Below are 103,114 nucleotides of genomic sequence, written 5' to 3'. Positions count from 1 at the left end.
ATTTCTTAGGGTTTTTGACGGCTTTGGGTGTACAAATAACGAATGTGGAAAGATGGACAGTCTTTAAATGTAGCAAAGGAAGACAAGGGGTCTGGGGTCGTGATTGGGTTAGTTTTTAATCCTGTCCATTCATTCTGGCGGGAAAACATCTTTAGGTGCTTAACAATTGTCACGTGTCTCTAATATTTTTTTTTTCTTTTGAGAAGAACGTGTCTCTAATAATATTACACCTATGTTCCTTTGTGAGGGAGTAGAGATGTACTCCCTCCGTCCCCAAAACTTCGATTCTTTTGGATTGATTTTGCGGTTATTAAGAAAATTAAATAAGAAGAAATAAAAATATATTGAAAAGATAAATTTACATGGGGTTTGTAAAAAAGTGATAAAGTATTAAAAATACATTAAAAAAAATAAAATTTTATATGGGGAAACTAATTTTGCACAAATATTATTGTAAATTGGTGGGTATTTTAATGCAAATATGTTGATCATTTTGGGACTAAAATTAAGCTAAAAGGGTCGAAGTTTTGGAGACGGAGGGAGTATTTTTTTTTCTTTTTTTTTATTATTCAAATAGTTATAAACTATAATTCAATGGTACTATTGAAAACTGGATAGTTAAAATTGTACAAATATTATTATAAATTAGAGAGGATATTGGTAAAAAATTAATATTAATGGTATTTGAAAAAAGCAAATGGGACTATTATTTTGAGACTTAAAATTGAACATAAGGGACTATCAATAAGGAATGAAGAGAGTAATTAACATTTATGAGTGTAATTTTTCATTAACTTGAATTCTAAAAGTTTTTAAACATATTATGCAATTCCCTACTTTATTATAAAACATATATTATTGCATCTCTTTTTATTAACTCGAATTCAAAAAGTTTTAAGACATATTATGTGATTCCCTACTTTATTGTAGAACATATATTATTGCATCTCTCTTTTTATCCCCATTTTTTTTATTTTTTTTTTTATTATTTAAACTTAAGATAAAGTTTTCAAGATATTATTAAAACTTAAGGGAGCTTAACATTTGAGCGGAAAATTTTTTCATGAGGTAACGTCATGTGTATAACTTTAGGAAAAGATAACATTAACCGATGCTACTTTAGTATTAGATTTAAATAAAACCCGGGCCTTAAACTAGTTCTTTTTTTTTTTTTTTTTTTTTTTTTTTTTTTTTTTTTTAAGGGAAATAGCTTACTCATTTTGTCTTTCCTGCTGCCGACATCCTTATTTCTCCTTACACAAAACCTCACCAAAAACAAAGCCCTAAGCCCCTAACATTACGAAGCAATTCTTTAAAAAAAGATCGAAGATTTTATTCAATTTTCCAAGAACCAGGTTAACATCCATACTCTTTTACTCTATAATTCTTTGCTTTATTTGAATCACACTTCATGTTTTGATGTATATAATTTTTTTTGTAAATTTTGATTCTTGTGCTTTTTTTTTTTTTTTTTTTTGGTTTGATTTTGTGATTTCTAGTTGCTACTTGTTAGTTTCGAATTAAAATCATGAAAAAGTTTATTGCTTAAATTCAAGGTGATGTTTTGAAAGTTATGTAAGAGGTTTAGACTGAAAAAAAAAAATTGACTATACTGACTAATTAATGGTTTTAGGGCATAATTATATGTAATTGATCGAATAGTCTTTGGCAATAGTATATGTTACGATCATGACTTGTGTAAGTTGTGTTGAATGTGTTGATGAGTTCATGTGAGTATGGTATCGCTTGTTTATGTCTCGATAGATGATATCCCATTGAATTTTATCACGAGATTGGACGTTTTTGTTAGTCTCTAATACGGGTTTATTGCTCATCATAGTAAACTAGTAACATAGTGTTAGAATCCGCCTCTTTTTCTATGTACCCCCTTCCTTTTTCTTGTATTTTCTTTAGGGTTTTTCCTTCTAAGTCCTTCCTTTTATTTTCTAGACTCTAGGGAGTATTATTGTGTTACTATAGTTCCAGTGTTCACTTGTATTTCTCTATGCAATCAATATAAAGCTCTTTAAGAAGTGATTGGTTATTGAATCATAGCTCCTTACCCCATTGTCATTGCTTTAAGACTTGTGTGTTGTTTTAAGCCTTTATAGATATTGTGCTTACCTTGTTTTAAAGCACCCCCCTCCAAACCAAGAAACCTCCAAAAGACGCCCCATTTCGTCGGTTCCGCTTGTGCCCGCTTTGAAGCATCGGCCGTCACAAGCCCCGACTCCGCACCCGTGGTTGACGAGTGCTTCCTTGAGATACCCTTGGTCCGTGTTGCTGTGTGCTCACGAACCTTTCCCGCTTTAGGCTTGCGTCCTTGCCATCAATAGTCAAGAGCGCGCCGCACGATCCGGTGTCAGATTATTCGGACCGTGACAGTTGGTATCAGAGCCGGCTCATTCTAAAGTCGTCTAGCATGGCAATGCCCGAACATGCTGATACGTGGGAAGAGAGAATTGCCTGGCTAGAAGGCAAATCGGAATTTTGGGCTATACTCGAAGAAAGAGTACCTAAGCTCGAAGATATAGTAATAAAACAAGCGGAGCAAATAGAAAAGCTGGAGTCAACGGTTGATGGGTTGACGAAGCAGCTCAATTTCGTTCAAGGAGTAGTAGACGAGGCTCAAGACAAATGTGCTACCCTGATGCGTGCCCAAAGAGGACTCGGGGGAAATGGGAGTAAGATAAAACCTCCCAAACCTCGAACCTTTAATGGCACAAGAGACTCAAAGGAAGTCGATAACTTCATCTTCGATATGGAACAATACTTCCGCATATGCCAATTGGAAGATGATCTTAAGGTCGACACGGCCACAATGTACTTGGTAGACGATGCGAAAATCTGGTGGCGAACGAAGTACGCCGACATACAAGCAAATAGGACGTCGGTAGATACTTGGGAGGATTTAAAGAAGGAGCTGATAGCTCAATTTTATCCAGAGAACACGGAGTTCGTGGCTCGTACGAAGTTGGCCACCTTACAACACAAGACCTCTATTCGGGAGTATGTAAAGGAATATTCCGCGTGCATGCTAGCGATCCATGACATGTCCGAGAAGGATCGCCTGTTTAATTTTGTACGAGGCTTGAAGGATTGGGCCCAGAGAGAGATTTGGCGCCAAAAGATAGACACCTTGTCGGGGGCCAAAGCCGCAGCTGAAAGGTTGATGGACTACTCGTCAGACAAGGGACAGAATCAGAAGAAAGGAGCTAGTGGGTCAACATCCAGTACCCCAAGGAGTAACACGGGGAACTCCCAAGTCAGTTCGAACAGCATGGGGAGTAGGTACAAGAGTGGGGGAGACGATCCTCGAAGGAGTGGAGCGTCCGCGTCGTCTAACAGAGGTGCGGCCTCAAGCCCCACCTCATGGAATAAGCCCCTCACTTGTATCCTTTGTCACGGGCCTCACAAATGGTTTAAGTGTCGCCACAAAGGAGAAATTGATAACCTTCAGAAGAAACTCTCCTCGTTGTCATTCGAACAGGAGAAAGTAGAGAGCAGGGAAGAGGCGGAGAACGACGAAGGAGAAACCTCGAGACTAAGCTCAATACGGTTCATGTACTCCATGGGAGTAGACGCATCGGAACTGATGTACGTGGAAGTATTGATCAATGGGAAAAGGGTCAAAGCTATGGTTGACACTGGAGCCACCCACAACTTTGTTACCAGGGAGATTGCTAGCCAGTTGGGGTTGAAAATGATACAAGGCGGAGGCCGCATTAAGTCTGTCAACACAGAAGCTCAACCTATCCACGGTATCACCAAGAATGTTCAAGCCAAGATTGGGGAATGGAATGGCACTCTCGATTTCACAGTGGCACTGATGGATGACTTCAAGATGGTATTGGGAATGGATTTCCTCCGTGTCAGCAAAGCTGTCCCAATGCCCCACCTGGGCTCCCTGCTTGTTGCCGGCAACCATCCTTGTCTCTTGCAAACGTGCTCGCCGAGCAAAACGGGGGAATGTAAGAAGGGCTCTCTCTTGTCCTCAATGCAACTCAAGAAGGGAATGAAGAGAAACGAACCAACATTTCTTGCTACCCTCTCACTGAAGGAAGATGAGATAGAGACTGACCTCCCTCCTACCATGAAGGGATTGCTCGACGAATTTGCTGACCTTCTTCCTAAGGAGCTGCCGAAAGCACTCCCCCCTCGGAGAGCCATTGATCATACCATAGAGTTGGTGCCAGGAGCCAGACCTCCCGCGCGAAGCCCCTACCGAATGGCACCTCCCGAGTTAGCGGAACTGCGCAGACAGCTTGATGAGTTACTCCAATCGGGGTTCATCCGACCTTCTAAAGCACCATATGGAGCACCAGTTCTTTTCCAGAAGAAACAAGATGGGAGTTTGAGATTATGCATCGATTATCGAGCCTTAAACAAGCGACAGTGAGGAATCACTACCCCACACCGTTGGTGGCCGACTTATTCGACCAATTGGGTGATGCTGTCTACTTCACCAAACTTGATCTTCGGTCGGGCTATCATCAAGTTCGGATTGCCCAAGGAGACGAACAGAAGACGGCGTGCGTCACCAGATATGGAGCTTTCGAGTGGTTGGTTATGCTGTTTGGACTGACAAACGCTCTTGCAACATTCTGCACGTTGATGAACCAAGTCTTCCACGAGTACCTTGATAAGTTTGTAGTGGTATACTTAGACGACATTGTGATCTTTAGCCGCACCCTTGAAGACCACCTGGAGCACTTGAGGAAGGTATTCTTGAAATTAAGGGAACATCATTTGTTCGTGAAGCGGGAGAAATGCGCTTTCGCTCAGAAAGAAGTGGGCTTCCTCGGACACTTGGTAGGCGGAGGTCGCCTTAGAATGGATTCAAAGAAAATCAAAGCCATCAACGACTGGCAGGCTCCGAAGAATGTTTCAGAATTAAGATCGTTCTTGGGGCTAGCTAACTACTACCGCCGTTTCATTCAAGTATATTCGGCAATTGCAAGCCCCCTCACAGACTTGTTGAAGAAGGATCGGAAATGGAGTTGGGCAGACGAGCAGCAGGGAGCTTTTCTCAAGCTTAAGGAAGCGGTGACGAGAGAACCTGTCCTAACCCTTCCAAACACCAACAAACCATTCGAAGTTGAGACCAATGCATCAGCCTTTGCGCTAGGTGGGGTCCTCCTGCAGGAAGGCCACCCAGTAGCTTATGAGAGCCGGAAGCTAAGTGGAGCCGAGAAAAGATATGCTGCTCAAGAAAAGGAGTTACTGGCTATCGTCCATTGCTTGAGAGGGTGGAGGCACTATCTGCTGGGATCCAAGTTCCTTGTTCGCACCGACAATACCGCAGCAAGCCACTTCCTTACCCAACCGAAGCTAACAGGAAAGCAAGCACGATGGAAGGAAGTGCTCGCTGATTTCGATGTGGAGTTCACCTATAGAACAGGAGCCAGTAATCGGGTAGCGGATGCTTTGAGTCGACGAGCTGACTTGGCTGCAGTACGAAGGTTGTCTCCTCTAGCCGCCAGCAATGTTTCTACCTCGGTAAAAGATCAAGTCAAGCAACACCTATCCGAAGACCCCATGGCGAGCACCATCAAGGGATTGATTGAAAACGGGAAGACAAGACGGTTTTGAATAGACGGGGATCTCATCTACACCAAAGGCAACAAGCTGTTCATACCAAAAGCGGGAGGCCTGCGGAGGATGCTCCTGAAAGAATGCCATGATACCCTATGGGCTGGACACCCCGGCTGGCAGAGGACCTTAAGCTTATTGTCCATGGGTTATTATTGGCCAGCAATGAAGGAGGACGTCATCAACTACACCCGAACTTGCTTAGTTTGCCAACAAGACAAAGTTGATCGTCAGAAACTTGGAGGTCTGTTAGACCCTCTGCCCGTTCCAGCACTTCCGTGGGAGAGTGTGTCTATGGATTTTATTATTGGTCTACCTAAGATGGATCAATATTCAGTTGTGATGGTGGTGATCGACAGGTTCTCAAAGTATGCTACCTTCGTCCCCGTGCAGAAGGCTTGCGGTGCTGAAGAGACAGCGACGCTGTTTTTCAAACACATTGTGAAGTATTGGGGGTTGCCTCAAAGCATCGTCATCGACAGAGATACCAGATTTACGAGCATATTTTGGACAGAGTTGTTCAAGCTAATGGGGTCGAACTTAAACATGTCTTCAAGTCACCACCCCCAATCCGACGGGCAAACAGAGAGATTCAACGGGCTCTTAGAGGAATACTTGAGGCATTTCGTCAGCGCCAATCAGAAAGACTGGGTGAAACTCCTTGACGTCGCTCAACTCTGCTTCAACGCCCAAAAGAGCTCTGCTTCCAACAGAAGCCCGTTTGAGTTGGTGATGGGCCAACAACCTCTTTTACCTCACACCATAACAACGTCAGAAGAAGGGAGAAGCCGCGAAGCCCGGGAATTCGAGGAAGAGTGGCAACAGAACATGGAAGTTGCTCGCGCTTACCTAGAGCGGGCAGCAAGAAGAATGAAGAAATGGGCCGATCAGAACATAAGGCCACAAGAATTTGATGTTGGGGACGTGGTAATGGTGAAGGTCTTACCGGAACAGCTGAAGTTCCTCAGAGGGAAAGATCGCCGTCTAATCAGGAAATATGAAGGCCCCATCCGCATTACTAAACGGATTGGGAAGAACGCATACAAGGTTGAACCCCCAGGGTGGATGAAGATACACCATGTCTTCCACGTCAGTCGTCTCAAGCCCTATCATCAAGATCAAGAAGACAACAACCGCAACATCAGCAACCGCGCCACCACCAGGACGAGGACGAGGACAACAACTGCAACAGAAGATTAGTCTTTTATGTTTTGCTTTGTAAGTCGACGAGGTCGTTGACAGCTCAAGTGGGGGAGGATGTTAGAATTCGCCTCTTTTTCTATGTACCCCCTTCCTTTTTCTTGTATTTTCCTTAGGGTTTTTCCTTCTAAGTCCTTCCTTTTATTTTCTAGACTCTAGGGAGTATTATTGTGTTACTGTAGTTCCAGTGTTCACTTGTATTTCTCTATGCAATCAATATAAAGCTCTTTAAGGAGTGATTGGTTATTGAATCATAGCTCCTTACCCCATTGTCATTGCTTTAAGACTTGTGTGTTGTTTTAAGCCTTTATAGATATTATGCTTACCTTGTTTTAAAGCATCCCCCTCCAAACCAAGAAACCTCCAAAAGACGCCCCATTTCGTCGGTTCCGCTTGTGCCCGCTTTGAAGCATCGGCCGTCACAAGCCCTGACTCTGCACCCGTGGTTGACGAGTGCTTCCTTAAGATACCCTTGGTCCGTGTTGCTGTGTGCTCACGAACCTTTCCCGCTTTAGGCTTGCGTCCTTGCCATCAAAAGTCAAGAGCGCGCCGCACGATCCGGTGTCAAATTATTCGGACCGTGACACATAGGCTTTCTTTAGTTTATTACCGAGTATTTATAATACTATTGGATACAAATGAATTTTTTGTCTCACAAATAATACCTTTGTTGCACATACTCTTTCCGTCCCTTATTGTTTATAATTTGCACCATTTGAACCAAAAAGTCTCACAAAAAGTAGGTCCATGCCTCCATAGTGCAAATAAAAGGAGACTGTGGGAGTAATAATTAGCGGAGGTAGTAATAATTCCTTTTGGTCATAGACGTAGGCCAGACTTTCTTATCTTTAGTTAATTTTGTTACGGAGTATAATCTTTAGTTTAATGAAAGTCGGGTTTGGATTTGTATTTGGAGGAGCCTGTCTTGCCATGGGTGGAGAAATTTAGCGTGTTGAGGTGGTGGAAAAATAATTGGTGCAAGTATTCTCTGCTTTCGAGGATGGCTCGCGACTTCTTGGGTATATTCCTGTGTCTATTCGGAATTGTTGTGAGGAGGCATACTCAATGGAACCAAGGGAAGCTGATACAGAAGTGTTGTCTTTGGAACCTGAGCTGATGAATGCCATCAACTGCAGTAATAGCTGGAAATTTAGTTATAGCAATGGGAGTTGTTAAATAACGCCCACATTCTTATCAAAATCACCCACAAATTAGGAATGAATTTACGTTCTTACCCATACTCAAAATCCTAAACTCTTTCTCTCTTTCACTCTCTAACATCACCTCTTTCTCTCTCTTCACTTAAAACCTCTCAAGAAAACTTAAAATCACCACCACCACCAACCAACACCACCATTGCCGCCGCTACCGCCGCAAAACAACATTCACCACCTTAAATCACCACCTCCATCGCACATTGCAACCACCACCACAAGGTCCACCACTTCAATATCACCACCACCACCGCCCATAACTGCCTACATTATTTTATTTTCCTAAACATAAATCTAATTAATATTCACTACCAATAAACAATTACATTATTTTATTTTCCTAAACATAAATCTAATTAATATTCACTAATAATAAACAATTACATAATTTTATTTCCTACACATAAATCTAATTAATATTCACTTAAAATAAACAATTATATTACTTAATTTCTTAAACATATTTCTAATTAACATTCACTTAAAATAAACAATTACATAATTTTATTTCCTAAACATATTTCTAATTAATATGCACTTAAAATAAACAAATATATAATTTTATTAATATGCAAAATAAATATATAATTAAATTAATTTTTTTTAATTACGTAAACCGCCCAAGTAAGATGGTTTAACCACGGTCAAACCGCCCAGGCAATACGGTTTTATCGTAGACAAACCGCCCAGAAAATACGGTTTGACCGTGGTCAAACAGGCCAAACTATACGATTGAACCATGGTCAAACCGTATATCCTGGGCGTTTTGACCATGGTCAAATCGTCTAACTTGGGCGGTTGTACTACGGTTGAATCGCACAGACAGGGCGGTTTGAGTGCTTTTCCGGTGAAAAAAAATATACCCGCTCCGCTTGGGCTGCGTCCTCCTCCCTCGCGCGTGCTACGTTCCAAAAATAAAATAATGTAATTGTTTATTTTAAGTGATTATAAATTAGATTTATGTTTAGGAAAATAAAATAATGTAATTTTTTTATTAGTGAATATTAATTAGATTTATGCTTAGGAAAATAAAATTATGTAATTGTTTATTATTAGTGAATATTAATTAGATTTATGTTTAGGAAATCAAATAATGTAATTGTTTATTATTAGTGAATATTAATTATGTTTATGTTTAGGAAATCAAATAATGTAATTGTTTATTATTAGTGAATATTAATTAGATTTATGTTTAGGAAATCAAATAATGTAATTGTTTATTATTAGTGAATATTAATTATGTTTATGTTTAGGAAATCAAATAATGTAATTGTTTATTATTAGTGAATATTAATTTAGATTTATGTTTAGGAAATCAAATAATGTAATTGTTTATTTTAAGTGAATATTAATTATGTTTATGTTTAGGAAATCAAATAATGTAATTGTTTATTATTAGTGAATATTAATTAGATTTATGTTTAGGAAAATAAAATAATGTAATTGTTTATTTTAAGTGATTATAAATTAGATTTATGTTTAGGAAAATAAAATAATGTATTTTTTTTTATTATTAGTGAATATTAATTAGATTTATAGAATTGAGTATTAATTATTTGTATTACATTTTTTTATTAAATAATAGCCACAAACCGTTAGAAGGCTAAATATCTAGTTCACACGTGTCGAAGGATCGGGTCCTCGACATACTCGATCTCGTGGTGTTGATGCTTCTGTTAGGAGGGAGAGGGCAGCTTCTCGCACGGCGGATGATGTCCTGGGTTGGCCTTCGGATGCTCAGCACGAGCTAGATCAGGTCATGGATGATTATGATTCTGATCATCATGACACGGAGGATGCCACGACTTCCGAGAGTGGGCGAGGAGGATTCGAGCACGGGGAGTCGTCGTCTGGGATTTTCGTGAGGAAAGGTAGAGGAGGGAGGTTTGTGGGTTCTACGACTACGACTTCGAGCACCGGTCGTACTCGTAGGTCTCGTGGTTCTTGAGACTCAGATACGTCTTGGCTTGTTCACGAGGCGATGCCAGGTGGTCCAGCTGATGGCAGTCTTATCCCTGGCTATGCAACTCACGTTGCTTCTCGTGTTTGGGTCGGGGATGATCGTGATCCGTTGAGGTGCCACAGTAGGATTCAGTGGTGTAGGTCGTTGCAGGAATGGGAGAGAGCTGAGTGCGGATTTACGTGCACGCCTTAGTGTCACTGGACTACTGGACTTGCCGTCTATTATGCATTTCCACATTGATTGGCCTCTGATCTCTGCGTTCGTTGAACGGTGGCAGCCGGATACGAACACTTTTCATCTCCCCTTTGGTGAGATGACGATCATGCTACACGACGTCGCTTATATTCTGGGGATCCCCGTTGAGGGTGACTTGGTTGACATGGTTAGCGACAGTGCATCTCTCCAGGTTGACTTTCAGGAGTTGTTTGGGCTGAGTAGGGATTAGCTTTTGATGAAGCCGAAAGCTATTTGGAAGAACGGTGCTGTAGCGGTGACTAGCATCTATGAACGGTGCAAGTTTTTGGATCGGGTCCCAGACGTTGAGTTCATGGGTTTCTTTGTCACACTACTTGGTAGCACCTTGTTCGTTGACAAGAGTGGTCACCGCCTTCTTCCCTCCTGCATTTTAGAGGTGAAGAAGTCTTATGACGATCTTCACCGATATTCTTGGGGGTCAGCTACACTTGCTTTCCTGTATCGGCAGTTGGGTATCGCCTCCCGTATTGAGTGTAAGGCTATTGGAGGTTGTCTCACGCTTCTGCAGGCGTGGATATACGAGTACTTCCCATGTTTTCGGCCTTGTCAGGGAGCTTTAGTGGTACAGGCAGGTGAGGCACGGGCCTCGATGTGGGATCCACGCTCAGAGTCGAGGGATCACCAGCGACTTATATCTTTCCGTACCCGACTTGATCAGATGACTGATGCTGAGGTAGTATGTGAACTTAGCTTGCGTATATTATATTATTATTTAACGTCTTCACAACTAATGTAACATTTTTCTTATGATTGCGTGTGCAGGTTAACTGGCGGCCCTATACACTTACCCCCGCACAGGACGTCCCGAGAACCACGTACATGGGATGTATACAGTTTCGGGACATTGTCGAGCCGTATAATCCAGACAGGGTTTTACGACAACTTGGTCATGTGCAGGGGATACCGCGGCCCAGTTTTAGGCCTGACAGCGCGTACAGACCTGCTAATGTCCGGTCGTATAGCGTTACTTTTCGAGGTCAGGGGTTATGGGATAAGTTTGGTCCTGGGAGCTGCTGTTTCGGCCTGTCTTTCCATCCACCTCTATTGGATGGACAACCCACATGCACACCTGATTACTTGGCCTGGTTTTACACGTACTCCCATCCTCGGCTTATCAGTGATACCGCGGTACTTGCCCCCCCCCCACCAATTCCAGAGAGGACGAACACTGATTACGTAAGTATTTGTTACTTGTTTTCCATAGATTACAGTGCAACTTAATATTGGTACTGATTATTTTTTGTATTTTTTACAGTGGATGGGTCGCTCCATGCATGTTATATGACGATTCATTGCTGATAGCGGTGGTGAGATTACCTAGACAGTGGTTGAGGCCCAGGAGCTTATTGCGGCGTGGGACGCAATGATGAGGATGTAGTTGATTTCATTTTCTTATTTAGAAACTAACTTCATTGTTTTAGGTTATGTTGTAAAATTTTTTAAATTTATTATTTGAATTTAAATTTGCTTAATATATTGCTTAATTCTACAACTATGCAAAGTTCTACAAGTAAACATTGCAAAGTTCTATCACTAGTTTGTAGCTAAAGTATGCCATGTTGCTATCCGACCTACATATCGTTGATCCCAGTCTTGCACACTAAAATCGCGCACGTCGTACCAAAAACCTGCTACAGGAGGGACTGGAAAATTAGGTGACATGTCCAATCGAACATAGTGATAGTTTGCCACTGTGAGGAGTGCAAACTCCCTATATGGGCCCGTGGCAGTGGACGGGGCACTCCATGGTAGCACAGTGATGCATGGATACACACCTATTCCATCTACGCCAGCACCGAAAAGCATAATGGCAGTGTTGAATAGGTTAGCGATCGGAAACAAGTCCTGAAACACTACCATCCAATGTTCACTTGTGCATCTCCCACAAGTCCATCTGATACGACGAACCTCGTTCTCCAGTTGATCAGCATAAATTTGAGAGTAAAGGTTAGGATGCGTGGCAACCTCGTTTGCAACCATAGTCCTGGCCAACATCCACTGCTCCTGGTCACCCAAAAAGAAATCTACAACACATCGAAATCCGCAATTTCCGTCACTTATCGGGTCATGAATTTTGGAAAATGATCAACATATAAAAAATCATCGATGTTCATATGACTACCTGTAATAATCTCCAGGAAAGTATTTTAGCATTATAAAAACCCGACAACGTCCGCACTAATTAAATCCCAAAAGAATTAATTAAATGTAAAACATATTAACAACAACAACAACAACAACAACAACAATAATAATAATAATAATAATAATAGCAAGTAACAACAACAATAATAATAATAATAATAGCAAGTAACAACAACAACAACAACAACAACAACAACAACAATAATAATAATAATAATAAAGCATATACCAGAAGGCGTTTCCATGTTTACTGATGATTGTGATCGACCACGTCCGGAGCTAGATGTAGAAGTAGCACGACCCCTACTTCGGCCGCGACCTCGCCCACGACCACGACTACGACCGCCCGGAATATGCTCGAAGCCACTTGGATCACGCCTAGTAGATGAGGACCACTGTTGGCCTGTGGTCGACCCCTGGTTGTCTCATTTATCTCGGGCTCTTCATAATCTACATCTTCAGGGTAAAGCTCCGCAAACAACACTCGGTTCACACTTCGCACAAAACTGGCATCACGAAGTAGTACCTCATCAACCAGGGATCTAAACTGCGTCGTGTCCTGTTCCAACTCATCCTCAAAGATAGGAATGTCAACACCGTCTCCAATGACTAGGGTTTTCCAAAAAGGATGGACCTGATCCAAATACAACCCCGTACCACCCTGAATCGAGGTGTGTATAGTACAAGCGCATGGGAGTTCGTGTGTCATCAACATCACACAACCACAACGCTCGTACACATCATCAGATAACTCTCTCATCCTGTTCACCTCCTGCTTAAGAATTTTGAGAGCATGGAAGGAAACATAGCCACTGAGATTGTGCAAGGGCATTCCCCTGTACTCCACTCCAATTCGTCGTCTGGAGTCCTCCAAATGATGACAAATTTGAATAAGCAAACCCTCAGTGGCGCGGTGTACACGGTTGAAGATAGAATCCATTGACCCTTTGGAGCTTCCGAGCCACTGTTTAATCACAGAATGTTGACTCTCCACCTTACACGTGTTCACGTTGCCAAAGTGCAGCACCTTATTTGTCCAAGCCGGAATAAACTTGTTCTTGTGCACAAGCCAAGTTTTTTTCACATAATCCACAATGGTATGCCTTGACCTTCCCCAAGTATCCTTCATTTGTTCCAACTCAAATTCATATTCATCCTCAGTTGTCGCATTCATGATTTTTGACCACCTCCCATTCCTAAATTTCTCGCGCAGTCACCATGTATTTCTTACACAAATGGTATACCTTGGCCAACACGTCTTTGTTGATGTGCCACCTACATAGCAAGTGAGCTGTGTTTGGGAATATCTCTTTCATCACCTTCATAAGTCCCAACTCTCGATCAGTTAGTATCACCTTAGGAGTCACTTCAAAACCTATATACAACTTCAATTTCTCCAAGACCCACTTGTAACTCTCATAGGACTCTGTCTTCATTAAAGCATACGTGATCAAAAAGTTTTGATTTGTCGGTGTGATCCCAACAATCTCGAAAAACGGCATGTTGTATCTGTTTGTCTTGTAAGTGGAATCCATCCCTATGACATGTGGATATGTTCGTAACATATTCGCCATCTCTGGATGTGCCATAAAGGCGTGGGTGACAACACGTGTGTCAGGGTCAGCAGCTACCCAACTAACGTATTTGCGCTCATTGGCCAAGTGAAGGAACTGGTTGACGACATCTCTCCCTTCACTAGCATCAACCCTAACACGACTTCTGAAATTGTAGATGTGTCTCATGTTAGGGTTCTCAGTGGGAAACACATCTTTCACTGCCGCCATTATGTGACTAGGTTTAGCACATGCTGAACTCATTTGACTAACCAATTGCTTCGCAGCCGGACTTAGACCACTCACTTGCCGATGACCCTCTCGATATACCATCATTGGGTGGTTATGCAAGCCATGCAAACCTGATGAAGGAATGATTTTCCACCCTTGATCGTCCACCATACATGTGACCTTGATACGAAATGGACACTTAACACCCTTTCTTTTCGTGTTTTTCCGTACAGCATTCTCCATATCTCCATCTTCGGTTGTGTTTCTATGGCCACGATCGCACTTAAGATACTTGACCGGTCGACCATCTCGTTGTTTCTTATACGAAGACTTTGTAAGGAAAAAGCCGTAATGTATGGAAATGTTTTGTGCCCATTCAAATGCTTCTTCAAAAGTCGGGAAGATCATTGACGTTATAAAATATGAACTGTAGTCGATGCCATCGCCACCATAATCCGGCAGTGATGCCTATTAAACATCCCAACAAAATATTTTTAAAATAATAATCAAAATAATAATAATCATAATCATAACAACAATAATAATCATAATCATAGTTATAGTAATAATAATAACAACAACAACAATAATAATAATAATAATAATAATAATAACAATGAAATAATAATAATAATAATAATAATAATAATAATGAAATAATAATAATAATAATAATAACAATGAAATAATAATAATAATAATAATAATAACAATTAAATAATAATAATACAAACAATATTAATAAAAAAAAACAAACCGGGCAAACCGGGCGGTTAAACCGTGGTAAAACCGTGCAATCCGGGCGGTCCAACCACGGTCAAACCGTGTAGTCCAGGCGGTTTGACCATGCCCGGTTTGACCACGGTGGACCGTTTTCTTTGGGCGGTTTGAGTTCCGGCGAAAATAAATTACTTCGCGAAGTGGATCCGGCGGAGCACATGGCCTGCCGCTATCACTGTCCGTCATGTTGGCGGTGGTGGCGACGGTGCAATGGTGGTGACGGCGGTGGTGGTTGTGTTAGGAGAGAGAGGAAGAAAAGGGTAATGTTGGAAGTTTACATAAAAATGTGGGCGATTTCGATAAAAATGTGGTATAGCAATTGATGAGGGTATGTATTCCGTATACACTTCTAAGCTAGTAATGTGTGTGTTGAATGCATTGACATTTTGTTTTAAATCCAGTCTCCACATAACATAAATAGGATATTTACTAATGTGAGGAAACATATACCTTAATCTCAAATGGGAAGCTACAAGCCTACAACGTATTGTAGCTTGCTTAGCTTTTTTGTCATAACATATTTTAAGTTATACTTCGTGTATTTTTAGCTATAAAGTATTCCAATGATTAGTTATAACACATTGCAATTTACCAAAAAAAATAACAATAAAATAAAATTTGGTACATAGGTGTGAAATTTTAAGTAGCACTTGCTTTTTTTTTTTTTTTCAACCAAGCTTGTAGCTTGATTAAGCTACAACAGGTTGCAAGCTACAATAATTCCTTTTGCCTCCAAAATATGAACATGAAGAAATTCCCACCTTATTAGGTTGCTGACTCAGCAAATGGAAGCTAAATGAAAGTGGAGAAATTGGCATTGCATGTAAAGCTAATGAACAGTATCTGAAGCAATCGTTATTAATAGTATAACTCATTAACTTGAGACTTATATCAGTATATCACTATTGGTAAGCTTTGTCGACAAAGTTTCCACTTTTTAATGGGCAGAGATAGAGATTCATAAGAGTTTGTTGCTCTAAGACATATAGATCTAATAGGTTTTTTTTTTTTTTTTTTTTTTTTTTTTTTTTTGACAAAATATTATATTAACGAAAAACATTAGTACAACCTGAAAACCAACAAAACAAGAAACTAAGTGACATGAGAACCAAATAAACAGAACACTACATAAAAAAAGATCTTCTTCCGCAGGAGGTTGTAGGAGTCGTCTGTAGCTGACGAAACTCGCCTACGTTTGCAACCCACCTTAACCCTGCAAAATAAGAAACGGTTAGGAATATGCATTCTGCTACCTGATCTCCGAAAGCCTAGTGATGAACGACGACATAAAGTGGCTGAATGATTCGATGACCAGGACTGCGCTGACAACCGAGCACCCCAAGAGGGATTAAAATCCAAATGCGGCAAGACAACTGGATGACTAATTTGGGCCGACGGACAAAAAGGAGCAACTAGCAGGGGAGGACCTAGCTAGCTTGATAGGAATCGGATCATCTATCATCATGGTATGCAGGGGAACATCATGATGACTCAAGGAAGAAGACTCCTTGCACTAAAAGGGGGCCTCTGCTTCCCAAGGTTTGTGACCTTGGAGGGCCTCCGCCAAGATAGGTTTTGATATCCGAACAGCTCGGATAGTGACAAAAGAAAAACAGGCAGGATTATAAAAATGGAGTTCTATGCCCGAAGCAATTTTCCCCAAAGCTTCTGTCGGAACCATCATGGAAGACTTACGGTTCCGTGAATTAACAAACCTATGATGACGCTTCTCAACCATAACCGAATCGTCTAAATCTTTGTTCTGTGATTCCAACGGAATGGACCTAGTAGACAAACAATCTGGGGATACACCTAAACATCCCACATTTGGATTCGGTTTCTCCATGCCTTGTAGAGGGTCAATCTCCATGGGAACCGAAAGAGAGCCATCTAAGGAAACACAAGAAGAATTATCCTTATTCTTCTTAGAGGAAGCAACATCAACAACATCCAAACTCCTTTTCACGTTAACCCCCGAGTGTAGCAGACTGGATTTGTACATAGAAGGAAAAGCCTCAACGCCACACTTAGGCTCCAAGCTCGGGAGTGAACTCACACTACAAGTATCTTTACCACGAAAACGTACAATCCCCTAAAATTTTGGACAAAACCAAATTCTTAACACGATCATAGGCCCGAGATAAGCATCCCAACTTTAACGCAGCGGTAGCTCGTCGAAATAAACCTTTAATATTATTACCATCAAACTCAAGCACTAGAGAACAAAGTTGTGAGGCTTGAGAGAATTGATTATTACGAAGAGCACATGCAGCCAAATTCAAATTTAAAGAAATGGCAAGGTCCAAGTACATGGAATTTCCGTCACTAGAAAGGGGCATAGTAAAACAGAGGACTTTAATAGCCATGTGATATTGCAAACAGGCATCTCCAAACTCATGTCGACGGAAATAACTATTACCCGTTTCTTTTAAGGATTGACAAAACAGAAGAACTCCATCAAGACTTCCAATTCCCATAAAAACATTATCAATCGAATCATGGTCATCATCATCATTTAAGTGGAACAACAATAACTTTGATTTAACCAAGCTGAAATCCATCTTAATACTAGGCGTAAACACGGTAAACACACTCGTCACTTAAGTAAAACTAACACACATAGAAATTCACAAAGCCCAACTACAACAACACTCCTTATTAAGGTCAAAGAAACCAACCATAAACAACCAAATAACACCACAAGAGACAGGTATACACGGTATGCCTTATAAACTGACAAAGAAGAAAAAATACACTAAAGAAGCAAAACTTAACCACCGCCCAACTGACCAAACGAAGACCAACCACCGAAGGACTCCTCCAAGAACAGCGAACCTATAGAGCACTTAGTTGCAGTAGATACTTGCTCTGTCCAAACCCAAAAACAAGAACGGCAAACCAAGTTGAAGGGGAAGCTAGCTCGCCGGCGACGGCAGAAGAAATGGGCAGGCAAGCCTGTCGCCGGCGAGCAGAGAACGGTGGGGTTAAGGGTTGGCGATGGGTCAGTGGGATAAGATGAAGGGTTGGCGGTGGAAGGATAAGCTTGCACTTTTAGAGATAGAAAAAGCCTAAAGGCTACTTAATGTGTTTGCCTCGTTTGTAACTACAATATTGATGGAAACTCACCTTCTTGATATAATTTACATCCTACCAAGTGTAGTCCCAATCACCATTATACCAACATCCAATTGGTAACATACTCGTTTATTATAGGAAAAATTGACAAAAAATAATCCCAACTTTACCTCATTCGCTCAAAATAATCCCAATTTTCGATTATTTATTAATAATCCAAAATTTAATATCAATTTGCTTTTAATGGTACCAAGTAACCTGTAACCTGTTGAACAATTAATTTATTTTTTAAGTTTATTGTACATGTGTCGTTACATGATTGGTCAAAATAAGTTTAAATCTTATTTAGTTATTAAATCATAATTAATATTACTTTAACTACCCATTTTACAAAAACAAAGCTAATTATAAAAAATAAATAAAAAGCACCACCAGATTATCAGAATTGCCAGCCACCTCCCTGCCCCTCACCACCGCCAAGCATTCACCCACTGCCCATCCAAGGTGACCCGTCACCCCCATAGTGCCGACACCCACTCCTCTACGTCGCTCCCGTCGTCGCCCGTTGCCCTAAACCACCATAGACCCACCATGAAACCCCCTCCCTCCCCCCCTAAAATTCTTAAGAAAAACCCTTTCCCGCTACTTATATTGCCCATCGCCACTCCCCAAATACTCGAAATCCCTATTTGATACGGTTGCGATGGTAGGCAAGGTGGAATTCGAGGGGTTTTTCCGCCGGGGGAGGTTTTCATGCGATTTTAAGGGGAGGTTTTTTAAGGGATTTCGAGGGAGGTTTTTTAAGGGATTTCGGGGGTTTTGGGGTTTGGGACAACGACAGGTGGTAGGGGGAAGGGCGGCGCGGTTTCTGGCGTGTGGGAGGGGGTCGGAGAATGGCTGGAGCATGGTGGCGGAGAGTAGTTGGAGCTGCCGGGAGTGGTGGTGGGTTTTAGTTTATTTACTGAATTTTTTTAAGGAAAATTTGTCAAAAACAACCTTTTAAAGTGTCTATTTTATCAAAAACAACCTTTTAAATTTTTTTTTGCAACTTCAGACCACATTAAAATTTTTTTTTACCAAAGACAACCTAATGCTAGTTTTCGGCGTTGACTCTATTTTTCTGATGTTGACCACGAGTGTGTGAGGCACGTGACTTCATATATTGCTAATTATACCCCTTTCCCCTCCAATTAACTCATATTAAAACCCTTCAAAGTGACAAATTACTTTGAGAGAGGAGGGGATTTAGTACGAGTGAATTGAAGGGAAAGGGGTGTAATTAGCAATATATGAGGTCACGTGCCTCATACACTCGTTGTCAACATCGGAAAAATAGAGTCAATGCCGAAAACTAGCATTAGGTTGTCTTTGATAAAAAAAACTATAATGTGGTCTGAATTTGTAAAAAAATATTTAAAAGGTTGTTTTAAATAAAGTGAACACTTTAAAAGGTTGTTTCTAACAAATTTTCCTTTTTTTAATTATTAATTTTTGTTTAAAAAAAATTAAATCTTTTTTACCAATCTTGTCTTGACACGTGTCAAATAACTTGATACAACAAGTTGGATGACCAGTAGGGATCATTGAAAGCAAATTGATATTAAAGTTCAGATTATTAAAAAATAATCAAAAGTTGGGATTATTTTGGGCGAATCGAGTAAAGTTGGGATTATTCTTATCAATTTTTCCCTTATTATATGATTTAAACTAGGGGTGAGCAAAAATTCCGGGTACCCAGAATTGGAACCGGAACCAGATAGGAACCGGCGGGTCCGGAACCGAGATTGGACCCGGTGGTTCCAATTCCGGGTAATAAATTAAGGACCCGGTTATAACCAATTCCAATTCCAATTCTCAACTTTTTGGACCCGGAACCGGTTGGGTACCCGGTTACCCAATATATCCTAAACTAAATAAATTTTAAATAATAAAAATATGTTAAATGTATTTAATTTGTACAATAAAAAAGTATTATTAATACCTAACATGAATACAAATAGCTTAATGCATATATAAATATAAGTATTAAACACTAATAATGATACTAACTAAAATAAGAATTATAATTTGTATTATATTTTAACAATTACATACATAAGTGGGTACCCGGAACCGGAACTGGTACCCGGTGGTTCCAATTCCAATTCCTAAAATTTAGGACCCGGTTAAACCAATTCCAATTCCGGTTCCGAATTTTAGGACCCGGTTCCAACCAATTCCAAGTCCGGGTCCTAAAATTTTGACCGGGTACCCGGTTTGCTCACCCCTAATTTAAACAACCAATCTTGAAGTCTTAATGGTCAATACTGTTACCGCAAAAAGGAAATTTGCCAACTTTGTACTTTCCTTTAATTCTGGAAAGCCATCATACTTAAGTTTGTTGTTATGTGGTGTGTACTTTTCAGCGCAATTGGCTTTAATTTCTCGATTAGTTAGTTAACCACCTTTAATTGACATCATAATTTTATTTATTTTCTGAATTTGGGACAAAATATTAGTGGACTTCAGGGACAAAAACAAAAAAAAAAAAAAAAACAAAAGAAGATATTTCCAGAAAATAAAATTCGGAGTACGTAACGTAAACAATACGGACTTACGAAGTATCCACTTTGGTTCTTTGAAAATGCTCCATATACATATTAGGGTGTTGTTTTGCGTGTGTCCTATACTTATTTTGGTATATAAAAAAAATTTCTTCACTTTATTACATATTCGTTTATTGTAATATTATTTTCATTTTTCATTTCCCATAATTTTCTTATGCCAATCAAAAATCACCTTTATAAAATAGAAATGGGGGTATTAGAAATTTTTTGAGGAACAAATTAAAGGAAGTAATATTAATTAATGAAGAAACCATTGTTTTTCCATGGAAAAGTGATGAAAATATCAAATCCATGATAAATTCCCGTTTGTTTGGAAATTAATCTACTCCGTTAATAACGGAGAGGAAGTCAAATTCTAAAGTCTGGCTATACTTAAGTACTTGACCAAAAACTGAAAATATTTACCACACTATGAAAAGCGTAACTCGACAACTCGTTGATTCAACTATTCCCTTCAATTTCCTTTGTCAAAAAGAAAAAAAAAAAAAAAAAACTATTCCCTTCAAATAATTTTTAAAAAATATATTATGGCAATTTGTCAAAGCAAAGGACGGCCCAATAACATTCATCACCCTATTATTTAACCAACCATAAATTGGTAATCATTGGAGTTGCTTTCGAACTTTTTTTTTTTTTTTTTCCTTCTTCTTCTTCTTCAGAGAACCACAAGGGTGAGGGTGAGGGTGAAAATCGATTTTATGATCTCTGGGAATTGGGAGAAAAGCTCTAATCACTTGAGCTATTTTTCACTCTTACTTTCAACCATTTGCAATTTCAGACAATGCACAATTTTTTGACTATTGTATAGAGATGGGTTGGAGAGAGTTGTACAAAAGTTGAATAATTAATCGCCTAAACACAACATTTGTCAAAAAAAAAAAAAAAAAAAAATCACCTAAACACAACATTGAATATAGGAATATTTTAAAATAGCAATTTTGCAAAATAAATTCCTTGGAATGTTTTATAAAAAAAATTGAAGTGGACAAAGTTGACAAAATTTTTATCGTGATAATTAAGCTTAACATTAATTTTAAGACAAAAGATAAAGTGCATTACAAACGTGAGTGTTTGATTGGTGGAGGTATTTAGAATGAATATTAAATTTATCCTTAAGTTGATCAACTTACGCACTGTCAAAATATACCTTAATATTTTCTCTGTCCAACAAAAGTTATGCCAAGAGTTTTATAATTTTATTGTTATTTTATACAATGAAATAGCTAAAATATTAACGAACAATTATTTATCAAATAAGTTTACACACACTACGTAACTACTTACGACTAATACTGACGACTGATCACTATTTAAATCAGGAGGAAACCTCAGGGTATTGAGGAAGAAAGCTAAGTACAATTCAAGGAAGCCTAACTTGGGGCATCCATTGACAATGGCTTGGCTTGTTTGTGGAAAAATAAGTTGATACAATGAAATAAAGTATGTCAAATAATGAACCAACTATCACGTTTAGGTAACTTAATTCGTCTTTTTAAGCTAGGATGCTAAGATTTCTAGTCTTTTGAATGTAACTCATTTGTCACTACCCTTGATAATTTCACAATGAAGAAGTTTAAATTGTCCTACTCTAAATTGTTGAATTTATCAAGACTATTTTCAAATTTGGCTACATATCTATATATTCTACATACGTATGTATGAATAGTGGTTTTATGAAATATTTTTCCAATCACAATAATTTACTGTAGTTATTACTCCACTGTCTATTTTAATTTTTCTTTTAAGTTGTACAATAATCCTAAGAATTTGATAGAACAAATGGTAAAAAATTAGAAATTACAATGATGGGGAAAAAGTTTTTCTTTTACACAATAATTAATTTGAATTTTATTTGTGTTGGAGTTTGATACTACATATACAGTACATACAATTTATTGTTTATTATTGGGTTAAGGTTCAGAACGAAGAAAACTAATTGAGAATATCAATATGATGGAAACATATGAACGAGGTTACTTTTCTTATTGTTAAAAAGATACACGTAGTACTTTGTATACAATTCTATACAGATATTCATGATGTTCATTCATATACAAAATTTCAAAAGATCAATATAAAATTTTCAAGATGAAGATTTTTTTTTTTTTTTTTTTTTTTTTTTTTTTTTTTTTTTTTTTTTTGAAAAGGTAAGAAGAAATAAACATTAGGAAGCCCTCTTCACGAGGAAAATTCCTAATGTAATTTTCAAGATGAAGATGCTCATACAATGTTACATACATGTTTTATAATAAGTAATTTTATAGTCCGTACTTTGGATAGAATACATTTAGTGTATTGTACTGTATACAATCCAAGCTATATCAAGAACCATAAAATGTACATGGTTACATTTAGATATGAGAAGAAACCTACATACATTTTAATTATACGATAATAAGAACATCAAGGGAAAAAAAGCTTAAATAAGAGTTACCTAATTATATACGTAGATACGTATTAAAAATTCCCCTTGTGTAGAGAGTTTCCTAATATTTCCTCTTTAATTTTCTTACCAGATTTAACTTAAATAAGTTTCAATACATTAGTGGGTTCGTTTGGCATTGCTGTGGTTTTTGAAAGTATATGATATATGTCCCATAATGAATCAAAAATTATATAAACTTATTAAAATTATGATAATTTTGAAAACTGACAACAGAAAAGTGAAAACACCTTTTTCTTGTTTTCTGTTTTTGATTTTTGATTTTCAAAAAAGCAGGAAACTGAAAACCAAAAATAATGCCAAACAAGCCCTTAGTTAATTAAGTTTCAAACTTTCAATAAGCTCATATAAACGTTATTTATACGATAATAATGACCCATTATGAGTTTTATTATGAGTTTATGACTACGTGTCCAACTAAAGCAATTCAATCCGCTATAAACCTATGAATTATCAATCTGCTTTTTGTGTCAAAAAGACTAAAACAAATTAATCTGCCACTAATGACGGCGAAGTCATCGACCAAGATTTTCCATGAAAAAACTTCAAAATTTATTAGGCAAGTCCACACTCTTATTCAATGAAAATATTAATGGGGTCCACTGTTAGACCAATAATTTCCAAGTATATTCCATGAAATCATCTATAAATACTTTGTAAATCTCACACCATTTACAAACTACAACATTCATTCTTCAAATTATAACAATCTTATAGAAGAGCAATAATAAATTACATTTTGATTTTTATTGCTTATTATTCTATAACAAATATGGCCTCTCTTTTTAACTCCCTTGTAACTCTTGCTCTTTTTTCTTCCCTTTTGGTTCAAGGCACCCTAGGTAATAATCTATCAAATTTCGTTAATGCATAAAATTAACTAATTAAGTGTTATTTGTTGTCTTGTTGATTATATTGTCAAAATCTTACTTGTTTCTTTTTTATGTGGTTGATTAGGGGGCATAACATGTGAGCAACTTAACAAGGAGGAATGTGCATTCGCGGTATCATCTATAGGCAAGCGTTGTGTGCTAGAGAAGTATGTGCGAAGGAGTGGATTGGAGGCATTTAAGTGTACTACATCTGCCATCGAGGTTGACAAGCTCAAGGACTTGGTTGAGACTAGCCATTGTATTCAAGCTTGTGGCTTAGATCGCGATACCTTAGGGATTTCTTCGGACTCTCTTCTTGAGTCCCGCTTTACCCAAAAGCTTTGCTCCCCACAATGTTACCAAAGGTGCCCTAATGTCATCGATCTTTACTTCAATCTTGCTGCCGGTGAAGGTAATATTTACTCTATCTTAAAATTGTCTAATTTCTTTGTCAATTGATAATATACTATACAACAATATTATTTGTCAATAATTAAATTACTATTGACAAGTTGCAAATTAACGTATGTATATGACATACAAAATGTTTTTAGATCGTGGGATCGGACATAAATGGAAGGAATGAATATGTTGCCATTGAAATATCACGTTTTGACATTTATTTGCATACAATATTGTTCCTTAGCTTGGATATAAAATATAAAATAAAATATTGTTCATTGTAATACTATTAGTGTAATTACGTTCGAAATTTTCAAGCATTATTAGAGTTGACAGTTTATTTGACTTCTACTTATTTTTTTTTTCAAAAAAATTGAGTTCTATTACGTTTTAAATGGATTAAAAGTTTAAAACCGTTGAAACATCTAATAAATTATTAAATGGGTAAAAAAAAAAGAGTATGTTGCACGCCTATGTTTCCTTAACTTTCTAGTCAACTATGCTTTCTGATGATGAAAAAGTCAATGTTGTTCAAAGCATTATTTAAGCAAGAGTATTACTAAAAACATTGTACTACTAAAAATGTTGTAGGTGTATTTCTTCCCAAATTATGTGAGACACAAAGCGAAAACCCGAGGAGAGGGATGTCCGAAATCAAGAGCTCAGGCATAGCAACACCAGGGCCAATATCAGCCGCAAATTTCTTGGGTGCTCCAATTAGTTCTCTTGAGTTGGGTGCTGCTGCTGATGCACCAATTGGGTCTCCTTCTTCTTACATCGAGTTGAATGATGAACCTGTTGATGCTCCAGCTCCAACTCCTGCTTCGCCACCTTATTACTAAATTTCTATCGATCACCTCATTTTCTAGCCCAAGTGCAAGAAAATATTACGGATACTTCGTTAAATGCTTTCATATACAAAAAAAAAAAAAAAAAAAAAAAAAAAAAAAAAAAAAAAAAAAAAAAAAAAATCATGCAATACCATTATATTCTTGGTGTTTAATTTATAAGGCGTCAATTTTGTTACTTTTATGTAAGAAATGAATAAATCATAGTTGTTTGTTGGATGACTTATACATTAATACTGTTGTACCATTGCCCTTGGTGGCATGTATTAATGTATTGTTATATACATGGAGTAAAAGTTTTATTTTTAAAGTTTTTTGAGCATGTCATTAATTAGAAAAAACGCAATCCATGACTACATACGGAATAACATTTTGGAGACAATAATTTTCCCATATTTGTTCCACTCTGAAAGGGAAAAGCTTAGCTAGAGAATGGACAATACAATTCTCATCACGTTTAACATGTGACCAAGCAACAAACTTAAAGAGTTTGATTACAAGAGTTAAATTTTTAAGTTAATTATACTACTTTCTTCGTTTTCTTTTAATTATAAGAGTTTGATTTTTAAGTATTCAGGAAGATGTTGTATTAGTTAATTTAACTTTCGCTGCTAGTTAATCTTGGTATATATAATTCATCCATTTTAAATTAGAACAAATTGAAGAGGTCGCATAGGTCTTTTTTAGAATGTGCTTTGCTACTACCCATGTCATGTACTATTTATGATTGAATTTCAAAGGTATCCTTAACATATTGACATTATCAATAATGCACACCATGAGGCTAATTTTCCTTAGTAGAGATTACCGTCACTAATTCATAACAATTTCAAAGGTATCCTTTTTTTTTTTTGACGGGAATTTCAAAGGTATCCTTAACATATTGACATTATCAATAATGTTGGTAAAATTACCATTTGATTTGAATAAATAACCTAGGGTGAAGGCAAATATACTAGATTAGCAATCTCAATAATATAGTGGTGCAGAGGAATAGAATCCACAACATTAGAAGCGAAAATTCGCCACCACAAATTCGCCATCACAAGTACATGTTTCTTCCTAATGATGCACACCCCCCCCAATGTTAACACAATTAATTCCGTAAATTGTGTACCAAAACTCGAATAATGAAATTTCTACAAGAACTATTCAGATCTCAAAGGGTAAGTTTATTTTTATGTGTTTATGGATCATATCAAAAGTTGTATCAATGAAGAGATCCTCATTTGAATTTATAATATTCCAATACAATGAAACAAATAAATCCAAACCACTTACCAATTGTGTAGAGTAGGGTACACTGTGTAGATACGTTTGTATACAAAATCATGTGACTTTGTAGCATAAGCCATAAGGTACATGGCCATGTATATCACACGATCATGTTGTATAGGGTACACAACCATATAACAGATAGTTGTACAATGAGTCTTCAACCAAGAAGTTACTCTTGTCTATCCGGTCAGACGAATTAACCTGATTGAGCCTAAGAGAAAACTTCTTTAGTTGCATTACTAACTCTAACTATTAGGAAAAGATAAAATAGTATCTTATTGTTAGGCAAAGATATATTTACCATGATAAGAAGAATACTCAATAGCTTGATCATATTATTCCACCATAACATATATTTATAAAACTTCTCTCCTTGAGCTAGAAGAAATAGATCTTATCAAACTATGAAACTTGTCATACTAGCCTAAGATAAGAATATTAATCATAGCTAGTAAATATCTATATCTTTGCTTAAGAATAAGATACTATTTTATCTTTTCCTAATACTAACAATCAACAGTCTAGCAACAAACTAAATCTGATCATGGAGATGAAATCCATGACTTGAATGCTAAATATTATCACTAGCCCTGCATAACTCAAAGAAGACAGATTAAACTGTGGACTAAAAGTAAACATACGAACATTAGGAAATCGCAATCTTGAATAAGGGCGTGTTCGGCAAAATGTAGTTGTAGAGGTAGCTGTTAGCTGTGATGGTGGCTGTTAGCTGTATGTGTAGTTGTTAGCTGTCAACTAGAGGTTAGCTGTGAAAATAAATAATTCAATATGAGTGTTTGGTAAAGTAGCTGTTAGCTGTAAAATTCTAAAAAAATAGAATAAAATTCCACAGCTACCTAGCTTTTCACAAAAGTTAATAATGTTAACTTTTCACAAAAGCTACTTCAACCACTAAACTCTACCCCCACCACTACATTCCCAAACACTCATAATTTTTTCTATGTAGTGGTTTGAATAAGTCAAACCACTAAAAGCTACCTAAAAGCTACTCAAAAACTAGTGCCGAACACGCCCTTAACATTGGCATAACGGTGTTGTTCAACTATGATTATATTGTACTCGTAATAAGTCGTCAATTTAGCTAATTGAGTCGAGATCGGTTATGTTGAGTCTGATTGTAGTTTTTTCAATATTAAGATATGCTAAGTTTTTGTGTCTATATGAGTTGAAATCTGAATCAAAGATTGGATTTAATTGTTGCTTCCTAATTGTGATACAAAAAAAAAACATAAAAAGGGCCCAACCGGGTTCGAACCGGTGACCTCTTGATCTGCAGTCAAATGCTCTACCACTGAGCTATAGACCCAATGTTATTATTTCAAAACCTTAATATTTACATTATAAATCAATCTTAATACCCCAATTCTCCCTCGTTTCTTAAACCTTATAAACTCCAAAAACAACAACTGACACTAAAACCACCGTCATCAATGGCGGCGCTAACTCCGTTCGGCATCAAACTCGCCGTCCACATCATCACTACCGACTTCGGAAACCTCGTTTCTGTACACTCTCCTCTTTCATCAACAAATTTATTCAAATTTTTTTGATATAATTAATTATCTGTGTAATTAACCATTAATTGTAATTATGTTTTTGATGAATTTTAATTTGAGCAGAAAATTTGCGACTGTTTACTCAGAAGAGGAACCCTAAGTAAAGCGCTAATTTCTCGATTTACTGAACTTCCTCAAGATAAAGTTAAGAAATGTTTATGGGTTTTAATTCAGCATAATTGCGTTCAAGCTTTTGCTCTTGAACAAGAAGGTTTGATTTTTTTTTTTTTTTTAATGATTATTTGATGCCAATTTATTATATACCTTATAATTTATTAAGTTTTATATTATTATTTTGTGTTATTGCAATGCTTGAATGAAAAATTGAGTATGACTGAATGGGATATTACATTGCTGTGTTGTTGTTATAATATTTGATTTTGAAGTGTACTTCGGATTAATGCTATACAAGGGGTTTGATTTTGATATGAATTGTAAAAGGACTTGGTGCATTGTATCGGTTTTTGTTTCGTGCTGTTTGGGGCGAATGGGCGATAGTTTTGTTGGAAACTAGAGGTGATTTTACAGTAACTAGATTTTGTTGCCAGCTTACAGAATTGAGAGGACTTTTTCCTTAATACATAGCATCAGATCAAGGTATAATTGCAGGAAGATGTGCGTGTTAGGTGAACTATAATCACCATTTTTGCCAACAAAGTCATTGAGCTGACCAGATGATCTCTTGACTGGGGCAGTAACGAGGAAAGGTGATTGGATTTGGATTAGAGGATGATTTATTCTTTGTGAGAGGGATTTAGGAAACTATGTAGAAGGATATGTGTGTGTCAAATAAGCGACTTTCCAGAGAGAGAACTTGAATATAGCCGAATCAAGATGATCCCAATTAGTGCAAACATGTGCTTTAGAATTCTTGATGCTATCCACCTTTTTTCTTAGTACTCTGCTATTATGCTACCCATCTAATAATTACTTGTTTGATAATGTTTCTTATAGAATAATATAGCGGAGAACTTTAATCATTTGATCCACTATTTGGGGATTTTTTGCAATTTTTTTTGGAATCCTAGCATTAAGCACTCACTTTAGTTCTCTGTATTTGTTTCTGTCTTTTGGCTGTATTTTATTTTTGTAAATGTTGCCTATCACCATCTTCCATGTTATTTACGTTGGTTGCTATTATGTATTTGATGTTTCTAGGTGGTGGCAGGGATACTACAGTGGTAGTGACTCAGTATATGGCATTGTTCAACAACATCATTCATCGTTTGAGGTTTCCAAAGTTCATGAGTATAGTCTCAAAAGAGCAGGATACAAAAGTCAGTGACTTTGTACTATATGTTTCACTTTTATTTGATTCTTGCTGTGCTTTGTGCAAGCTTATTGACCAAAGCGCACGGCACACCAATTCTTGTAGGGTTCAGATATTCTCGAGGGGTTGCTGCAGCATGGCAGACTTACTCTCACGCAAATTCTAGATAGAGCATTGGCTAGTTCAAGTGAAGGCAAGTTGTGCATGGTTTTTTTGTTGATTTTTCAATGCAATAGAATTATGAGAAATTGATGCTAGTTTTTCGGATTTTAACTTTTATACTACATTTTAATTTATGTGCGTGTCGACAAGTGCAAAAGGATAGGACCTTGTAAATAGAACGTAGTTCAGTCTAAAAGGGATATGATTAAAAATGTGAATCATACTCATCAATGTAGTCTGAAAATTAGGAGTCATGAGCTCGACTACTTTTAAATGCTAGTACTTGATGTCTTGAACGTATATTACTGCAATGTTAGTGAATGGAATTTCATTTATTCTCTTGATTTTGATCAGGAAGTAGTGATACTCACCAAGAAAGCTTCACTAAACTTGTTCGTTGTCGTTTTGTGGAACGATGCCCTGCTCCAGAGCCTTTAATATCTTTACCAAATGAGGGAGAAACTCCTGCTAAGAAAGGAGGTGGCAGAAATAAGGTAGCATCCTCAAGAAACATTTTTGCTGCAGTTGTTTCCCCTTTTTATTCTCTCTTACTGCAATTTGATTTCTCATTTATTATTAATGCTCCTTTTGACTCGAATGTGCACATGACTTTGTCATTCTTTAACTGGAATTTTGAGAAAATAATCCTATCTGGTCTGATTATAGTACTGTTTTGTGCATTTGATTTTGAAAGACAATATATGGCTTATTGTTGTATATACTGATATACATGCTTCTATAGTTATGTTGATGTTGTGCAAGGAATCAATATTTGGGGGAAGGGTTTGTTAGTCATAGTCTATTAGTAGTAATTTGGGGAATAAGCTAGAGGTTTGTTAGGAAGGACTTTCTATAAATAGGACATTAGGAGGAATAAGGACATGTTGAATGTTGAGTGGTTTGTTATTGGGAGAGAGTGAGCCTTTCGAAAGCTCATATTAGGAGAGCATCCACCTCTTGAAAGTAGAATTATCATTCGAATTAGTGTAATTCTCATCTTATCAATATAATCATCTTCTTTCCTTTTATTTTCCGCAATTGTTAGCAGTTGTGTACATCGTAAACTTGAGATCATTGCTACAAAATATGATTACACTAGTAAAATATTGTATAATTCTATGTTCACGAATCTGGAATTCTGGATAGTGGAGGCAGTGGTAGTAAATTAGCTAATTATAGCTGCTTCAAGCTTATTGCTCATCACTGAAGAGAGTTTATTGCTGAATATTCTAGAATGTAATCTCTTTCATTCTGTGAAACTAAGTAACTATATACTTCTATGCAGTCCTCTGGGAAACAGGACTTTACGAAGGGGTTTGGTTTCTCTTACGCAATTTCGACTTTGCTTTTTTTTTTTTTTTTTTTTTGGTTTAAGCAGTCTCAAAAATTTTGTTATCTTATACGAAGTATTAACTTTATTTAGGACGTTCTCATGCTTCCACATTGTACTTGTCAGCATAGGTATCCAATGTGTTTGCCCTCTTATTTCATATGTGATTGTTCAAGACAAGGTTATGTTGGAAAATCCTCTTAGCTTAGTCTAAGGACTTTAAGTTGTATTTATAAAATTATTTCCTTTCCCCTTTTTGACAGGTTGCTTTTGAACAGTGACCTTGAGTGACTCTATTGTCTTTATAACAGGCTTTTATGAAAGAAGTGACCCTGGAAGAACGTGCTTTGGCTGCTGCAATTCCCATGGATGCTGAAAGATTTTCCATCTCATATGACCAAGGCGTTGATTCTGATGAAGAAAAAAGCGAGAGTAAAATTTCAGGCCTGAAAGTTGGAGAGAAGGTTGATTTATTTGTATTTGGTTAATTACTGCAGTTAACATAAACTACTTTTGCAGCGGAAGCAAGATAGTCTGGAGTGGGATAGTGAGCTTGATACTATGGGGGGCAAGAAAGAACCAGTATGGCGAGTGAATTTTGATGAGTTTATAAATCGTCTGAAGATAAAGGTGTTTTCTTTTGTCCTATTCTATTTTCTATTATTTCTATTGCCTCAGGTCAAGTAGAATTTCACTACTCTTGTACTCTTGATTAGTTTCTAGGTAAAGTTGCATATAAACTGGAATGATGATGTTGTTGCCTTCTTGTGTACAACATTGAATACCTGGATGGTAATGATAGTATCTGACTTCACTTGCATGTATGCTTCTTGAAACCCACTTTTCCTTGTTCTTTCTACTCCAGGCTTGCGTTGAGCATGTCAGAGCAGAGTATGACAATGTTGCAGCTGTGATTTTGAAATCCATGTTGGAAGGGACTAAGCATACAGTTAGTTCAGGTAATCATCCTACGATATAGATCTAATTCTTTTGCTGAAAAAAGCTGAAAGTATTTGTTCCCCCCTTTTTTGAATAAATTGATGCTTAGAATAGCCAGAAGCATTTTGGTCAGCAAAACAAAGACACATTACTTCTTGATTTTCTTTTTCCAAGAAATTAGGAGCCAGCTAGATGCTCTTAGTCATGGACTTGATTGTTAACTCTGTGGTATTGGCCTTCTTGTCTGCTTTTAAAGTCGAAATTGCCGAAGTCTGTTGCAACTTCTTGCATAATTTTTTCCCCTTCCGACGATATATGTTAGCCGACCCCAAATCATTCTTGGACTTAGGTTTTGTTGTTGTTGTTGTTGTTGTTGCTGTTATTGTTGTTGAGAATTATGTGCTAGAACTTGATCCAAAGGACTGCCAATGCTATTTTGGTGAAGGTTGTTACTCTATATGCTTACTTGATGCTATGGGCTGTGGCTTTTCCTTGATCTAACAAATGTATACTACTTTCTACTTTCTGAAATGACTGATTGACTGTGAGTCTTTCGAAGCAATCTCTGCTAGAATTGATCAATGGAGGGGGTGGGGGGGTGGGGGGTGGGTGAGGTTGCATGCATCTTTACTTCTTTTTAGTTTTCCAAGATCAACATTGTTTCTGTTAGTTGTTACTTGTGAAACCTGATGAATGTTACTGTTTCTTTCTCATGGATTGGGATCTCCCTCCTCCTCTGAAACCCCAAAAAGGGTCTTCGCAGCCTAGACCTTTATGTGGCTGTTTGCTATTTTTACCAATGTCTAATATATAATGGAAGAATACTCGTTCCTCAATGAGGATGTATGTTACCTGAATAGATTGCCGAGTACATACTTTGCTTTTAATCGAACTGTTGGTGTTTACCTGTAAATCTCTCAGTGAAGCTTTTTTTTTTTTTTTTTTTTGGGGGGGGGGGGGGGGGGGGGGGGGGGGGTTGGTTGCTACATATTGTTATTGTAGATGCTTATGTACTATCTTGTATTTCTACAATTAGCTTCCTATTTTTCCTCTGTAGATAGCTATATGGTTTTTTTTTTTTTTTTTTTTTTTTTTTTTTTTTTTTTTTTTTTTTTTTTTTGGTTGTCTGACATTAGGGTTTTTTTTCCTTTTTCATTGTGTTTTTTTTTTCAGTTATAAACTTATAATCCCCCCTTTTCCTATTTTCTGTTGGTTTGTTAGTGTCATTGTCTCTTGATTCAATTTTTGAAGAGGTTATTAAGAGCAAAGAAGGTCTCACTATGGAGCATCTTCGATATTCTCTTGAACAACTTGACTTTTGTTCTGAAACAAACGATGTGTACACGATTAGTAAGTATTCTTCTGTATGCACACTTACTCTTTTCCATCCCTTTATTCTAAATACTTGAAGGCATTTGTGCATTAATTCCATACTTGAATATTAAAGTGTATTTTTTGCAGATATGAAAGACATAATTAAGAAAGCTCAGTTAGAAGAGGTCAGCTGGCTTGCCTTTCTACAGATAGGTTTCTTTTAGAAGCTTTATTCAGAACATGAATGTATTTATATAGTTCTGAATCAATATTTGAACAGGTGGAGTGTATTGTGAAAAAGCGGTATGGAATAGAAGCTTTTAGAATATTCAGGTCGCTAACAAATGGTCGTCCACTGGATACTGATAAGGTAATTAATGGTTAAAGTGTAGTTTGTGCTATCTGTTTCCAAAAAACTCAAATTATGTTTTCTATCTATGCTAAAGGTAGAATTGAACATCATTTCTATCCCCAGTATGAATCCAGAGAATAGTCTGTCTGATATTATAAGCTTAAATTAGTTTATTAGCTTGATTTAATACGATTTTTAATTTATCATATCGTATTATATATTCTTCACTTTCAAGACTGAAAATGGTGTAACTGCATTTTTTTGTACATGAAAGTTTTTGGAAAGAAGTTATGGCTATGAGATTTTTGTCCCTTTTCCATTTTTAATTTTGTCGTGTTTTCCATTGTGCTAAAGAATTTCATTTTGTTGCCTTATATTGACTTTTCAAGTGTCCTGCAATTGTCTGTGAATTTCCTATCTTAAATAATTCCCACATGCAAGTGTGTGACCATTGCTCATTAAAATCAAAACCTGTAAATTACCTAATCCAAGACCCCCCCTCCCCTCTTTTTTATTTTTTCTCCTGTTGGTTTTGTTGTTATGTCAACTAGGATTCTATGAATGTTAGGGAAGTCAGAGTGAAAAAACAGGGACTCTGGGAATATGTTGGTCTGTTTGGCCATTAAAGTATTAAACTATCTGCCCAAGCTTAATTGCTTCAAGTGGAAAGTAAACTTCTTTAGAATATGCTTTTGGAAATTATGGGCATAGCTAGGTGTGATTTAGGCAGCACTTTTTACCATACTGGTCAGACTGGACTTCACTTATTAGGTAAATACAAGATGAGGGATAGAGTTTAGTCCAGCTTTTTAATCACCTTGTGCCAATTGGTTAGATCTGGTTTAGTCGTTGGAGTGACAAAGACTGAAGTGGCTCTTGGTTTCAATAGTTTCTGGGATTTATGTATAGAATTGAGGATTTGTCGTTGACTGATTTTGTTGATAGAAATGAATAGAGATCTTATGTTTCTGAGATAAATTGTAAGCTAGGCCAACTTCATTTCAAAATTCTTGTCATCACATGAAATTAGATTTGGGCATAAAATATCATTGCTTGAATTCTGGGCTTGTCATTTTTGATACATTTGCTTAGTTTTTACCTGTTCGTGCAGATTTCAGAACGAACCTTTGTGGATAAGAAAAATACACCACAGACTTTGTATAAGCTTTGGAAGGATAATTACATACTAATGGAGGTACCTTCATTTTCATTTGGTTTTCATCTTGGTTGTCTTTCATATGTGAATGATTTTCGTCTGATTATTTCTTTATGCAGTTGTTCTTGATGAATATTTGATGATATAAAAACAAAATAGTGTAGCTAAAGGACTGCTCTGGATCTTTGTGTTTGTTACCAACAAATAGTCTATGATATCCTACAGTTGCATTACTGAAGGCCTTTATTACTTGCTATTTAGGGAAATCTGTCAGAAACAATCTTATAATTATCACTTGTTGCAAGACAAACTTTTGTTTTAAAAGTGGCACAAAACTATTAGTATGATATTTGATGTATGCAAGAAGGTTCCTAATGCCAGAATCTGGCCATCTACTTTATTATCTAGCATTGGCCATCGATTTTCTTCTTTTTCCTTTCTTTCCTCCTTACTTCCTTTTCATTTCCCTCCTTCCCATCACCTTACTGGTGAATTCAAGAAACAACTCATGCTCACAATCAAACACTTCCTCTCTGTCAGTATATAATAAAGACTCCACAAAACAATATATTTTTCTGTTAATTTGTGTGCCACGAAAGTCTTCAGGGGAAAAGTCTAATTTATTCTTATTATTGAATATGTTACAATGATTAGCTTCTTATACTAGAAAAGTAATCAGTTTAATATTGATCTCTTTGGTTAGATCTGGGACCCCTTTGGATGATCTTTTTTGCCTACTAAAGACATTAATTGATGTATATATTCCACATAATTAGATATTGGTACGTGTTACCTAATGTAGATGCATTTTTTTCATTTCATATTCTAATGGTATGGCTTGGGGGCTGTGGTATTCTAACCTTTTTTTTTGTTTAATGTTGGGTGTAATGACTTTGTGTGTGTGTGTGTGTGTGTGTGTGTGTGTGCCTGTAATTATGTAATTAGATTTCATTACCTATAAAGCATCTTAATGCTCAGGATATCTGTAGGCTGTAAGTCATGCCTCAACATATATTTTGTGCAGAAAGTAACTACTGGAGGTCCAAGACAGGCAGACTTCTTTTTGTGGAGTGTGAAGAAAGACAATCTGTGGCATCAAATTTTGGATGAGCTGTACCATGCTGCACTTAATCTATGTTTACGATATGCTCATGAAGTCGATCAAGAGCGAGAGGTAGTGTAATGATTTTACCTAGCATTCTGCTGGGCTGATAAGATGTAATGTTGTTTTATGTTCACTTATCGTACTTTGATTATTGCCCTACCAGTCCCCTCCTCCTCGTCCTACACATTAATATTTTAGCTCCCCAAGCAACTCCTCAAAAATAACTGTTTTTGTTACCTTGGCTCAATAATAACTCACAGAAGGCCTTAATTCCTGCAGTAATGCACCTGGCTGATTGACTAATTTGAGATTATTCCCAAGTAAATTTTGTAAAGTCAAATAATGTTACATGCCATATATCCATGTGCTCTTTGTTTTCGTGTTGCTTCTTTGTTTATCAAGATAGTCATGTCAGTGATGGCACTACTGAACAGATTTTTATTTTTCATATCTTGATTTTGCTTGTCCATGTTTTTATTTGCTTCTCCAGATCCAAAACTTGAGCATAGAAAATCCCTCACCAGAGGTGAAGGAGAGGAGAATGCGTCTGCGAAATGTGAGGATTCTGCTGGACTCGTCTTTAATGAAGCTAGATGATGCTGTTATGATCTTTCACGACTTCCTGCTGTGAGCTCTCCTGACTCTTAAGGCTATACTAGGCGACAGCGGTGACAATTGACCAGTTGTTGATCAACTTTTGCAACTTCAATTCGATTTGTAGTGCAAAAGGTGGTTTCTTCTTCATTTTCAACCCCCTCCTCCCCCTTCTCCCTTTATTCATAAAGGTTCTCTTTCTTGAAGATATGCAATCAGTTCTTCATTATAGCTATCTCCGTCCTGTACTTAAGAGTTCTCTGTCTTTCAGAAATAATTATAAATACATTATTCGTATGATTTAGAATCTATAATAATTATAAAGTGAATTTATGCGATAATATATAATCCATTTGTCCAAACTTGTTTGCATCATTTCCAGATCAAAGGGGGGAACTTGCTGGTTTTGTTTCAGTAATTTCTAAATATTACTACAGAGTAATAACTATTTACATTCCTATTAACACGATATACCTCGTATTTGATTATTATATTGAAACATAAGGTTGTACTCCGTATTCGATTGACATACAATATGAGGGAGTAGATTATGATCGTTTTGTTAGAGCTTAACAGTGAATCTATGGCAGCGATTGAAACAGTTGTACTTGAATATAAAGTGTGATTTTATTGATTTCTTTAGCCGTAAATATTTTTGATATTCCGTGGTCAATTTTCTTACCTTTCAAGGATTTAAGAAGTGGCATGTGGACGATTATTGGAAAAAAAAAAAAAAAAAGTTATCCACAAATGGGCTGAAAATGACGCAACGAGACTGTCCAGGTCGGAAAATGGCTCATTTTATCTTATGCCAAATTTTGAAACTAAAATTGAAAGTGATGGAGGTAGTATCTAATAGTTACGTAGGATTTTATGATATTATACGCACGCAAAGATACTGTTCTCATCAGATTATTTTCAGTTCACTTCAACTCTAATAAGTTCAATTCAGTTCAGCCCTTAATTTTCTTCCTCATAAAATATTCATTTTAGTTCAGTTCACTTCAGCTCATTTCAGTCAATGAGAACAGACCCAAAGCCATGAGTCAAGTAAAATATTAGGGCTCGTTTTGTATCACGATAATTTTTAGTTTTTTTATCTTGTTATAAGTCGTATGATATATGCCATATTCTTTTAATAAAATCTAACAATAGAAAAATAAAATTACTTATTCTGATTTTTTGTTTTTAGTTTTTAAAAAATAGCAATAGAAAACTAAAAAAAAATAATGTCGACAAGACTCTAGAGAACTGTTTTTTATCTAATTTGTTGATTGTTGATTATGAAGATAAACGACTTGAGGTTTACCTTTAATTATTTGAGAGGGAAAAAAATAAAAAAAAATAGGGGTTTATTTACAAGTGGGTATGGTTTAGTCCACGTTGTGACTAAATTATTTGTAGATCACAAGCTAAGGCTCTGTTCTCTTCACCTTAAAAAAATAATATTAAGTAAAAATAATTTCAATTCATTAAAATTAATTTTAGTTCAGTAAAAATAATTTCAGTTCGGGAAAAATAAGTCCAGTTCAGTAAAATTCAGTTTTCTTAAAGAAGAATTATAATAGAAAATCAATAAAAATAATTTCAGTTTAGCAAAAATAATATAATTTCAGTAAAAATAATTTAAGTTCAGCAAATATAATTTTGTTTCAGTAAAAATAATTTCAGTTCAGCAAAAATAAGGTGAAGAGAACGGAGCCTAAGTAAATTCATTTGAATCCCTACACTAGACTTACCGTTTGCTCATCGGTCTACCCAAATATACTTATATCAAAGACTTTTTTAAGCAACATAGGGTTAATAGAACATGTGCAATATTAACATTAAAATATCAAGTTAAAATGTAAATAGAAAAATTTTACCTTTATGAATCCTTAATACGTACACAACATAAATGTAAGCTCAAATGGATCCATGTCCTCTAGAATTAAGTAAATATGTAAAACTATAACGGTACAATTAATTATGAGATATTATTTGTTGTTTTGATTAAAGAAATACTATAATGTTCCTACTCCATTTCATTCAACTCATGCATTATGTGCAAATGAGCAAATATGATAACCGATTAGCTATTGAATTTGACATTTTTATCACTACTCTCACACTTACTTTGGTCAAAAACGACTATGGAAACACTTTCAAAAGTGCTAACCCTTGACAAACAATTAATGTGTCCCTCTCTAACAAGTAATAATCATAATTCTACAATGTCATGAATGAAGATATCTATGGAACTAGCTAGAGGTCTAGAGGTAGGTATAGATAGGATATAGATATACCACTAATCATATCCATCTCTTATACTGTGTGAATGCTACAAGCCGCTTTAAATAATTAAGATTATTGGCAATTACATAATTCGGCGTTTTTGATTTTCTGAGCTAGCTATTTAAATCAAAGGATTTAATTGGACCATATAAAATAATGAGCTTAGACTATCACTAATTTTTTTGAAAATTTATTAATTCAAACCTAATTTTAGCCCAAAGAAAGGGATGCGTCTTAGAGTACTCATTAGTCATTCATTATTCAAAAGTAGGAGAAAATTAAAGAGAGGATATTGAATACAAAGATAATGGATTCACAATATTTATACTGCCTCCGTCACTAATATTTCACTCCATTGTATTTTTTCGGTGTTCAAGACGAGTTAAAAAAATTAATAACGTTGAATTTAACATAATTGTATACATTTTAAAAAAAAGTTAAAGACTAGAAATATAAATTATATTTAATTTTAATTGCTAATAATATAATTAATATAAAAATTGACTCAAGAGAATATATACCTAGTTAAAATGACATGGACCAATAAAATTAAATAGTACATAGAATGGGATACAAAAGTGGGATAGAGGATTTGAACCCTTTTTTATATTTGTAGAAATTACAAAAACTAGATATTAATAAAATATACAATGAGATGAATCTAACAAGATTCCACACGACTAAATTATTTCTTATAGATTACAACTTTAAAAGTATTTTATGATCAAAGATTTTAAAGTTTGACCCATATTTTTGTATGTGCAAAAAATTACGGACAGAGAGAGTATTATGGCCCGGTTATATTGATATGGCCCGGTTATATTGATGTTCATTACAAAACACTACAATTTTGGTTTGAATTAAGCGCTTCTACACCAATTCTAAGGTGATCTTCCCAAAATTATCTCATCAAATCAAAGCATTTGTTTTCCAATCTTATCAATAGTGTTTTGTGTATTTGCTGTTATTGCAAACTTTTGTACGGATTTTTTATTTTTATTTTTACTTTTACTTTTTTTGGTGTTGAGACAACCACAAGGTCAAGTGATGATGAGAATTGATTCTAGGAATATCTGAAATCGTGAGAGAAGCTCTAACAATTATATATATTGTGAGTTCAGAGTATAAAAGTCTATGGAATTATTATATATGTATCATTATCTATAGGGAATAAACTATTTGGTTTTTATACTGTAATAAATTAAAATAATAATCAATAATTCTACCTTTAAATCCAAAAGTTTATGTTTGCCCCATAGTTTGTTTATACTACCATATAGAGTTATAGACTTTGTTCCACTTCAGATTTGATTCCTAAGATATGCATATCAATTAAAAGTTGGCATTGATTTTCAATTGTGTATTAATCATTGAAAAGATCGAGAGCGACCGACAAATCTATAATATAGTACGAGTAGTAGTAGTAGTGAAATTCTGGCAAATTTACAATAGTTCGATGTTGCATGACTTTTAAAGTTTTAAGAGTGGAATATTTACAATTTACTATTTTTGAAGCTATCAGCTTTCTAGTTACTTCGTATTTGCACCGTTCTTTTTAATACCGAGTAATACATGAATTCCCAATCAAAGAAGAATAATTAAAAAAAAAAAAAAAAAAAAAAACCATCAAATCCTTTTAAAATATTGGCAAAAGAATGAAGTATTGGTGAGATCGGAATTAAATTTATGATATGAATATATGATCTCTCTGAATTGAATTAGTAGCAAGTATATCAATGTCATGTAAACAAAATTTGGTAATTAAAGTTTTAAAAAACCCTTAAGTTATAAAGTCATTGGAGTTTAAGTACTTCTAAATTTATAAATCTTTTACACAGTTGTGCTTTTTCTGTGTGGCCAGATTACTCATTCAGATGTTATTTATTTAGAGGTTACTCAGACGGTCAAGAGTTATTTATTTTGGGAATACTAAGTCAGTTAGCGTGTTTTTGCCGGGATTACTCATTTAGAAGTTATTCAATCGTCAAGAGTTATTTATTCTGGATTACCCAGTTAGTTAGTGCGTTTTTACTTTTCTATTGTTAGTTTTTAACATTATTATTATTTTAATAAATTTAACTACTTTTTAATTTATTACAAAGTATATGATATTTATCATATGATTTTTTTTAAAAAAAAAATACAAAGCGCAAATCCAATAATTCATTTGAATATTAACTTTAATTCATTTGAGGAGTCACAGTAGGCACCGGAGCAATCATAACAACAAATTAAAAGGAAATATAATAATCTTTTAGCGACGATATGACAAGTATATGCACTTGTAAACTTTGGATGATCATATAGATAAGGTAATATAACTAGCTCGGGCCCAAATAATTCACCTTATTCTAATTTGTTTTATGAAAAATACATTACATGGAGAATGTGGCATACAAAGTAAATATTGGATTGAAATTAATACTCTCTCCGTTGTTAATTACTTGCTCTACTTTTTTTTCGGGCGTTTTTAAATACTTATTCTATTTCCTTATTTAGAATAGTTTTATAATATTGAATTCATTTCTCTAACCTAATAGGCCCAACATAAATCATATTTTATTAATTTTATATTCTCTCTCTTCCTATTCTCTCAACTACTTTTGGTTTTTACAATTTTTTTTATTTTTCCCCCTACCCCACACCTCTATATTTATTACTTTCTCCGATTTCTCCTAAAACTCCGCGTATGGAGAAATGAAGCAAGTATATAAAAACGGAGGGAGTAATAGGTAGCGCTACCCATATTAAACTCTCTGGGGTAGTTTTTTTGAAGAAAAAAATATTCCTTGATAAAAAAAAAAAAAAAAAAAAAAATCTAATCCCTTCATTAAGATTGTTCCATAAAAAGGTAAATATATACCTTTACACTTTTAGCGTGTGGAGTTCTAGCTTGTGTTTTGTTATTATCAAGCTTTTACAAGTAATAGTTGTATAAATAGGACATCCGATCCATTATTTAAAGAAAGTATTAAAACATATCAAATCACTTTTAATTATATTTAATGTTTGTGCATGATATATGTGAAATCAATCTTAAAATTCCAAAGTAGCATGAACCAATGACTGATTATATTGGGCTCACTCTTACCGCCAAATTCATTCACCACCGTACCCCTCGGAAGTCGGAACCAAAAGGCAAAAAAAAAAAAAAAAAAAAAAATTGCTTCGAGCTGCCGTCCGTCATGCAGTTTGCCCAGTTTACTAGAGGCAATTCAACAACTCTATCAAATACTTATTACAAATTAATTATGGTAGTTATGGAATTAATTGGTCCATTTCTTGACTTACTTAGGTTTCAACTTCAAGGATTTCATCAAAGTTTGAACCGTTATTGAGTTTAGACCTTCAAATTTAAGCCAGATTTTGTTTTCTAACACTTTATATTTTTTTTAATTTTATTTAAAGGAACTTTTTTGAATACTTTATACCTACCTTAGCTCATTATTATGTAGGATTGTTTGAAAATGAGCTTTCTTTAATGTGTGTGTGGATCTTTATAGTTCATTAGCTCAAAGAATTACTTAAGGTCTTTTTCATAAGGTTTGAAATAGACGCGTTCTTTGAAATCATGATGATAGCTACTGTTATTAAGTTACCTTGTAAAATTGTATAGAGTTGAACTTTTATTAACTAAGCATGGACTGCATGTTATTTTTGTAAAACATTTATTTTGTGTTTGAACACACAACATAAGATGAAGTTAAACTTAGACTTTAATTTTATTTTGACATTAAAGATCAATAATACTGGTTGTAAATTAAAATAAGATCTTGCTATACATCTTGTATATAAATCAGTTTTTTGATAAAATATAAAAGCCAATACACATATTTTATTTAGAATGGTAGCAATGTAGCACATATATATATACAGATCTAGATTTAGGTCAAACACTTTTGAGATGACCCTTTTATTCTCTAAGATTTTTTTTTCAATAAAAAAATCTCGTAAATTAAATCTCCAAGATTTCATCAAACTGTCATAGAAGATGATAACTTTAAGATAGACAATATATATACAAAATGCTAGCAAGAATGATACATTATCAATGTTGAATTTCAACACTACTCCACATATAATAAATCTACACATTATGAGCACAGTTTGTCTTCTGATTATACTCCTATATCTTGCATTGGAGTCGTTGTTCGTTTGCGTTATAATTCATTTCCCTTTGGTGAATTATTATGAAATTAACTGAGCATCGCAAGATCACACCAGCAAAAGTTCATTTATATATTGAGTAAAATCAAATAATGAATCATAAGGAAATAGTCCTCGTGGCTACAAAAAATCATCAAATCAGGCTAAACCAACTCTTCGAAAATATTATACATTCAAATGAAATGTACGAGACACATGTAGATCTCTATTTAAAAATCATAATTTTGATGCAGGATTCTTTTTGTAGAACTTGTACGTACTATATTTATTTAATAAATTGATTTTACTATTTATAAGAAAAAGTGTATGTGGTCTGGCCTAATATATATATATAACCCAAAATATAAACATGTTGAAAACATATAATAACATGTTTGGGCTTTTTTTTTTTGTTTAATCATTCTAAGAAAAAACCATAATATTGTTCAAAGTATTCATGCATGGTACCGTTACCTCCCTTTGTTCAATCATCCAATTCTAGTGGAGTTTATTACTCCACGAAACACAAATAAACAAACGTTAAGATTAATAGAATATAGCAAGCTTATATTAGATACATATTAAAACAGCTAGCAAATACAAAGCTTTAATAATTTCCACTTATTTAAGTTAAGCATCTATCTTAATCACCGGCCATTTGAATTTTAATTCGAAATGAGATGCTGTAAATTTCGTCTTATATTAATAAAAAGTTGAAGAAGCAAATTAAAATAAGTTTCTGGTAATTCTCCAAAAAGTACATTTTTGATAGTTAGCTAGATCTTCCGACCTATTCATAGCTTGATTCAGTGAATAATTAATGAGAATATAAAAGATCTTACAAAAAATAAGTAATTGTGCTAGTATATGATGATAATATAATTGATAAAGCATGCTTTAGTTGTTGATCTGATAACTGATTAGTACAGTTTATATTTAGTTGGATTATTTACGTGGATGCATATATATTGTTCTAATAAGAAGTTTCTATCCAACGATATTAATGTGGGTCTGTACTAGGTTTAAGTGATAGTGATAACCATAGTCATGCATGGATATAGGACTACTCCTAGAACACTTTAGTGGCTGAATTACAACCGAGTTAGTTGTGAATAGACACTATTACTCGTACATATTATGTGAAATTTTTGGCTATAAGAAATTCAAAAATAGCACGTAATATGTAACGGAGTTAGTATTTTATTTTTTAAAATGTATTTTTACATCGTATGGCCGGGGTAACTTATTTAAGGGTTACTCATTTGGTCAAGGGTTACTTATTTTGGGGTTACTAAGTCGGTTAGCGCGTTTTCAGCGTGAGAAAACCCCTGACCGATCGAGTAATCTATGACAGGACCAACTGAGTAACCTCTGGATAAGTAACCTCTGTCCGATCGAGTGACCCCTGAATAAGTAATCCCTGACCGACCGAGTAACCCCTGAATAAGTAATCCTTTCCACATAATGTGGCCAACCACATATGAAATTTTTTGGTGCAGCGGGCCACACCGTGTGAAAGGGGTTACTTGAGTTATTTTGTTAGGAGATACTTGAGTAATTCATTCGAGGATTACTCGAGTTACTCGGTCAAGGGTTACTTGGTGAGGGGTTACTCGGTCATGGGTTACATGAGTTACTCGGTGAGGGATTACTCGAGTTACTCGGTGAGGGATTACTCGAGTTACTCGGTTAGGGGTTATTTAAGGAGTTCGGTCAGGGGTTACTCGAGTAATTCGGTCAAGGTTTACTTAAGGAGTTCGGTCAGGGTTTACTTGAGGGTTCAATCTGAGGTGACTTGAGGGGTTACTCAGTCAGAGGGTTACTTAAGGGGTTACTCAGTCAGAGGGTTACTTAAGGGGTTACTCGAGGGGTTCAGGGGTTATTTGAGGGGTTACTCGGTTAGGATTAACTCAAGTAACCCCTAACCCGGCAACTCTAGTAACCGCGGACCGAGTAACTCGAGTAACTCCTGACTGAAAAAGTCGAGTAATCTCAACAATTCGAGTAACCCCTGATTGAATAACCTGAGTAACCCTGCAACACGGTATAGCAGGCTAGATACAAAAAATTATAGTTTCATAAATAAGGAATGGGAAGTTCATTGTAAAGAATTCCATGATATTGACATCCAAAACGGCATATCACTATTTACTACACTCTACACCTACGTCTATAACGCGCACTTGTAAAAAAAAAAAAAAAAAAAGGGTCGTCAAACCCATTACCTTTTTTATCCATTTCTCGAAGATCCGATTTTTCTATAATGCATGCATGTCATATTGTCATGGTTTATTTGATGGGGGATGAGTGGAAGACCTTGGTCATCCAATAAGGCCTTTTCTTCTCTCTCCTATTTTTGCTCTCAAACCTAATTATTTTTCTCCAATTGTAGAGGCTCAAATTAAATGATAACTCCTTGTAAAAAAAAAAAAATAAATAAAAATAATTGTACTCTTCTTCATGCCAGCCTGTACGAAGTATAATTCCTAGTTATAAGTCTGCTACGTGGTTATTAGACATGTTTATTTATAAGAATAACCTATATAAATTTATAAGAATAATGCCACTCATACATTTGACTAATCTCCTTTTTATTTTTATTTTTATTTTTACTTCAGAGTAGTAAAAGAAAACATTGCTTGCTTATGAAAATTACCCTATTTTTTTTAATGACGGAACAATGATTCTCATCCATTAGGATACCTCTTTTTTTTATCATCGTCATAAATTCCATTACTAGGTTAATTGCTTTAATTCTAAAATAGTCACACCATCAACTTATGATATACTCGTATATATATTGTTATCATGACTTTCAACTTTATGGTATATACACCATATATATTGTAGTAACTTTATATACTTAATAATTTTCATCTTTGTACATATAAAAAACTTATTAATTTCTTTGGAGCAATTTTATAGAATGATGGAAATCAAGGGATCATGAAGTACCAGCTTGTAGATGGAACATGGCAAAGAATCTGATGGTGTAACATCCACAAGGTTGACTGACAAAGAATCAGCGTACATAGCTTTTCACTTAATTGGCAGCTACATCGACCTCTACTCTTAATTCTTTTTCTAAAATAATGTGTATTACTCCCTTTGTTTCATTACAATTGACGTAATCAAATCTAGTTGGCAAGTTTTCCAATGCACTAGCTTGATTATATAATTGTTAAAAAAAGCCTAAACATGTCAATTATTTTAAAACGGAGACCAATTTATATTGTTTGAGCTTATATATATTAAAAAAAAAATATTTTTCTTGATATAATAAAGCTAGGGGGAATAGTATTTCTTCACATTATTTAACTTGTATAGATTTATATGTGATCAAAATTTGAAATAAAAGCTTACTTTATTTAGGAAAGAAATAAAAGCTCACTTAGCTTGTGTATTATTATTCAATTTAATTTGACTAGTGTCATAAACAAATTGTTGAAACCCATTGTAACCCACTTATGAGTGTCCCTCATTGGAGAAACAGGAGAGATGGTTCCACTTTATAAGGTAGAGGAGTAACTCCTACTATTGCCAATTGATTTTAGTATGGAAGCTTCTAAGCCTTGTTGTGGACCAAACTCTCCTCCTTATTCGGGTTGCCAGGCCCATTACATATTGTTTTGAAATTTAACACCATTATATATCGAATTCTATATATTGTGTAGTAAAGTTGAGAAGATGGTGACCCTTGGAATGGGAGGTGCCGAAGGGGGGTTAGCCAAGCCAACGTACTAATCTCCTACTCTTACTAAAACACTAACTTTTAAAGGTATTGTATTTGGAGGTGAAGACGGTGGCACAAAATCATTCCTTTAATATTGAAATGGACGTGTTAACTTTATTATGAGTTTAGTTTCATTATTCTTTTTTTTAGGGAAAAAAAAAAATTATTACGAGCTTGAGTTTGTAACACTTTTGTGGTGACACATGCATTCATCTTCAGCCTCATATCACGGAGTATATTCATATCATCAACAAATCTAAAGTTCCAAAATATGTATTTTCGGCAACATTTAATAACGTGCTAAAACAACCAAAATATTACTAGTACAATGAATGTTATGAGTATTAACTTTTTATTACTAAAAGTGTAAATAGCACTAGCTAGCTAGTAGCTATCACAGACTCACAAAAATTATCTTCAATTTTGCTGCTTTTTTTTTTTTTTTCTGTTTTAATGCTTCGTCGTAATAGTATTATTCCCTCCGTCCCTTTATTAGAAACCTATTTCTAATATTTATTATTCGCATAATAAAGAGAAATAGACTTCTAATTTAGGGACGGAGAGAGTAGTATATAACTAGTTTTTGCCTCGTGCAATGCACAGATTCATAATAATTAGATTTGAAAATAATAAAGTCAATTATAATGAAGTTACCTTAAATGATGACCTGACTTATTTAATGGTTTTTATATATTTATTTTTTTGAAATTTGAATTTATTTAATGTCTACCCTTAAAACTCTCTTGTTAAATTTATTATTTAAAATATTTTATAAATTATTGTTAAAAAAAAAAGTAAAATCAAAAAGTTTTTGGCGGGAAAATTTGTGATATGAATGTGACATATGTACTTTAGGAATAACTCTGGTGATTAATTTAGTATATAGTATAGATTAATTAATAATCATATATACCAATAAGTGCGTGTTGGACTTACAATGTAGATCCTTCTAACCTTAAGGTTGAGGGTTCAATTACCATTGTGAGTACTTTGAGGGTGAGAATCCTCTTAGTTTTCCCTCACTTCTCAAAGTATCTAACACATTGTTGACCCTTAGCTTGAGAGGCTTTCATAGATATGTAGAAACAGTAGAATACATACTTTGTGTTTCATTTTCACTCTTAAAAAAAAAAAAAAAAAAAAAAAAAACCTTGCATGATGGAGCAATTTACATACAATCCATTGATACCTCGTGATTTTAGTCATTGACATAAAGTTTAATCAATTAAGAAGTCAAATACAAAACCCTCATAGTCGCATGTTAATCAAATAGCTTACCATCCAATTTCCCAAAACACTCCTTTATTCAGTTTTAATTTTAGTGCAAATTTTGTAAGAATGTGGCACTTTTATGTAAGCAAGGACGACGTAGAAAATATATGATCCACTACTATTCCACCCGGGAAATAGCACTCATTGTCTAGCCAGGAAATCTCAATTCCACCAATTAGGATAATTATAAAAAGATACATATACATCACATGACACACGAGGCCACAAAAAAGATACCTTGGTACGTAATATGGTATATTGGTGTGCAATTATGCATGGAATAGCCGAGTAGTGATTTTAGTCATTTATAAAATAATTAGGCCAATTGACCAAAAAAAAAAAAAAAGACCCTTCACGACTATTTGGTAAAAAAAATAATTTTGGCGACAATTTGATAAAAAAATTAACATTATGAGACAATTTGGTTAAAAAGAATCAACTCAGGCAACATTTAGAAAAAAAAACTGTTTTATTTATTTATTTATTATTTTTTTCCGATAAACTATTTAAAAGTCCGAATTAAATTATTATTCTTTTTAAATTTTTTGCATTTTTAGGCTTAATTGTTGCCTGAAATTATTTTTTTTTTTTATCAAATTGTCGCTTAAGATTAGGTTTTTTTTACCAATTTGTCGTCAAAGTTTTTTTTTTTTTTTTTTTTTTTTTTTTTTTTTTTTTTTTACTAATTTATCACTAAGAGTCTTTTATTTTTTATCAATCTGATCAATTGGCCAAAATAATTATATTTATCAATGAGATATTAACTTAGTGGTTTTAGTCATAAGACTAAATGTTTGTGTACAAAGTCACAAGTTCAAATCTTCTCACTCTCATTTGTACCTTGTATTGCCTATAAGCCCTCTATGGGTCTTTCAAACTAAACAAGAAATAAAAAATGATGATGTTCTATTAAATTTGTAATTTTTTTTTGCAAAAGTTATGATACTTATGAACATGGAACACTTCTATGGAGTATGGACCCTTTTAATTCCAAATACGGAAAGACATCTACTTTTGGGAGCCGCAATGTTGTACGGGAATTGAGGTAATAGTTACCTGCTTACCTCTCCTTGCATTATTGGTTACACTCCGTATTTGGTTTGCATATAACTAGTCCTTTTTTTTGAAACCTCATATAACTAGTCCTTATTACTACCACATATATATATATATATATATATATATATATATATATATATATATATATATATATATATATATATAACTTATAATAATTAGACATTTTTTACTCATATTTAATGTCAAATCGTTGCAAATAATATGAAGTAGAGGTAGTATTTTGAAATACTTGGTACTCTAGTAATTTGGTAAACATGGATGGGTTCCAAGATTACTTCAATTCAATCCTAATTGGGCTGTTTGATTCATCTAAGACGTAATTGTATCTATGTAAGGGCAGAATTTATTTATTTCTATCTTTTTAATTGTTTATATAATTAATCATAGCCTCATATGAGTGTTTGACCTAAAAAAAAAAAAAAAAAAAAGGATCAATGAACCAAGTAAAACATTTATCAATTGTGGAAAAAGAAAATGTTGTACTCCGTATTGACTACTTGTAATACGTCAATTAAAATACATTTGAAGTATGTACCTGTATATCTTAAAAAGCTATAATGTTAACCAAACACTTGTTAAAGTAATTAATGCAGAAGCTACGGGGTTCCACAAAGGCATTCTCATAGTTCTTCAACAAGGTATTCGCAATATTTAAATTGAGGGCAACAACCTTTTAGTTATCAATGCAGTTCAAGGTATTTGGTCCATTCCATGTGAAAATTTTAAGGTACAGGCGGTTGTACTTTACTTGGTACAGACAAAAATTACGGAAAGAACACATAGCTGTTTTGTAAAGAACATACAACTGTTTTGTAAAGAACATCTTTTTTTTTTTTAATCTAAAGAACATCTGTAATAATAATGAAGAACATGATAATAATATGTAATGAACATAATTTAAAGATAAAATTCAAAGAACGTTTCACAATAAGCAATGAATATTATATCACAAATAAAAGTATATTACACTGACTATCAAAGAACATGGACATATGTTCTTTTTACTCTTTTTTTGGTGCAAATATGTTCTTTTTTACTTTACGTATATGTTTATTACATTTTAATAGTATGCTCTTATTATTACAGCTATATGTTCTTTACATATGTTATAATATGTTCTTCTACGAGAAACGTATGTACGATGCACCGTACAGAAGCCTGTAAGAACCACGCATTACATTCCATGGGAGATCGGGCACATTATATCTTTGATATTAGAGCTCTTCTTTCTCAGTTTCGCAGTTGGAGCATTAACCATATCTATCGAGAGGCGAATAGAGCAGCAGATTAGATAGCAAATGTGGGTCATTTAGGGCCTGTTCCCATTTACTGAACTGAACTGAATTGAACTAAATTGAACTGAACTGAACTGATTGGACCTGAATTGAACTGAGCTGAAATGAATATTATATTTTATGAGAGAGGAAAATTAGGAGCTGAACTGAACTGAACTGAACTGATTGGAGCTGAATTAAACTGAGCTGAAATGAATATTATATTTTATGAGAGAGGGAAATTAGGAGTTGAACTGAAATTAAGCTGAACTGAACAAACCCTTAGTTAGTGACAATATGGATATCATACGTACCTTGTAATAACTCTAGTTTAATTCCCATTCTTTCCTCAGATGCATTAGTAATTCCCTTCGTGAGGAGGGTTTCTAATGTTTTTTCTTTATTCTTACCTTTAAAAAAGAAAAAAAAAAAAAACTTGTTTAGATTGAGGACAATGCTAAGAAATAGACAGGTAATGAATATAAATATGAATCATGTGTATTTATTTAAAACGGATTTAATTATTACAAAATGGAGGAAGTAACTTATGAAATCAATCTCTGGCGACTAGTAGTACAAGTGTAATTAAAAACAGTATGCAACAGTATACTAATACTTAATTTAATTATGCATCCTTCAGTATACTTGGACTTTAATAATTATGGGGGTATTGACTTTACTTGAAAAAAAAAAAAAAATCAAGTGCCGCAAAAATAGCAAACAATCTCACCGCGTATATCCAGAAAAAGAAATAAAAATGTAGTTTGACCATGCATACCGTCCAAGTCTCTGATGGTTTCATGTTATAAATACGTACTCCAGTCAATCCGTACGCGGACATCATACAACCACTCACTACTAAGTACTAACTAAGTATCCAGTATTTCGCCTCCTATTTTATACTCCATCCGTTTTTTCATATATCGTAAGTGACTTACTATCCAATATCCATGCATACCGTCCAAAACACTCCATTTTTATTTTATTTTTTTTGAAATAAATCAATTCATTAATAAAAAGTCATCCGACATCCACAAATGAAATCTAAATTAACAAATACATTAAATTGAATCAAAGTAGGGTTTCCTCCATCAAAGTTACCATCGTTGAAAAGATTTTCATTGTGTTACATCCCTCGCACACATAATTGGAATATACGGCTTTTTCGGATAGATGGTCTAATGATTTGTTGTAGCTGTAAGGATGATTTTCATCTGATTCGCTTGAACGCATTTGAAAATTTGACAACCGTTGCGATGCGGAACAAATGTTTACCAATAAACTGACAATAAGGCAAAAGATGATTACCTTTTTGATAAACCGTAACACACAAACAAACCCTAAACGTTAACAAACAACTAAACTAACAAAAACTAGCAACTCCACCATAGGGAGACGGGCGAATATCTACACTAGTGGATTTATTGAAACCTAAATTGCAAAACTAAAGAAAATTAAGGAAAAAGGGTCGAAAATAGTCTAATTTCCGAAGAAATTAGACTATTTTCGGCCTAAACGACCAAGATTTTGGAGAAACCCTAGAAAAGAAGAGGAGAGAAGAGAAGAGGAGAGGCGAGAGAGATTTAATTTTTATTTTTTATTTATTTATTTATTTTTACAAGAAGAAGAATATTATCATTAATAAATAGCCATACGGCATCTACAACAATAATAAAGATTTGTAAACCATAGATCTAGAGAAAATAATATAACTTTTACAATCAAAATCATAACTAATTTTCATATCGGACATAGCTCACACTCCACCACTTCAAACTTGACGCGAGCTGTGATTTTCGATGTCTTTGCATCTTTCCAAGTAGAGACCTTCGCAATCTGTGCTGATGTTTTGATCGTAGAGTCGATGACGAACCCTAAACCCATATGAATCCAAATCACCTTCTCAATTATTACTAAAACCCTAAAAATAAAATTCTCATCCATAGATGAGAATCAAAATCCCAGAAAATTGGGAAAACCCAAAAAAATTGGAAAAGACTCTCACAAACGGAGAGAACAAAACAAAGCAAATTAAATCAAATCAAATAACAAAAAAGCGAATTAAAGCAAAGAAAAGGGTCGAAAATAGTCTAATTTTCGAAGAAATTAGACTATTTCCGGTCTAAACGGCAAAAAAAATTAAAACCCTAAAGAGAGAGGAGAGAAGAGAGAGAAAAAAGAGTAAGAGCCTTTTTTGAGAGAGATTTAATTTAGGCACAAAACACTCCATCCTTCATATAACTTTTTATTATCGACTTTTTATTGTGAATGTCATGTAATTTTTATTTTTTTATTTTTTTATTTTTTTATTTTTTAAATATACCTTTTCTACTCGCTTTTAATTGCAATAGTTTAACTTGTGAGCAGAAAATATACGGATTTAATATAAGAAGTATTTGTGGTACAATATTTCGAACAATTTAATTCTTCTGCTGCCTAGGGGCATTGGATTCATATCACTATATGAGCTGAGGCATAGTGCATGCTTAGTTACATGCATTAATCACAAGTATTTGGTGTGTCATGTTATCAGATACACTATGAACAAAGTTGGGTGATAAGGTTGAAAAGTGCGTATTCTTTTGTGAGTCAATTGTTACAAAGGGCCATGCATTAATATAAATCAACCCCTAAATAAGTAAATAGAGGGATCAATGTCTAGAATTAGGACACGTAATATTTTTTACAGCTTTGATATTCAAGTTTTATACTTCTTCAACCAATCTTAAAAAAAAAATCTTGCTAACAAACGTCTCCGGAGTGTTGGATAAACATTTAAAATATTACCTAAAGTGGTATTAATTTGGGGAAATATGACAAAATCACGCTTCGATCGGTGTAATTAATATTAATTTTTAATTTAATCTTTCTGCTTTTAGCTAGTTTATCCAACGCCTCGGGGGCGTTCGTTAGCTTTTCCCTAAAAAAAATATAACTCTCTCTTCGGCTGACAATATAATGACTAATTAATTTTATATGATCTTCAAACGTATCTTTGATCATTATTAATATATCTTTTAATTACATAGTAATAAAAAAAAAGTTGATAATAAAAAACAAAAATTAAGACGAATTTAACGACATAATATTTCACATGATCATGTTTCTAAATTATTTGTTTTTATCAAATTTATGAACCCATAAATAGAAATAGACGCTATATTATGGTCGGAATGCAGGAGTATCATTTTGTAACTAATACTTGTACAAAGTATATGCTCATTAATCGTCATAGTTGCATATATCTACTGGTTTGATAGCGTAACTCTCTCCCATTCCCCACTACTTTGTTCTTATTTATGCAAGGAAAATCCACTAATCCCCACAACTTTACTCGCGCTCACATTGTTTAACCATAATTATTACACATCTATTCAGATTGGGTACGGTGATGCCCACACTATCTAATCTTGAACCTCTCATTGTAGTTACATGTATCAACTTAACCAAATTGAATTGGGTTGCAAAACCCCACTTAATAGACATGCAAAAGGAGCAAATATCCACCGAGTAGGGACGTAGTCCACTAATAAGTCCTTTTTTTTTTTTTTTTCAGACTTACGACCTGTTCACTACATCTTAATTTCAGTTCAATTTAGTTCAGCTCTTAATTTCCTTCGCTCATAAAATATTCATTTCAGTTCAATTCAGCTCCAATCAGTTCAGTTCACTTCAGTTCAATAAATGTGAACAAACCCTTAGACTATGTTTAATTACGGAGTACTTTTTATTTTATGTAATGATATTATAACTTATTTCGGATCAAATTAGAAAATATAAATTCAGTTAGATGAAATGAGTAAGAATAAATTAAATTATATTAAATATAATCTTATTTTTAGTTTAGTTTAGTTCAACTTCAATTCATTATTCTAATGCTTAACAATCACAATATTAACTCACCAAACTACCCAAGTGACCCAACTAAAGCCTAAGAAATTGGGTAAAATCCCAATTGACCATTCTATTAGAGATGGAGACAATATTATGCTTAGCTTTGACATGTAATAAAATAATTTTGATATTAGTAATGCATGTAATACTTTCCTGTGATATGATACTTTATAATCATATTAACTTTGGAAACTGATAGTTGAATACGTATTTCTATTGTTGGTAATAATTAATCTTGTACTTTCCCAATTAAATTTAGTAACTATATTGTAGAAATTTATTACAAATGCTGAGCAAAAAATCAATCAATATGACAAAATTTAACTTTAATTCCGTCATGCTATATTTACCACGGAGTGAATCCTAATTCACTATCAGTACGAATATTATGCCAAGGCAAACGTGATATCTCGTGCTGGACCTTAACATGATATCTCGTGTTCAAATCCGCAAAAAAATGACGAGCTTGTCAGACCAAAATGGGTTTTTTGGGCTTTTTTCGGAGCAAATTCAGGTTTTTAACTAAAAATGTTTTTTTAGACTTGTCTAAATTTCGAGTCGGACCGATATTGATCCTCTGGGCAAACCTCAAAGTTGGTGAAAAAGCTACGGTAAGTGACAAAATTGAACAAAATTGTGTGGTTGGTAGGGATTGTAAATTGTAATTGATTGGAAAGTGTAGAGATCCTCGTGGGCTCGTGGCAGTGACATTGTTAACATAATACGTAACTAACAAGCAAGTACGTGTTCTATGAAGTATATCTTCAACACCTACGAAAGTTTCTCGTAGAAAATGCTAAGGAGATTAGTTCATTGGATATAGGAAATAGGAATGGCCGAATGAGAATTAATCCTCCTTTTTGTGGTAAATTTGCTAACCAAACAAGTCATTATGCATCCATTTCCTCGGAAAATCAAATTTCACATGTATTTACATACATGTCAGTCAATTAAACAACTCTTGAAAACAAGAAGCGTATAAGTTTCTATAATCGATTTATCGACCTCAACTTGTTTAAAGCTAGCTGTTGGTAGTAATATGATAACTGATAAATATAGTTTCATCGACAAAAATTATACTACTTCATTAAGAGTAATACATGTATAACATTGAGTATTAATACATAAGATTGAGTAATAATAAGTCTAATCTTTGAATAAAAATTATAAAAAGTTAATTTTTTTAAAAATACACACTGAACGAATCTAATAAGGCCACAACCGACTACACAACATAAAAGCGCGTTCTTATTGACTACTTTAAGTAATTGGTAAAAAATTGATATGGCGCGTGGTCACTAAATAAATTACAAATAGCTGGCCAAATGCTAAAGGATAGTTGTTATGCATTAAATTTGAGATTCATCCGAAAAAAATTCGTCCGTAAAAATTTAAACAAAAGATCAAACAAAGCCAATATTAATTTAAAGTCGTGTGTTGCTAATCAACATCTTCAACAATCGTCGCTATTTACCAACAAGTGAAACAATTGGTAAATGGTAAGACGATAGTCTAACACTCTAACTGTCTTTAAACTGGCTAGGTGGATGTTTAGGAACTTGGTTAACGATGGCCTCTAATCATCTATGAATTATAATTATTATAATCCATAAATGATAATTAATGTAAAATGTGTGAATAGTATTAATCTATAAATTAAAAAATTATTATAAATCGGAGATACATAGTAAACAAACAAAAATTCATTATTTTGTGGAGTTTACCATAATCCCATGCATAATTAGAACATACAAACTATGGAACGAAGAACGTCAAGGCCAACACGATTTGAACATGAAATGGTAAAATGAAAGCCCTCATTCTCATTACAACTACGAAAATATTATTATTATCGTTATTATTAATCTTACTATTTAATTCTTTATACCATGAAATTATTGCTATTAGCAACCGCGATTCTCATTACCTTTATTATTCTATTCTAAAAAATGAATAATAATTCTATTCAACTTTATTTCAAGTCAAAGGACGAGTTTCAACTATGACATTTCATAAGGTCAAACTAATTAAAATAGTGCTATAATCATCTTTAACTTTTCTTTTTCCTTTATTTTATTATTTTCCTTTATTTTATTATTTCTTTTTGTCCTTTTCTTTTCTACACTTCTATAAATACCTCTTTCCCTACTTCGTCATACTCATCATATATATTTTCACAACTATAGAGAGAGAAACTTAAATTAAAAACCAGAGGAAGAAAAAGAAAAGAAAAGAGAAAAAAAAAAAGCGAAAATGAGTCTTAATCTTTTATGCGGATTTTTAATCTTCTTCTTGTTGTGGAAATTGATTAATGCTTGTTTTCTTTCACCCATTCTTTCGCTGCGAAAGCTGCGAAAGAATGGGTTGGGAGGACCAACACCTAAGTTTCCTCTGGGCAACTTAGGTGATATGAAGGAGATGATCATCAAAGCTAAATCTTTATCTTCATTTTCATCTTCGTCTTCGTCATCGGATGCTATATCCCATGACATCCATTCATCTTCTCTTCCATATTTCTCTCAATGGCAAAAATTGCACGGTAAGCATATCATTTTCTTTGGGTTCACTACTGGTGTCATGGGTATTATTATAGCAAATGGGTCAATCATAATGGTTTCCTCGTTCACTTTTAGTTGCAACAGTTTGATAAAAAAAATCTCTCATTAATAGTGAACAGATTTCAGGAAGAATTATATTCGGTCATTCTAAATCAGTTCTAAATGAATAGCCCTAAAATAAAAAATAAAAAAAAAAGTAAATACAAGTATAACAATGGTAAAGCTATTCTTATTTTCAAATGTTGTTTTGTGTATAAAAGGGTACTAGAAAAAAATAATAATTAAATCTCTTGTATTAATTTTGTCTACCATTTTTTTTGGGAGTATCATTTTAAGTTTTTAATTTTACGATATAAAAAAGATACTTACAAGTTCGACACCATGCAAAATCCAAATAATTCCTTTATCGTATACGAAGTATATAGAGTATTAAATTACTCCAGTCCGAATAATTTTGCATGTAGATGTCCTAATCAACATTAAACTAATCCTTTATATATAAATAATATAATATTGATGATGATTGGCGTAAAGGAGCATCAAACATGCAAGTGATAAAGTGCTAATTATAATGATTTATATACTAATTAAAGATTGATATATGGTTGATTTGCAGGTAAAGTGTATGTTTATTGGATGGGAGTTGAACCATTTTTATACGTAGCAGACCCTGAGTTTTTGAAGCAAATGTCAGGAAAAGTATTAGCCAAGAATTGGGGAAAACCTACTGTTTTCAAAAGTGATAGAATTCCTATGTTTGGGGAATATGGTCTAAATATGATTGAGGGTAACACTTGGGTTCGTCATAGACATATTATTACTCCGGCCTTTTCTTCCACCAACTTGAAGGTATGTAAAATTTTATCGCCTTTTGGGTAGTTTTTGAAAAAAATAAAATAAAGTTATTATAGAATCGCGTATGTTTTATATGGAGTATTAATAAATTTTGTGTCTTTATAAATGTAGGGAATGGCAAATTCAATGGTGGAATCGACAACCAAGATGATAAGCCAATGGACTACTCTCCTTGCTGACACGAGCAAAGTTGAACTTGACATGGAGAAAGAAGTCACAAAATTGGCCGGAGAGATAATTGCCAAAACTAATTTTGGAATTAGTAGTGGATTGGGAAATGTGTTGCTTGAAAAATTAAGAGCGATGCAGATTAGTTTGTTTAAACACACGCGTTATGTTGGAGTCCCTTATGGCCAGTTGTTGACCATGGGACAAACCTTAGAGGCTAGGAGGCTAGGGCAAGAGATCGATGACATTCTTTTATCCATTATAAATGCAAGAAAAAAGGTTATCGGTGTGGAACCTCAACATGATCTTCTAGGGTTATTACTCGAGGGAGAGGATCAAGTTGATGGGCAATTTGTGAGGAAATTGACAACAAGGGAACTAATCGACGAGTGTAAAACGTTCTTCTTTGGAGGGCATGAGACAGTTGCATTAGCAATGACATGGACATTGATGTTACTAGCAATGTATCCAAAATGGCAAGATGAATTGAGGGAGGAAATTAAAGAAGTGGTTGGAGAGAATGATAACATTGACTTCACCATGCTTGCTGGACTCAAGAAGGTAAGAGATTTGACACTATAACACATGATTATGTTTTTCGTATGCTAAATACTATCTAACATTATCAATGCATGCATATTTATTACATGTTCTTATATACTTTATGTTTAAACAACAAAACATGCACCATACCTTATTTTCTCAATTGTTTTTTCATTTTTCTTGTTTAAATCCTCCAATTGAAAAGTCTTGTTCTTAGAGTTCCTAATATAGAGCACATACGTACATGTGATTATAATATTGTGCTATTGGTGTTGGTCCTTAATCAACCAAATGACAAAGTTAAAATTTACTATCAAATGGCATTAGAGCATATGATTATAATCTCATTTACTTCTATTGTTCCAATAAAAAAGTACTAAAATATTGAAATTATTTAAAGTACAAAAAGATCTACGATATATCTGTAAGACAAAATCTCTATTTTGAATGAGTTGAACCCGAGCACACTTGTTATATTTTTGCTTGTTTCATATGGGGATGTAAGTCAAACAACCATTTTTTTTTTCTTAAAAAGGATATATTACTGTTATAAATTGAAAACAAAATATGTTCCCAAAAAAGGGGAAAAAAAGGATGAGATAAGAGGAGGGTGAAAATTTGTCAATGAGAAACCATAATGGCCAAAAGAATCAAAGATTTGACCACCACCTAAAGTGAATTTTTTATCATCATAATTATTTTGTCATTTAGAGCCGCAATGTCATAACCGTCCGGATGTCCAACAGTAAAATAGTTGAGATAATTGTTACTTTTTTTTTCTTCTTTAGATATTACTTGTATATGTCAATTCTAATTAAATTTGTGGTATATTTCAGATGGGATGGGTGTTTAATGAAGTATTACGATTATACCCCTCGTCACCAAATGCACAAAGACAAGCAAGAAGTGACATTCAAGTAGGCAATGTAGTAATCCCTAATGGCACCAACATATGGATTGACGTCGTTGGAATGCACCACGACCGAGCTCTTTGGGGAGACGATGTTAACGAGTTTAAACCGGAGAGATTTGATGGGGACTCGTTGTATGGCGGATGCAAGCACAAGATGGGTTACATGCCCTTTGGATTTGGAGGAAGGATGTGCATTGGCAAGAACTATGCACTTATGGAGTACAAGATCGTTATGTCCTTGATTCTTCGTCGATTTTCGTTTACAGTTGCACCATCATATCATCATAGCCCTACTTATTTTTTCTCGTTTAGACCTAGTTCTGGGGTGCCTCTTATTGTAAAACCTCTATAATTATGTATTCAACTTCAATAGAAATAGCTCACATAAGAAAGTGTTGTACAACATATATATAATGCTAAAAATTATAATAGGATACAATTAGTAAGGCTGGGAAATCTAGTTAAGTTTAGAAAGTTGAGTAGTCTCAGATGCTTGTACACTCGATCAATACATTGCCAATGAAGTGCTCAATTTATATATGGTCATTTAGAGCTTAGATTTGCCCAAAAAATTTCACACTAGCCCAAACATATTGCAAGCAACAAACTTATTACGGAGTTATTCTCAGGAATAGTTGCCTTAATTTCTTATGTAGCGATGAGCCGATGATCGATAACATCCTATCGATAACATCATATATATCATCAATGAGTATGACATGGGAGTTCACAAGTCCCGTAAACGTTACGGATTCGTACCTTAATTTTTAACCAAACAGGAGGCAAATTGTTGTCTCTGTTAGCGTGCTAACCAATTTCATACTCTTGAATAAGGGTTTCCTTGACATTGTAGAAAAAGTGTGCCATATAGCCCACATGTCACAGGAACATTTGCCCTACGTTGTATAAAGACCATGTGCAAACGAAATTTAAATTCAAAATGGTGCTGGCTTGCAGCAACTGAGGCATGCTTCCTTTGAGGAATTCAAAAGGTTTTCTGAGTGGATCGTTTCAGACTGAAAGATGCAGCGCAAAAGAGTCTGATCTCTATATTAGGAGCAACAAAAAAATAAGCCGCCTACACCACAACAAAGATTCAATAAGCATGATTACTGAAAGGAATATAACTTTTATTACAAATTCAAATTCTTATTATATAGAAATTCAGCCCCCAAACCCCCTAAAATTCCCCTTGAAAGAACTACTTGAAGAGTACAATAGCAAGCAGACTCCTTACTCCACAAACCCTAAACCTACACTTGTGAACTACAATTGCTTCACAAGTGTATTAATTATGGCGATAGTGGATCGTTGTAATTGGTAAAGAGAGAGCAACAAGTTGCCCGATTTTAAACAACCTTAGAAGAGAGGCAACCTCGATGGGAAACGGACATGCATCCACTGTCGCTCATATGAAGCTATGTGTTCCCATCCAATCTCTTCAATCAAGGAGAGCTTAAGATCATACAATTTCTTCTTCGGAGGTTGCCCGTCTTCATTGATGATGTCATTCAACACCTGATGCACCACAATGACAACCACAAGTATATTAACTACTGGAATTATAATTTCAATAAAATTGAATTTTTTCAAGCACATTATCATTTTTATTAAAACAAACCATAGCATTGTTAACCAGAGAGGACAAACTGTCTCTACCAAAAACCCCATACTCTGGAGGTGGCTACTGCCAATGAGCAGAAGTCTTTCCAGCGGGCATCTGCACCAAATAATTTGACTATCCTTCTGCAAGTTTCCAATCGAGATTTTCAAACTCCCATCTCAGTGACTGCCAAATTTCATATATTTATGCTCTTTCTCTTTAGCTGATGCTTAGCTTTGGTGGTGACATATGTGACCATAATCCATGAGGGTCTAAATTCAATATTAATCCATCAATTTGGAGTTACAAGAAGGCACCCACTGATCTGGGGCTCTAAGGGTTTGTAGAGTAAGAAAGAAATGGATAAGGTTTCTGTTTGAAGGTGATTAAATATTTGCATGATCAAGTAAGCTGTGAGCCCATGTCTTGCCCATGTCTTGCCAAGAATTGATGGATTTTAGATTTTTTCAAAGATGAGGGTAACTAGGAGTAAACTCCAGAGAGGCGATCACAAATCCTTCTATGTACTCTACAAGGGAGAGGACCATTAGCGGAGCTAAAGAAGAAGTATAGTGACCTATACATTAATGGAGAACCAAATAACAAGAGTACTATATTACAAGGAAAAATGGATCCCTACTTTAAAATACTTTGAGAGAGCAATGATGAGCAAAACAACATTATGATTATAACTTGGGAGGACAAAGATGAAGCTCAGAGTAGCAAGGCAGAAAATTATTCTTGAAATTATACTACTTCTGCTTAGATGTAGTTATTAGGAATTTTATTAGTCATTAGAAAATAAAAGCCAGTTCCTTAGGATTGGAAACTGTAGTATTGCTTTGATTAAATTGTGACTAGTAGGTTATCGGGTTAATAGGTTTACTGGGTTAGCATTGGTGTGTTTATTTCAAATAAGGAGTAATAGTATTCTAATAATAAAAGTTCTTTGATACTCTTGGATTTCGATTTACAATTAAATAATTTTGGGGGTGTTACAGTTCTATATATCAGAGATTGTTTTAATGTGATAATAGGTTAGGATGTCTCAAGGCAGGTTAGGATATTACACCCTGTTAAGTGGATCCTACAAAACCATGTCCTAGCCGGGCCTGCCTCACACAAGAATGTCAGCTGTAGCCGTTGTCCTACCTGGAAGTTGTGCGCCACCACTTATCCAAGAAAATAGTTAGAATAGTCTCTACTCTCTAGACTCTAGATCCCTAGCTCAATGATTTGCCCACAAGAATTGCTGCAGTCTGTCCTGTTCAATGACCCCTCTTTAGAAATGTGATGCCATCATGCTAGTTGAGTAGTTTCCTAAGACTAATTGAGCATTGAAGCGGAAAATCTATCTTAAAGGGACAAAAAAGAAAACTTGTATGAGTTGTATCCGACTGCAGTCTCAAATGAGGTGATCCAGTATCTTCAAAATGTTTTACTCTCTGAATTAGTTGATGAGATATTAGGGTCTTGACCTTTCAGTCACAGCAAAAATATGTTACTACAAGTTTTAACATTATGGGTATTGACTCCTTCAATCCAATTGAGCCTATGAGTTGTTGGAGTGTTAGATTTTGATGATTAGAAATAGTTCAGTGTGAAGACATGGAAGACAAGTTCTTATGATCAACAGAAGATCAATTTGGTCCACATGTAATATTGGTTCAGTCATAGTTCAGTTCAGATTATTGCAAAATCAATCCTTATTAAGGTGTGTTCTCTTCCCCTATATTTTATTTATTTGAGCGTATTATCCACATGAACCTATTAGCTCTGAAATTAAATTATTTGAACTAATTGAAATTTACTTAGTGATTTGAACTTGGGTAATCATAACCCTTAATAGCTACAAATTTAACTCATTATCCCTAAACTTTGTTTATCTAAAGCTAGCACTAAACTTATCATCAAAACTTATTTTTCCTGAAATATGTGAAAAAAAGGTGAGGGCAAAAGGGCCTAAGTCCCATTAATTTTGTGTTAATTGGGTTAAGATTAGGTCTGTTTCAGTCCAGGTCAAAACAGACACATACACAACCAACAAGAACGGATATTAAGCATATCTTTGATCAAGAATTAGCAATATTAAAAATCAAACCTTCAGAGCTGTTCCCAGCCTTTTGGAACGCCTTTCTCGAATCACTGAGAGAGTTCCATATTTAGATGACTTTACATCAGCCCATTTTCTTAACTCCTTGTATGTTGCTTCAAATGAATTTTGATGGGCTTCTGGAGGAGCTCCGACTTGATCACTAGCTAAATCCTCTGCTTTTCTTTCTGCCTGCAAGCTCAGATAAGCACCCTCTAGATTATATAGCTATTACAAAAGGAAATTTGAATTTTGATAACCAACAAAAGTGCGGTCAATTACAAACTATGAAGTTGAATTTAACAAAGAAATTTTGTTATATGCTTATGAAGGCATTTAAAGCACATTTGAAGAAACAAAATGGAGAAATATTTGACCTTCAATGATTCAATTTCAGATAAAGCTAATCCTTTCTGGTAAAGTGCCTCGGCTAACTGGTCTCGTGTTGTCTCCATTTGCTTCTTGGTTTTCTGCAAAATATAACAACATATTACCAACACTTCACATGATGGGGGTAACCAAAATGCATAGAGCCAATATAAATGCACCAAGTAGAAAGGAATGAGGTAGCATATATGTCAGAACCAAAGCATTAGAAATGCATGCAAGTGCTTCAACATTAGAAATGATAGGAACTGGGGGACAACCAACTACAAAGAAAACTAATAGGTTGTGTGGGTGATCCCAATAATGAAATTCAATGTTTTTAGGGACAAAGTCCCATGAAAATCCATTGGCTACAACATCACAAATTCACAATATTCTTTAACTTTTATACTGTGCTTTCATATTTACAATTGACAATTTCAACACAGCATACCTCTTCTTCTTCATCTTCAGGAACAATTTTCTGTGAAAGATATTTTGCCAGCTCGTCTCTGTCAATGCTATCAATAACCTCATCAGCTGCTTTAATAACCTACAATAGCAGCACAACGATGGTCAAGCAATATTTAAGAGCCACAAAGCACTATGTAGTAAGCTAAAAGTCATACAACAGTGTTTCCTACAATACAGAAGATCTAGAATGCAAAAGGAATTTAGCTATGAGAATCGTTTGTCACAATGCATAACACTTGACCTGAAAGCCAACTTATCAACTACTGATGAATTATGGAGATAAATAGCGATTCTAACATATAACATTTCCAAGTTAATATTATGGATAGTTATGGGACCGGGTGAAATTTCACAAGGGTATTCTCAGCAAGAGAAAATTATGAAATTCCACCATACTTAAAAGCTATAGACTCATGATCCCTTTACTTTCTTAGAATTGTTACTTCCTCCGTTTTATCAAAATTGCACAAGATTTTTGGTAGTTGGAAAAAGGAAGAGAGAGAGGAGAGAAAGGAAAAATACAAAATTGCCCATGTGATTGTAAGCCTAAAGCCCTAAACTAAAGAAACAAGGGTTAACAAGTAATGATATATTGGGTATTTGCATTGTGAACACAAAATTTTTCCTAAAATGGGTATGGTGCAATATTTGTGAAACTTCTTAAAAGGCAAGTGGTGCAACATAAAAAAAGAGAACGGAGGAAGAAAAATGATTTAAATTCATTGAATTCAATGGATCCGTTGTTGATTATCTTTTGGATAGTTGGTTATCCAAAATTCAGATTTGACAGAATGCTCAGTGAAGAGCTAACTTCGGCAACCCTTTTCAGAAAGAAAAAGAAAATGACACTTATATTGGTCCTAAAAATTAAAATTTCCTTTATAGTCATGTAAACTAGAGAGTGCTGGAAAGCCATACCAATAGCTTAATTATCTTTTATCTTAAAGACAAAGCAACATTACAAGCACCCCCTATGAGGAAAAATCTTTATTCCAATGTCTACATATATCATGGCTAACTTCCGAAAATTAAAACCACAAAATTGTCTAAAAATAGTCGGATACCCTTTGAATGGCAAACTACACCAAAAGTTTGTTAGCAGAAACCTTTTAATATTTCAAATATACATGTTCAGTTTCTGCTAAGAGAATACACTATAGACAATCTCCACCTTCCCATATGCTTATCCTTCCTAATAAAGGAATGGGGCGTGGGGCAATAAATTGTATTCTCTTATGTAACTTTATATGATCCCCCAATACTTGTATCATTATTTTATATCATGTTATCACCAAATCATCATTCTTTTTCATAGAAATGAAAAACCACTGGGGGGAGGAGCTCCAACTGTTATACCCTGATAGTATTTTTCTCTCCTCTAAGTACCCCCACTCAGCATCCCATCTTACATGAACTAATGGATACCCCGTCCAGTCCAAAGTGATTGTATATGATAAATTTTCCCAAATACTTCCTCCGTTCCCCTAATATCGCAACAAGGGGGCAAGACACAGAATTTAAGATGAGGAGAGATATAGAGAAATTAAAGACAAGGACCCATGTGATGAGGAGAGAGAGAGAGAGAGAGAGAGAGAAAGCATGTACAAATATGGTAATGTTGCAATATTGGTGAAACTTCCTAAAATGGTAATTGTTGCAATATTAGGGGAACGGAGGAAGTATTAAGTATCGCAATTAATGAGTGGTTTACTAACTTTACTTTAAAACCAAACAATAACAGCGAAAAAGGGGAAAAAAAATCAAAAGATGGAAGTACACTATCAATGTAGGAGTATAAACAAATCCCTATAATGCATTTAGGCAGCACTTTAGGTTGTTCAAATGAGCACAAACAGTTCCTCAACTACTCTAGATTGATAGAGAAACCTTTTCCAAAACACCCACAACCAAAGCAAGAGCTTTCTGCAAATAATAGAAAATTTTTTAGATTTAGCAACTTAAAATTTAAACTTTCTTATACGGAGGGTATTTTTTTTAATGATAACGTAGCAGTTCCAAAAAAATAATATAAAGACGACAGATGTAAAATCATGGTATATATTTCAATTCCTTAAAATTGACCAACAACATGGACCTTATTAAGGAATGAAAAAAGTACTTATGACACAGTTTAATAAAAACCTTGCATGGAAAAATGAGCATTCAAAACAGAAGCCAAGTCCAACAAAAAAGTTTACCTCTTCCAAATGGCAACATTTGTCCTCAATGTTATCTTGAGAAAGGATACCCTCCAAGATCTTAGCAAGTAATGGAGTGTAATTCGGATATTCAGACTGCCAAGCAACAGACACCATATAACATTTTATATTAACAAAGACCAAGACAACCACACCTTTGAGAAGCATCATTATGAGAAAGCTCCCAATAGTCCTAAAAACATATCTACATAGACAGCAATCAATAGATTTTACCTTCAATGACATGGACAATTTTTCCCATTCCACACGTTCTTCAGCACTATGCAGCTTCAGGCTTGTTAAAACTTTTATCTTCGCATCTCTAACCTAATAAGTTGAAAGTTGAAGTAAGCAATAGTTTTAAAAGTACCAGTGAGTATCATGTATGGACATAATTATTTTACATAGATACCTCTTCTTCAATCCGCTCAGCAATTTTCTTGTTATTTGATATAGAAAGATCTGAGCCTTTCTCTTCACCAGTCTGTCAGAGAAAGCAAGTACAGTAAAGTTAAGAGACCAAGTTAGACTTAATATGAGATTTTATTCGGTATTACACCACATAAAATAAAATACATACAAAAAAATTTCATAATTTAAAATATATAAGCATAGTTACAAACCTTATTGGGAGGGACCACATAATATATCTGATAAGGAACAGGATTCTTTTCAGGGTCTCCTCCATTTTTCGCCTTGGAAGAAGATACTCTTCCATATGATATTGCCCCAACCAGCAATGATCCCTCAGGACAATTCTGCAACAATTAAGCTATGAGCAAATCCAGTACATTATAACGGTACAAGCTACAAAGTCACAACTTTAAGAATACCTTCGGAAGCTTGTCCTTAGATGGAGGACCAACATAAAAAGCTTCTTCTGATCTGCAAAGACATTACCAAAAAAGATAAAGGAACCTAATCCAAGGGGTTACTGGGAAATTAACATCTCAAATGAGAAAGCATACCCTGGAACCAAGATTGAAGACTGAAAGTTATCATTTCCTGTAACATGGCCATCAGGTTGAGAATAAAAGCTTAATTGGATGACTTCCTGAATCAAAATAGAAACCAGAAGCAAGCATCTCAGACATAAGAACTCTTTAAGATGGCAAGCACCACATAGTACCAGACTACCAGCTACTGATGCTAGAATGACTAGAAAAAGGGCTCCAAAAGAAAGAGACAGAAAAACAATGTTACCTTGCTCTCCAAAGTCCTCTCGATAAAAATGACCAGAGTCTTCATTTTCTCCAGTAGTTGTACGTTGTCATGCCTGAGCAAGAACAAAAACAACATGAGCAACAAATACACACTGCAGATATTATAATGTCAAATGATTTCAGCTCAAAAGACAAAAGTTTATGACCAAAATTACAAATAATAATTGCAGCTCAAAAATGGACACTAACTCGTTACCTTAAGAATAACTGCAAGGTCAATTCACCCTTTGGCACACTTGCAGCTTCTGGATAGACATCACCCCAGGCATAAATACGCTAGACACATAAAGACCACACGAAAGGGGAGTAAATGTTGGGTTAACAAGACAAATGTCCAGAGATTTGAAGCAAAGCTAATGAGCATTGACATAAAAATACATTCGTAAATGATCATAGCTTCAAGTAGTAAAATAATACAGTACAAAAATCAAGGTTTTTATGTTAGTAACACTTACATTTATATCAGGAACCAAAAAAAAAAAGAAGTGATTTCTAGTAAAGAGAAAAGATAAAAACATAGCAAATAGACACACAACTACAATTCTGACCTTGTTCGCATCTGAGATCATATAAAATTGAGACTCAAACTTTGTATCGTATACGCGATTATTGAGCAAAGGGATATAAGGCTTTATCTCAGCTCCATCCTCGAGTTTAAACTTATAACTGTGGAGCAAAAAAGGCACAGTTACTAGAAAACAACATCAATTCAATGAAAACAGTTAATGGTGTGTATAAACTGATGTAAAACCCACGTTAATGTAAGAGCTAATATTTGCTTCCCCGATGGCAACCTGTCTCGATTTGTTGGGAGAGTTCGAAGTTTTGTCGCCACTGGTCGTAATGGAATTCTAACCTGCATATTACAAACAAATAAAATCACATTTGAAATCATATTGTCGCTAACCTCTGTCTCTAGTTCTCTACGCCTTTGACAATCTTTACCTTTTTAAGAGTAGCTGAGGGGGCAAGTTTCTCGGATGATAGCAGACTTCCAACATCTATTCTTGTGGGAGCTTCACTCCCACCAAGAACTATTTCCTCATTTCTAATTTTGAAACCATGAAATGCAATCTGCACATTTGCATCGACGAAAAAGTGTTATCCGGGATGATAATACTAAGACATCACCAAAACAATTTGATAGTATGGGAAAGCATACAGCTAAAGATTAGACCTGTCCATCTTGATATTTACTTTTAATTTCAAATTTGGTTTTTTTTAAATTATCATTTTTTTATGCTGTTTTTGCAGCTCTGCCAAAGCTTTTTACTTTTTATGCTGAGATAAGGACCCTTATGAGCAAAACTTGGATTATCAAATTGAGAAATGTCACATGCATGCATATTCTTGATAGGAAATTCTGACGGAGCTAGAGAATACTGCTCCCCTCATTTTGGTGAGCAATCTTTCAAGTTTCATGGAGTTCACCAGAAACAAAAGGTTTGAGGAATACACTACCATAAGTTTTTTATTTAGATAAAATAGGAGGATAAATTATAGATGGAGGATTAAGGAGAATAGTGAGAGTAGCGAGAGTCAGGGTAGTATCCAAGTTGGAGGAAGGGGTACAATTGTCTTTTCAATTCTCAAAGGTCAAACACTAATTGAAAGTGCTGCTCTAACCAGTGGTTTCAAATAAGCATTTTGAAGCCAATCCACAGTTTGAAACCGCTCACTACCAAACACAATAATTAGAAGATCAGTGATCAATCCACTGTTAACCAGATAAAGTCTTGAAATTTGGGTCATCTTGTTTTGGGAACAATTAAGATCAAACTTGGGCGATTGGTATGAGTTATTTTTGCTGGGAGTACTTTATTTGGAGATTGTCAATCTATCTCTTTCATAAACATGAGATGAGGGGTAGGAAGAGTGAGGGTACTCCAGTGGATTTGGCTGTTTCAGACACATATTCAATCTCTGGTAGTACCTGCATATTCCATATGACGAAAATCGATAATACCTCACAAAAATGGTTACAACTTGACTTGTTTACATAATGTATTCACAGGCAATAATCAAGGTATAATCTTGAGAATGAATGCCAAGGTCCAGGAAGAAATTTTAAAACATTAATACTATAGTACTTGCAAAGATAAGAATAATAGTTATTGTACCTCAAAGTCCACAATTGTTAATTCCTGACTTCCTGTTCCACTAGACCAAAATTGAGCTATAGCCAATTCAATTGTCTTGCCACCCTCTACAGCAAAGGAAAATGTCTGAGCTGATGGAGATGAGAATGTGACCACACTCTCTGTTTTCATATATCTTTTCAAGGGAGAAAGCTGCAAACACATTGAACCAGATATAAATCACAAATAGGTTTTTGGATTCTGAAAAAGGACACAGACCAAACAGTTCAGACACCATTTCTCCAAACCTGTACAGCATCAACAAAAAATCTACGAGATGTATCAAATCCAGATGTACGCATAGTTGCCTCAATCCACGTAGCACCATGTGGTACTTCAATATATTTCCGCTCTATATGACCTAGCGAAATGTGAAAAGAAAATACAAATAAAGAGTTAAAAGGATGCAGAAGTGTTTGAAAAGCTTCATGCACATGTAGAAGGGATCATATAGTTGCACCCACCAAATTATTATTTCCATCAAGAAAGATATGGAGTACTAACATACAATGGAAATCAGTGAATCACCACCTACATGAGAGTTACTGCTAAGTCTAGGAAGAGCAACATGTACATAGTCTTACCTTAACCATGTCATAAAGCAGACACTAGTCAAAAGACTCCAAATAGTATATAAAAAAGAAGGTAAAGAAAATCTAGTAGTAACAGAAATAGACATCTTTGCCACCTCTATGTTAATGAAACTCCTGTATATGCCAGCACCTGCTTACGTAGTGAACACTCTTCATGATAAAGCAGTCCTTTTCAGTGAACTTTTTTTTGGTACTCCCATGAAGTTTACAACACATTTAAAACCACAGTACTCACTCCTGGATACTTTGTCTTTGTCTTAATACAACCTGAAACCTACAGAAGTCCTCCAACATATGGCCCTTAGTGTGAAGTTGTTGCTTTAAATTTTAAGGTAAATACACACAATTGGTAACAGGTACATTGCCCATAATTATTCTAAAAAAACTCATTCAAAATCACAACAAACAGAAAACAATCCCAACTTGATGTGATATAACTCAATTTTGAAGCATACTTTCCTCAATACCCCAACTAAGCATCCTACCACAAGTCTTTGCACCTCATAATTGTCCCTCAAATAAAGTACTTCCTTTATCTCAATATTCTAGCCCCTAACTTACGACCGACTTTACAAGAAGGCAACCATAAAGGAATTCACAAACACATGAATTACTATATAGTTTAGAGTACATAGTACAAGAGGCCGGCTCAGTGAGCTCAAAGACATCCATTTACAGACATCAACTAACTTTGGGACATCCACAAAATTGAAGAAGCAATACATTGGGCCAGAGGGATGATACACAATTGAAATCCTCTCAAGCACCTTCAACAAATCATTCAACCCATCTAAGTAAAGGGGGAAAGAGACGAAAGACAACACTTCGATCTCCCTTTACAAAAATGAAATATTCACTCATAGATAACCTGCTTATAAGGAAATAGAATTGGTTATCAGAATTTCTTAAATTTATCAGCTTCTTATAAGTTTATGGTGTAGATTGAGCAACTAAGCAATAATGGTTGGCAAGGGAAGACAACAAGGCAAGTCAAGCTTTGTTAAAACAGCTAGTCAAGTTCGACTCAATTCATTTTCAATTAAAAACTCAATCCAATCCTGCTAACAACTGTTCACAAGTAACTTGCCAGCTTGTTTGACTCAAAATCAATCCTAGCTGATCCTGCATCCAGATTATTGCAATAATGATAACATCCAAAATGTCATTCAAGTTCTTATTTAAATGATCTTGGGATTATTCTAATGTTTATGATGTTATTGTCATCTAGTTGAATGTTATTTTGCAAGATATGCCTCAAGCTATCAATGGTAATGCAACTTTACCCTAAACTGGTAATGATTAAATCATACAAACTTAGTACCATAACTCCCCTTTAATTACCACCAATGAAAAGGGTCAACAACGCGCGTATTTTAGCCAAAAAAAATTCCAATTTGCTTATGCCAGCTAATATCAACTCGGTATCTTTGGTGCAGCTTTTGGATAGCTTTCTTATACAATGAATCCCAAACCAAATCACAGCATGAGATTACAAGATATAAAAAAATAACTGGCTACAACTGGTCACCTAGATTACTTTCGTGATAAAGCTGCAAAATCTGCGCCTGGTTGTATTAAGAATACATTCGAGTTTATAAATTAAAAATAAAAAATAAAAAAACACTCTTGTTCAGATTCTATATTGTGCATCTGTAAGATGCAGACAATCGACTTCAACAAATCAAATGCTAATACCACAGGAAAATAATGTTTGACAAGCTCAAGCACTAGCACAAGAGAGAGAATTTTGACAGGTAACCAAGGATGGACAGGGAAAATGAGAATGAAGAGAGAACGATACCTGGACAAAATTGCATGCCTGCAAAAGAAATCAGTGGTGGACTATTCACCACAGCCATAGGCTTTGTAATAGTCACTGGAATTCTGAAAAGAGGCCCACGCCAAGGTGCTTTGCTATCAATTCCATAGACTTCATAATAATGTAACCCACTTTCAAGATTTGTGGGATCAACAATTACACTGTAGGAAAAAGGATATTCTAGCTTACAAACATAGTTGTAGAATCACACTGATAACAAATGCATAAAGCTTAAGTGTAAATAAAGATGAGCTGGCAGATAACAATAGAACAAAAGAATCCACAAGAAATTTGAAGGGCAAGGAGCTCATTCTGTAACCTAGCCTTTCATTAGGCTACACAAGTCAACCCCTACCCCACAAACCAAAAAAAACACAGTTCTATTTGCAATTTCAAATCTCACACTTGCACACACACACACACACACACACACACACACACACAGAGGCTAGATAACCACTAAAGAGGTAAAGCAGCTCTTTTTAAAATTCAAATCAATTAAGGTAAAAAATAACCCAACTGCGCAATTTCAATGGCTGATGCTTCCAATAAAAGCGTGACATTTTTCAATCAACATCAACTTGAAGAAAACCTCTAAATGAATACTACTCAAGAACACTTTTCAAAACCTCTATTTGTAAACCCAACACTTTCTTGTCCAAAAGTTCTTCAACTCTTGACCTACAAACATATACTACCAGCAGAATACAACTTAAGCTCATATTAATAACAGAGAGTGGTATGTCTCAGAAACTCTAAATGTTTATAATGCATAGATACAATAGAAAGGAAGGGGGGAAAATCACTACTATAACAAAACAGAGTTGACAGTTATACAAGAAACTGAAGTGAAAGAAGATAATAAAAAGGAACCCAAGGGGGAGGGTGGGGGGGAGGAGAGATCCAAGGATGAAGATAGACACTAACTTGAAACTACGCCCATTATGAGTTAGGAAAAGATACTCTGGAGCCCTGACAACGGTAGTGTCGCTGGAATGCAACTCAATACACTCCTCAAAGGGAACTAAATCATCTAACTTACTCGCATCCTCATGAAATTTTGGAGCAACTTGAACTGTCCACTGTTAAGAGCACGGTATTAGATCCTAAGTTTGAAGCATATGCAAATTAACTGTAGAGATTATAAGTCTGAAACATGCCAATACATTTGGAATAATCCAAGCTAGCTAGGAAAAGTCTATTCCACTGGGATGCATTAAAACTTAAGAAGAAATAATAAAATAGCTATTAGCAATTTGGTGATTTATAGAGTAAGAAACACAAGCTGACCACTATAATAAAAGTCATCTTGCTACGATTCCAACTACAAGTGTAGACTTAAAAAATTTATTACAAAGATACAGAAATAATGGTTTTGAAAAAATGATAAGCATGCGGCACTTTAAGGCACAAGGGGTTTCTAGTTAAGGTGTGTGCATGAGGGAAAGAAGCAAGCATCATGCACAATATATAACCAATTTTTGTCACTTATTCATTTTGGGATGTCCCACATAATCAATAACACAAAAGAATTCAATATTAAAATTGAGTTACCTTATCATACTCTACAATTAATCAAAGGAGTAAATTTTTAAGTGTAATAAGAGTTTAATCAACAGTGAATTAAATGAAGAGAAGAAGAAGAAGAAGAAGAAGAAGAAGAAGAAGAAGAAGAAGAAGAAGAAGAAAGAGAGGAATGTGCCACATTGTCCTCACTGCATCCCAGGCAATGAAGTTGGCGTCTCATTGCATCTCAGGCCTGGCATATCCAGATATTCCAGATTTTAAACCCAATATGAAACTAAACTGATAATAGCATTAGACCTGCCAAAGGAAAGATTCATGCTAGGTGGTGAAAATTATAACATATACCAGAGTGATGATCATGTCAATTAAAAAGCCCATCAAACTACAACTCTAGTCCATTTTTGCTCACCTCTGCAGTCTGTTGGCAAGCACTAGCCTCTCTCAAGTAGACACCTCGATATGTGGGTGCTGCAAGAAAATGTGGATAATGCATAAGAAGTGAAGGACATGTACAGATATCAAAAGTTTAGCATCACAAAAGGCCAATCACAGTACCCAGCCATGCTTTAGTCACTGCAAAACATAGATACATCCCGCCACTTATTCTAGTTATGCTTCAGTCCAAAAAGGTGAACTTAGGCTTTTGGTACAAACTGAAGTAAAGTGAATATATTACTTAACCAGCACAGAAGTTACCATAAATATGACAAAACCAAAAAAGTAGTTAAAAGTTAAATTACAGATAAATTGTAATCTATCACGTGCATGTGTCATACATGCTAATTAGTAGGCAGGTGCATTAGTAATACACGAAAATGAAGAGCTGGCATGGTTTGTCAAGTGGTATCAGTGACAAGGCAAATAAACTTCCAAAAAATCATACGCACCAATGGAAGGCGCCTAGATATATTTAGCACCAGAAAGAGAGAAATAACAATACACCAACGAATCAAACACTCTTGTTCTTCCAAAGTTTGGTTGGAGTCACATTAATAATTGTAGGCACAACATTCAAGGACTTGTATTGTGCTTGTCAAGGCTTCATGGCCCCTTAAAGAGTATGTGCATTGTCAGGGAGTGGTGAACTGGTGAATGTGGTGATGCAATCAGTGGTGCCAAGCATACAGCAGAAAGAAGACAAAAGAATACAATGTAATTTGTGACAAGAGTGATGCAGGCATGTATTATAGGTGGGAGCGAAAAGAAACTCAACCCTAATAGCAAAAGTCGGTCAAACAGCTATATATACATGTAATACATCTAATTAAAAAGACGAGGTTTTAAATTCAAGAAAACAACCCACGTCAAACTTTGATAGGACAAGGAGATAACCTCAGACTATGTCTTATACACCAGACCTTCCACGATTTGGATAAACTAGTAATTTCTAGTTTTAGCTTTCTGACAAATTAAAACCTCAGACTATGTCTTATACACCAGACCTTCCACGATTTGGATAAACTAGTAATTTCTAGTTTTAGCTTTCATACAAATTAAACTTTTTTTCATAAAATTTTAGACCTTCTTAGAAGTCAATAAATTAATCTCAAGATTGTTAAATAATTCCCAGATTAATGAATAAAAAAATTGAAGATAAGTAAATGTCACATATCTAATACTTCGTATAACTTATCACAATCATTTTGAAATGTGGGATAGATTAATTCGCAAACTTTTGAAGGAGAAAAAAATTGGGAAGAAACAATAAGGAGACTTACTTGACTTTCCAGATAAATTGACTTTAACTTCATACCAAACAGAGGGAATGTCACTCAATTGTCTAACATATTCCAATGCCCTGAAAAAATAGAGATTTGTAATACATATTTGAGTTCATAGCATTAACTTATAATTAATAAAAATCGCAGATATATGCTGGAGACACTAACTTGTCAACTTGCATAAGCCCCATCCCTGTGGTTAGTCTCTCCTCTGGCGAACTACTTATGGGAGCACATGTATTTTCAATAGCCTTCCTCACATCATATGGACTAACGTGAATGCCCTCGGCCTGAAGACAGCAGAATATTCAAGGAGAAATCAGTAAAGTGGTAAACAAACCCTCGCAAAATGACTAGTAAGCTAACTAATGCGTGCTAGGGACCTTCATTGCGCTGATGAGTAATGCAACTCCACCACATGCACAAGGTGATGACATTGATGTTCCATTCATGAGCATTCGGCACTGAAGGGTCCATGTTGGAACAGGAGCTACAGCCCCTCCTGGAGCACTTACAGACACACCAAGATCTCCATCTGCAGTTGGCCCTCGACTAGACCTGGATCACATTCATCCAATCACACCTTTAAATACTTCAATTACTATATATCCGAACAATTACAGATCATTCATGTTGTTGACATCAGACACAATACAATTACAGCTATTTTAGGAAAGTGCATGTAATCATTGGATCATACCATGTGTACTCCAGCCCTTCATTCGGAGGTTCAACGACACAATGAGCTCCAGCTGCCATTGCAGGAGAAACATAAGCACCAATGCCAATTATGCTTGATGTGGTTCCCCCAGGTGCTCCTACAGTGCTCAAAGCTGGCCCCTCATTTCCAGCACTACTGATAAATACCAAGTGATGCTTATTGACAGCCTAGATTAGCAAACAAGGGCATCACACTTCATCAGAAGAGAGAATATAAATGTCAGAGATATATGTTGATTAATGGCAGCTCAAATTCTTAATAAAGAACAGACGAATTGGAAAAACATAGTATCAAATAGCAATAGGTAGAAAAATAACCTCATTAACTAGATCGACAAAGCGACCATAATCTGGCAGTAAAGAAGCTTCACCATAGCTCATGTTGATAAGATCACATTTGTGCTGCAAGGAACCAAATGGAAAGTCATTGATACTATCAAAAAAATTAAATGCAACAGAAATTTACAGCCAGAAAGAAAAACGGCTAAGTAACTCCTAATTTTAAAGAGAGCCCCCATCTCTATGTGAAATAGAAACAATACAAACCCAGGATTTAATTATACTTCTCCCAGAGTACTCTCTTGATCCACCCAAAAAATGAAAAGGGAATACAACAGTATGCAATTATAATGAATAACAACAATTTGTCCATCAAATGAGTAAGCTAGAGAAGAAACAGGAAAATTTATCTAGCTACTCATTATATTTGGTTTTTTTTTTTTAATCAAAAATGCAGAACACAAGCTATAGATCTCCCTTTTTCAAAAGCTCACCTCCACAGCTGCAATTAGAGCTCGGGTTAAACCTGTCCCTGTCTCCATTGAACCTAAGCGAGCGTCACCAATTTTACAGGAAATTATCTGAGCTCCAGGTGCAACTCCGCTTAACAAGGGCTCCTATAGATAGCCAAATTTCACATCGCTATTAGATGGTGAAATGCAAGTGATACTAATGAGATAGGAAAAAAAAAAAAAACAACCTGGGGATGATAAGCAGTGGCAATCCCAGCAACATGAGTTCCATGAGGGGAGCAATCGGTTACAATGCTTAAAACATTCCCTTCTTCAAACACATTAGTCACAAATGAACAAGCATCTAGTTTGCTGAATATGCCATATTTCCTTTCAATCCTGTCATATCATCAGTAACATAGAGATATAAATTTTGATAGCCATAAGAATGATGATATTTTCAGGGTTGGAGGTTTAGCAGGATAGAGCAATGGTTTTTGCTTTTTCAATGTGTGTTTCTCTAAAAAAAAAAATCCGGACTCGGGGCAAGATACTTTTTATCAGCTTTCTATTAGAGGACTCCTGGCCCTCTTACTGTGGTTAGAACACACATGATACAATCATATCAGACCAATACTACTACTACTACTGAGGATTGAATAGATCAACTACTAGCAAATTGTCAATAACGTCAACACAACAAACAATAAGCAGAATCTACACAACCCCGAAAGGAGACAGCATATAAAAAATAATCAGACACTTACATAAGTGAGGATAAAAGATAAAGCACACTAGAAGGAGATGTGTTGGTTAATAATAAGTCAAATATAAGTTCAGACTCTAAATTCTTGATAGCAAACTAACCTATAAAAAGGGCCAGTATTTGACACACTCTTCTTTTGGGATAATTATAATTTTCCATAGGAAAAAGAATACAATATAACAGGAAAATATTTTAAATCCTGGATGTGGTAGTTGAAAGACTAATTATATGGCTACCTGTAGTTAGTGAGGGGAACAAAATCTGCGAGTTTCCCCTTGCCTGGTTCATCCTCAAGACTTTGAGTGTCAAGAGCAACCCTCCAAAACTCCCCATCATTCCATACAACAGCATCAATAACAGGTCCTTTGTCATCGTAGCTCTGGACCATAAATGTCAAGTTAAAATGAAAGTGTCATGTTTGAACATAAAAAAATAAAAAATAAAAAAAAAAATAAAAAAAAAAAATCTAAGAGACCTTATACTTACATTAGCTTGCTTTTGTAGTAAGTCTACCCTGTTCTGGAGGTCTTCACGCAATCGTTTTAGGTGTGGATCTTCCACCTTAACATGTTTCTGCAATAAGAGCAAGGAGCAGTTAACTTATACACAACTCCAAACTCAAACTTGCAATAGAGAAGAGGGTGAAAGCACAGAAGAACTAAACGCATCTCAGTAAATGACATTTATATAGCTGATTGACTACAGTTTATCATAGGTTTCACAATGTCACAACTTTTGGAAGCAAACATAGATAGCTGTGAGAATTCCCAAATGAATTTTAGAATGACATATGAAATAAATCAGTATCCAAAAATCAAAGCATAAAACACAAACTGATTTTCCATGGAAGGAAATGTAACTAAGAAATACCATGCTCTTTTTTTCGTTTTTTTTTTTGTTGTGGGGGGTTGGGGGTTGTGGTGTTAAGTGCCAACTGAAGTAATGGACAGCTGTTTATCATCTTTGATACAAAAATAAGAGCCTCCACAGACTACAGCTCTGTCAAGACAAGAGAAACATACGCAGGGCGTAACAACTACAGACCCAATCCTCTTTCAAGAATAAAGCATGTCTCACGAAAGAACCTGGTCAAATTCTGAGAGTTTCTCTACTGCATCAGAGATCGCTTCCTGATTTAATTCATCCCATTTTTTCCTTCTCTCTTTCTGTCCACAACAGAAATGCTTTTAGAATAAATGTTCTATGCAGTCAATCAATCAATCAATCAATCAATCAATCAAAGCCTTAATCCCAAAAGTGGGGTCGGCTAACATGAACCAAATTTGATTATTCCGTGTAGTCATCAACATAAATCTTTCTCCTCCATCCCTTACGATCCAAAACTTCATCCTCACGTAAATCCATGCACTTCATATCCTTCCTCACTCCTTCCAACCAAGTCATCTTTGGTCTCCCTCTTCCTCGTTTAATCCCTCCATGGTCCCACTCTTCCACTCTTCGCACCGGTGCACCCTCGGGTCTCCGTCTTACATGTCCAAACCAACGCAGACGATTTTCCCTTAATTTATCTACAATGCCCGCCACACCTACTTTCTTGCGAATAACCTCATTTCTGATTCTATCTCTTAAAGTGTTTCCACACATCCACCTTAACATGCGCATTTCCGTAACCTCCATCTTTTTAATATGCTCTTTCTTAGAAGCCCAACATTCTGTACCATAGAGCAACACTGGTCTTATGGCAGTCCTGTAGAATTTTCCCTTCAACTTTAAGGGAATGCTGCGGTCGCATAGCACTCCCGTGGCCGCTCTCCATTTAAGCCACCCTGACTTAATCCTGTGGGTCACGTCTTGATCAATGTCACCATTCTTCTGGATGATCGACCCTAGGTACTTAAAACATTCACTCATGGTCAAATCCTTTCCATCCAAACTCACCACTTCATTGCTTGTCCCCCTCTGAGTGCCAAAACGACATACCAAATATTCAGTCTTACTCCGACTTAGCTTAAACCCTCTAGATTCCAACCTTTGCCTCCATTGCTCCAACTTGACATTAACCCCATCCTTAGTCTCATCCACCAAAACGATATCATCTGCGAACAGCATACACCATGGAACCTCATCTTGAATTGGTCTAGTTAATTCGTCTAGAACCGTTGCAAAAAGAAAAGGGCTTAATGCAGACCCTTGATGCAATCCGATTGTAATAGGGAAATCTTTTGTCAACCCTCCGCATGTCCTCACATTTGTTGACACATCCCGATACATATCCTTAACTAGGTCTACATACCTTCGTGGGATACCTTTCTTCAACATTGCCCACCAAAGTATCTCTCTTGGCACCTTGTCATATGCCTTCTCTAAATCAATAAAGACCATATGAAGATCTTTCTTCTTTACCCTATAAAACTCCATCATTTGTCTTATCAAATGGATTGCCTCCATAGTAGATCTCCCAGGCATAAAACCAAATTGGTTATCTGAAATGCTTGTGCATGCCCTCAACCTTTGTTCAATCACCCTTTCCCACAACTTCATAGTATGGCTCATAAGCTTAATTCCTCGATAGTTAGAACAATCTTGAGCGTCTCCTTTGTTTTTATAAACCGGGACCAAGGTGCTCTTCCTCCAATCTTGTGGGATCCTTGTAGCCGTCCATATCTTGTTGAAAAGGTTTGTTAACCAATCAATACCAATCTTACCCAAACACCTCCACACCTCTATCGGTACCCCATCAGGGCCAACCGCCTTCTTAGGTTTCATCTTCCTCAGTGCAATCTCCACCTCTACTCTCCTAATCCTTCGCACATACTCCATGTTGATTTCTTCATCACTCATAGAGGTATCTCCTATCACAACTCCATTACTTCCATTAAATAATTCATCGAAGTACCCCTTCCACCTGTCCTTGATGCCCTCCTCTTGCACTAGGACCATTTGGTTCTTATCTTTGACACACTTCACCATGCCAATATCCTTCCTTGCCTCTTGTCTTCTCTTTGCCATCTTATAAATGATCCTTTCTCCCTCCTTGGAATCAAGCTTTTCATAAACCTCCTGATATGCCTTTTCTTTTGCTTGGCGAACAGCTGCCTTTGCCTTACTCTTAGCCTCCTTATACGCTGCAAAGGTTTCATCACTCCTACATTTTCCTAAGGCTTGATAGCATTCCCTTTTTTGCTTAATTACTGCTTTCACCTCTTCATTCCACCACGAAGTATCTCTCTGTACCGAAGTTCTTCCCCTTACTTCCCCTAAGACCTCTTTGGCCACTCTTAGGAAACAGTTCTTCATTCGTAACCAGGTCATGTCCGGATCCACCTCTCCATCCCAATCCGCTTCTTCAATTACCTTTTCTGTAAAAACCTTAGCTTTTGCATCCCTTAGGGTCCACCATCTTATCCTTGGTTCTTCTTGTCTAACTTTTTTCTTCGCCTTCTCTTTCAGACGAATAGTCATTACCAATAGCCGGTGTTGGGTGACCACACTCTCCCCTGGGATAACCTTACAGTTTATGCAACTTTGTCTATCTATGCTCCTTGTGAGCAGGAAGTCTATTTGAGTTGCATTTGCTCCATTCCGAAAAGTTATCAAGTGTGAATCCCTCTTCTTAAACCAAGTATTAGCCAAAATTAAATCATATGATTGGGCAAAATCCATAATAGCTTCACCACCGGCGTCCCTCTGCCCATACCCAAAGCCTCCATGGACACTCTCATAGCCATCTCGGCTCGCAGTCAGAAAAATAAAAAATTTATCATTCCAAAAAAATTGGGAAAAGGTTTCAATAGGCAACTACCTTCAGACGGGACGTCAGATCTTTAGTAAATAGCTCATAAACCAGTTTATAACCCACATGCCACTCCCCAGAAGGATTTTTCCACGAGGAATTCACAACCAATGGTGCTCCTAATTATATTTTCACCAGAACAAGAGAAATTGAATATTTCATCATAAAAGAGACTACTTGAATCCAAAGACTTCAACACACAATCCATCCTTGCAGGATGTGGGACAGTTCATGGTAGCAACGAACTAAAGTGACATTGTGAAGCCTATGATATATTGTAGTCACACAATAGCTTTCATATAATTGATAATTAACCCAATTTGAGATAAATAGAGCTTAAGGATACATGATTACCAGCTGGAAAAAGGAGGGGATGACTAGGATGATGAAAAAGAATTTTTTAAAAAAATAAGGCCGAGAATTTTCTGACGATTTGAAATATCTATAAATTCTAGAACAGAAAATAAATTGATATAATCAATATCGATGTAACTATTTAAATGATGTGGAAACTAGAATCAAAGATATTGAAGTTTCAGATCTATCCACAAGCAAAAAATATACATCATTGCATCACAAAACTAATTTGTACTTCGTATATTTTCTACAAGGTTAAGAAAATGCTACAAGCTCATGTATTTGCACCATTATCACATGATCAAAGCACAATATCTTGCGCCCCAAAATAACTTGAGTGTTGTTCACAACTTTGAAGTCAATAAAAATCCATCCAAAAAATAGAAGGATGCATTGTCCATGAACAATCCACAAGGCAAATGTCACGTAGAGAAATTGAGCTAATGTATGCTATGTCTGATCAGAATGACAGTGGTTTCTTTTCTTCAAAACACACGTGCATGTGTACATGCACACACTAGGATTAAAACACGTTGGTACAATGACTACAATCCACAAACATGTTATTTTAACCAGTACATATTAAATGGAGTGAACGAATTACACACATTAGCCAACCAGAACCTATTTAATAGTATCGCAAAATAGCCAATCAGATAGCCAACCTGAAGCTCCGCAAATACAGCCATCTGTGTCAGCCTTTACCACAGTTGATGTGTCAACATCCCCGCTACCAGTACTAAAATTATGTAAAGAAAATGTACATTTCATTAGCTAGATTCCAAAAGGAAAACTGCAAATTATCATCGTTTTTTTTAAAAAAAAAAATTTGTAAATTTTTATTAAATATAATAAAAACCTGTTGACTATTTAAGAACAGAATCGCCACAACAAATGAAATCAACTAAATACATAGCACTCAAATTCTCAAATATTGGCAACAGTGCCAACCTTAGCCTCTCACTTACTGCCCTAACTTTAGTTGTATTAGAAAGTCACAAAAAGCAAAAAGTGAAACGAAAGGGGAAAAAAAATACTATAAATATATCCTCATTCACATAATGAGATTTTAGATATACCAGTCAAGGACATCTAGAACTTTTGGCTTCCCATCCGAAGTCACTTGTAAAGCAGCAGCAGCCGGATCCACCCCCGAATCTAATCATAGAGACATAGACAATAATTCAATATCAATAAATGAAAATGGCGGTAATCAAGCAGATAAATTAATTATAACCAATTCTTGCACTCCTGAGTCCTGACTACAAACCTACACCAATAATTGATGATTAATCAATTTGCATCATGATTGGAACGCTATGGAATGTCATGTAATAAACAAACAAAACCACCACAAACTTCACAGATAGTCCATCCAAGAATAAAGTCAAATATACTCCTTCCATCCCAAATTAATAAGCTCCTTTCTATTTGGAAGTCCCATACTATTCATATCAATTTAAAACAATATTACTCTTACATAGTACATTTTTCACAAGGTTTGGTCCATAGGTTCATAATAAGATGCTTACTCTTAGAATAGCACCTGATATTTCTAGACTTCTAGTTAGTTTCCAAGAAGTGACATCTAACTAGAGTTTTTAAACAGAGACGGAAGGAATACTATTTTGGGATGTCCAAAAAAGTTACTTTTATCTCCTTTTTAGATTTGCAATGGCTTATAACTAAACTTTCCAAATGCCTCCTACTTAACCGAACAACATGTACAGTGTAAGAATGGTTCAACAATAATAGTTGTACTCATAGTAAATTCATCACATATCCTTAATTGCGAGAGAGTTGTGATAATAGTAGTAATTAATTCCAATGTCTGACGGCATATCAAACATTAAATGCAGATTTTAGCTACGGAGTATACATAAACACATACAATAATAAACTTGAGCTTAATTGCGTGAGGGTTATGATAATAGTAGTACTTAGTTTCGATTGCTGACGGCATATCAGACATGAAATGCTAATATTAGTTAAACTCGTACACTAATAAACTTGAGCTTAATCCTAGTATTCAGACCCTGTACTTCCACTTATTCACAAAAATTAAGTTCAAATTAGGTTGATAAAGTTGAAATTAGTTAGCCAATTTCAATTTACAACTAAAATAAGTTCTAATAACTTCGGATCAGTTCAAGTTAGATCAAATAAGTTCACATAAGTAAAAATGCGGCAAATCGAACACACTCTTATTGTAAAAGTAATACAATAATTAGCAGTAGAATTTCAATTATTTTCCTTTTCCAAATCATAATCAACTTTCTGGAAAAAAAAAAAAAAAAACAGTTAATGATTTCATGTTTCAGCAATCCGAAAAAATAATAAATCATCATTTTACTAAAAAAGCAACCAAATAAATTTAATATAAATCAAATGACATGATCAATCATCATTTAATAATCAAGTACTTAGTATAATCTACTCTTCATGCATCAAAAATTCAATCGAAAAAAAAAAAAAAAAAGGAGAGAGAAAATAGTCGAAGAAGAAATACCGAAAATAGCAATAAGGACGCCGCGACCATCGTATTGAGGATTAGCGTCGAGAAACTTATCGGCGGCGATCTCACGTTTGGGCATGAGAGAAGCAAGAAAAGAGGCCTGAGTATGCTTATAATTACGAAGATTGCCACCAGAGGCTGCTTCAATGGAGGACGAACAAGAAGCAGGCATTGCCCTAAAAATTCTACTGTGATTCAATTTTCTCTCTCCTAATTTTCTGGGTTTTGATTCTGGAAATGGTGGAGATTTTAAGGAAGGAGGAGTTTGTGGTAGTTTACTACGAGCAGAGGTAGTGAAAATAGTGGGAGTACAAGTCAGCCATGATTGATTTTGCATTTATGGGGTGGAAGGGTGGTTTGGTAATTTTGGTGGGGTGGTTAGTAGTGGTTTTGAGGGTGGTGACAGGTGCTGGATGGTGGTAAACGCCACCTAAAGCTGGATTAGCCAATTAGATGATTTTTCTTTTTTTGTGATTGAGTTTTTTTGGTCTTGAAATGTGTGAAATTATTGATTTGTCCTTTTGTGTGTGTCATTTGTGTTTCTGAAATGGTCTTTTTGGGCTTTGGATTTTTGGTTTGATGGTTTTCCATCGTAAGTCATATGGATGTTTGAGTTGCAATTTTGGTTTTGGCTACTCTTTCGGTCACAAGCAACGTCAATGAATTCATTCGGCTATTCCTACAAAAAACCATAAACTAATACAGTAATATCTTATGATAAGATAGATTATTTTTAATTTATTTTTTAATCTTGTAACCAACAACTAATTTTATCCTAATACTCCGTATAATTATATAACATGATTAAGTCATTAAAAAAGGAACATCCTAATAACTAAAACTTTTAAAGCCTAAAAATTTCAAGTGAAAGATTAGGTTGTAAAAAACACGCTTTGAATCTTCACCATATTAGATGATTGCTTCCGCATCAAGTTTTTCTTGATTAGTCTTATTTTAATGAGTAGGACCTTAAAACAGTGATGCAATGGAGAATACAACTCTATGTCCAATAATAATATTGATAGCGCAGTATATGAGCCGTGTAAAATTTATAAGCTAATGGGTCTATTTAGCCTAATTTAACTTGATTTATCATAGTTATCAATTATATATAATGTGATATTTTTGAGACATTTGAAAGGGGGGATTAGAGCGCTATATACTTTGTATTCAAACTAAAGACTAAATCGTACAATATCCATACATGAGAATAACAACGAAAGCAAAATATTCTAGGCAGAAAGTACTATACAAACAAAATAAAAGAATATATTCTGCTAGAATTAATCAAAGTAAAATCAAAAGATAGACTAATGAATGCAAGATAACCGTGTATATTGCTTGTGGAATAGAATCTATCTAAGAGCATCCTTAATAGCATCAGATCAACAAATGCATTTCTTGCATTATTTGAAGCCTTCACTAGTACTTTGCTCAACTTGGGAGTTGGAACTTGTAACACTATATGTTTAGTATACATGCCATGCCATGCCATTTATATTCAATTCGTTCAAATCGGTACACAAAAGAATCCAACGCAATTCACTAGTGATATGGGTACAAAATACAAATAGATCTTTACGAAGAAGTCTTTAGTTGCGAAACAGATAGATCTGATAAACAGGTATAATAACATTGAAGTACAAGTATGAACTAGAAGAATTGTGATTGAATATCTTAAGAAATGGGTACAAGTTAATTTATCTTACAGGAATGTGTACACCAAAGAATTACTTCATCTATTCTGTATCAGAAAAATAAATCAAACTTTTGTATATTGAATTGGGCTATGTAATCTTCAGCTATAAGTCCTATGATGATTCCCTGAGTATATTAGTCTATGCTGGTATAATATTATGACAGGAAGAATCACAAGGATATGGACAATCGATCAGCTTTGTCTCCTTTCGTTCAAAATACCAATCGCCAACAGCCTCTGCAATGGTCTGCAGGATATACAAAGTACTATTAATAGTTGACTAGTTGAGCTTCAAGGAATGAAACATATACAAACTAAAACATGCAATATCATACTCTATTAAGCAGCAATGTTAGTAAATATAGCATGAATGCATGATCCTTAAATACTCTATGACAAAAGGGGAGTATATACATATAGCATGATCCACAATCTCAACTAATGACACTTTCTCTGTAGTTAAACAATGTACTAACAACCAGAATTCATATGTTAGAAATAAATTATGAAGAAAAGATGGTACAAGTACCTTCTTGTGCAATCTAGGGGAGTCAACAGCAAACCAAGTTTCCTGTTGTTCACTTTGGCAATGTGCAAAGCATGAATTGATAAACATTCCTCCACTAGTTGAATGTGTATAGAAAGAGTATGAAGCCTCGAGCATTTCCTGTCGAAAATCTGAAACACAGGTTCCGAATTTTAAGTCCATGATATGATATGGCTGGTTTTTGCATCATAACCTAAAGATAGCACTTTGATTTATACCTTGTAGTTTCTGAATTTGACTGTCAGTACAAATTGATACATTATACTTGCAATACTTCCATTCTTTTCTCTGATCAGCCGAAGATGGTACCAAGATATTATGGAACTGCCAAAGTAAATTAAAACCATTAGTACCTGAGTTTAATAAATCTAAGGAATGCAGGAGCTAAAAGAAGTAGAAAATAACAAATACCTGCCACATATCATATGCAGTGTTCAAGATAAAAAAGGGAGTCTTAATGTAACTTAAGACATGTTGTGGGAAAAAGCACTGAAACAAAATTGAGAAACATGTCAGTCCAGAACCTTAAAATGTGCTCAATGCAAATTATTAGGTGAATATATCAAGCAGTTTGTATTATCATACTAGCTTAGGATCGACTAGAGAACTGGTGCAATTTTTGTCGAGATTCTCTTCTACTCCTTGCAGTGTAACAACACCATGGTATAAGGACCTAATTGTTTCATGCATGGCTACATCTTTTCTGCAAGAACAATGACAAAGATCAAAATTTGGAAAACATAGGGTAGAGGAAAACAATAAGCAAAAATTTGTTGGACATGAGTAGAAGAGAGGACTTACATGTCCAAGAAAAAACCGGCATCACTCAAACATTTGACAGTAGTATTTCTTGGTAGAAACCTGGATAAGTTTTCACAGTGCAGGAACACTGCTAACCCTCCTGCAGAGCAACCAGAAAGCAAAGCCTGCAGAGTACGAACAGATGTCATATGCCTATGATTTTCGCAAGGTGTTAAAGAAGGTTATTACATAATTACATTTGATATCATGATATTATTATCGAAATCTACCTTCTCTGCATGTGCCAACCCTTTTGGAAGAAGATCAAGAATCATTGCCTGCCATATTTTTTGCCCTCTAAAGTAAAGCACTGAGGTCTGTCCAATGTTAACATACACAATTAGAGAAATGGAACAGCTAATTAAATACTGTAATTCTGAAACCCTCACAAGACTGGTCCTAAAAAGAGATCAGACCAAGCCATTAAGTGAAGTATGTATACCCCATTGTCAAACTTGGAATTGCCTGCAAAGGAAGCTCCATCACAGTATCTTAGCTTGACGCGGTTCCAATTGTAGAAGTCTGTTGTCAATAATGTTATATGAAGCAAACTTTGAATCAATATATAGCGCGAAATTAAACAAAGCTTCTTTAAGATTAAATCACTTTCACATCCTATGCTTCAGGTCATTTTTTCACATAGTCACATAGAACATGTCTAAACAAGGACCTAGCCTATATATACGTAAAACATTGAAAATGGACTATGATCATATTGCACGAATATGATTTGATTCGAATAAAGATTTTCGGCAGGCATTTTGCAGGGGACACATGGCTATTATGACGAAATTATTTTTTTTTTTTAATATATTATAGCAACTTCAGAGGAAGGCATACATAAGTTACATAACTAGATCAGTAAATATTGTTAAGATAGGTTTTTTTTTAAAAAAAGTTATTACAATATAAGGATAATTTAATACTTGCAATTTGCGTACATAAGACAAGGTTAGTATAAAAGAAAAGATCCCATTGTTTGATACTTCATCCTAGAGATTCTCAAACAACCATACAAATTTATCTACTAGACACTCATGAACTAAACTAACTCTTCTAGCTTGGCCGGTGATTATTTTTCTTTTTAAAATACTACAAAGTAATTTTATTCATACATAAATACAAAGGCGTCTTTTATGAGTATCAGGCATATGTAGGTGTGAATTCGAAATATGATGTTTTACTTGCATAATTGGGGAAATTCTGGAGAGAAAAAGTGTGTATAACATACATGGCTTGGGTTTGAACTTCTTCAATGGTATATGTAAGTGTTTAATCACTAGAATTTGGAAATGTGGATACACCAAAATACAAATTTTAAATGTGGAAAAAGTCATTTAAAAACAAGCTGTAAAGTGTTAAAATAGAGAGCCCAATTATGTAGATAACGAATAACTTTAGTGTAAGGGAATTCAAGTTGGGTGACATTTTAACAACTAAAACAAAGAGAGGTGGAAAATGATGTACTAGTAGGTCCAAAAATATCAAAATAACTTGCAAGTAAAAAGTCAATAATGTAATAAGGAGGGGGTAACCAAAATAGGTTTGTGTCTGAACTCTGAACCATTGATTTTTATAAAATAAACATGATCTTTATGAAATTTTGTATTTACAGTTTGATTCATTCAAATTTGGACCTTATTAATTAATATCCTCACTGACCCACATTTTGGAAGGGTAAAAGCAACAAAAATATTCAGTACAGAGTTTCTGTTTTTATTACTGCTTTCTTCTTTAAACCAACATTTGAAGGCTTTGTATTTGTCTATTCCGTTCTACCTTATTCTGATGAGGTTGTCGTAAGTTTGAATGATTCCAAACCTATACCACTCGTAATATAGCTCGTTTGGGATGCAACCTTAAGGAAATTAATACTCTTCCTACTTTAAGAATGGAATTCTTTATTTTTGTTTAAAAAGCCACAGTTTTGATTCCTGTACTTGATAACCTAGCTAAAGGCCAACCTAAACTAGATCTAAGTTTAAAATATACAAATATCAGTTACAATTGTTCTGAATTTCTAAGTGAATCTCCAATAATAATCGCGCAAGACAACTTGTAACTTGACTTGATTGCAACATCAACGTGTCCTATACCATATTCCAGCTACAATCTTCTCCAATGGTGAGTTACAATATATGTGGCTTTAACGACAAGATATCAATCGATACAACAATTTTTGTTTTATTTTCTTCCATAAAAAGATTCAAACATGGTAGCTTGTTATGAATCGAAATTAGTAAATACAGCTACAAACTTCAGTGGTCAGGTAAGATTAGTAAAATTAAATTTCAACTTAATTTAGAAAGTCGCCTATTAATAACATCTTAAAATATACTTGATGTGGGTTAAAATAGAGATACGGTCAACATGTTAGGTAAACATAAACAAATATTAAAAAAGGAGGATCATTATTCATTTTTAATTACTCCGTACTATACAAATCTAACTCATGTTCTGAATTCTGACCTTATTATTATTATTATAGAAAAGGCTAAAATTAGCAAAGGGACAAATGATATAACGTGGTGAGCAGAACATAGACATGGCACAAACTATAACACACACAAAGTTACACTGAATTTCTGGCCTAAATCGACATACAACTATACAAGTGATAATAAGATTTTGGACATAAATCATGGCCAATGCTATAGTAGCAGCAGAGTCAATGTCAAGAACGTCTTAAAGCAATCAAAGTAATTTAGTTAAATCATGTACTATAACAGTGATTAATGTCACCTTTTGCACACGTTGTTTGTTATAATTAGACAAATTTCCAGTCTGTCCTGTCTTGTTAGTTTGTAACTTTGCATCAACATGGCCATCCCACTTTGTCGTCTCGTGTATTGTTTGCTTGCACAAGTACTTCGTTCTTACTTGATCTAGTTTCTTTCCTAGTTAGCTTCCTTCCTTCTAAAGATTCATAGAGTATGAGTAGAGATGGCCAAAGGGGTAAGTCGGGTTTGCTTGGATGGACCGCACTAGGCTTAGTGATCCATCATGACCCGCCTATGTGGACTACTGGATAGTGCACCAACTAGTCCAAGCTTGGTTGTGTGCTTGTGTTGAGCTAGGCCAGCCGTATCAAAATTATCCCAATATAGCCTATAGCACCTCTAAAATTTTTATAGTACTTCATTAATTAATGCCAGGGCCTAGGAGATTGTTTTTCTATGGTTTGTCGTAGAATGAAAAATAAAATATTACTAATATTCAGTGGCGGATCTTGGATCAAAAAGTATAAAGAGCAAGGTTTAAACCATAAATCTCTGGTTAAAAAGTTTAGCTTAAGTAACTTAACTTGTGTGAATGTATTCATAATTTAGACAACATTCTTTTTGTTTCATATATATTTAAACCCCTATATACCTCAATGAAGATCATCATCCCCTGCTAGCATCAATTTGTTAAATTTTAATATTTCGTCATGATTTCATGAACAAGTTTCGTAGTACTAATGAAGTAATGAGATCATCATAATTAAAGTTGACCCATGAGAGAAATATTAACCGAAAGTGCCTAACAGAAAATTAGCATATCTTAAAAACCAAGAAAGTAATTTTTAAAAAAATAAAGAAATAGGAATCTACCTGGGTTGAGGGATTCATTGTTGCTTAGGATCCCAGAAAAGGCTTCCACCTTAGTCATGTAGTGTGTGGATCCACGACGAGTTTTAGCCCTCTCCATACATGATTCAACATCATTGCACCACCCACCACCCTACCAAAACCATCATCATATGTATTTAGCTAGTGATCTTTATTTTCAAAGCTAGCATCATCACATGTACGTACAAAGTTATGCATGGTTCATTGGTTCCTTATCATTTATCGAGCTTGTCACACGACGGTACTTGTATAACACAACGTATCACGATTAATAATCAATTCAATTAATTGAAAGTCATAATTCATGAAGGTCTATTTACGGGCAAGGACATAAAGAACTAAATCGACTATATCACTATATGAGATCTTAACAACGTACAGAGTAGCATCAATACCTTGTATCATTAATGTAACTTTGTACGTATTTCATGTAGTAAATTCAATTATTATTGGAATTATATATTCTCTAACCTAAAATATAACCTCTAGTTAATTCCATATCATTACAATTGAAAGTGAATTTGTTCACCCATAGTTATTATAATCTTTATTGATCTTGATTGGTGCATTTTGATTAGTTACACTTACTTTTATTGACCATTAGACGTAGACAACCTCATTTTTCAACTTGAAAATTAAATCGACTAGTCCTTTATTACCAATTGACCACAAAGGAATGCAATTATTCCATCAGCAGCCATTACTTTGGATCAATGGCGGCGGGTCCACAATATTCGATATGTAGTGCAATTAATACACGCAAATTATAACATATAATTGTATAATTTGTATTATCTAGTGAATGAAGTACAATCTTATTCATTCACTAGATAATACAAATTGTACAATTATATGATTAATATCTAACAAAATAAGATTAATTATATGTTAATGACTTACTGGATCGTACCAATAATCAAGACTTGTCATTTAGATTAATACCTTGCATTATTCATAAACCTTATCCAAATTACATTAGTTGATCGTATATATCTTTGTGATATTCTGAAAGTGTCTAAGCATTGCTCTTCTTCAAAGGGTGGGGCATGCATGCCCAACTGGCCTTAACGTGCAAGTAGGTCCATCTAAGGTCTACTGAACATTGACTCTTGAGTGTGAGTGAGTCCAACTAGAAGAAGAATTCTCCGTATGTATCATACAATCAATTACTGAGTTGTTTAAGTTTACACGTTACTACTACAAAACTAAATTATTTTCAAATCGACTTTATTGATTTGTGACAATCTCATAAATAATTCTAACTTAGTGGATTAGCCGTGAAAGTATAATAACAATAGATTTGTTGTTTTCATTGACATATACCAAATAATACAAAATTTGGTATGGTAGAGTAAGATACGCAATATCATCAAATTAGGATGGCATTGCCTTGTGCCAAGGCGAATACACAAACATGACCACCTTTTTAACATTGCAAGTAAAATTCCCCAGTAGTTAATAATACTCCGTGTTTGGAGCATATTATATAGGAGTATAGGACTATAGTCAGAAGCTCAAAATGTGCAAATTATGTTAGCAAACTTTATTAGCAATTCTAAAGCCGTGACCTTCGGAAATGATAGAAACAAAGGAAGTGGGCGTGCAACGACTGGTTTAACTACTCAATGTTCTTTTTTGACATTTGTTTTACATTTTGTTTAACTTTGTTTTCACATAAAAGCCAGGAGAATTAATTCTTTTGAGGGCGTTTCAGATTGCCCCAAAAAACTGCAATAAAGTTGCAACAATAACCAAAGAAGTGACTTTGACATAAGAGAAAGCAAAGAATCTCTACATTCTAGTGTTAATTTATTGGATCAACCTATACAATACCAAATGAATTTTCAAATAATTAACTTTTCATAATCCCGAGTTTTAGTATTCAATTTTTTTAAACTAATATGGAGTACGTGCGTATATAGAAAATTTACTTTTGACTAGTTCGACTTAAAGCTTAATGTTAGGCATATTGCACAATGCCGTATTAGTAAAATCACTTTTCAATAAATGTATATGAATACAATAAATATTATGGTTTGTCAATTATTCCTATAATCCTATGTATTGCTAAAATCACTAAAACGAAGTTAATGGAAATTTCCACCATTATTATAGACTTTGTAGTAGAATTAATATGAACTAGCTTTTGGACCCGTTCTACGCACGGGTTATGCTTAAGTTATATATTTATTTGAAACTTTACAAATTATCTTGTCACAAAAAAAAAAAAACCCTTTTACAAATTATTTGAATGAATTTATTTTATCGTCTTTTGACATATTATAATATTTTATGAATTTATGGTAATAGACTAATAGTTGTAGAAAAAATGGCTTAAAATCATAAAATCATATCTCTATCGCATGATATATTAATCAACAATTTGTATAAAAAACTACTTTGTAAATACGAAACACTTATTATAATTTACAATTTTTACATCAAATGTGAAGACATTATATTCTTCTTTAGCTTTACCAATATATGTCTCTTATATTGCGCTTAATATCTTCAAAATTAAAGCCCCATGACACGCAAACAATGTCATTCTATGGAATTTCCATAGTATTCTTGCCACCTAAATATTTCCCTTTTCAATCATCATCCTCATTGTTGTAGAAATTTCACATAGAATTTTGAGAGATATACTAATTTTTTAGTTTTTGAAACTTAATGAGTGTGAAAAAATCTTTATTGAAAATTTGTATTTATATAAGAAGAGGGGGAAGATAAGGGGTCAAATTAAAGAAATAAATTATGAATGTGAATAAATTGAATTGATAGATGGAATAATGAGAAGAGGAGAAGGTTTAGGAAATTTAATTTGTTATTGAATTAAAATAAAGATTACAAAATATAAAAGTTATTGAGAAATAAAGGGGGAGATGAAGAGAGAATTTCTTTGAAAACATAAGGAGGGAGAATGAATAAAGAAAGGTGAGAAAGAATGATGACATGTGTCAATTTTGGTTTGTGTTTTTAAATACTAAGTATAGATTACCTCAAATTGCAAAAGCCAGTAGCGTGCGCCAGAACCGAATCCTTTGCTAAAATGATATCCGGGTAAACTCCCATCCAAGCAATCTTCAACCACATAATTAAATCACACCATTTTAATTAACTTATATAAACTTAATAATTAATGAAAATTAATAATCAATAAGGGTAAAAATGTAATTTCAAATATTGTTTGAAAATAACGACTTACATGCTCCAAGAGCTGTAGCAGTAGAATTTTTAACCATTGTCATTCCCACCACTAGTCGATGTGGTAATTGCGAGTTAACACACCACGGTACGCATGTTATCAGCAACAATACAGCTACAACTAACCGTAACGCCACCATTTTTCGTAACGACGTTATAAACAAATTTACAATGTATGTGTTGTGAGAATCTAGATAGAAAGCCCCGGGCTAAGACGGGGCGTAATAAAATCAAGTTCCGCCAAAGTAATGAACGAGTTGGAAATACCACCTCTTCCGCCCCCGATATAGGAGGATAAGCAAGAGTGTTGTTAAGAGGGGGAGAGGAAAGATGGAGGGGAAATGGAGGTGTGCTGGTTTATATAGGGAGAGCGAAGAAAGAGATAAAGAAAAAGATGGGGCCCAATTTCGTTTGTTGTGAAAATGATTGATGGTCAGGGATCGAGCCTCTAACTTTTCACTTTTGTACATTTTGTGTCGTCTCTACTCTTGTTTTTCGTCAGCTTTTTTTTTCTTTAATTGAAATTTATATACTCCAAAACAGATTCCACCAGTGGGGATCTTTATACTGATTTCTAACAGCAACACACCACTCAGCGAAGGTGTCACCAGCAAAAGATTCAACCTGCAACCTTAACGGAGAAAAATACCAGATCCTCCTTGCCTCTCCACATTGTATCAACATATGAAAGACACTCTCAACATCATTTCCACACATAGGACAGGTAGTGTCAACAGGCATTGCACGTTGGGCTAAACTGTGCCTAGCAGCAACAGCATTCTTCATTGCACGCCAAGCAAAAAATTTTACTTTAGGGGGAAGCTCAGCATCCCAGACCATAGACCAGTCCACCTTACTTCCTGCAATCGAATTCGAGGCCGTGCCATTTTTTTGCTCCACAGTGAGGAGGTTGTAAGCACTTCGGACTGAAAATTTCCCATCCTTTGTATAATGCCACACCCAAGAATCCTTTCTGTCAAACATTGGAATCGGAATATTGCAAATTTCATTCACTTCCACAGAAGAAAATCGAGTCTCAAGAATCTGAGTATTCCAGCATTTATCAGTCCATAAATCACGAACAAAAATAGGCTCACCCTCTTCCAATCGTTGGTTGCTACATACCATAAACTTTGGAAGGTTGGGAACCCAAGGATCCCTCCAAATATGCACCGTAGAACCATTACCAACTGCTTTCCTCACCCCTTTAGCAAGAACTTCACGTGCACCCATGATTGATCTCCAAGTATATCTATGGGTATTTAAGTTACTTTATCTAATTATTCTAATCTCAACATATTTTTCTTTCTATAATATTAAAAGAATTTATTAATGATCTACCACCTTCATTTTATATTAGTTGTAATTTTGGAGTATTATTTGTAAAATATACAATATTTCAAAGTTGCAACTAACATGAAACAGAGGTAATATTAGTTGTACATTATTAGCCGAAAAAAAAAAAAAAAAGTTGTAGTAGGATAAAAGAATCGAGTAACTATGATGTATAATAATATCTCATCATAAGATTATTAATTTTCTGAATTTTAACCATAATCCTCCAAAACCTTGATCCTCAATTTTTATTTTCTTTCCATTTTTTTTAAAAAAGTAACAAATAGATAACATTCTATAAACGCACTCCAACATTTCCTTTGCAGCTATATACCGTCATCCCGTGCATTAACACAGGTAAATTCTAGTTCTAGTCTAGTAAAATAAAACAAAATAGTGAAGGTGGTGTTTGGTAGAAGTAATTGAGTATGGGGAGTTTGATTGAATTTGAAGCACAACAAACTAAAAGAAAATATAGGGAGGTTTGGTTGGAGAATTGAGGTCTGCCTAAGTTGGTCCCGTGACTGTCGCTTACCTTTGAACTTGGTACACTTTGACAAATATTCTGATTAGTTAAAGAGCGCTTCAATATTTCTAGCCCAAGATATGGGTGGGTAGAATCTAGTACGCTAGACTTTAGCACAAATTATGGGTACTAGAAATTTTGACGCATGACTATGGTTAACAGATTGAACAAGACATATAACAAGTCAATTCTAGTGAGGTTATTCATGTTTTATTGATGAATTGTTCATTTTATAATTTTTGAAAAACTTAGTCATAATTTAGTCATATTGATTTTAGTTATGGTCAACTTTAGCTGATTGACTAATCAAATAAGCTAATACTAGTGTTTCGTAGCAAGCTTATTGGAAGAGCTTATTTACCTCAATAAGTTTTTTTACAAAACGTTGGTATTAGCAACGTTCCCAAAAAGCTTATTTGATTAGGTGATTTAAATTACGAATTTGCCCTCTTGTTCTGATTAAGCCCTATGACATACAGCCCTGCAACTGCAATTCATTTCTCACTTCTTCCCACCTCCACTCCACATACTCCATTGTAGATCTAATTCTATTTTTCTTTTCCTTAATTTTTATTATTTTTTTTGAAACAATCTTTTCCTTTAATTTTCTTTGTTTTGTTTATTGTTTTTTTTTTAGTATATTTAATTATAGGTCATGTGTTTAAAAAATAAAAAAATAAAAATAAAAATAAAAAAACAATGTTTTAATCTAACTTTTAGTAATTCTTATCTCCTCCAAAATTTTCGAAATCCTTAACCCAAACCAAATAAATCTGATTTTTTATTTTTTATTTTTTTATTATTGTTATCATTCATGTTTTTTTTAATAATCTGATTTTTTTATGATAGATATATATTATTTTTTTTTGAAGAAACAGGTTTAATTTTTTTTTTTGGATAAGAAAGAAACAGGTTTAATTTAATAAACATAAAATTTTTCAATTTCATAAAAATGATTGTAACATTACAGAGTTTATAATGTAATTTTTCTTTTATGAAATAACTAATCCTTCAAAGTTAAATATGTCAATGTCCTTTTTGGTCATTTTGCATACTTAAACAGGTTTAAGTAATCAGCTATTTACCAAACACTTTTATACAATCAGTTAATACAATAAGTTAGTCTAGTCAAATCAGTTAATAAAATCAGCTAGTCAAAATCAGCTAACTCAATCAGCTTCAGCTTTCCACCAAACAGGGCCATATATTTTTCAAATTGAAATCATGTATAATATGTGTGGTTTAAATTGGATAATTGATTACTTCGTATAATTCTTTAGTTGTCATGTTCCATAGGAAATTTAACAAAATTTACAAAAGGGCTTACAATCAACTAATCAGGGATTCAGGGTAATTGTAAATCAATCACCTATTTTTTTAAAAAAAATAAATAAAATTTATGGAGTAAAAAATGATGAAATGACAAAGTTATCTCATTTATCAGGTAATGACAAAGCTATGCTATCTCTCATTTATTAAATGACCCTACCGCCCCTTGATTTATAACATTTTTTTACAATCAGACTTATAAACCTGAATGTTCTTGTTTGAAAATTTTAGCGATGATGGAAAATGAATGGAGAAATAATGAGGATATTGTAAAGCTCAATGATTAATGGAATATTTTAAAAATAATACTAAAATCTTTCCATCTAATTAAAATGGCGTTATAGAAGCTTGGAATTGTAATATTCAAATCTCTCCCCGCCATCTTCCCAATTCCCTCCTATTCCCAATTTTCCCAATCACCCCTTAATGATATAGTCATGTTCACAAATAACACGTAAAATCTAGTCGTTAGACAAGTCAGGTTAGAGTCAAGGTCAATAATAGGTAGTTTCAAAGACAATTTAACATTTTATGAGCCAAAGCAAATTGAGTTAATGCAAATCGTAACTGGTAAATTGATAATGAGCAGACGACCACGGAGTAATAAGTAAACAAGAAAAAAAAAATAGAGGTGAGGGATTAAAATGAGTGAAAAGATGACCTATTGACAATTTGACATGATAATATGGTATATGTTGAAACTTGAAAGTCTTAAAATAAGATTGTCCTAACCTTACTTTGAAATCCATATTACTAGTAAGTTATTAACACATTCCTGCGTTAACCCACTATACATGGCCCCAACTATAAACTCCAGCAAAACCCAAACCTAAAACACACAATATTAACCTGTTGGGCTTATGAGGACAAAATCTACAAATATCAGAAGATGAGGGACCAATCTGCAAAAAATCAATCACATATCAAATTCGGATTACTTTTGGTCAATCGAATTAAAACCATGTCCCAAGAATAGTAAGTACTTTTTCCACTCACTCCTCAATCTCCCTTCAAGTCCAAGGTTAGTCCAATTTCCAACCCTAAATTCCATATCTTCATCAATTCTAATTTATTATTTTCACATTCAAACTTAAAGATCCCATCTTATTCTGATCTGGGTATTTGTTCTTGTTTAATTTTGATTAAATTGATGAATATTAATTGGGTTTTTTTTTTTAATTTTTTGAATTGCAATTCTTAGTGTAATTGCTTTCATAATTTACTTTCTGCTGATCAATTAAAAAGTAATTGATGATTTATTTGGGTATGTTGCAATTAATGTTTGTAACTATCAGTTGCTTTTTATTTGTGGGGTTTTGATATTTGTTGTTGTAAAGTGTAATTTTGATGAAAATGTGGAATTTGATGATTTATCCTGTTGTAATGTTTGATTTAGTAGAATTTAAGAGCGCACAGGATTAAGATGAAAATGGGGTTTGTGAAAACGCTAAGCATTTTCTCATTTTTTCTAATTCCGTATTATTTGAACTGAGAATTTGTTGCAATGGGATATTGGCAATGAAGGGAACAAATTACTTAATTAAACCATGATAGTAGATGATTAACCACAAAAAGGAAATTTAATGATAGTTGATGGATATCGAGGTGAATGGCCATAGGTTTGCCTATTTGCTATGCCATAGTCTCATAATTAAAGTATGCTGTTTAAGTTTAAAAGAATGTTTGTGGAGTAGTTGCTTTAATTGTTCAATATATTGCCTTGGTAATAGTCTTGGTTGCTCATTCCAAATGTAGAGATCAGGGAATCGTTATGGTAGTGTATCTAGTTCTATTTTGTGTTTGGGCAATGCTAGTATCATTGCTTATACGCTGAACTCGTATCTTCTTCTGGAGTCGTGGTGCTTGTTGGTTGGAATGGATCTGATTTTTACCTATTTTGACTCATTTCAGGTTTTGTAATTTCTCTGGTCCAGTAACACCGGAGAAAGGTTGCAGCTTTGGCAGAAGAGTATCTTGCTAATTCTAGCTGTGTAAAGTTAAATTTTGATAGATTTAGTGGAAGGTTTTGCATGTGGAGTAAGCTATGGAATCTTTGTGAAGGCTTTTGTATCTGTTAGAGCCCGCTCCAATTACTCTCATTATAACCGCAGTTGCTGTGACATTTGGTTCTGCTTTTCGAGCTCTAAATTATGGTAAAGAGATGGAGCGTAATCGTGATTTGTCTGAAGCATCAATTACCTTGGACAGGTCTCAAGCCCTTATGATCCCAATTATGAGCTCTTTCAGCTTGATCATGATGTTTTACTTGTTTTCTTCAGTGTCACAAATCTTGACCGGGTTTACAGCTATTGCCTCTGCTTCCTCACTTTTTTTTTGCCTATCACCATACGTCAATCGTGTGAAGTTGCAACTTGGGTTGGCTGACCCATATGTGTCACGGTGTTGTTCCAAGTCAATTACCAGGACCCAAGGGCTCCTTTTGGTTGTGTGTGTGTGCACAGTGGCAGCTTGGCTTGTTTCTGGTCACTGGATATTGAACAATTTGTTAGGGATTTCCATCTGTGTTGCTTTTGTAAGTCACGTGCGACTTCCAAACATTAAAGTGTGTGCGATGCTTCTTGCATGTTTATTTATGTACGACATCTTTTGGGTTTTCTACTCGGAAAGATTCTTTGGTGCCAATGTAATGGTCTCCGTTGCAACTCAGCAGGCATCTAATCCCGTACATACTGTAGCAAATAGTTTGAGTCTTCCAGGTTTGCAGTTGATTACTAAAAAATTGGAGCTACCGGTGAAGATTGTCTTCCCTAGGAATCTCCTAGGTGGAGTCACTCCAGGAGAACATGCAGCAGACTTCATGATGCTTGGACTAGGAGACATGGTATAGCATTCTCTCAACTTAACTTGCTAGTTCAGTGATTGAGTGGTTGACATGCAATTTTTAGTCTTGATTATTGAGATAAATTAATAGTTATTATACTTGAAATACTTTGATTTGGAATTTTTAAAAAAATAGAACATTTGTTATTTGCTGGTTTTAGGCCTTGATCATGCGTAGATGTATATACACTTTTCTTTTATTGCTCTATGCATTTCTTCTCATGGCTAGAGTTAGCTACCCTATGTGCAAGGTCATCACAATATCATTAAGCAAGGTTGTCTATTGATAGCTATCTCGTCTAAACTTTAGCATGCATCTGGTTTTTGTGTATTGAGGTGTCAACAACTTTGTGTACTCTTTGAGTCTTCTCTATTGCTAGTAATTCTTTGTCACATGAAAAAAATTCACTTGCAGTCCTTTACCAATGAAATCCTTTGTTGAATAAGTCAAACGCACTTGGCACATATTATCCAGAGATGCATCTAATGCTAATTTACATTGTTGGCATTGTGTCCGCTGACTACCAAGCTAAACAGCTATTTATACAGGGCTGGTTTGATCCTGCCCAGTTATAAATGCAACAAGATGCTTCTACTTGATAAAGTAACTAGAGTTGTCATAGGTAACATTTTAGGAAAACTGGGTGTATGCACAATAGTGTGAAATTTTCTGATTGTCTTCATCATTAGCAAAGCTTGAGTCTTCTCTGTTGCAACCGAATTCTCTTCTGTTTCTTTTCAAGGAACTTTGCATTTAAATAATTAAATCTATATTTGAATGTTTTTCAGGCAATCCCTGCCATGCTTTTAGCATTAGTTTTCTGCTTTGATCACAGAAAGAGAGCAGTCAACCCGATTGATTTTGCTTCCTCTAGAGGGCACAAGTATATATGGTACGCCACGTCTGGATATGCTGTCGGCCTTGTGACGGCTTTGGCTGCTGGGATTTTGTCTCATTCACCGCAGCCAGCACTTTTGTACCTGGTAAGGTTACTTTTATACTGGTGGAACATATGAAATTTGTATAAAGGCATGGTTCTATAATTGCATCATAGATATGCTTGATGTGATTGTACTTATTAGAAAGAGATGTTTATCTGGCTGGTAACTTCTTATTATAGGTTTATTGATTCATGTTTCTGATTATGTGATGTTTTATTTATAGCTTAATTAATATCAATTAATTATGGAGTTTCTATACGTTAAAATATTATATTACATTACATCACTGTATCAAAAATATTCTATTTGCTGATTTGGTATGCTTAAGGGTGATATTTGTATGGGTTTTATGGTTGCGAACTTGCATATTGTAGTCTCTCTATAGGAATTAGAAAATCTGATAAGTAGTTTGGCATCATTTTGTGCTAGTTAGTTGAGATTCATTCATTAGAAATTAAAACAATCATCTTCTCCCGAAGAGAGAAGGATGTGGGTGTGGGGAGAGGTTCCTCAACCTTATAATGTCAAAATGAGGCTGTGATGGATTGAAATATTTCTTGACATTATGCTATGAAAGTATGAAACTGCTCTTTTGCATATTTCCTCTTTACCTAGGAATATACATATGTGGTAGCTATCACAATTCAGTGAAATCACTTTTGAACTCTTTGGAGACTCAAGAGTGTAGTAGTAGTGGTTGTTGTGGAGACAAAAGATTGTTGCCGCTAAGTTGAAAACTTTTGAACTTTAGGGTATATACTTCAAGGCAACTTATACGATGTATGTGCCTTTTTACTAGCACTCGATTCTGATTTGAAATTCTCTTTTTTGTTGATGCAGGTCCCTTCAACATTAGGTCCTATAATTGTAATCTCTTGGCTTAGAAATGAGCTGCTAGAGCTGTGGGAAGGTTCACTACCAAATTTGAATGAAAAAGCTCATTCAGTTGAAGTATGATTACTTGAATCCATTTCAGAGTATAAACGATTCAGATTAAGGGCTTGGTAAATGTAAAGATACTTTTGGCGCGAGTAATGCTTCTGTTTTAGCTTCTTAGAAACACCACCTGTTGTATGGAAAAAGATTGATTATCTCTTATCAATGAAATTGTTGAATTAATTCTTCATTAAGTACACTACTATTGTATTCATGGTCTCGACTTTAACACTTACAATTATGACATTGACTTTTTGATGGATTCAAGTTCGAGTTCCTATTCACAATCATACTCAAGTTTTATTAACAGTGAAGCTTATTTAGATAATACTCCTATTCTCAATCATACTCGAGTTTTATTAACAGTGAAGCTTATTTAGATAATAATCCGTACCAAACTTAATCTACGAGCTCACATCCTCCAAATTTCACATTCAATAAAGTGGAAGAGCGGATTGTAAAGCTGCAAAATAGCCATGTATGTATTTTTATTTTATTTTTTTGAAGAAGAAAAGCCATGTATGTATATGATACTAACTTTTGGACAAGTTTGCGAACTTATTGCAATAGAATTTGTACATAATGACAACTTTTAAGGGGATCGAGAGTATGCACTTGTCACATTTCACTCTATTCTCTCAAAAAGTAATGAATGTGATAGTAAAGAAATAATAATAATAATAAACAAAAGGTATTAGTGAGTTTGGATGAAAACTATGAGATAAGAAAAATACAATACTCCGTATTAAAATGTAGCTTTTTGTCAAAAAAAATTAAAATGTAATCCTTATTGAAACACGGCCATGTGTAATAAGTGTAACACTTAATAAAACACAAAGGGAATAGATAATATGGAAAAATATCACGTGTAAGGTTAAGATGGGTAATTGTGATCAACCCATACAAAAAGTGTATTATCCAAAGATAACTTAAAATCATATTAATTGCAAACAAGAGAACATAAGTTTCAAAAATTATTAAAAATAAATCTTCTTCACTACAGTATAACTCATTTTATACAAGTTACAACTTACAAGGTCGAATGTGTATTTGTGTTATTGAATATATAGGAGAGGGAGCTAATTACAAGTTACAAGCTCGATTCTTGATCCTGGCACCGCGGAATGGTGAAAGCATAACACAACAACTAGAAATTTATTATGAAGAGCTGAATAACAAAGATAATATAACCAATTAAAATACTCCATAACTAATTATTTGTGTCACATATAAGCAGCATTATCAATAATCAATTCAATATAAACTACACAGTTTGCAAGACTTCTCATAACAAAGAGGGACAAAGGGTTGGATGTTGATAAGTTCACAAGGTGCACACAAATTGACCGAGGTTGGAATGTTAAATAGAAACGAGTGTCATACATCCATAAATGCACTAACCTAATGACCTTCATGAATTTCCAAATACTACCTTCGTATCAAATTATTACAATTATTAAATATTTTCTATTCACAATTTATGTCAAATCATTACAAATAATTTGAAATGGAGCACAATTTCTACCGTACCCAAGTTACAATAAAAGACGTAAATAGAATTATTAAGTTATACGGAGTACCATGATAATTGTTCAATACCACCCTCTAAATATAAAATATCATTTTTTTATAAAAAAAACTCGTTCAATTTATATAATTTCGTTTTGAGGTCAAAATTGGAAAATTTTTAATAAAAAATAACTCATTTTGTGTATGTCACACAAGTTGTGATAATTTTTAGCACGTAAAATGACGCATTTATAAAAATTAATTTTCC

General features: G+C 34.6%; 8 protein-coding genes and 1 non-coding gene across 9 annotated transcripts; 5 read left to right on the top strand and 4 right to left on the bottom strand.

The window, feature by feature from the left end:
• The first annotated feature begins 2,422 nt into the window (after positions 1 to 2,422).
• Positions 2,423 to 4,399, top strand: LOC145565623 (uncharacterized). Its single transcript, XM_081625565.1, has one exon. It carries the CDS (start codon positions 2,423 to 2,425, stop codon positions 4,397 to 4,399), a length of 1,977 nt encoding a protein of 658 aa, XP_081481691.1.
• Positions 4,400 to 13,565: 9,166 nt separating this feature from the next.
• On the bottom strand, positions 13,566 to 14,561 carry LOC145565622 (protein FAR1-RELATED SEQUENCE 5-like). Its single transcript, XM_081625564.1, has one exon. It carries the CDS (start codon positions 14,559 to 14,561, stop codon positions 13,566 to 13,568), a length of 996 nt encoding a protein of 331 aa, XP_081481690.1.
• A 9,178-nt stretch (positions 14,562 to 23,739) lies between these two features.
• On the top strand, positions 23,740 to 25,464 carry LOC145564424 (uncharacterized). Its single transcript, XM_081624729.1, has 3 exons — positions 23,740 to 23,899; positions 24,015 to 24,341; positions 24,923 to 25,464. The coding sequence occupies exons 1-3, from the start codon at positions 23,830 to 23,832 to the stop codon at positions 25,171 to 25,173; spliced, it is 648 nt and encodes a 215-aa protein (XP_081480855.1). The 5' UTR covers positions 23,740 to 23,829; the 3' UTR covers positions 25,174 to 25,464.
• Positions 25,465 to 27,712: 2,248 nt separating this feature from the next.
• Positions 27,713 to 27,784, bottom strand: TRNAC-GCA (transfer RNA cysteine (anticodon GCA)). The gene has a single exon. It is a non-coding gene; the product is annotated as a tRNA-Cys (tRNA).
• Positions 27,785 to 27,860: 76 nt separating this feature from the next.
• On the top strand, positions 27,861 to 36,534 carry LOC145564423 (uncharacterized). Its single transcript, XM_081624728.1, has 14 exons — positions 27,861 to 27,983; positions 28,098 to 28,245; positions 29,193 to 29,311; positions 29,410 to 29,497; positions 29,821 to 29,960; positions 31,108 to 31,260; positions 31,316 to 31,426; positions 31,662 to 31,755; positions 32,957 to 33,085; positions 33,197 to 33,234; positions 33,330 to 33,419; positions 34,513 to 34,596; positions 35,582 to 35,731; positions 36,153 to 36,534. The coding sequence occupies exons 1-14, from the start codon at positions 27,909 to 27,911 to the stop codon at positions 36,291 to 36,293; spliced, it is 1,560 nt and encodes a 519-aa protein (XP_081480854.1). The 5' UTR covers positions 27,861 to 27,908; the 3' UTR covers positions 36,294 to 36,534.
• A 19,648-nt stretch (positions 36,535 to 56,182) lies between these two features.
• On the top strand, positions 56,183 to 59,324 carry LOC145565620 (cytokinin hydroxylase-like). The gene is made up of 4 exons (XM_081625563.1): positions 56,183 to 56,468; positions 57,104 to 57,336; positions 57,454 to 58,071; positions 58,890 to 59,324. Exons 1-4 carry the CDS (start codon positions 56,183 to 56,185, stop codon positions 59,316 to 59,318), a joined length of 1,566 nt encoding a protein of 521 aa, XP_081481689.1. The 3' UTR covers positions 59,319 to 59,324.
• A 666-nt stretch (positions 59,325 to 59,990) lies between these two features.
• On the bottom strand, positions 59,991 to 84,125 carry LOC145562796 (tripeptidyl-peptidase 2-like). Its single transcript, XM_081623195.1, has 34 exons — positions 83,558 to 84,125; positions 82,128 to 82,206; positions 81,714 to 81,787; positions 80,701 to 80,810; positions 78,023 to 78,103; positions 77,424 to 77,510; positions 77,174 to 77,316; positions 76,420 to 76,570; positions 76,214 to 76,336; positions 75,759 to 75,842; positions 75,421 to 75,608; positions 75,104 to 75,278; positions 74,889 to 75,010; positions 74,718 to 74,797; positions 73,409 to 73,467; positions 72,400 to 72,554; positions 71,455 to 71,633; positions 69,309 to 69,421; positions 69,043 to 69,213; positions 67,868 to 67,996; positions 67,678 to 67,778; positions 67,471 to 67,588; positions 67,119 to 67,198; positions 66,903 to 66,975; positions 66,668 to 66,753; positions 66,533 to 66,584; positions 66,323 to 66,457; positions 66,112 to 66,183; positions 65,934 to 66,026; positions 65,700 to 65,795; positions 63,482 to 63,580; positions 63,039 to 63,131; positions 62,671 to 62,853; positions 59,991 to 60,484 (listed from the first exon to the last, which is right to left on the bottom strand). The coding sequence occupies exons 1-34, from the start codon at positions 83,898 to 83,900 to the stop codon at positions 60,326 to 60,328; spliced, it is 4,086 nt and encodes a 1,361-aa protein (XP_081479321.1). The 5' UTR covers positions 83,901 to 84,125; the 3' UTR covers positions 59,991 to 60,325.
• Positions 84,126 to 85,165: 1,040 nt separating this feature from the next.
• Positions 85,166 to 93,732, bottom strand: LOC145562797 (pectin acetylesterase 9-like). Its single transcript, XM_081623197.1, has 11 exons — positions 93,430 to 93,732; positions 93,223 to 93,305; positions 90,204 to 90,333; positions 87,053 to 87,132; positions 86,841 to 86,927; positions 86,611 to 86,735; positions 86,395 to 86,512; positions 86,221 to 86,298; positions 86,028 to 86,133; positions 85,792 to 85,940; positions 85,166 to 85,509 (listed from the first exon to the last, which is right to left on the bottom strand). The coding sequence occupies exons 1-11, from the start codon at positions 93,566 to 93,568 to the stop codon at positions 85,402 to 85,404; spliced, it is 1,203 nt and encodes a 400-aa protein (XP_081479323.1). The 5' UTR covers positions 93,569 to 93,732; the 3' UTR covers positions 85,166 to 85,401.
• A 3,800-nt stretch (positions 93,733 to 97,532) lies between these two features.
• On the top strand, positions 97,533 to 101,531 carry LOC145562798 (signal peptide peptidase-like 1). Its single transcript, XM_081623198.1, has 4 exons — positions 97,533 to 97,639; positions 98,530 to 99,460; positions 100,249 to 100,443; positions 101,242 to 101,531. The coding sequence occupies exons 2-4, from the start codon at positions 98,780 to 98,782 to the stop codon at positions 101,356 to 101,358; spliced, it is 993 nt and encodes a 330-aa protein (XP_081479324.1). The 5' UTR covers positions 97,533 to 97,639; positions 98,530 to 98,779; the 3' UTR covers positions 101,359 to 101,531.
• Positions 101,532 to 103,114: the final 1,583 nt, after the last annotated feature.

This window comes from Chenopodium album, chromosome 10, assembly GCF_948465745.1.
Source record: "Chenopodium album chromosome 10, dcCheAlbu1.1, whole genome shotgun sequence".
Lineage (NCBI taxonomy): Eukaryota > Viridiplantae > Streptophyta > Magnoliopsida > Caryophyllales > Amaranthaceae > Chenopodium > Chenopodium album.
The sequence above is the reverse complement of the archived record's forward strand: the minus strand, read 5'-3'. Positions and strand labels throughout refer to the sequence as shown.

Bases quoted from the DNA above. Each gene is read 5' to 3' on its own strand.
- LOC145562798 (XM_081623198.1), top strand. From the start codon at position 98,780: ATGGAGCGTAATCGTGATTTGTCTGAAGCATCAATTACCTTGGACAGG. The intron at 99,461-100,248 runs GTATAGCATTCT...AATGTTTTTCAG, and splicing joins TGCTTGGACTAGGAGACATG to GCAATCCCTGCCATGCTTTT. The intron at 100,444-101,241 runs GTAAGGTTACTT...TTGTTGATGCAG, and splicing joins AGCCAGCACTTTTGTACCTG to GTCCCTTCAACATTAGGTCC.
- LOC145565623 (XM_081625565.1), top strand. From the start codon at position 2,423: ATGGCAATGCCCGAACATGCTGATACGTGGGAAGAGAGAATTGCCTGG.
- LOC145562796 (XM_081623195.1), bottom strand. From the start codon at position 83,900: ATGCAAAATCAATCATGGCTGACTTGTACTCCCACTATTTTCACTACC. The intron at 76,571-77,173 runs GTAGCCATATAA...ATGATATGACAG, and splicing joins GTTCCCCTCACTAACTACAG to GATTGAAAGGAAATATGGCA. The intron at 75,843-76,213 runs GTGAGCTTTTGA...GGTTCCTTGCAG, and splicing joins CTCTAATTGCAGCTGTGGAG to CACAAATGTGATCTTATCAA.
- LOC145562797 (XM_081623197.1), bottom strand. From the start codon at position 93,568: ATGGTGGCGTTACGGTTAGTTGTAGCTGTATTGTTGCTGATAACATGC. The intron at 90,334-93,222 runs GTAATCTATACT...TGGTTTTGGTAG, and splicing joins ACTGGCTTTTGCAATTTGAG to GGTGGTGGGTGGTGCAATGA. The intron at 85,941-86,027 runs GTATAAATCAAA...CCTGTGTTTCAG, and splicing joins TCAAATTCAGAAACTACAAG to ATTTTCGACAGGAAATGCTC.
- LOC145564424 (XM_081624729.1), top strand. From the start codon at position 23,830: ATGGCCTCTCTTTTTAACTCCCTTGTAACTCTTGCTCTTTTTTCTTCC. The intron at 23,900-24,014 runs GTAATAATCTAT...GTGGTTGATTAG, and splicing joins TTTGGTTCAAGGCACCCTAG to GGGGCATAACATGTGAGCAA. The intron at 24,342-24,922 runs GTAATATTTACT...AAAATGTTGTAG, and splicing joins CAATCTTGCTGCCGGTGAAG to GTGTATTTCTTCCCAAATTA.
- LOC145565622 (XM_081625564.1), bottom strand. From the start codon at position 14,561: ATGATCTTCCCGACTTTTGAAGAAGCATTTGAATGGGCACAAAACATT.
- LOC145564423 (XM_081624728.1), top strand. From the start codon at position 27,909: ATGGCGGCGCTAACTCCGTTCGGCATCAAACTCGCCGTCCACATCATC. The intron at 33,420-34,512 runs GTAATTAATGGT...CTGTTCGTGCAG, and splicing joins GTCCACTGGATACTGATAAG to ATTTCAGAACGAACCTTTGT. The intron at 34,597-35,581 runs GTACCTTCATTT...TATTTTGTGCAG, and splicing joins ATAATTACATACTAATGGAG to AAAGTAACTACTGGAGGTCC.
- LOC145565620 (XM_081625563.1), top strand. From the start codon at position 56,183: ATGAGTCTTAATCTTTTATGCGGATTTTTAATCTTCTTCTTGTTGTGG. The intron at 57,337-57,453 runs GTATGTAAAATT...TTATAAATGTAG, and splicing joins TTTCTTCCACCAACTTGAAG to GGAATGGCAAATTCAATGGT. The intron at 58,072-58,889 runs GTAAGAGATTTG...GGTATATTTCAG, and splicing joins TGCTTGCTGGACTCAAGAAG to ATGGGATGGGTGTTTAATGA.